A 134648-nucleotide genomic window follows, 5' to 3' on the forward strand; every position below is an offset into this window, starting at 1 on the left:
CTGCCCCGTGCCCCATCCTCCCTGCTTGACCTGGGGCAGGTCCCTCTGCAGTGCCCCCGGGTCACTGATTAACTGCAGCAGGGACAAAGGCAGAAAGCTGATGTTTCTACTCAGGGAAACCCTGTGACCAAGCCAAACCTTGCCAGCCCTTGTTACGAGCACTATTACCATGGTAAGACAAAACAGGCAGCGGAGGCTGATGGTATCATCTTCCCCAAAGGTGCCCCAGCTATCCCAGTGTGTTCATTCGGGGCTGTTTGTGCTCCATGGCTTAAACAGCAGCTCATTCAGATCACCTCTGTCCTAAGGCAGGTCTTCCCAATACCCCCCCTGACAGAACAGCCCAGATATTTACCCCTGACTCTTATTTCCCACTGTGAACCTGTGTTTGGCTTCTGATCTGACAAACAAACCCATTGTTGCCTCTGTTACCCAATTAATGAGGAAGAAACTCTTCCCCCTGCGTGTTTCACCCGGCTTGTGTTTGATTTCAACAGGAGCCCCCGAATCCAGGGGCCCTTTGGACCTCGACTGGTCTCTGCTGCAAGCGTGGTGCTTCCTGCTCTCACCGTCCTGCTGGCCACAGAAACCCCCCCAGGTCAGACAGCCACAGCCTCTGCTCTCCCCACCAACCAAAGGGCAAAGCAGCCCCCTGCCTGCTGCCTGGCAGTCTGCTCTGCTGCTTGCTCTGCTTCCCAGGTGGGAATAGGAGAGGGAAATGAAACCAGAGCCTGCACATGGTCTTTGCATATTGAATTTCCTGAGGAGATATTGAAGTGTGGGAGCCAGCCCTGCAGTGGTGTGAGGCTGAGCTGTAAAACTCAGGGTGATACAGCCCAGATGTACCATTCATCACTCCAAAGCAGCTGATGCTCCTCTTGGCTCTGGCTCCCACCAGTCTGCTCCCAGCCCTTGTCAGACACGGGGAGAAACAGGGGCCAGTGGGAGCCACCAGCTTTCAATCTCCCCCAGTAATTCAGATAAGAGAGAAAGGTTGTTTGTCTGTGCCAGAAATCATTCCCTGAAGCAGGAAGGGCTGCTGCTGGCACAGATACCATCTTTAATATCCGTGGGAGCGGGACTGGAGCTGCACATCACGGCCTCCTGCAGCCCCCAGCGAGGATGGGGCTGGGAGCATGGGGGTGTGAGGATGGGGCCCAAGGGATTAGGGGATGGATATGCCCCTGTGCCAGGCTGCCCAGGGAGCTGGGGCAGTGCCCAGCCCTAGAGGGATCCCAAAGCCCTGGAGCTGAGGTGCTGAGGGCTGTGGGTCAGTGCTGGGCTGGGCAGTGGGAGGCTCCAGGAGCTTCAAGGGCTTCTCCAACCTGATTGTAGGTATAGGTGTAGGCAGAGGTACAGGTGTAGCTGTATCTACAGTGTGGGTGTAGGTACAGACAGAGGCACAGGGACATGTGCAGATGCTTGTGGAGGTTCAGCTACAGGTTCAGGTGCAGATACAGGTTCAGGTGTAGGTGCAGGGGTAGGTGTAGATGCAGGTTCAGGTTCAGGTGTGGGTGCAGACACAGGTTCAGGTACAGGTGCAGATACAGGTTTGGGCACAGATGAAGGGGCAGGTTTGGGCTCAGGCTGAGGCTCAGGCTGAGGTGCAGGTTTTGGTTTGGTTACAGATGCAGGTTCAGGTCCAGGTTCAGTTGCAGGTTTGGGTACAGATGCAGGGGCAGGTTCAGGTGCAGATGTAGGTTCAGATGCAGGTTTGGGTTCAGGCTCAGGTGCAGGTTTGGGTTTGGGTTCAGGCTCAGGCTCAGCTGCAGGTTCAGGCTCAGGTTTGGGTTTGGTTGCAGATGCAGTTCCAGGTTCAGGTTTGGGTTCAGGCTCAGGTGCGGGTTCAGGCTCAGGCTCAGCTGCAGGTTCAGGCTCAGGTTTGGGTTTGGTTACAGATGCAGTTTCAGGCTCAGCTGCAGGTTCAGGCTCAGGTTTGGGTTTGGTTGCAGATGCAGTTTCAGGCTCAGGTGCAGTTTCAGGTTCAGGTTCAGGTTTAGGTCCAGATGCAGGTTTGGGTCCAGGCTCAGGCTCGGTCCCAGGCTCGGGTTCAGTCCCAGGCTGGGGCTGGGGTGCGGGTCCCTCCTGCACTCCCCGCACTCGCCACGAGGCGTCGCCCCAGCGCAGCCCCCTCGGCCCCGCCCCCGGCGCCGGGCCCCGCCCCCTCCCGTCTCGCGGCGATGACGTGGCGGCGCGCCATAGGCGGGCGCGGGGCGGGGGCGCGGCGCGGCGCGGCCATGGCGCGCGCGGGGCCCGGCGGCGTGGCGGGGCCGCTGTGGCTGGCGGCGGGAGCCGGGCTGGGGCTGGGCCTCGGGCTGCTCTGGGCGCTGCGCCGGCCGCTCCGGGACAGCCACCGGCCGCTCCGGGACAGCCACCGGCCACACCGGGACAGCCACCGGCCGCACCGGGACAGCGAGCGGCGGGCGGGCGGCGGCGGCGGCGCGGGGCTGCGCAGCAGCGGTAGGACGCGGCCGCCCGGGGCCGGGCGAGGGGGCGGCTCCGCAGAGGAGCGGAGAGAGGCCGCGGCTCCAGCGCTGTGCCGCAGGGACCCCGCGGGGCTGAGGGTGCTGGGCAGGGCTGAGGGAATGGGGTGCTGAGGCTGGAGGAGGCTGAGGGCAGCCAGCAGCACTCTGTGACGCTCCGCACAGGAGGCTGCAGGAGCTGGGGTCAGTACCGAGTGACAGGACCAGGGGGAACGGGCTGCAGCTGCCCCAGGGGAGGCTGAGGCTGGAGCTGAGGCTGAGCTGTTTCCATGAGAGGGGTGTCAGCCCTGTGCCAGGCTGCCCAGGGAGCTGGGGCAGTGCCCAGCCCTGGAGGGATCCCACAGCCGTGGGGCTGAGGTGCTGAGGCCATGGGTCAGTGGTGACCGTGGCGCTGTGAGGAGGGGGCTTGGAGCACAGGAACATAAAGAGCTTTCCCAGCCCAGATGGGTCTGTGGTTCTGTAGTTTTGCTCTTCTCAAGATAAAGCATTTCCCAGGGAATCTTTACAGACATGCAGCAGGAGTTCAGCTTGTCCCTGCTTGCTGCTGGGCATCTGGGCTGTCAGAAGGGAGCAGTGAGCCAGCTGAAGGACACAGAAGCCCCAGGCTGGAACGCTTGAGACCAAAGCTCCTACTCCCCCATCTCCTGAAAGGTGCCAAGATGTCCCAGGCCAAGTCTGTTCCTGTTTGCATCTAATGAAGTTTTCCTCCTCTCCTTGTCCTCCAGCAGTGCCCAGCACACGGGTTCCTGACGGGGCAGGCGATGGGGTGATGTACGTGCCCCTCCTGGCACCTGAGGAGCAGCTGGATGTGCTGGAGGGGCTGGACTTCGTGTTGAGAAACATTGCAGAGCTCAGAAGAGAAGTGCAGGAGCTCCGGGACGCCCTGCAGCAGCTGGCAGCCCAGATCCTCAGTGAAGTCAGGTACCTGCCCAGCCCCTTCCTCCCTCCCTCTGCTCCTGCACATCTACCCCATGGCATGAAGAGTTATCAGAGGATCACAGAGTCCTTTGGGTTGGGAAAGCCCTTGGAGCTGCTGGAGCCCTGCCCAGCCCAGCACTGACCCACGGCCTCAGCACCTCAGCCCCACGGCTCTGGGGTCCCTCCAGGGCTGGGCACTGCCCCAGCTCCCTGGGCAGCCTGGCACAGGGGCTGACACCCCTCTCAGGGAAACAGCTCTGCCTCAGCTCCAGCCTCACCCTCCCCTGGGGCAACCTGAGGCTGTTTCCTCTTGTCCTGTCACTCACAGCTGGAGAGAAGAGACTGACAGGGATGTCCTGGCCTCCAGTGACACTGGTGTGGGCAGCCCCCTGTGTGTGGGCAGCCCCCTGTGTGTGGGCAGGGTGGGATTTTCCTTACAGCATCTTACACAGTGACACTTCCTCTGTGTTCCAGACCAGGAAGGTTGTTGGTTCTGTAGGTGTCTGTCTCTTGCCACTGCTCGTTTCCCTCTGGTTGCTGCTGACTGTAGATAGCTTTTGCTGTGGAATACAAGGTCCTCTGTCCTGCAGGGTGTTCCAAGATCTCTTTGCTCATGGAGGAAGGGCTGTGGTGTGGTTCCCCCTTGGTGTGGGCACTGCCTGTGTGGGTCACACGTGGGCCACATCCAGGGTCAGGTTTGCAGAGACCGCAGAGTCTGGCGTTGGGTGTCTGTGTAAGCACCAGGAAGCCGCCTGGGAATGCTCTGGATGTAAAGCAAACTGGACAGAGCAGACATTGCACTTCCAAATGGTCATTTGCTTTGTGTCTCTGCCTTCCTCCCAGGGCCCATCTGGAGGAAAGCCAGCGAGCAAGTCGCCGGCGGCGGTTCCCGTTTCCTCGCGAGAGAAGCGACTCCACGGGCTCCAGCTCCATCTACTTCACAGCCAGCTCAGGAGCAGCCCCCACGGACGATGGCGAGAGCGAGGGAGGGTGAGCAGAGCACCAGCTGGCCTTTGCTGCCCAGTCACTCCCATCTGAGCAGTTCCTGACACTAAGGGGGTGTTTTCCCCCCGTGGGGTGTCTGCCTGGTTCTGTTTGCTCTTGCCGCAGGCTGCCTCTGCCAAGGCCAGGCTGAGACAATGCAGCAACGCTGAGCTGTAGGGAAAGAGGGGAAAGAAGGGGGTTTTGAGGGTTGGTCTGTGGCTTTTTCGAGCAGTACTTTGCTTAGAGAGCCTTGCAGGAGGAAGGGAGGGACGAGTCCAGCTTGGGGTGTGAGTGGGGCAGCTGCAGTTGGGATTTGCACACCGTGGTGTGTCTCGGTGTCTGCACACGTTGATGGGGCTCAGAATGTGTTTCAGGTGAGAGAAGTGTCTGCAGCTAGAGTGTCTTTTACAGGTTTCTGCCTTAGCTTGTCACACTGATCAGTTGTGGTGCTCGAGTTCTTGTAGTTTAAAAGCAGGTGAAAAGCACAGTGTGGCTTAGGGACATGAGCAGAGGTGCCAGTGCAGATGGAGTCACTGCTGCTGGGCGGGTAATGGGGTGCTGCACACAGGCACCTGCTGCTGCCTCGCTGCAGCCCTCCTGTGCCTCCGTGGGAACAATCCCACCTGGAGCTTTTGGGGTGTGTGAGGCTGTTCCCAAACACACAGTGCTGCCCACAAATGCAGTGAATTCCAGCTCTGAGAGGAAGGCAGGGGGATTGGCCAGGGTGTGCTGCTCAGTGGCAGCCAAGTGGCCAGTCAGCTGGTGCAGACTGGCACTGGGTGGCTCAGCTTTGTCAGCAGGGGACAGAGCAGCCGCTGCTCCGAGAGCCTCCTGGAGCAATGGGCAGGCAGCTGTGTGACTGCTCTAACACCCTGGCACTGCAGTGTTTCAGCTCCACAGCTGGAATCAGTGGAGCAGGGAGGAGCTCCCACCCGAGCTACAGATCTGCTCCCTCCCTCTGAAGTGGGTGTTGATGTGAAGCGGTGCCCACGAGGGATCCGTGAGGGTGTGATGGGCAGCGGGGCTGCACTGCACATCTCACTGTGACACGGGGAGTTCTGAGGACAAGACCTTGCTCTCTGCACAAAGGAGCTGCATTGAGCCATCAGGGTGCTGATGCAGGCTGTGAAGCTTTATGTCTTGCCCTAGAGGGTTTCAGTCTAAGATGTTTAGCTGTATTAGATGAGGGCTGGAGGCTGAGTGAAGGTGCTTGTTTACCCTCTACCAGGGAGGGGAGTGCTTGGGCTTCAGGGATGGTTCTCAGAAAGCTGGAGCTGTGGTAGATAGCCCAATGTGCCTCCTTATCTGTGTGTGGCCAAGCCACTGCAACTGCCTGCTCCAGATAGGGGCTTTGGTGGGGGATCTCTGCAGGCAGAGGCAGCTGCACACACACAGCACTGGGCTCAGAGGAGAGCTCCTCCTGGGACTGCAGCTGCAGTTACCAAGTGCCCCCAGGCTGCAAGGACTTTTCATTCCAGCAGAAGCTGCAGAGTTGGCTTAGGCACAGCCTCACTGGGTGACAATTACAGGCATCCCCTGGAATCAACGTGTGGATGGGCTTTGAAGTTGCTGGTTTCAGGGAGAGACCTTTCTGTTAAATAAATCAGCAGAATCAGGGTGGAAAACGGCATGTTCCTGGCTGACTTGTTCTTCAGTGGAGAGCTTGCAGATACATGTGAGGGAGACAGAGAGTCATCTTTGGAAGGACTCTAGTTCTGTCAGCAGACACCCCCTGCAACGGCACCAGTCAGTGGGCAGTGATTACACGTACCCAGCACAGGCCTGGGTGTCTCTGTGCTTTGGGAGAGCTTAGTTTTAGCCAATTCCAGCATGTGAGCTCCATCCTGATTCTTTTGACTGCTCTAGCAGCTAAGCCTTGCCTGGGATCTGTGCCCTGGTGTCTTGCTGTGGCTGTGTCCTGGCTGGGCTCGTCGCTGCCGGTACCTGACGTGTCCCGGCTCCGTCCCGGGTTGTTTGATTCTCTCCACTGGGGTCGTTGGGCCTGGCAGGGGCTGTTGCAGTGTGCAGGGGAGCTGTGGGTGCCTGTGGCTGGGCTGTGTGTCGCTGCTGAAGGCTGCTTTCCTCAGCCAGCGAGGCCCTGTGTGAGAAGCAGCGGTCGGCGCGCCGGGAGCCCTGGGCTTGCTGCCGTTCCCTGGGGTGAAGCACCACACTCCCCTCCCTCCGTTGGGGCCAGCTGGGTGCTTGTGCTGTGCTGTGTGTTTCAGGCTGCCCCAGCCTGCACAGCATCTGCCCTGGTGTGTCGTGGCTGTTTTCTCCCAAAGGTACAGCACAGCCAACGCCGAGTCCGACTACGAGCGGGAGAGCGAGGACGGGGAGGATGAAGTGAGCGGTGAGACCGTGAGAGCTGCCCACAGGGACTCCCTGGACCTCGTTGGCGAGGATGAAGCGCAGCTGGGCTCAGCCCCCTCTCCGGAGGAGGGGCTGGGGCAGCTCCTGCGGCAGGCTGACCGCCTGCACGGCGGCGGCGAGCGGGACAAGAGGGAGGGATTCCAGCTGCTGCTCAACAACAAGCTGGCGGTAAAGCTCCCCTTCCCGAGGGCTCCCAGCACTCACTTGTGTCTGCAGCTAATGGCTGGCAAAGGGGAAGCTGCGTTCTGAGCAGCGTCCTGACAGCAACCGGCCAGCTCCCAGCAGCCTCCTCCCTCGGGAGCGGCCGGAGCCCACAGCTCTGCAGCGGCAGCGGCCAGTTCCCAGTCGCTGCCTGACTTGGGGCTCTGTGTCATGTCACCACTCCCCCGTGTGCCCACGCTGCACGTGTGCCATGCAGGGCTGGCTGTGTGCACTGGCCTCAGCAGCCCCTGGGAGAACATCTGCCTCGCTGCGGGAGTGACAGGTCTGTGCAAGGGCTGCTCAGCACACGGTGCTGAGGTCACTGCCGTGCATCTCCAGGCTGAAGGCTTTGCCAACACTCATGTGTGGATAACGAGGCTCAAATCCTGGTTGCTGCAGCAGATGGCTGCCCAGCACCTCTGGGCACCCACAGGGACGCATCCAGCGCTGGAACTCCCCTCGCTGGGGTGCTGAGACCCGCGGGGATCCCTGTGCCAGCCCCCTGTGCACCCTTGGCCTCTCTCAGTGTTTACCCGAGTACTGCAGAGCCAGCAAAGAAAACAAGTTTGGCTTACCAGCCTCTTAAAGAGCAAAAGCTTTTTGGCTCCTGTGTTTGCAGGAAAGAGGTAACAGAGAACTTGATGGGTGCCAGTGTCAAGTAGGTTGGTTGTTTTCCTTCCCACCAGGAAGAAATGCCAGGCCTGCTGCTGCTGAGCTCTCCTGCATGCTGCTTTCTGCTGACTCTCCCCCTTGGTTTGCAATAAAGAGAAACCAGTTAGGTGCTTCTGCTTTGATTTTCTCCTTCTTGTTTTGGAAGTGAGTGAGTGTTTGTCAGAGGTAGCAGCCTCCAGCTGAGCAGCAGAGCTGCAGTGCTGCCCTGGCTGTGAGGACAAGGCAGGATGTGAAGCTGTGAGCAGAGCATGAAGAAGAGCAGAGTGGAGTTTGTGAGTTCTAACAGTGCTGAGATTTGGTGGCTTCTTTTTGTCCCCTCACTGTTTGAGGTTAGTGGAGGCTGGTGAGGAGCTGCCCCCAGCATGGCCTTTGAAGTGGAAGGGCTCCTTGTGGGAGGGCAGCAGCAATTAGAGCCATTCTAATGGCAGTGTGAGCTCGATGAGGAGGTTGGGCATCCAGCCTGTTCTCTCTGCCTCTGCTTCAGTTCTTTGTACCCTCGGGGCCTTTGAAGCTTCCACTTGCAACTCCTTCCTTAGTCTCTAACTTCCAGTATGTGCTCTGGCTTGGCTTTTTGCTTCCCCATCCCTGTGTCAGCAGCAGAGTGGCTCTTGACGTGTCCCATGTGTGGTTTTGCTCAGTATGCAGAGCACAGGGACTTCGCGTGGCGCCTGGCCCGAGCACACAGCGACATGTGCGAGCTCGCGGGGGACGCGGACGAGAAGAGGTCGTACGCCTCTGACGGTGAGAGCCCGCCGAAAGGGAGGGGGCTGTTCAGAGCTGGTGCTGCACTTGGGATTTGCAAACCCTGCACTTGCAAACAACGGGGCAGATCTTGTCCCTCTGCCCTTTTTTGGTGCCCGTGTGCCTCAGGTGTTTGCTCTCTGCAGGGCGGCGTCAGCAGACCAAGGGCTGCTGGAAGGTGAAGGTCTGTCTCTCAGACCTGTCGCCCCTGTCCTGTGTGGCATTGGGATAAACAGCTTTCTGCAGCAACACACGTGATTTCTTGTGTTGCTCAGGTGTGCAGATACAAAAAGGGAGCTATTTTTGAGCATGTGTACTTGCAGGACTCAGTTTCGTTTCATCCCCTCGTTACCCTTCACGGGGCCCTGCTGGGGCAGGGGGGTTGGACTGGGTGACCTCTCAGTGTCCCTTCCCAGCCCTTATGGTTCTGTGATCTCAGAGGTGGCTGGTTTGCAAGACACTGGGTGAGAAAAAGGCCAAACAAACCAGCTTTGTTACAGTTAAGATGTGCAACAGAAGGTACTGTGCCAAGTAATTAGTGTGGTGGTCACTGTGCACATAACTAAGGGCAGTTAATACCTGATGTAATGATCCTCTTCTGGAAAGAGTAGCCATTCAAAACAAGCTTTGTGCCATCCTATTACTGTGCTCTCAAGAGCCTCAAAGAAGTTGAGAGAAAACCTCTGGATTTCTCACCTCTGGCCACTTACTTGCAGGGAAAGAAGAGCTAGAGGTTGCCTTGCAGAAATGGGACCAAAGTGCCGAGTGCCATCAGTGGTGAGTAACTCTTTACTTCTTGCTTTTAAGCAGCACAGGGAGAGGCCTCAGATTCTTGTGAGCATTTAACAACTAACACTAGTTGTTAGTGCAACTACCCTGATGCTATTGAACATGAAAAGCCCCCTTGGGCAGCTCTGGTGAGCTGCTGTAAGCGGTGCCTGGGCAGCTGCTCGCGTTGGTTGTGATTAATCAGCTTTGTTTATGCCGACTGAATGATGAATTTCTCCCTGAGATGAGGTGGCCAGAAGAGCCCCTGAGCAAAAGCTCCCAAAGAGTGAACTGCTTTTGGTACAACCTGTTGTTAGTAGCCAGGCTTTGGTGGGCCTGCACTTGACAAGCCGATGGACTTCAGTGGTGGGAGCGAGGGGGGAACAGGCTGTTGGCACAGCGAGCGTGAGGTGAGTCAGTACAGTGAGCTCCATCTGGTCTCAGTTTAGCACACCAGGCTGCATATGCTTTGAGCCACTTGTAGTGGCTTGATGTATGTTGAAGAGGTGAGGAGAGGCAGCTTTCTTTGGAAGCTTCCCTGGGAGTCGTTGCTGGGAGCCCCGTGTGTGCCTGGGCAGATGCTGCAGCCCTCCTGGCACACTGAGCAGCCAGACCCCGAGCTGGGGTGTGGATGGGCTGCCAGAGGGTGTGTTTCAGGCAGATAACTTGCAGAAAGCCTCTTCTGGAGGCTGTGAGAGCTCGGTGTGGTGAGGCTCTTTGTTTTCTTTCAGCCCCTTTTGAGCCCCCTGTAGAGCAGTGTGTACACCCTGTCTGGCCAAGCCCACAGGCACAGCCCTGGGGGCAGAGCCTGCAGAGTTGCATATTAAATATGAATGAGCTTTTTCCTTTGTGTCCTCCAAGGTTCTTGGTTAATTGTTGCTCTTCAGCCTGTTACTGACTGTGCAGTGCAGGCGTGTCCAGAGGTGAGGGATCTGCCTCAGCTAGGCCTGGGAGTGTGGAGTGCCATGCCAGTGCTCTTACATTCATCCCAGTTCTGGAGTAAGGAGAAACAACATTCTTATCAAACAGCCTTGTGCAGTGTTCTCTGGCCTGGCACTGCCGTGTTCTGCTCATGGCTGCTGCTTGTCGCTCTGAAGGCCTCTGAAGTGAACCAAGACAGCAGCTCATGGCTCTGTTGGTGCACAGATTCAGCTGTTTGTCGTGCCAGAAGGTGAAGTGATGTGTGGTTCAGCTAAGCAAGGTGTGCAGTGTTGTGTAGCATTTATCAGCAGTTACTGTGAAGCACTGACAACGTGTGAATCAGAGCAGGGAGAGAAATGGGAATAGCTGGGAAAACAGGCTGCTGCATGTCTTTGCCAAACAAGATCTGCACTCTTGTGGGAGGAGTGAACTCATTGGAGGATCACTTTGGATTGTTGGCATCTCAATAAATGCCTTTGTCTTGGAAAGACTGGCTTGGAGCTCTCAGTTATGAATTGCTGCTCTCAGTTAAAGCTTTGACAGGAAGGAAGAAGAGTGGCCCAGACAACGTGACTGATCTGTAGCAGACTCTGGTGCTCAGCTTTGCTGCCTGGGCATCTTGCAGGAGTGGGTTTTCAGTTGCCAGGTTGGGTCTCAAGGTTTGTAAGGTGCTTGATCACTTGGTGTTTCCCAAAGCCAAGTTCCATGTGAGGGTGTAACATGCACAGCTTGGCTTTGCAGTTCAGGGTCTATTGTGTAATGGCTGGAGGGTGTTGTTTAGTCCTGTTGTCTCCTGTGGTAAATCTGGAGCCTTTGGAGGCGAGATGTGCTCAGTGCTTCTCTTACAACCTGTACCCTGCTGTTTCCCCCAGCAGCTTTGGGGAAAGAGAGCACAGGTCTTGTCCTGTTGGAGCTGTCTATTCCCCAGCAGGGACGAGGCTTCTGCACATCTGCATCTTGCTGTTGGTTCCAGAGAGCAGCTGCAGCAAGGAGGGAGCAGAGCAGCACGTGGGAGGTGTGGGGTCCAGTGGAAATGAATGTGCAGCCCCCTTTACCACTCACAGAAATGATTGCTTTCTCCCCTGCAGGGCACAGGGAATCACTCCCTTTCCAGCTCTGTGTGGGTCAGGGGGTGGTCATGAGCTGCTCTAATTGCATCCCTTTTTATGCTAATGGGATGCATCCTGAGGAAAACAGCCTGTCTCGTCAAGTGATGCTTAAGGCATGGGAGGAGACACGGGCATGGGAAGGGTGGGGTGAAGCACAGTTCCAAAAGGCACTGCTGGTGGTTTCCCCTTTACTCCAGTAAAGCTCAGTGTGCTGTCTGGGGCAGCAGAGTTCAGGAGGATACCAAAAAGCACAGGGAAGAACAGAGTGAGGACTTTCCCTCAGCCCTGGGCACAGAGGTGAGTTCCCAGCCCAGGATGGAGCTGCCTTGGCTTTGTGTGAGCTCAGGTTCCTGCTGTTCTGTGCCAGCCTCTGGTGCAGACCCCATCCTTTGACATGCTCTGGAGAAAAGCCCTGCTTGCTCTGTTTGAAATGCCCAAGTTTGAAAGCTGTTACTGGCTTTGATCTGATGCTTCTGCTGCTGCCTTGTGGAGGAGGGAGCAGAGGGTGCCTGCTGATGCTCCCTTTGTTACTCACAGCCTTATCCTGTCCCACATCTCTCTTTAATATCTTTTTCCCTTACTGAAGACTCTCAGTCTTTTGTCATTTCATTTCCTAGGGAGTGCTTTTATCAGCTCTCATCAGCCTTGTTGTCTGTCCTGTACTTTCAGACACAAGTACAGAGACACCCCTCAGAGCACAGGCTGTGCTGCTCTCCAAGACAGATTAGACAGACCCCCAGGGAGCACCCTCAACCCTTCAACAAGCTGCAAACCCAGCAGCCCCAGCCCTTCGGTGCAGGAGTTCCACAGAAGGGACACTGGCAGTCCTAAAGCCCAGTGTGCAGTTACTGGCCTCCTTCCTTTCTCTGAAAGCAGGACATTTAGGTTGCTTTGATGTGTTGTTCTCCTCTCATCTTGGCAGGATTGGGAGCTGAGTTTGCTAGAAGCTTCTGCATCCCATCTGTTGCTCAGACACAGGGGCTGGGTTAACTGTGAGCGACTCGCTGACGGTGTCTGGTGGGAGGCACAGCACCAAGTGTCTGGGCAGATTTGGCTGTGGCTGGAGGCAGCATTGAGTGACTCTCTGAACTCACCCTGAGGTGAAGATGCACTTTTCTGTCTTCCAAGCTGAGACGCCTTTCAAGTGGCTTTTGTCTGGCTCTGCTAACTGGAAGCTGAGCTCTGCCAGGGGGGTTTGTTTCCTTGTCTGTGTGTCACTGTCAATGCTGCTTGACTGGCACTGAACAGCTTCCACAGGCTGACACTGGTAGTTCTGGCTCACTCATCTGTTGGGTGTTGTGGTGAAAAGCCAGTTAATTACCTGTGAAACAAAGGTTGATGTCAGTGAGAGGAAGGCTGATGTTCTGCTGCTTTGTGGGTGGTCAGGCTGTGCTGTTGGGCTCCTCCTCCTTTTATTGGCCTGTATTTCTAAACCCTGGTCATGGTGTGGTTAGGGGTGTTTAGCACAGGCTGATGTTTGTTGTGAGACAGACTGGAGAGGACCATAAGAACACTTCATCCTCTGCAAGTGGCACAGGGCAGCAGCACAGCCACAGGCTCTGTCAGCTGGGAGAAAAGGGTTTTCCCAGCTTATCTGGGAGCCTTTCCATTAGCATGAAAAAGCAGCATTTTAGGGCTGAACAGGGGTTGTTTTTCACGGGAAAAATTAACGTGTAAAAAGGGGTGAGATTGAGAGACAAAGCTGTACTCTTCAGGAGGCAGCAGCTCCTCTGAGCCCTGGCTTCCACGGGAAGGTTCGGTTCAGGCAGGAGCAGTGAGGTGTGAAATGCTCTGTGGGCTGTTTCCTGATGCTGAGGGGAGTGTGTGGAGGCTGAAAAGCCTTCTGACAGATTCCTGCTGGGAGATGGTGTGGTGAGGTGAGACAGGATCCAGCAGTGCTGCCATGTGCCTGTGCTGAAAGAAATCTCGAGGGAGGTTTGCTTGAATCTACTGAGTGGAGACCTGTGTAATTCACTTGCCCATCCTCTCCTCCTCTTTTTTTTTCTTGTGGCACACTCTGAGAAGAGAAGGGGAAGCCTCTGCCATTCCCAAGCTGTCACCCCAGCAGGATGGCAGAGATCAAAACTGAAGCAGCTCGGCTGAAGCTTCGGTGTGCAGCTCAGCAGCAGAGGAACTGGAGACATCCCAACCCCCCTGGATGAGGTCCTGTGTGCCCTGCTCTGGCAGGGGGGTTGCACTGGATGAGCTTTCCAGGTCCCTTCCAGCCATTGAGACTCTGTGATTCCAAGATGTGTTGATCTTGGGAAGCAATGCAGGGAGGGAGAGGGTCTGAGCCAGGGTGAGGCAGGGAGGTGAGGTGGGAGGCTGCAGATCCGTGGCTAATTCCCTTCCTGAACTTCCACAGCTGATGACACGACTAACTTTGCTTCTCAGCCTGAAAATTTACCAACTCTTGCTACAGACAAACCCAGGTGTCTTTGCCCTTGCAGCACTGAGAGCCTGTTCTTTTGTTTCCCATGTTTGGTGGCTGTGTTGGGCTGCAGGACAGAGGTAGGTTTCGCCATCTTTGCCCGCTGTGCCATAGATCAGCACCGTAGTTCCTTAGAGCTTTACTTAGCTCTGGATGTCACTGCAGTAGCCTTTGCTCCTTTGTGCCCTGGCACAGTTTCCATTGCTGAGTGAAGGAATTCAGGGTGCAGAGCTGTGCTGCTCCTGTTGCAAGGAGAAGGAAGGCTTCCCAGGATGCTGGTGTCACATCTACCTGACACCTTCTTGTGGGCTGGGCTCACACCACGTGTGTCTGTGCAGTGCCCCTGTCTCCCCCAGGCAGCTGTGGAGCTGTGAGCACTGGTGGCATCAGGGGGCTGTGTGTGTCCCTGCCTGAGTGAGCACTGGTGGCATCAGGGGGCTGTGTGTGTCCCTGCCTGAGTGAGCACTGGTGGCATCAGGGGGCTGTGTGTGTCCCTGCCTGAGTGAGCACTGGTGGCATCAGGGGGCTGTGTGTCCCTGCCTGAGTGAGCACTGGTGGCATCACGGGGCTGTGTGTGAGCACTGGTGGCATCAGGGGGCTGTGTGTGTCCCTGCCTGAGTGAGCACTGGTGGCATCAGGGGGCTGTGTGTGTCCCTGCCTGAGTGAGCACTGGTGGCATCAGGAGGTGTGTGTGTCCCTGCCTGAGTGAGCACTGGTGGCATCAGGGGGCTGTGTGTGTCCCTGCCTGAGTGAGCACTGGTGGCATCAGGGGGCTGTGTGTGTCCCTGCCTGAGTGAGCACTGGTGGCATCAGGGGGTGTGAGTGAGCACTGGTGGCATCAGGGGGTGTGAGTGAGCACTGGTGGCATCAGGGGGCTGTGTGTGAGCACTGGTGGCATCAGGGGGTGTGTGTGAGCACTGGTGGCATCAGGGGGTGTGTGTGAGCACTGGTGGCATCAGGGGGTGTGTGTAAGCACTGGTGGCATCAGGGGGTGTGTGTAAGCACTGGTGACATCAGGGGGTGTGAGTGAGCACTGGTGACATCAGGGGGTGTGTGTGAGCACTGGTGACATCAGGGGGTGTGTGTGAGCACTGGTGGCATCAGGGGCTGTGTCCCTGCCTGAGAGCAGCGTCTGTGCCGCAGGTTCGCTGTGCTGTGCGGGCAGCTGGCGGAACACGAGGGCATCCAGAAGCGCATCCACTCGGGCCGTGTTTTTAAGGTGAGCAGGAGGGACGTGCTGGTTTGTGTGTCAGCATGGGACAACACTCGCTTCTGTAGTGGTAAGTTAGCAAAGCTGGCTCCAGCTCTCGTTGGGGAAGCTCTAGGCCTCAAGTTGCTGCTGTGAGTGGGTGGTTTGGGCTGAGGAAGGCCAGCCCAGCCCCGTGTGATGGAGCCCAAAAAAAGTCTTGGAGATAGAAAGTATGTACATGGTGAGGCCAGGAGCTTGAGATAACCATGTGGCAATGAGCTACAGTGCCAGCTCTTCTTCAGTAGCCGCCTGGGAGTGTGCTTGGAGCCTCCCAGGGATGCAAAGCAGCTGCATTTCAACCTGCCTCAGATTCCTTTGTTGGCCTTTCAGGCACAGCAGGGATGTTGCAGGGCAAGAGGATGCAGAGTCACTGCAGCACGGGCCATGTGTAGTTCTGCCCTTGTCAGCTGCTGACACGAGCAGCAGGTTGGTCATGGCAAAGCTCAGGGAAGGGGGCAGGAGGAAAGGAAGGGCGGCTTCATTTGTGTGTGTGTGGCAGTTCCAGCCTCTGAGGCTGATGGAAATGCTGCTTTTCTGCATTCACACCAACCATTCTAAGAACATTTGCAGCCTCTTCAGCTGTGTTGATCTCTGACACTTCAGTTGTGGCCTTCTGAGTGCTTCCTTTCCTCTTTCCTCCTTTGCTCACCTGCTCCTGTGGCTACTGGACTGGCTTATAACGAACCTGACGTGTGGTCGTGGTGATTTTTCCCAGGAGCACATTGACAAAGCCATTGAGCTGAAACCAGAGGATCCAAAGTCTCACTACCTTTTGGGCAGGTGGTGCTATCAGGTAAAAGGGTTTATTACTACTTATTATTGCTGTTTGCTCACAGTGTTATCCCTGAAGTGCTCTGAAGGGTTTGGGCTTCAGCCTGGCAGTCAGCGCAGGCAGCGTGGGAGGTGGGCTGGCAGAGGATGGGCTGGGGAGAGCAGTAGCTGCAGACTGGCTGTTACTGATCCTCCTGCTTTTGTTCAGTGAAAACATGCTACCTTCAGCCCTTTCAGCACATCTGGATGTGATCAAGGCCCTTTGAGGGCTGGCAAGAGCTGCTGCACACAGTGTGTCTGTGCAGTCCTTTGCATGTGTTTCCCCTGCCCTTGCTCCACCGAGCACTGGGGGCACCAGAAGCATGCCAGCTGCTTTGTGCTTCTTGACACAGGGAAAGCTTGAAGGCAAATGCCATAAATCACCTTTAGTGCCTATAAAAAGAAGTGAGAGCTTGCAGTAACTGTCTCCTTTTCACTTGGTACAATTTGAAGGCACTTTGCTGCTGTCAGGAATGAAGTTGGGTTGCAGAGATCAGAGCTAATTGGCACCAGTAATTACAGAGGAGCAGTGGGCTGAGCTGGTGGGAACTCCTCTCTCTTTGTTCTGCTGTGGACCATTTACCCAGCTTTGTTAGAGCTCCTGAAGCTGTGGCAGAAGCTACAACCCTCAGCATCCTTTCCCCTGCTGGCCACCTGATTCTCAGAGAGTGACTGTCTGGTGGTGGGAAGGCCTTAGCCTTAGGGGGAAGCCTTTGTGAGGTGAGAACAGGTTCTTGTGCAGGATGGGAGGCAGGAGATGGGAGGCAGAGGTGGGATCTGCCCGTGGGGAGGTCGCAAGGCCGTGTTTGGGGTGTTGGGCCACCCACACTGTTGCATGCCTGTGGTGTTCAGCCAGAGACAAACGTGTCTCTGAAGGTGGTGCATGTGGCAGCTGATGTCTGGAGCTGCAGAAGCTGAAAGGCAAAGCAGGCAGAATGCAGGGGCTGGGCCTGGCTACTCATCCAGAGCCTGCTGATACCCAGGGCCTTTGGCTTTCTCTGGGGCCACAGGCAGCTACAAGAAACTGGATGGTTCCCTGTCTGCTTTTGCATGTGAGCCTGAGAGTTCCATTGGACTGTCTCTGCAGGTCTCCCACCTGGGATGGCTGGAAAAGAAGACTGCCTCAGCTTTGTTTGAAGCCCCTCCCACAGCCACCATAGAGGAGGCGCTGCAGAGCTTCTTACGGGTAAGGGGGCTGGGCAGGGGAGCAGCAGCCTGGCGAGTGCAGGCAGGAGGGGCAGCTGCAGCACCCCCACCCTGCTGGAACCATCCTCCCCAAGTGCTCTGTGCTCAGCACCTCATGACAAGCTGAGGCCTTTGCTAACCCAGCCAGGCAGGCCTGGGAGAAACACATCCAACTGAGCTGTGCATGCACAGAAGTAGGGTTGAGGCTTTTAAGAGGTGCAGTGAGCCTGATCCAGGCATGAACTGTGTCCTTTGCGTGTCCCAGGGTCAGCTTTTCTCTGCCTGTGTGTTCTTTGCAGGTCGAGGAGCTGAGCCCTGGCTTCTCCAAAGCAGGGAGAGCATACATTGCCAAGGTAAGCAGCCACTTGTTGCTCTCTTCACTTCAGCCATAGGCTTCTAGGTTAAGAAGTACTGGTGTTAAAAGCTATTCAGCTGTGAAGTGCTGAGCAAATGTCCCTCCATGCAGAGGCAGGGCCTTACAGGGTAACATTTCAGAGAAAGGGGGGCACTGAGCTTCAGGGAGGGTTCTGCCTTTGAGTCATCCACTGGAGCATCCTCCTTGCTGTGGTGAGTAGATCAAATTCTGCACAAAGCTGCCCTGGTTGCTTCTAAGTCACAGGCTGGAGGCTTAATGCCACCAGCACCAGTGGTTTCTGTGGTGTGTGTGCAGAAAGGGGGTCGTGGGGAGAAGGGAAGGACAGAGTCTGTCTTGCCAACAGAGGTGGAGCCTTGGGCAGTGATGGCTTACACCACCAGTGCCTGGAGCTGCAGCTCTGCAGCTCTTTGGCTTCGTACTGAGGAACCCTTGGTTCTGAACTCCTCCATCATTAAACTGCTGCTTGTTTCCTACAACCTCCAGTTGGAGTCTAGAAAGATCTACAGCCCAGGTAAATGTTAACCAGAGCACAGCAAAGGGGAGCTGTGCTCATTCTGTGACCTCCCTGAGCTCCCAGTGCCCCCCAGAGGGTGAGTTTGTCAGGGTCCTGGGAGCTGCTTGGCCTGCAGTACCTGCCTACTGGAACCTAGGTGCAGGATTTACGTCACAGCACCTCATGGAAGGAAAACAAAGGTGATGGCAGAGGAGGAAATCCCAGCAAGAGGTGCAGGAGCCTTCACACCAGCTGCATTTCCTCTTTGATACATGGCAGCTCACTGGGTGCCTTCAGCCACGGGTCTGTCAGGTGGGATGAGCTGTGTTTGTTCATCAGCCAGCCCTGGCTTTTGGCTGCTGAGTGCCATGTTGGATTTGCTCTTAATTGCTTCTCTCTGCTTGTAAAGGGAACCAGCACCCACAGAAGTTCAAAAGCAGCCCTAAGTATCTGGTGTGTGAGTAAAGAGGGGAAGAGTTGAGGCTTGTTTCCAGTGAAGCTGCAGCAGCTCCTTGCAAGTCTGAACCTGGAGAGACTTTCAGAGCTGATGTGAAGCCTGGGGGGGATCTGGATGGGCATCATGGTGCATTGGCATTGGGCTGACAGTTCACCACGAGCCTGGCAGGTGTGAGAGAGCACCAGCAGTGCCCTGCAGACACTGATAGCTGTCTTCCTCGGTTGCCAGGGTCCATCATTGCTCAGTGATGTTTGCTGCCTGTTTCTTCCTCTTTATCCCTTCTCACACCTTCATTTTCTCTTCTCAGTGTTACAGGGACCTGGGGAACAAGACTGCAGCTCTGCTCTGGATGGATCTTGCTTCAGAGCTGCCTGTGAATACAAAAGAGGTAATGTCCTCACTGAGCACATGTTGATGATGGGCACAGGTACAAGTGTTTCTGAAGGGTTTTCCAGCTTGTAATCTCAGGTCTTGGAGTGTTCTGGTCCTTGGTTTGGGCTGCTTTCCTCTCTTGGGACCTGCTGTCTGAATGCCTGAACGAGGACAGGTGCCCAGCAGGAGCTGAGCCCACATCAGTTTGCATCCTGGTCTTGGTGTTCTTTGCATTGTCACAAAAACTGCAGGCAGAGTGGTGCAAGCAAGGTCCTGCAGCCTTGGTCTGATGGGCCAGACCAGCAGTGGGTACAGAAATACACACAGCACTGTCCCTCTGCTCTGGTTTTAAGGCCAGGGGCAGTCTTTAGGTGGTTGCAGAAGTGGTGTGCTGAGATTCAAACCACAAGTACTTGGGAGATCCTGGCAAACCCTCTGGCAAGGAGCTGCCTGTTCTGTGCTCCCACCTGCAGGGCACTGTCCAGAACTGCATAAGCCACTTGGGGAAAACAGGGCAGGGAGCAGGATTTCATCCCTTCCTGGAGGGGGAAGTATCCCAGCTCTGCCTGAGGAGGCTCTTTCTCACCATAGGCTGCTTGGAAATCTCTCAGGACAGTTAGACTGGTGTGTGTGAGAAACAGGAGGGGTTTCTCCCAAAAGAACAGGAGCTGTCTGTGGTGGAGGCAGAAGAGTCTGACTGGAAGAGCCCTGAGGTTGTCAGGAAAGTCCAGGAGAGAGCTGCAGGCAGGAAAGCCACGAGGAGTTAACTCCCCCTCCTGCTCTGAAATGCCAAGTGGCTGTCAGTAAGGAAGCCAGTTCTCGAGTGGCCCTGTTAAGTCCCTGCAAATCTTAGTTCTCATCATCAATCAAATAACTTCAGTTGTGTTGAGAAGGAAAAACAAAGGTGTTTGTGCAGCCCATGGCAGCCTGTGGGGAGCAGAGGGCTGCATCCTGCTGCTTGGCTGCTGGCTCGTGTCTCTGCTGCTGGGGAAGCTGGGATCAGCCTCAGAAGCCCTGGAGCTGAGAGGGAGGGAAAGCAAAGCGGGAGGAGGGCCAGTGTCAGCTGGGGGTGTGCTCAGAGGCACTGTGGGCTGGGGAGGAAAAGGGAAACTCTCTTGTTTGCTTGTCTGTCCATTTCTCTGTTCTCTTGTTGCGTTTCCAGGACTTGGAGAGCGAGAGGGAGCTGCAGGAGATGCACTCGGCCTGGGAAGAGTAAATCCAGAGAGGCTCCTTCCCCTGGTGCTGCACAGACAGAAGCATTCCATGGCTGAGCCCCAGGAGCTCACAGGAGAGATGATGCAGCAGCACACCCCCAGGGAATCCTGCTGGGATCCAACCCCATCACACTTTGCATCATTTTCCTTCTTCATGCAAATGTTTGGCTTTAAAATCCCTCAGAACTGTCAGATGTGTGTGAGGTGGCACCTGTGCTATGAAGTGTGTGGTGATGTGTATGTATCAGTCATAGCTCTGTGTGAGATGTACTTTGTGACCTAATACACTCACGTTTCTAGCTCTAGGCCAGAGATTTTCTGTCACAAGCTGGAGCTGTGTAACAGCCAGAGCCCCAGGCCTGCTTGCTGCTGAGCTCCCTCAGCTGCTTCCTCAGGAAGCCTGCAGCCAGGAGGGATGGAAACTGCTGTACACTGGCAAGGGGTGAGGCAAAAACCACCTTCCAAACTTGCCCCAAATCTTTAGCAAGGCTTTCTTGGCATCCCTCAGCCTGCAGCTGGCAGCTCACTGGGGAGTGTTAGGTCTTGCCAGGCTGTGTGGTGCTCGTGCAGGGCAGCAACACTTCTTTTCTCACCTTCTCAGCCCCTTGCACGTGTGTGTTCAAGGTGGGGGTTTTACTTGGTGAAAATAACACTGGAGGGCAGCTGTGCAGCAAAGTTGGCTGTACAAGCTTCGTGTTTCACACATGGGACACTCTCAGCTGCTTCTTTTCCCCCCTCTCTCCCAAATCAAACTATAAAGTACTGAGCTTGTTTCCTGCACGCTGGAGTTGCTCCCTGTGGCTTTGGGCAGGGTGGTGAGTGGACAGCAGCTTACTGCAGAGTCCTGTGGCTGTTGGGGTCCCACCATCGCTGTTCTTCATCTTCCTTGACTCTCTCCAGCACTTGCTGTGTCTGACATCAGGAGGGACAGAAATCAGAGGTTTTAGGCCATTTTCTTGGGCCTCTTTCATCAGCTGTGGCAGCTTCTTCACCACTGTAACATTCATTCCAGTAGGGACAGTCAGTTACTGGTGGGTCACTGGGCAGTTACTGCAGCAGTGGGTGGGATGGAACAGGAGCTGAACCAGTGAACTCTCAGCCAGGGCTGTCAGTGACGTTCCAAGCAAAGATTCAAATGGTTATTAATGTCTCTTCCCACTGAGGTGAAAGAGTTGATAAAGCCATTGGTGGTTTCCCAAGGCCAGGGGAGAAGACTGTAGAGGGTGTTTTAACCTGGATCACCAGTGGCTGTGGCTGGTTTGTTGGTGAGTATTCAGCATCTATACCATTTGAGAGGCCCAAGCCTGTTCCTCTGATGCCAGGCTCAGCCCCCTTCAGTGCTTGTGGGGAGGCAAAGGTCCCTCCATGTAGCCATGGACACCCTCCTGCATGAGCTGTGCCCAGGGATGGTGAGCAGAAGCATCCCCCCCTCCTCCTGCCTCCCACCCTTTAGGTACTTACAGATGAGGCTGAGGCTGCCCTCAGCCTTCCTTGGCCCTGGCTGAACAGCCCCAGGCCTCGAGGAGGCAGCAGGGAACTCACCCTGGCAGGAGCCTCAGCTGGCACAAGTGTTGTGTGTACCTGGCAGGATGGATCCCACTGTTGTGCTCTTCAGCACCTGGCCCAGAAATCCATCCCACAGAAAAAGAACCAAGAAGATCCATTTTGCTGCCCAGCACCAGTCTGACATCAATCTTTAATCAGGGTGAGAGAGGAGGTCACAGGAGCACAGCATATGGCATAATACAAAAGAACCTCTTTAACCTCAAAAACTCTTAAAAGGCACCTCCAGGGCACTTGGAGCACAGTGGCACCACCCTCCCCACATCAAAGAGAAGATGCAGGAGGAAAGAAACCCCCAAACGCAGCCCTGAGCTTTGCTTCTCCCTACCTGCAACTAAAAACTGCCTCTGTCTGAATGACCACCTGCCTGAGTCCCAGCAACCTGCAACGCTGGCAGGATTTGCAAGGTCTCTTGTATTAAAAGCAGCTTTCCAGAGAGAATTAATGAAATACAGAAGGAAAAGGTAACTGAAATGTAAATGAACAGCTCCCCAGCCCCAGCCCTTGCAGCATCCAACCCCCTCCAACATAAATAATCCTGGCAGTATCCTCAGCTTCTCGCTGTGGATCAGCATTCTGCTCTGTTCTATGGGTAAAGCAATCCAGTAAGCATTGAAGTCACCCCTTTTCTTGCCTGACAGACCCCTTCATACTACATCAAATGCACCAAGTTAGGAACTATGGCCACATGCTCTTCCATTTCCCTGTGCCACGTCCACAGGCACATCCAATTGATCCCTGAGAGCAGGACCCACGCTGACCCAACCCCTGCCTGAGGCCCTGGAGGGTGAGGGCTCTCCCAGGAACCACCTCCAGAGGGGTCTCGGAGTCTCATCACCTGTGGACTCACTGAAACACAAGAGGTTCCTCGGCCAGCACGTGGCGGCACCCGGGGGAAGCAGCCGGAAGGTGCCAGAGAAAGGAGCCTTTTTGGGACACTGAGTCTTGGGGTACAGGGGCAAGGAAACGGGGTCTTCAGTCTTTGGCATCTCCCACCCCATCAGCATTAATAGCAAACATTGCTTCAGCCTCAGGGAGACAGGGAGAGTCATAAATCTTACAGATCCTGGTTTCCCCTCGGCCTTTGCGCAGGTACAGTCTGAGGGGGAGAAGGAGACAGAGAGGTAAGGGCAGGTCACCTACCTCCAGCAGGCCCTCAGCATGCTCATGCCAGGGAGCTGTCAGGACAGGAGCAGGGGTGCAGAGCTGCAGGGGCTGCTGACAGCACTGTGTGACTTTCCTCCACACCAGGGAGTGCTCAGAGTGGCACTTGTGTCGGGGAGTCGGGCCGGGCTTGACCCCGACACACCACCCAGAACCCCCAAATGGCAAAGTGCTGTGCTACCTTCACACTCCTGCAAGGCAAAGCTCTGGCAGTCAGCTCTCACCTCGTGGTGGAAGCGTGGGCTATGATGTTTCCTCCAATAGGCTTCTTGGGATCTGCAGCAAACATGGCAGCTCCATCTACCTGTGCCACCACCTGGTTAGTGATCACAACTGCCACGCCAAACTGTGGGGAGGAAAAGCAACAGTCACACACTCCACAGGCTGAGCAAAGGGGAAAGACAGAGAGGAAAAGAGAGAGAGATGCAGTTGTGCTGCCCTCTCTGCTGCCCCCAGCCACCCCATCACACCGAACTGGAGCAGACAGTGAGGGGGTGGGAAGGCACCTGTGCACAACTGCTGAGCTCTGCAAGAGGGAAAGCTGCTGAGCAGCCCCCTGAGCCTCCAGGCACTGCCAGCTTACCTCATCAGCCAGCCGAAGCAGCATCCTCAGGAACCTGGCCAGATGCATCTGCCTGGCTGAGAGCTCGCCCCTGCCCGAGTAGTCGGTGCGGTACAGGGCTGTGGCACTGTCCACGATCAGCAGCGCGTACCTGCGGGGCACAGGCAGCGCCCTCAGCAGCCCCCAGGCACAGGCACAGCCCCCTGCAGCGGGGCAGCAGCCTGCAGGGCCGTGGGCACGTGTGCCTGGGAGCTCCTCTCAGCCCCACTCAGCAGGACTGGGTGGGTTTCTAACAGCACTGACTCCAGCTGTAACGTTCCTGTTCCCGGCTGGATGGTGAAAGCCCGAGAACACGGAGCTGCTGCAGCATCAAAGCTGAAGACTTCACCCAACCACAGAGTGCTGGGGCTGCCAGGGCCCTGCAGAGCTGCCCCAGCCCCTGCTCCAGCAGCTTCCCCTCGCCCAGGGGGCACAGGAACGTGTCCAGGTGGGGTTGGGAACCTCCCGAGAAGGAGCCTCCGGTTTGGCACCATCCTCTGAAGTGCCCCCAGTCGCTGCACCCAGCACCCCAGAGCTGTGAGCTGACAGCTGGCTGCTGGCACCCTCAGCCCCTGATCCTACTGTGCCCAGGCACCAGAGCCTCAGCTGCTGGAGGGAAGTGCTGAGAAGGCCAGGTTACCTTTTGAATTCAGCATTTGCTGACAGCCCTCAGCTCTGCCATGTTGCCCTTGCTGAGCACCCAGGGCCAGCTGCAGAGCTGCAGTGTGTGAGCACAGCATCTCCCTTACCGGGACTCGGCCATCATGGCAGACGCCTGGTACAGCAGCTGGGTCTGGTGGTCCGTGTTGAAACCCCGAGCGTAGGCCACGTTATCCAGCACGTCACTGCCAGACAGGCCATACCTGCAGGAGACAGGGCAAAAGGAGGGTAAATAACAGCCTTCAGTGCCAGCTCCACCAGCAGGTTCACCTGAGACCAGAATGAAAACCCCACGCTCCTGGGAGAGCCTCTGGGATTCAAACAGCAACAAACACAAAACACCTTGGTGATGAAAAGGGAACAGAGTGATTGGAACCCATTGCTAAAGAGTATTCTCCTGCACAAAACCAGACATTCTCCACTCCAAACAAAACCACCTACCCTTCTGGGGCAGAATATCCTGCAAGCCACACACAAAGGCAGTGACAAACAGCCTTCCTCCTGCACTACCTCTTCACCACCAGAAGCAGCTCCTTCCTGCCAGGCACACCACCAGTCCTTTGGGTTTCTCAGTCTAAGCAGACAGCAGAACTCTGACTTGGGGAAGTGTTCCTTTCCAATTGGCACCAAAGAGAATGAGCAAACAGCCCTTCAGCTGCTCAGCTGGTGCTCCCAGGTTGCCCAGCTGCTGGTGTGATAAGCTTCTATGAACCCACCTTTGTTTTGAGGCAATGCTGTGGGCAGAGCTTAAGGCAAACCTTTGGATGTATTTCACCAACAGCAAAGTTGAATTGGAGACAGACCCTAGTAAGAAGTGAGGACATCACACTGGAGGGGATAAGGATGTTGGCTGCTGCCATAGCTCTGTAAGACTTGGAAGCCTGTGTATAAAACACAGCAAGAAGTGCTCTGGCAGCTGTAGATAACTACTGCACAGGAAGGCTTTTGTTTGGTTGGGGTTTTTAGGGACAGCTCTTACTGCAACAGTGCCATGAGCTGAAGGAGACGAGCTGATCCTTACTAATGATCCTTAGGCTGTCCCCTAAGGAGTGTGTTCCTATCCTGGCCACGTGCAGCCCCAGTACAGACCTTTCAGCCACGGCGAGGAGACGTTCTGGCCGGAAGGTGCCCTCTGTGTCAATGTACATGGCTTTTCCTTCCCCACCACCTCGGTCGATGGGCAGCTAAAGGAGAAGCAGAACCAGGGAACATGAAATCACAACTCAACAAATAACCCAGCTACTGCCTTATGCCCTCAGCTGACACCAGGCAGCAGCTGATGTCCCAAGCTCCTGCAAACAAAGTCCCTTCTCTCTGGGAAAAGAACAAGTCCTGTTTTTGACTTGTGAGCCACCGTAAGAGGAGAGGGGCTGAAGTTGGGGCTGCTAAGTTGAGGTGCACAAGGGTGTTATAACTGGAAGATCAAATTCAGCCCAAAGCCTCCAACAGCAGCCTCTAGAAAATAATCAGCACTATACAAAAAATCACAGGCAGATTAGCAAAAGGTCACTCCAAGCTGATGTGGTTTGATAGCAAGGGCCAGCTGCAGGCTCCTCCGCACCTAACAGTGAGGTGAGCTCGGCATACAGCAGGAAACAAAAGCAGCAAGTCAGAGACACTCCCTGACCCTAACCCAGCTTCTAGCTTATCAGCACCCCCAGTGATGAGAGAGGTTCTCTCTGCAGCCTGGAGCATCTCAAGAGAGAGAGATCAAACACTTGCCCGCACTTGAGACCTAGAACTGTGCTGCACTGCTAACGTGCTGAAATTGGTTTTCAGAACGCTGAGGGGGGAAAGAAAAGCAAAAAGAAAGCTGCAGAATGGATAAAGGACAGGTGTGAAACACCACACACTTAACTGCTGCTCAAGTCATCCCAGTAGCTGAGCAGTTCCTCGAGCCATCCTAGCAGGCAGCTCGAGCAAGAAACAAGAGACGTTGGAGAGCTGCAAGGGCAGCCAAAGGTGCTACAGACACGTTCTTTGCAGCTCTTTACACACATCACATTTGTATTGGCTGAGAAAGGTGCACAAATCAGCAACTACCCCAAAGCTGTGCTGTCTGAACACTTGATTTTAATAAAGCAGACTACTCACTTGACAGGTTACAGCCAGGGTATGGCACAGCTGTGTTTTCCCAGTACGGAACTCCCCGAACAACTCCGTTATGGACCCTGTTTCTATTCCTCCTGAAGGCAAAAGAACAACAAATGAAAAACCATGGAAAAAACAGGTCCCACACTTCAGACAGAGACCAGATGTGTCAGATAAACACCTCCTGTGGTCAAAAGTTACAAAGCTCCTCGTTAGAAAAAGCAGGTTCCCACCATTCCAGTGTTTAGGGAAGTGTGTTTCTGAAGGTGCTGAAATGACTGGCTTTGATTCTCAGATCGAGTAGGAGTGGGAGGAAGATGACACCTGGTGTTGTTTTCTTGAGTGAGCAGTTCTGGGTATTGAACATGGCCAAAAGACTTTAAAGCTATTTCTGCAGTGTGTGAAGGAAAGATCAGTCGTGATACAAGAGAGAAGAACTTGGCAATTCCCACTCCACTGGAACCTGTGTCTCTTTTGTGCTCTTGTGCAAGGATCATGCTCATAGTGGGGGAAAAAGAAAGAGGCCCATAATTAGTAAAGAGAATGAAGATCATTACCCTGAAGAAGCTTATCGAGTTCCTTGGAGCCAGTGGTGATCTGGATGATCTCTGACCTGCGCTGGTGGAACTCCGTTGCTGTGGTGAAGCCCATGGGAACCAGTTTAGCTGCTTCAGCCTGGAGAGAACCGAATCAAATCAGGGCCAGGAGAGCTCCTCCCATTCAGGTGCCCTCTCTAGGGAGTAACACTGTCACTGCCTGGTTTGTGAGATGGAGAAGCACCTACAAGCTCTGATGCCTACATTCCCTCTTACAGCCCATATGTTAGCTGGTGCTTCTGCACAGAACCCCAATGCTGCCCAAACGTCTCTGGGCCAAGGAGCTCCACAACTTAACCACAACCTGTAGGAAAAAGCCCTCTCCTTGCTTTAGGCTTATCAGAAGCCTTCTGATGGGAAATACGGAGCTGGAACTGACAGTCACCTCAGGCATGTTCCTCATAACTTCCATACCTTTCTAATAGTCCCTCCCTCTTCCCTCTTGAAGCTGTTCTAGGGGTTTATGTCTCTTCTCACCAAAAGCCACGGCACACCTCTAATCACCTTTCCTGCCCTTCTGAGCATATTGTTAACACTCAAAGCCAGTAGAAATAAAACTTGGAATATCCTGGGTTAAAGCTTTTCCATAACACCTTACCAAGATCTTGTCAGCCTTGGCTTCACTGATGCCTTTAATATTTAGCAGCTCCTTTTTCGGTGCATAAGCCACAGCCTCAACCGTGTGAAATCCAGCTTCTTCCAGCTTCTTCACATCATTTGCATTTATCCCACATTGCTGAAAGGGAGAGGGGAAGAGTGGGACACATTAAGACACACATATCTTAACCTAACTTCCACTGACTACCCTCAGTTGACTCCAGCAGACTTGGATCAAGCTCTGCTATGACAAGTCAGCATCCTGAACATCACCTTCCTACCCATTAACACACAAAGAACCACAGAAAGGAATACCCTTTTACCACTGTAGTGTTTGCATAAGCTCTTAACCACACAGACAGCACAGAGCAGGAAGAAGGCCTCATCCTGTAATGGCTGTTGGAGGTGACCAGTACGTGCTAGGCAAGGGTACACAGCAAGGTAACGTGATCCAGAACAGAGCTGCTTTGGGGGTCTTTTGGACAGAACACAGGCTAAGCTCTTTGCAAGGCAATCTTCAGATCCTTTCCACTTGTACTTAAGAAGGAACACTCACAGACTTCTGGGGAATTTACTCTAGAGCTGGCTCCTCACCTACCTCTAACCTAGATATGAGCTGTGGCCCAAAGCTCTCTTCCTCTGCCGACGTGTCCGTGTTGGCCTCGAACTGCATCTGCATGGCCATGGCCCCAGGCACTCAGGGCAGCCCCCTGCAAGGCAAACACATCACTCTGTGATGCAACACACACCACTCAGACGAGACACACGTGCCAAGGGGTTCAAAGCCACCTCAACAGATCATCCCGAGTGGCATGTCATGGCTTTCTCCCTCTTGGCTCAGGGTATGCAAAGGCTGCAAGAAGGATCTTCCATGTGCTTTCCTATGGAGCACTAAACACTAAAACCCAAAGCCCCCAAACACATCTTATCTAGTGAAGAATAATAAGAGGCTTAATATAGAGCTCCACAGCATTTAGGAATACAACACAACAGTGGTATGTCACTTTAGCAAGAGGTTGGGCAGTCACATTGGCAATGCACAGCCTGAAGCTGCCACTTGATGATCCACCCGGGCTGTGCCCTCAGGATGCTCCTGGTACCTTGCAGGAGTTTGAAAGGGGCTTTAGGTTCTCCCTCAGGACCCTGCTAACACTTTGAGGTTACCCTGAGGGACACAGCAGGGAAGGAGGCAGCTGGCTCGTCAGGGGACTGCCCCCGTGGCCAGCAGCATCCCTGCACCCCACTTCATCACAAGGGCTGGAAGGGAGCTGCAAAGCTCACCCAGTGCAACCCCCTGCCGGAGCAGCACCACCTACAGCAGGGCACACAGGGACTCATCCAGGTTTGGATGTCTCCAGAGGAGCCTCCACAGCCCATCTGGGCAGCCCCTGCCAGTGCTGCCTCACCTCAACAGGGAGGAAGCTTTCCCTTGTGTGTCTTTGGAACCTCTTCTGTTGCAGCTTGTCCCCGCTGCCCCTTGTCCTGTCACTGGCCATCCCTGAGCACAGCCTGGCTCCATCCCCTTTGTGTACTTGTGAACACGAATGAGGTCACCCCTCAGCCTCCTCCTCTCCAAGCCGAGGAGCCGCAGCTCCCTCGGCCTTTCATCAGACCCTTCATCATCCCTGTGGCCCCCCGCGGGCGCAGGAGCCAAAGCAGGCGCGTCCCAGCAGAGCGCGTCGGTGCGGCCGGCGCCTGGCGCTGGGGCCGGGCGGGGCGGGGCCGGGCCAGGCCGCACAACGCAACCCGCGCACAGGCTCACGCCAGGCCGACGCCGCGCGTTCTCCCGGCCTCGCTTCCCCAGCGCCCCTCACCCAGCCTAACCGCGTCCGGCCTTCCAGCCCCTCACCCAGCCTAACCGCGTCCGCCCCTGCAGCCCCTCACCCTGGCTAACCGCGCCCGCCCCTCCAGCCCCTCACCCTGGCTAACCGCGCCCGCCCCTCCAGCCCCTCACCCTGGCTAACCGCGTCCGCCCCTCCAGCCCCTCACCCAGCCTAACCGCGTCCGCCCCTGCAGCCCCTCACCCAGCCTAACCGCGTCCGGCCTTCCAGCCCCTCACCCAGCCTAACCGCGTCCGCCCCTGCAGCCCCTCACCCTGGCTAACCGCGTCCGCCCCTGCAGCCCCTCACCCTGGCTAACCGCGCCCGCCCCTCCAGCCCCTCACCCTGGCTAACCGCGTCCGCCCCTCCAGCCCCTCACCCAGCCTAACCGCGTCCGCCCCTGCAGCCCCTCACCCAGCCTAACCGCGCCCGCCCCTGCAGCCCCTCACCCAGCCTAACCGCGCCCGCCCCTGCAGCCCCTCACCCTGGCTAACCGCGTCCGCCCCTGCAGCCTCTCCTCGGGCCGCGCCGCCTCAGGCGCCCGCCGGGCCCGGCCCTCAGGGCGCGCCGAGACAAGGCCGGGCCGGGCCGCGCGGCGCCTCGCAGGCCGCTGGGACTCGCCCCGCTCCGCTCACGGGTGAGGCCGGCAGAGGGGGCGCGGTGCGGGGTGCCGGGGCTGCCCGCGGGTGCCGGTGCCGCTGCCGCGCGGCCTCGCTCCGGCCGTTGTCCCGCAGCGCCGGCGGTTCGGAAGAGCCCGCCACCGCGTCACGTGACCCGCCTGGCGCCGCCCAAAGGGGCGGCCCCGGCCCCGGCCCCAGGCCCGGCCCCAGCCACAGGCCCGGTCACAGCCACAGACTCGGCCCGTGTCACAGCCCCTGTCACAGTCACGGCAACAGCCACAGCCCCTGTTACAGCCCCTGTCACAGCCCCGGCCCCGGCCACAGACCCGGCCCCAGCCCCTGTCACAGCCACAGCCCCTGTTACAGCCCCGGCCTCGGCCCCAGCCACTGCCCCTGTCCCGGCCCCAGCCCTGGCCTCGGCCTCTGCCCCTGTCCCTGCCACAGCAGGTTCCCCTGGCTCAGGGGGCACAGGAACGTGTCCAGCTGGGGTTGGGAACCTCCTGAGGAGCCTCCACAGCCTCCCTGGGCAGCCTGGGCCAGGGCTCCCTCCCCTCAGCACCAAAGGACTTGCTCCTCCTGTGCCCATTGCCCCTGGTCCTGGCGCTGGCCACCCCACAGCAAACACTGGCCCCAGCCTCCCCACACCCGCATTCCATCCCTGTTTTTCTGCTCTAGTTCTGAGCAATAAGACCTTCTCCTGCCCTGGGCTGTAGCTCAGGCTGGTACCACAGAAAGGAAGGCTGGAGGTGGCAATGTCATAGACGGACAGCATGGTGGGGTTGGGAGGGACCTTTAGAGCTCACCCAGCCCCACCCCCTGCAGAAGCAGCTCCCACCTAGGTCAGGTCACACAGGAACGTGTCCAGGTGGGTCTTGAAGACTCCCAAGGAAGGAGCCTCCACAGCCTCCCTGGGCAGCCTGGGCCAGGGCTCCCTCACCGAAACACTGACACAGTTTCTCCTTATGTTCCAGTGGAACTGTTTGTGTTCCAGCTCCATCCCATCACCCCTTGTCCTGTTGCTGGATACCATCGAGAAAAGGGATGTCCCAACGTCCTGACACCCACCACTGACATATTTGTAACTATTACTGAGATCCCCTCTCAGTCTCCTCTTCCCTGGCCCCCACACAGCAAACACTGGCCCCAGCCTCCTGACATTTCTGTTTCATCCCATTTTCCTGCTCTATTTCTGAGCAACAAGCCCTTTTCCCTCCCTGGGCTGTAGCTCCTGCTGGTGCCTGAGAAGGGAAGGCTCCAGCTACTGAATTTGAGGACAGGCACTTGCCTCAAAGCCTCGTTGGGCAAGGAGAGGAGCTCCTGACTCTCGGTGCATACAAGCAAAGCCTTCCCTTGGCTTTTAAAGGTGAAGCAGAGGGGTAACAGCTGAGGCAGAGCCCACAGGAGCAAAAGGGAGACCAGGGATATGGGAGGCACGATCCCACGTCCAGAGCAAGCTGATAGACTCGACCAAAACCTCACTTCACAGTTACTGGATTCTTCAGCTTGTAAACATTGAAGGAAGAGGGAGCCAGACAGGCAAAACTGCCCAGGCTGGGCAATGCTCATGTAGTGCTGCTGCAGCACCCTCTGCTGCTTAGTAATGCTGACAGAATGGCTGCAGAATGAACAGTCACTCCAGGTACCGTTACCCGGGTTGTTTGCAACTTGGGCACTACTTTCCAAGCCAGGCCACAGAAAGCTGATGCTAGGAGATGCAAGGGAAAAAGCAAACCAACAAGGTCCTGTTATGAAAAGTCCTCCAGAATAGGTTACAAAGGTGTTTTTCAGTGGCAGTGGGCAAAGCCGTTGTCACGAGCCTCGATGGAGCAGCCAGTAACCGCACCATGGAGAAGGAAGAGCAACAAGCCAAACGTTTAATCAACTCCCACCTTCCAAACAGAAGGAAAAGACAAAAACATGGAAGCGCTTCAACACATGCAAACGTTGTAAAAGTCAACATATTATACAGGCATGCAAGCATTTGCTTCTGCCTGTGGCAGGGACAGCTGAGAAACAGCAGGCACTGCCTCAGCAGCAACGCAGCCAGGGTTACATCAGCTCCACCTGCACAATATACAGAGTATGTACAAGAACAGCCTGGCCTGCCCCCCACACACACTGCAGGTACCTGAAAGAGCTCCATCTCCTCACTGCAATGCTAATGCTTTCCAAGCTCAGAACCAAGAGACTGTGCTGGGCAAAGACAGGGAAGAGCACAACAAACTTCTGCTTGCAGAGGATCCCGCAGCTGGAAGCTGACGGCTTGGAGCCTGCTGCACCTCAAAGGCCATGGCTGAGCACAGGGAGCCTTTGTGACAACAGTGGTGGAGGCTTTGGCCACCTGGGTCGTTCTGACAAGGCATCTGGGTTAGTCAGCAGCAGGATTACAGCTCCTGTGCTTTGGGATAAACACCAGCTGTGATGTGGTACATGCTGGAATGCAAGGCAGTAGTGGTGACAGTCAATTCCAGTCGTGTTGGTGTTCATTTGCTCATCATTGCCTTATACAGGAGCTCTGGAAATCCACCCAGAACAAAATCAACATGCTACGTCCAAAGAATATCCAGGCTAGGAAAGACTATACAAGGAGGTGACTGAAAGGAGATGAAAGGCAGGTTGGATTCATAAAAGATGTAAGAAACTCTTCCTTCTCCTCAGAGGCCTCTGCTTTTCCACCAGTTCCTAGACAAGAGCACTAACAGCACTGAGAGACAGCTTCAGTTCTTACGAGACTGAAACCAAGGAACATGTCTCCTCCGACTTCTCCAGCCCTGGTGAATCATCTGGGATGCTGCAGCAGACGCTGGTGAATGGAGCTGACTGTTCTCCGCAGGTAGTGGCTACCAAAGGGGACGCTGGAGAGAACAGCAGAGACTTCCTCCTCCCTGGGCAAGATAAAGTTATGTCTCAGAGGGTGTGGAGCACTCTGTTCCCCACCCCTGCCTTTGACACTCAAATCACATGCAGCGGTTCCTTCTGGCCGACTCACCCAACGTTCCCAATGTGGCTCTGGACAGTGAAGGGCAGGGAGGCAGATGGGTAGCTGGCAGATAGAGACAGGGTCAGCTCAAACTTTGCAAAAGCTGCAGAGGCTGAGAACAAAAGCTTCACTCTGCAAAATAAGCACAAACAAAAGGTCAATACCAAACGTGCAGATGTGCTGCTACAGCCTTTGAATTAGGCCCCAGAAGTGCTGCAATCAGTGCAACGAGCTCTGTGGCTTCTGAAGAGCTCTAGCACAGACTAACAGTAAGATAAGGTTAAAAGAACCTTTCCACCTCAAGACTGTCAGCATTCTAACATCTATTTATCAGGCCAAGTTTCTGTACTGCCTGTGACAACCTGCAGGAAGGCCAGAGCTCACTTTTATTGTGAGTATGGGGAAGAGCACCACCAAGGACACAGTGCCCAGGAAGCAGATGCTTCAGGAGAGCCTCAACTAGAGCAAGGTGAACCTCCCCCACTCTGCAACTTCCTGAGCACAGGCTGCCCTTGCATCTGCTGTGTTGGCTTCACTACATGTAGCTCTGATGGGATTTTTGGCAGGTGGAACACCATTCAGATTTCTGTCATGCAAAGTGTACTCCAGGATTAGAGTAACTGGTGGGAGGAGCATCAAGGCATGCAGAGCAAGGCCAACTGGGCACTTCTTGGATAGGGATATAAACCAGCAGTAGAAGGGCAAGGTGAAGTAGTATTTATCTTGTTCCACTGGGATGTGCCACAGAACTGGGAAGTAGTGGAGAAAATCAAAGCTGCAGGTGAAGTTCATTTGTCCTTCAAGGACTGCCTGTGCCTGGCTGAAGCAAACAGAAGACTCTGGAAGAAACAAAGCACTAAGCTGCAGGTAGACTCTTGGCTCTATCTCCTTGGCATTGCTACACTCTGGCCTGAAGTTTTTTGTGAGTCAAGTCAATCAGGATAAGGGGTGAGGAAAGAGAGTCTATGTGACAGTGAGGCAGCGCCTGCATCCACAAACAGCTTCGTTTCTGTGCATTTGAATGTTGAAGTTTGAACTGTATTCAAACAAATGAGGCTGTTGTTAAAATAGCATCACAAAATCCCAGTTTCAAGAAAATCAAATGCAAAGCATTTAAAAGATGTGCAGGTGAGGTGCTGAGGGGTGGATTTAGTGACGGCTTTGCCACTGGTTTAAGGTTGGACTCCACGATCTTCAAGGTTTTTTCCAACCTAAATGACTCTGTGACTGTTTGCACTCTCTGAGGGACAGGTGTAAAGCCCACCTGAAGTTACTCACTTTGTGTCCTTGATATCAGTCTTCAGGAGATTAAATTTGCCACCCCACCTCTCCAGAAACTCAATCTCCTCTCCCAGGATCTTGCAACGACCCACCACCAAAGAGACCTCGTGAAGCACCTAAGTGGGCAAGGAGAGAAGCAGTCATGTTGGCACCCAGGCTGGTAAACTGTTGCACCTCCACAGGCAGCTTCCCCCAGGAACTACACAACAGCAAATGAAAGCAGTTTAACTGCTGTTTCAGTTTGGAGGTGAAAATGAGGTTGCACAGGCACAACAAATATTCATTCTTTGCCCTGAGCTCGTCCCCTTGTGACAAAGCTGAAGGGAGACAGACAGGCAGGAACCCCAAGTTTGGCTTGGCCATTTAACCACCAAATTCTTCAGTAAGCAGAATGGCACTCAGCTCAGTTCTTCAATTTCTACAGCAGAAAAAGAGGATCTTAGGAAATCCCTAGGACAGGCAGACAGGAATGCAGCACACAAGGAAGAAAGCCCAGCTTTTAGCACTCTTGCTTTCAGGGACAGGTACTTCCCCTCACACCTCAGGACATTTGGGAAGCAGGTTGGCATTTGCACCGAGGGAGCATTCATTCCCATGCTTCTCTTCTCACTATCAGCCCTGTTCTCTGGGACAGCTTTTCTTGGGTCATTACCTGGGGCAGGGAGGACAGTGTGGGACACTTCTCCTGCCAGCATCCCTGGCTTTCAATAAACTGGAAGATGAGTCTTCGGACTAAACATGAGGAGGGTGGAGCCTTGTCCTCTGTGACACAAACGAAAAACCACATTGCCAGAACTCTTTGAAAAGCCACATGGTAAAGCATTAGGAGATAAAACCCACACATCTACAGATGTCCTCCCAACAACAGGTGAGCAGGGCAACTACTTTGAAGCTACTCAACAAATCTTACCATCCAAGAGAGATTCGAACTTCAGGCTCACCACCTTTCTGGAAGGATCCTCACCAAAAACATCACCATCTGAGAAGGAAAGGGAAAAAACCCACCCCAACAGCAGTTATTCCCATACTTGGTGCTGCAGCTACAGCTCTTCCTCTTCAGAAACAGCCATTCTTACATACTTCTCTACAGAAAGCACTGATAAGCACATTCAAAGCCACCGCTCTGAGCTTCCACACTCCTGCCGTTTCCTTCTAGCAGACCTTCACACACACAGAAACTTCAGGTTTCTCTTATGGACCTATTTAATCTTTCAGATTGATAAAACTGAAGCATGCCAGTTTTGTGACTTACCTGTTGGGGGCTCAAACCCAACTGTCAGCTCGATAGAGTCATAAAGAAAATGAAAGACTGCCTGCTGTTCACTCCACTCAGCAATCTCCCACTCTGTGAAGCTAAAAGGAGGGAAAGAAACAATCACCCTAAGCTTCCACAAACCAACCATCTGAAGGGGAAAAGATCAGAGTGTGAAGTGCACTTGCAGCTCTCACTATCTAATATACCAGGGAAAAGTTTCCCTTTCCAACAGAAGGTCAGAGTCAGGAGGGGATGCAAGCATCATGTATTCATTTTACAGCAATGGTCCTTTTGGAGGTGGAGGAGAGTTGGGTGCAGAAAGACTGAACCTGTCACTGCAGAGTTGTTAGTGGAGAAACAGTGCATCACACATGGAAGCTCACTGAGGTTTTGCCAGCAGGTGGGCATCCAAAGATTTCCCAAATGAAGTAACAAGGAAAACCAAAACCACCAGAGTGCAAATATGAGGCCCCAGAACTCTGAGAAAAGGTGAAAGCTGAAGGGCTTTTCCTTACTCAAAACTCTCCAGGACTTCCTGGCAGCTTTTTTCTTTTTCCTCTAGCTGGTGCATCTGAAGCAGCATTTGCTCATTCTGGGTCTCCAGCTCTGACAGTTCTCTGCAAAGGTAAACCAGCAACATGAGATGTAGCACACTGGTTAAGAAACCACCAGCCCTCTAAAACCTGAATGTGAACGTGTTATTTAAGGTCTTTCCATCCTCTTGGATGTCTTACTTTTGAAGTTCCTCTTCTTGGGCTTTGAGGCTTTCCAGTTCTAAGAGAGAAAGGGAAACAAAGCTGTGAGAACAAAGCAGAGCAAAGAAAAGGCCTAATGTGCTCTGCAGTCACTGTTCTCAACAACATGCAAGACCTTGATGCTTATTACTTGCATAAGGAAACGGGATCAACCCAGGGCAGTAATTACTGAGCAGTTAAAATGCTGGCTGTGACACTGAGCACACACCCTTCAAGTCACACTGTACCAAGTTCAAAACTCCAAGGGGAAGACCAGTCCTTTTCATACTTTAATATCCGTGTAATTAGCTCCCTCCGAAGCAGAAAAGAAAGCAGTAGTGTTGGCATCCTATTAGAACTAACATATTGGGCTGGGGGATGAGCATTGCCCTCTCCAGAAAACAGAAACCAAATGTGCCATTCAGCTGGTACTGTTACCTTCCACCAGGCTTCTCCCTCTTGCCATTTCATCACTGCTGTCTGCTTCCCATTCTTCCAAGTAAGAACCTGTGGGAAAGAAGAGTCAGGTCTCTGCAGAACTCTCAGATTCAAGGTTTACACTCCGTTTTATTTATCTGTGGCTTCTGTATTTCAATGCTAACTAAGAGAAACGTACAGAAAGACAGAAGGGTATGTACCAAAACCCTCAGAAAGTAACAGATAACAAGCAAAACCCCTCTTACTGCATCATTCCAAAGCTGCTTTTGTGTGATTTGATTTCTCCTTAAGGCAGTTGCAAGAAAAGAAGTGCAAATAAAGCACCATTATACAGCGATGCCAGGCACACACTGCAGCTTGTGTGGACAGAGATGAACAAGTTTTAAACCATCCAGCCACGATGCTGCCAGCAGCAGAGTCCTGGAGTGCAAAGCTTGGTCCTGTCTCCCTGCAGGATGGCTGCCAGGACCCGAGCTGCACTGTTACTGCAGGCAGGTTCAGACAGCCTGGTACGTGCTCACAGGCCACAAGTGCAACTCTCTGTTTCAGCATAGATGTACTCCCTGTCTTCATGGGATGTGCAAGCCATTCCCACAGGAAAGTCTGCAGACCCAGATGAAGGCACTTGGGCTGAGCAAATGCTTGTGACAAAAGAATTCCAAGCAACCAGCAAACACAGCACCAACCATTTAAACAGCAGCTGTGCAGAACACAACAGAGAAACCAGCACATTGGTCACCAGTTTGGAAACACATACCTCCTTTCAGAGCAACAAGACAGCTCTCTGCCTCCTTCACCAGTTCATTCACCTTTTCTATTCTTGACTGTAGCTTTCCCTGTTGTTCCTACAATGGGAGAGTTGCACTCAAGTCAGTGACAGTATCTAAAAAGCTGAATTGTCTTCTGGGACCACCACGTGGATCTTTGCAGGTTAAGAAACTAATTAAAGCAGCTGATGGAATCTGTCACTAGAACAAAGAGGCAGCCTGACTAACACTAAGGCACAGCATCCATGCATCAGGCTTAACAATGTGTCCTCCCAATGGCATTTCTTATGCCAGTCCAAGACAGGGGAAATATGGTCGAAGTGTTGTTTAAAGCCAGGGCCCTGCAGCCTCTTGGCATGTTACCTGTGCACTCTGCAGCAATCTGCTGTACAGGGTTGCCTTCTCGTTGTGAGCCAAGATTTTACTCTCCTTGGTGAAATAGGATTTCATTTTGTTCAGTTCTGCTCCAAAGCTCCTCAGCTGCAAGGAATGGAAAGCACACAAGAGGAAGTGAAGGGGAATGTGCAACAAAAGATTGTTCAATTGACCCTTCAGACTCTTTCTCCTTCTCTGCTCCTCCCAACACCCCTTTGCTCTAGCAGCAGTACTGCATGACACTTTCACTTTAAATCAGGTTTAAGACTGCACAAACCCTGGTAATTCAAGTACTGCCACCTCCTGAAGTAACTGATTGTCTTTGCAAAGATCTTTACTCAAACAGGGTGCTGCATGAAGAGCTGAAGAGACGCTTTCACCAGACACCAGAGCATCTGCACCGAGAGCAGAAGTGTCTCATCCCAGCTGAGACGTGTGTGTGGAACCCTTGCCCCACAGTGCTTAGGGAGGGCAACTGAAGTGCTCCCAGAGGTCCAGGCAGAACCCAAACCACCAGAAGCAAACCCAAACCCTGTTTTAACAAATCATAGCTGCAGATTGTGCAGTTCAGTGTTTCCTCTGGCAGCTGCCAGCCCAGAAACTGCAGAGGGATGTACGAAAGAGCTTTTTTCTACCAGGTTTGCCACGTGCCTGCCTCTGCTGGGTGGTGTCACTCTGACTGCAGGGTGTAAAGATTTGTTTAATAGGCTTTCAGATTTGTTATTCTTAGCTAAGGGTTCTAGGTGCTTTCCTTGCTCATTAGTATAACTCTTCCTGAGTGTAGTTAGTAACCCAGCCTCAGTGATAACCCATATCAATCTAATTATGGACTGTGAAAGACAAAGTCATTTATCAGTGTGGCTCCTTAACTGAATCATCTTTATTCTTGGCAATAAACCCCTGGAAAACAGAATCTATTGAGTTTCAATTCTGTCTGGAATATAAGGCTTCTGGCTTTTAAATGCAAATGTCCTTGTCTGCTTTATCGTGCCCACTATCATCAGCAGTCTCCTTGTAATACCTTCTGGCTTCACCTTTTGTTTTGGCCTGTGACACCCCTGCTGCACTCCAGATGCTGTAAGCAGTTTCACTGTGTAGTGACACAGATTTCCTCTTCATTCTATGTCTTGCAACATCACACATCTTTCTGAACTCAATCTGCACTTAAGTTCAGGGACAAGTTTGCTCCACAGAGGAAGCAGCAGAGCCTCTAAGCAAGAGCAGTCCATTTTTCCCCTCCAAAGTTGCACTGTTTGCTTGAGCCCCTCTAAAATGACTCTTTTCTGCCCTCAACTAACCTGACTTATCCACCTGAATTACCAAGTTTTTCTGGTTTCTAGCAGCACATTCCCTTTAATCTCTTTTCAAGGGCACCTATCCTTGCATCCTTCTGACGTATTCCAAGTCCCCATAGCAGCTTCCTATTCACAACATACTCTGCCACACACCACCTGCTGTGATTATTCTGTGGCCATTCTAGATCTTTTATTTAAATACATAAATTAACCTGATTTCTTCATTATGTGAGGAATAACAGCATCTCTCCATGCAATATTACCTCTTCATCAGAGCAGGTTCTCATTACCTCCCACAAACTCTTGTTCACATTCACTAGGAGTTGGTCCTGGACAGCTGCATACACTTTTAACCTGAAACATGGGGAAAACAAGTGTTGCAAGAAAGTCTCGTTGCAACTGCAGCCAGCACCAGAAGCAGCACCATTGGAACTTACACAGCTCATTCCTGTTTTCTAATTCACTTAGTTGGGCCTTACATCTTGGAGACACCCTCTAAAGCCTTGGTTAATCAAGGGCCACGTTTGTTAAACTCCAGCACACAACACAAAGTTCATTCCTTCCCTACAGACCGTTTGTGGAGGGCAGGTCTGAACAGGAGGCAAGAGCAGGGAGATGAGGAAGTGGGAAGTGGTGCTAATGAGGCTGGGAAAAGTCCTACTGGTGGGTTTGAATTCTGTCATAAACCTTGACTTTGCACTTAAACTGTAAAAGGCATAATGAGTCAGGGCAGGAGGGTGCTTCAGACGGGACAGTGAATGATGAAAACTGTATTTTACTCTAATAACCACTGGAAAGTTGGAACAAAGGATCACAACCTGTTGCGAGTCCACTTTCTATGTTCGATCACTTCTGATACAATGCAGGAAGTTTAACTCTTCTGATGTGCAAGTGAGACAACTCTATTAGCAAAAGACAAACCCCTGGAGCAAAACCAAGCTTCAGTTATCTCCATAAGGACAGCTCCCTCCCAAGAGTTAGCCCTGTACCATCTAAACCTGCAACTGCCAGCATAAAGTAGGTTAACTGCCATGTTCCCATTTCTCCCTGTGTGTAATGCATTCAGTCCCTTCAGGCCACTTTGCATGTGACCAGAGCTGAAGAATCAACTTGCTAACGTGCTGTGAGTGAGAAAGGACTTACTCATCAATCATCTGGGAAAGGGCCTGGCAGTCTTCTTCATAAATGCGCAGCTTGGGGCGATAAACGTACTGGCTGTAGAGGAGGTCTTCTGGGGTGGGTGCTGCACTGACTGCTCCCTGGGGAAGGAAAGGCAGGGGGGAAGTTGAGAAGGACAAACAAATGAAGGTATATATTTCAGAAACAGTAGCATGCCATCAATTCCTGCAGAGACACCAGCAAAAGGCCTGGACACTGTACTTTTGCAGAAGGGAAATAAACCCATCCAAGCCTCCAGACCCTAATGGAGGCAGCCTGACACTGCAACGACTTGCTTTCCTTCCAGACTTGTCCTGTTTCAGCCTGGGACAAGCCAGTCATGTAACCTCAGACAGCTCAGTCTGCTTTTGTGCCCCATGTCTCATCACATCAGCAGAGGCTTCCTTTTGGTCCGTATGCCTCATCACCAGTGCACCTTTTACTGTGCCAGCAGAGACTGCAGCAAGCAGCAGGAGATGGAAGGATGTGGATGAAATCCCCAGGTGCTTTATGGTTGCAAAGTAAGATGATAGCCTTGTTCAGCATCCATGAGTGGTGCTTGCCTGCATGCAGAAAGAGGATTGTTCCCATGTCTGCAAGAATCCAGCAGGAACCTTTCAGGATGATACAGAAACTGGGCTCTGGCAGAAGAGACTTAAGGGGAAGAGGCAAAGAGCAGTGATGACATGGTGAGGCAACTATGAAGAGGAGAGTGGAAGAGGCAGGAGGAAGCAAAGCAGCATTTCAGGACTCTGATTTCAGTGGCTGATGGACACAGTAACAAGTCAGTGAAAAGGTCAGACTGAGCTTCTAATTTCTACTGTCAAACTGCCAAAAAAAGCAAGAGTTGCCTCATTTGTCCAAAAGCAGATAATCCTGACTATCCTGACTATGTGGTACCTGGTGAAGAGAGAGAAATGCATTCTATTTTGCAGTATTGAGGGGGGAACAAAAGGCCTCAGGCTTACCAGAGGTGACCAAAGAGACAAGAGGAAGCATGGGTGCCTAACAGCCGTGTCAAGATGGGACTGACTTCTGGCTTAACTCTAATTAAAGGCCTCTAAGTTCACAAAGATATGACTTAGGGTGAATGACATTGTGTGTGTCAAAGGACAGATACCCACAGTGGCTGGAAGGTGGCTGTGCCTGGGCTTCTGAATGGCAACGTGGACTTGAAGAAGGGTGAAAAACTCCCCAACTGTGATGGCACCACTCTGAAATTTCTGCAAAGATCAGGGAGAACACACAGATCAGAACATTTATCAAGCAAGATGCTTGGCTTGCATACACTCATCAAGTCAGCACCACTCAGCTGCTTCCATACCTCCCGTAAGTTATCCTCACAAATGCTGTCTGTGAGCAGCTGAGACTCCATCTGACTGCTGCGCTGAACTAGCCAGAGAGAGGGGAAAAGAAGGAGATATTGCTGGGGTTAACAGTATCCTCATGTAAATATGAACCTAAGCTCACTGGCTCTAGAAACAGAAAGCAGTTTGGATGTAAACTTGACCTTTATGTGTGTTTCCAGGGCTGAATGAAGTTACTGAGGAAACAGCCTCTTGGGACAGACGAGGAGGAGTAGGTTAAGAGCCTAAGGTTCTATCAAATCCCATGAAATGACAGAGTTCACTGAGCCAGGAGAGGAAAGCCACGTGTACCATACTACAAAGGAATAAATCTGAGACTCCAAGCAGTTCCCAGAGGGCATCCCATGTAGACAAGCTTTCAATGTAAAAACCAGTTCAGAGCCAACAAGGGCTAGTGTCTCACTCACAGGAAAGCACCCAGCTCCTACTGGGTAGAACCCATGCTACTTGGTTTTGCAAACAGAGGCAAGACATCACACTTACCTGATGAGTGGTGTAAAGAACACAAGGTTTGAGCCTATTGCCACAAAGGAGGTCTTACTTGTTAATTCTGTGTCAGCCTTCACAGAATCCAGTGAGCTGCTGGTGCTGGCGTGAGTGCAGTCAGGGCTCTTGGCAGGTGGATTGGGAAGACCCTCACCCTCATGAACTTCTGCGTGGCTTTGAGACACAGCACCAAAGGTAACCTAATATTAGGGAGGTAAAACCAGAATGTTATATGAAACGGTACCAGAGTAAGTGGATCAGCAGTTTGTTGTAGCTGTTTCTTGGCATTCAGAGTGGTTTCATTTTTAGTGCCTGCACATTTTATACCTAGTCAGCAGGAGAAAGCAGCATGTGGCTGGTTAAACCGTTCCCTGTGCTGACACAGAGGAAGGAAAGCTGCATCCCTCTTTCCTTTCTCAAAGCAGCAGCCCCTACAACACACACTGCCAGCTTTTGGAGCTAGAACACTTCTACTGATGATTACAAACGTACTTTCAAGGTCAGATGGATGTTCCATAACTGCAGAGATTGCCTTGGTTCAGCTACAGTTTGTGGAAGGCCAATTGGAACTAAACATCCATGTTTGGATTTTAAATCATTGCTGCAGGCCTTATTCTGTCACTGTGCCTAAGCAACAGCCAGTTAACACTTCAGAGGACTGAGAGCAGTTAGTTGAGAAAGTTCTCTCCAGAGTATCCTTTGAATCCTGTTTAAAATGGGCACAGTCTGTTTTGCATGGCTCAGGAAAGCTGCACACATCAACCTGAGGCTTCAGTTTTGGCAAAACAGTGAAAAATAGAGGGGATGACACAGCAAAGTAACAGCAAAGTGGTGCTTAAGAGACACAAGAAAACCTACCAATAGATCAGCTGACACCCCAACACTTAAACAGACCTGTCAGTGTTCTCTGTGTCCTTACAACGAGGGATGAGGCTCACCTGGAAGTCTTGGGAGGCCTCACCATCCAAGTTTTCATCTCTCTTGACCTTCTTTGGACTCTGAAGATCCTCCTCATTTGGTTCCAGAGCTCTTTTTGTGCTGTTGCAAGGTTTTGTCTCTTCAAATTGATTGTTTTCATTGCAGGAGGTTTGCTTTTTGCTGAACTCACTGCAAGCATTGTCCATGAGCTCAGAGCTTACAGATCCATTTGAATCCATTTCCTCCAGGCAGACAGGAAGAAATTCTTCTGCTATAAACTGACAAGGGCTGAAGTTCTGCCGACTGGACTTACTGTTACCTGAGGCTTCACCAGCATTGCCATCAGCTTCTGAAGCTGCAGCTTCTCCTTTGCTTGATGATTTTGCATTTATGTCTTGCACACTAGAAACAGAAGCATTTCTTCTGTTTGGCAGTTTAGGCTGGAAGATACCCAGAGGGACATTTAGTCCTTGATATTTATCCTTAAGTGCCTTACCCAAATCTGCACCTGTAGGAGCAGCTCCAGATTCAGGACACGTGTTCTCCTGCAGGTTGGCAGGAAGTATCTGGCTTGGCTCATTTACAGCCTTCCCTAACCTTGAGCTACGCTCTGGCTGAACAGATGATAAAGGCAACTGGTCAGATGACAGAGGCAAAGCTGTTTCAGAAACAGAGAGGGCTGCAGATCTCCTCCGAATATCTTTCAGTTTGGAACACACGCTTGAAATGCCTGATAACCCAGGTGCAGGCCTGGCACCTGTTTCATCTCTTGGACTGTCACCGACCAAAGGTTGCTTAGTTTGGTCAGAGTTTATTTGGAAGGCTTTTGGAGGTGCCAGCCCCTTGTTTTCCTTTGTTTCCTCGTTAGAAGCCGGAACAAGGCTTGCTCCAGCCAAGCCTAAATCTGTGGCTAAATCTTCACGACTGGATGCGTCCCCATGCAGTAGCTGGTTTCTCTGGGTATCACGTGCATCTGGAGAGCCCCTCGAAGAACGTGGTTGAGGGATGGGAGGTGAAACACGGGATGCCAGATCGCCACCTTCTTCACTGCAATCCATGGGAACGTCACTTGGAAGCTTGAAAGACACTCTCTTTGATGTCAGGTTTTCTGGTGGTACGAGGTCCTCCCCGTTGCTTACAGAGCCAGGATTACCCGTGGGCAGGTGAAGATCCTGTGGTGTCTGCACGTCCACAGTCCCCTCTGGAAGCGACACAGAATGAACGACCTCTGGTGTTGTGCCACTGGGGACCTTGATAGCTCCTTTCTCACCAGGGAACGCTGAGGCTGATGAGGCAGAGGAGGGAACGCTGGGCTTACCCTCAGGGCTGGTGTGATAGTCACCGTTCGGGTCTTTTGTATGTGAGGAGTCTCTTTCACCTCTGCATGAAAATGACGCACTTGGCAAGCCGGGTTGTTGAGTGCTCTGGTGCGACACCTCTCGGTCCCCAAGTCCATCAATATTGTTGTTAACAGCAGTAGTATGGGATGCGGTTATTTCCATGTCCTCCTGGTTGTGGGTAAACACAATGGTTTTATCAGCAGGAACTGCAGAACCGCCTGGAACGGCCTCTCTGTCCTGTACACCAGCTGCACAACTTGCTATGGCTGTGTGAGTTTTAGTCATCTCCATATCCTCAGCCACTGCAAAAACAACAGTTTTGCTCCCCAAAACAGCCTCCTGTGCCACCTGCTTAGCCAGGCTTAACCTGTCCTCACCAAGGACTCGCTCAGTGCTTTCATCAGCAGGGTGAACCTGGGTCATATCCATGTCAGCCTGGTAACCTGGGAACTGAACTGTGGCAGTGAAGGGAACAGACTGCTCGTGCTGCTGGCCTTGCAGAGGATTTCCTCCCAAAGCTACCTGGTGGGGTTTGGCGATTTCCACACCATCCAGAGCAAACGGGGCTGTTCTGCCACTTGAGAGCGCTTGCTGTCCCACCTCCTCACCCACCTTCGGTTCACTGCCACGTACAACTTCTACGGTGCTTCTGTCGGCAGAGCAAGACTTGGTCATGTCCAGGTGAGCCTGGCTCCTTGTGAAGGTAACAGCTTTCACAGGATGAGCTGAAGAGAGACAGCGAAGCCCTCCCTCAGCCTGTGAGGCAATTTCATGGCCTATTGCAGCCGTGTGGCTCTGTGTCATCTCCATGTCGTCATTCTCATCACTCAGTGAAAACAAAACAGTCTTTTCCCCCGTGGTTCCCTTCAGGCTTTTCCTTCCAGTCCTTTTGGCTATGTTAAACATCCCTTGAGGCGCAGCCTTTTCCGTGGCTTTATCAACTGCAACAGCATCCAGGTGACTTATTTCCATGTAATCACTGTAGGTAAACACACAAGTTCTGTCTCCACGCATCGAGGCTGCGTCATCGCCCCAACTTCCGTGCTGCACCAGTATTTTGTCAGCCGAGACCGTGTGGCTCCTGGTGATGTCCATATCAGCACCTGCTGAAAATACTCTTGTTTGCTCATCTGCAGAAGGCAAAGGTTTTAAACCACTCCTGGTTACCACGTTCTGGGCAGCTGGCAAGGAGTACACACCGCAGGCAGGCGGCTCCCGACTGTTCACTGTCCTCACGAGCCCTTTAGTTAAGGACACTGTTTGATTTTCATCTTGAACAAGGGACCCGGGTGCTGCCGAGCCAGCGTTGGTGCTGTAACCAGGAACCATTCCTGCACAGCTTCCAGTCAGGTCCATGTTTTCACCAGAGGGAAACACAACTGACTTTTCTCCGAGCGAAGGCAGCTGGGAGGTTCCCGTTGGTGGCTGGGAGGTCCTGTCTCTCTTGGAATCCACTCGAGTTGGCACTGCTCTCAAAATATGGGTTTCCTCTTGCCTGTCAGAGTCCTGGCAACCTGCACTTATTCCTAGTACACTTCCAAGTCGTTCCTTTCCTTTCATTCCGGAGGGAGCAGGCTCATTGCTGGAAATAAATGAACCGCTTGGAGCCAAAGTAGTAACAGTTTGTTTGACTGTGTTCAAGTCCCCACCTGCAGTCTGACTTGTGATACCCACACCAGAACTACCAGGGAACAGGAAGGTCTGGCTTTGCAGCTGCTTGGCTGTTAGGCTGTTTGCATCCTGATTATTCTCATACTCTCGGCCTGTAGGAGCAGGAGCAACATCGAAGGCAGCAGGATGAGTTTTGGTTATGTCCATGTTTCCATCATCTGCAAACATGCCCGTTTTGCCCTTTGTGCAGGGAACAGTAGCCTTTAGAAGGGTTTTTCCCACAGGCTGAGCTGTACCAACTGTCTGGCTTTGCAGAGACACGAACGCACCGGCGCTGGTGACGATATTCTCGGGGCCTTCTCTCTTTAGGTCTCGCAATGGTCGCAGGCTCTTGGCACGGGAACTTGGATCCCCGGCCTGAAAGGTTGTTTTCCCAAGCTTCTTATCAGCCACCATCACCTCAAGATCTTTAGTATTCATTGCTATAGCCTGGCTTCTTTTAATATTCCCATCGATCAGGTTTTCCTTGTCCATATCCCAAGAACACGTACCCCCGCTGACATTCCTGTTGGGCTCCTTTCCTGGGGTTATGTTACAGTGCACAGCTGTGCCATTGCTTTGGTCATCAATGACAACAGCGTGGCATCTAGTTATGTCCATTTCTTCCTGTTCATTTAGGTTGGGAGACAGAGATGTGTTACCAAGAAAATGAGGTTTGCAGGCGACAGGGGCGAACGTCCCAGCGTGAGAGTCGTTTGCAACGCTCTTCCCATCGCCCTTGATGACACAGGTTTTAGTCAAGTCCATGTCTTCTCCTGAGAACACTACTGTCTTCTCACCTGGCAGAGAAGCAAGTTGAGAGTTTGCCAGACTGTGCTGGAGTCTGCTGGTGGAGATCCCAGCAGACACTGAATTTGTGCACGACTCAAACCCAACAGTCACTGAAGCGGTCCCACGATCTTGGGTCACTTTTCGTTCATCAGAGCCTGAAGGCAATTCAAGTGCACTATTTCTGTATGACACGGCACCTCGAGTATCTAAAGATGCCAGACTCATTGTAGTGTCCCCATCAGCACGGGCTGGACGCCTGGTTTCTGCTAGTGAAGCGTTTGTGCTAACTGGCTTCTCGTAACTCTGATGATGCGAGCTGCTCTTGGCGCTGTCGTTATAGATCACATCGGTGTAATTACCGGTGATTTCCATGTCATCACACTTAGAGAAAACAACAGTCTTATCGCCCCGGAAGACAGTCTCAGAAGAAATGGATCCTGGGATGGCAGCCATCGTCCTGGCCTCCTGTTTAACAGCTCGGAGCACAGCGGCGTCACGTCTGTCTTCAACACTCACCGCTTTTCTGTCTGTACCAAGCTGGGGGTCCTGCTGAACCATTAAGTGCTGATTAGATGCTCTCTTTAATGCAGAATTGTCTGTCTCTGTGGATGGGAAATCCTTTTTGAGGTTTAGGCTTTGATTGCCAACGCTGGAGATGGGAAAGGACATTTTTGCTGTGTGACTCGTTGTCATATCCATCCCGTCATCCACAAACGCCTCGGTGACATCAGCGGGCGGCGACTGCTCGGGCAGAGCTTCCCCAGCACCGGCAAACACAGCTTGAACAGCAGATGCCTGGCATTTGGTCATTTCCATTCCAGCCTCTTGCTCTCTAAAGACTTTTGTGACGTTGCAGGCGTCCAAAGGTTCGTGTGAGTACGCCAGTTCTGACGATGCTGCCACGTCTTCCGAGGCTCGCGACGAGCCAAAGAACACGTTCTCTTTTTCGGGTCCCTCAGCGGGACTGAGTGTCTCTCTGTTTGACTTCAAGCTCATCAAAAATTCGTTGAAATCTATTTTTTTTACAGGAGTAGCATCTTCGTTCTGTCCCGAAGACGGGCAGGAACGGTTCGTGTGGTCTTGGCTCGTCTCCGCCGCCCCGCAGCCGTTGGAGTTCAGCCCGGCCAGGAAGGCCGTGACGTCGATCTTCCCACTGGTGTCAGCTGCGTTGTTTCTCAGGTTACGTGCAATCACTGCAGTGTGACTGGCTGTCATTTCCATTTCATTCTCCTCGGAAAAGATGAAGGTGGTGTCGTGCCTGGCTGTTCTTTGAGCAGCATTGTCTGCATCACACCACTGGAAACAAAACCCAAAAGAAGAAGAAATGACTGTTTCTGACACTTAAAACACACGACACAATGGCTTATTCCACCTAAAACTAATGCAGCTAATGCAGCCCTAAGGTTATGGTTCTACCTTCACTTCTGTGGGGAAAAAAACCCAGCAATTGATTTCAGTTCTCCTCAATAAGCAACAACACATTCAAGGAAAGGACAATGACTTAATCATTAGAGCATATCGTATCTAAACGGCTTCTTTTGGCTTCTCGAGACACACCTTGGTGAGCGTGGAACACTTACTGAGTCTTATGGATCAGCATTCTCTGTGTCTCTGCATCGTGGCTTTTCACCTTTTGGGTTTCTCCTCCCCCCATAACTGCAGGTAAAAGCCTTGCCCAGCTGCTCATGCACATGCCTCAAAGCAGAGGCACCAAGCTGGAAGCGTTAAAGGACTTTTCCATCACTGACTAGGGACGTTTTAGTCTCTTTAACAGAGAGGATTTACAGTTTGAAAGCTGTGGGAAAGAACTGGCCAGTAACAAGACACAATGCTATGTTTTACCAAATATAATGACTGTAGCAAGAAGAGTTTCATGTCTACTTCAGGTTACATATGCTGTAAGTGCAAGAAACAAAATCTCCTAGAGGAAGCACAACCATATCCACTACCCCAAAACAAGCGCTTTCAACCTGACCTTTGCAGCCTCGTGGCATCTCCTCACACACACCAGATTTTCACTGGTTTGGGTCTGGACTTTTAACATTCCTTCTCAAGAGCCAACACGTTTTTAAGCCATACCTTTAAACTCAAGGTATGAGTCAGAAGCCACTGCTGTAAGGGAGATTGATTTGTTACAGTGCAGTGCCACAACATCACTGCTGAAGGGCAGCACAGTCATGCAGGACAATGCCTCTTACATTGGCAAAAGGCTTCAAAATACAGAAGATTCACTCTCAGCAGGATCTTATGTGATCTGGAACTAGTGGAATCTATTTCTGACACTGCTATTTTCAGCACCAAGAAAGCCCCAAAAGCCTTCACGTACCTCAGCCTGCTGCGCCAATGCCTGGATAGGGGCGTGAAGCAAAGTGTTCATCCCTGCCAAAAGGAAAGGAAATACCTCACTTGTTGCAGTGTTTGCTGCTTACTTTATCTCCTGAGCTGCAGAGGTATGCACACATTTTACAAACACCACTGAGAAAGCACAACTGAAACCAAACACATCCAGCACTTCCTTCGGCATGTGGAAGAGCCCCTCACACTGCTGTGCTTCTACACACAGCCCAGGTAACAGCCCCTCAGTCAGGGACGTTGTTCTAGGCAAGTTAAAACAATTCCAACAGAATTAACGGCTCTGAAGAGAGAATGTAATTGTTAGATCTCTTTCTGAACTCACCAGTGATCTCACACAGAACAGCTTCAGGTTCTTCATCTCTGCAAAAGGTGGGTGAGGCAAACGGTTGGTTAAAAGATTTCAGCATGAAAGCTTCAGCAACACAGTGCAAAGGCAGAGGACTGTTGCACAGCTCATGCAGGACTAGGCAGCAGATCCCAGACACTCCTTGGGTGTCTTCAGTGGATTTTGAGTTGCAATCTGGTTTTGCCCAGGAGATGTCTCACCTCAGCACGACACAAACCACTGCTCAGCACGCAGGTGCTGCTTTAATTCTTTAGTGGCCAGTTACAAAAGGTAAAACACTAACTCTTTATTTCAAACCCAGACCTTCCACGTTTGGATATTCTCTTCTCTCTGGGAAACTGAAGCTGTGCTCCTGAAGCCCAAAACCACGATGCCAGACACAACGTCCAGTTGGGTGGTTTCCTGTCTAACTTGGAAAGCCTTCTGCCCTCCACTGGTTTATTGATTGCTCTTTCGAGACCAAGAAACTTCCCACAGAATCTCACTGATTTTCTGCACATGTATATGCCACTGCCTTGGGCTGACACCTTGAAAGAAGTTAACTACAGCTAACTACAGCTGTACATAAGCCATTTCCTTGGCATATGTTTAAAAGCAGGAAATTCCCCTTCACTCACACAAAGCCCCTGAATCTGTGATTTTACTTCTCAGCTCATTTTAATTGTTAAAGGCTTATCGTTGTGTTTTATCTCAGCGAGAACTCTGAGGCCAGGCTAAGGCTCCATCTGCCTCTGAGGGAATGAGTTATGGTAACAAACACTGAAGTCTATGTCTAGTAGATGTGGAAAGTGGCAGATCTTTCCTGCAAAGCATTCCCAAGCGATCAGCTTTGGAAGGGAGCGGTTTCAAGCCCTAACTGTTGAATTCTCCAGAAACTGCTGTCTTTGTGTGAGCGACCACCCACAGTTCAATGCTTTTTTGTTGTTGCTGCTGTGTTCCTTCTTTCACCAACCAAAAGCACTGAGCAATTCTACATCTAAATAACTGCAGGTGCTGGATTTCTTGGAGGAGGGATGTGTTGATGGTTGCATGCCATGGGAAGAAATGTATTTGCAGGACAGAACTCTATAGGCAGGGGATTTTTTCACACTTACTGGTTAAGCTGGTCATCGTTTCTCGTATCTGCTGCACACTCTACAAATATGAAGGGAATGAGACATGACAATGTGAGAAGCCTGATCAAACCATTCAGAGACGAGTGTGAACTGCAGAGAGAAGAATGTTCTGAAGCTCTCCCTCTTGATGTGCCTTCTTCTTGTGGCAAGTCCCAGAGAAACAAACCACTTGAAAATGCATTAGTTTTTCAGTTCTCCCCAGGTAATCGTTGACACACTGAATACGACATTCTGCTGCTTTTGGTCTAAATCCCCGAGGCAGATTCTGTTCTAGGGGCACTCTGTCTAAGAAAAGAATTCCTTTTCCGAGCTCAAGGTCCACACTACCAGTAACTAAGGGGTTTTCAGCAAGTCCATGATAAACAGGTGACTATGTTGTTCCTTACCTCTGGCTGACAGACCTGACTTCTTAAATACAGACTAAAATCTTGGCACTAATAGTCTGCAAATTCCAACAGGAGAATGGGAAGGAGTCGTACCTGTACTTTCACTCTCCGCTGTGTTATTCTTAAGGTCTCGCTGGAAGACTCTGCAGCTAAGGGAAAAGAGAGAAACACAAAACAACTCAGGCCTTGAGAAACACAAGATCATCTGTTTTGAAGCACAGGAAACAAAAATCCCTAATTTCAATCCTTTCCACATGGTGTGTTCTGAAATGAGATCTCAAAAGCCAGTGGCTCACTCAAGCCAACCATGTTTTCCAGCAGGAAGATGCCATTGTTGCACTTCAGGTGGAAATCGCTCAAAAAATTGAATGGGAAACAAAACTTCCCAATTATATTAAACTCACTGAACTGGTTTTGGGGTTTGTTGCTTTGAGGTTTTTTTTTTTCCAGCCAGGAAAAGCAAATAAACAGTGGTTCTGCTCAGGCTCAATATAGCAACAGCCACCAGCTTCCCTTCACCTAACACTCACAGACACACTCAAACAGCAGCTGCAGGGGACACCAGGTTGCTGCTTACAGCCTGCACTTTGTGCTGAAGCACAGGACGTGGGTCTGTGTCCTCCTGACCAAACTTACTTGATGGTGTTGGCAAAGCTGACGCGGCGAGAGGTTTTCCTCCGTTTTTCTCCGTTGATATCCTGCCAACAAAGAACACGACACCTTGGTGACCAGAGCGCTCTTCTGATCCCACAAGCCACAAGGAAAAACAGCTTTTCATGAACCAAGGCAAACAGAAAGCACCTCCACACACAACCCCAGATCATAAACCTATGAGCCCAACGTGCACAGCAGATATTTACCAACACCACAAAACTACTTTGTAGCTCTCCAGCTTCTCCTGACACACAGACACCAGTCCAACACCTCACATGAAGCAGGATGTAAAGACGGCTGTGTGAGCATGGCCTGGCCTCAGACACCAGCAGCAGAAAGCCAGTTGTAAGGATTTTTGTCTGGCATACTAGGGAAAAATTATGCAGTTGCTTAGCGAGGGACTTGCAGGATTCTTTTATTTCTTTAGTTTTCCATCACTAGAACTGGAAAACAAAAGTTTGTCTGGATGGGAGAAGGGGAAGGGTTCCTGAGAGAAGTGAAGTCATCGTTTCTCTAGCTAAACGTTTAAAAGGTGTCACTGCCTCCAAGATCAGAGTAATGCCATGGTACAAGGTATGGAACGAGGCACTGTCACATACACTGGAAGGCCTCTGTGCTGTGCAGTTGCCTGCAACAAACCTCCCTTACTAAACAGCCCAGTCTTGGGACAGTGGGAGAAAACACAAAGTATTAACACACCTTGCACTACCCATTATAAGCACGTGACTAACACAGCATATAAAACCAATCCATTAGCAGCACAAGCTGGGATGAGTGACATCACACTGCTGCACGTGAGTGTCCTGCCCTGCTCCTTAGCAGCACTGTCCAGCATGGTTAACAGGCAGGAGAGGTCAAATGAAGCTGCTCCTCACACTCAGCCCAGTTTTGAAACGGCAGATGTGACGTGCATAAATATTTCAGGCTCGTATTGTGTATCCCAAAGACATTATTAGAGGCTTTTTCACTGAAAGCCTTTTATGCTAAAAACAAGGTTTGGAGTTCTACAATCAGCAACAGATAAATCACATAAATGTGTGATGCCACTAGCACATAACCCATGGGACACCTGTGAGGAAGAAATGGCCTTTGGAAGAAGTCCAAACTAAACAGGCCTGTTGCCAAGAAACAGCAGACACTGCAAACATGAAACATACTCTGCATGTACTTCTGGAAGAAAAGGGGGATGGCTTTTACTTTAAATGAATTGGCAGGCTGGGTTTGGGGTATTTTTTCCAGCTGTAAAGCCATCTGACTACACCAGTCTGTGTGCTGGTGGATCAAACTTCAAGTCAAAGGGACTAGGGCAGGAGCAAGATATGCCTGTTAATCTGTTTGTTCCTCTTTTCTTCGTAGAGGAAACGTTCTGATGTGTGTAGAATTGTAAGAAAGACTTGATTGATTTCTTATAACACCTAGCAGTCCAAACACGATCCTCCTAAGCTGTTATTACAAGGGATTTTGCACCTGCCTTACTCTAGTGACACAGATTCATCAGTCTCCAGTTGAGGATTAAAGATGTTAAGGGCATCAGCAAGAAAAGACTCAATAGACCTACCTGTGTCAATTCTTGCCCATTTCCTAGATCTTCAAGAGGATTTCGTGGAGCCTTTAAAATCTAAAAGAAAATACAAGAGTTGAGGAGATCAGCTCCACCTACAAGAACTGATCTCGTGGCTGGAGCAAGTTTGTAAGAGCCACCAGTGCCCCAGTCAATCCTATCAATCTAACAGGGGCTTTTTTTTCTTTGCTTTTGGGATGTTTTTCTTCAACTGTGATGAGAAAATCAGTTCCTCTTAAGCTTCACTCATCCCCACAGCTTTGCTTTGAGAAATGCTTTCAGTTACTCACAGAGGACAGTCGCTTCCCTCTGATGTGCTCAGTATTATCACTGCAGGAGAAAAAAGGGGAAACGGGTATTAGGGCATAAATGATCCCAAGATGTATTTCTGGGGCAGTACTGTACATTTTTCAAGTTTAACACGTTGATTTCTTCATTATTTTTACCAGAGTGAGGTTAAACAAGCAAGCTTGCTTGGAATAGATCACTCATTGCAGCACTAGTTCCCCAAAACACGCTTTGCAGAACCCAGCAGACTGCTCCCCAGACTTCCTGGTCTGGTGGTCTCCAGGCAATTCACAGCTATGAAAGTTCCTCAGGGCTTTTCCACACACAGTGAAAGAAATTTCCTGTCCTTCTTCTTCACAGCAGAAAGCACATTTCAGCCAAGAGATGCTCAAGTGCACGCGGAGACTGAGAAAAGTTTTGCCCCTCACTGACAGTATTTGTACCACAATTAAACTCTTAAAAGGTTTCAACTTACCTTTCCACGTTGGGCTCTGTATAAATCTTGTCCATTGCTGAAAGAAGTGCTTTTCCTATAAAATACAGTGCTGAAATCCAAAAATATGAATGAATTAACTCACACTGACAGGGTGTCAGTGCCAACACAGACTTAACACGCCTAACAAGCCTTGCAAACCACAACAAAACTCAGGGCTTCAAGTACCAGGTTAATGTTCCCCTTTGGTTCTGTCTCTCACAGACCCGACAAAGGCCACCAAAAAGGCATACCACAGAAGCATCAAAACGTGCCTTTTTCTGTGGTATCTCCTAGACTTCAGTGATTAGGAATCAAGAAGTTTGCATAGAGCTGCTCAGCTTTTGCATCCCAGAGAATCCCAGGCTCTCAGGTCTGCAGGGACCTCTGGAGATCTTGTAGCCCATCTCTCTGCTCAAGGCTACAGCAGGTCACTGAGGACACTGTCCATTCCAGTTTTGATTCTCTCCAAAGACGAAATTCCATGATCTATCTCTCTGGACAACCTGTCACATCTTCACTGGGGTTTTTTTTTTCTCCTTCCTTTATGTTTAAATAGTATTTCAATTAGTGCCTACCGACTTGTTCCTTCATTAGATACAAGTGAGAAGAGTCTGGCTTTATCTTCTTTCAACCCTCCTGTCAGGAATTCATCCACAGTCATCTCTGGCTGATACAGCAACATTCACAGCCATCCCTTCTCCACCAGTGAGTTACCTCACTGCTGGTGCTTTAAACTATAAACTCCCCCAGCTAAAACTAAGCCTCATGTAGGAGAAACAAAGCTCTAGATTTAGCAGAGTCACATAAAACATTACAGCACATTATTGGGACGTAGCTCACAAGGCAGTGCAGAGTTTGAACTATGGGGAAAGGGAAAAGGATCTTTTCAGACACACCAGTTTGCTCAAAGCTCGGGCAGCACAATAACGCACAATGAGAAAACAAAACCAGCTGATATTTTTCCCCACTAAGTTTGTTTGCTTTAAACAGACTAAAACAAGCACTCTCTTAAGCCACCATTACAGGTGAAGGTACACTCTCTCTGCTCTGTAGCCATTCTCTAATCCTTCTTTGAACTTACTCAAACGCGATCTGACCCTGTGTCCGTAGGTACGGGCAGATGGTGCAGAGCTGAAAGGCTTTATTACTCTGTTTATGAGGAAGCACCTCTGTCCTTATGTTTGGCAATGCAGTTCCTCCCAGCTCCACACTGTGAACGTGGAGAATCACTCTATATTTTCTCTTTCAGTTCGTTCCTTCCTCGGTGTTCCGGATTAAGAACCTGCTTAGTGTCTCTGTGCGATTCCTTTTTGCCCCTTCTCCTCACCATCCCCCGTGTTCTCTCCTTCCCCGCCCTGACAGGCTGAGGGCACTGTCCAGAACAGCCTCCAAATGACAAAGTGCACCTCCTATTAGCACAAATCAACGCTCATCACCACGAATACCAGTTACTCCGCGTTGCTCGGGACTGTGTTTATGGTCAGTTTATCGGGCGACTCCCCTCACGCTCAGAGGCCGGCCCCGACTCCAGCTCCCTGAGGTGAAACCTCCTCAGGCCGCGGCCCAGCGCTGCTCAGCCCTGTCCCCGGCGCCCCTCAGCCCTGACCCCGGGCCCGCTCAGCCCCGTCCCCGGGCCCCTCGGCCCCGTCCCCGGCGCCGCTCAGTCCTGACCCCCTCAGCCCCGTCCCCGGCGCCCCTCGAGGCCTCAGGCCCCTCAGCCCCGTCCCCGGCGCCGCTCAGCCCTGTCCCCGGCGCCTCTCAGCCCCGACCCCGGCGCCCCTCAGCCCCGTGCCCGGCGCCCCTCAGCCCCGTGCCCGGCGCCCCTCAGCCCCGTGCCCGGCGCCCCTCAGCCCCATGCCCGGCGCCCCTCGGCCCCGGGCCCCTCAGCCCTGTCCCCGGGCCCCTCGGCCCTGACCCCCTCAGCCGCGTCCCCGGCGCCCCTCGAGGCCCCGGGCCCCTCAGCCCCGTCCCCGGCGCCGCTCGGCCCCGACCCCAGCGCCCCTCGGCCCCGTCCCCGGCGCCGCTCGAGGCCCCGGGCCCGCGGGGGAGACGCCACAGCGGGACCCACCGTCTCTTCCCGCCTTTTGTCCGCGGTTCCCTCCGCTCTCGTTACCCTGCAGGATCCGCCCGAGCGACAGCCAACGGCTGACGCCTCACGGGCGCTTCCCGCGGCTCTCCCGGCGCGGCTCCTTCTCTCCCTTCCCCTTGGTCGGGATCCGTGCCCGGCCGCTCGCACCCAGCTGCTGCTCGGGCCTGGAGCCCGCCGCGGCCCTCCCGCCGCCGCCGCGTCCCGCTCCCCGCCCGCGGCGCTGTTCAAATCTGCCCGCGCCGCAGCGCCGCCGTGACGACAGCAGCGTGGCGCCCCACGGCAGCTCCGTACAGCATGGACGCGCCCGCGCAGCTCCGTACAACATGGCGGCCTCCGGGGAATCAGCCCGCTGCCTTCCCTGTCGGTATCTCCCCTGCCCCGCACGCCCCGCAGCCGCAGCGAGGGGGCTGGAGCTGCAGCGGCCGCTCCTCGCACAGCTGCTGGTTCCCCGCTCGGTGGTCTCTCCCCACGCTATGCCGACGAAGGGCCGGGCAGCCGGCGCCATCCCGCGGCAGGAGCGGCGGGCGAGCGAAGGCACGCGGAGCGCTTGGTCTACTTTCTTATAGGCCGGACGAAAAGACGAGCCGTCGTGACGAGGTGGCCGAGTGGTTAAGGCGATGGACTGCTAATCCATTGTGCTCTGCACGCGTGGGTTCGAATCCCATCCTCGTCGGGATCTTTAGCTTTTTTTTTCTGTCTTCACTTACTTTTTTTTTCCCCTTCACCTCTCCGGAGTCCGAGGCACCCGCTGCCTCGCGGCCCCGCCGAGGGCTCACCACGGCCCCGCTGACGGATCGCCACGGCCCCGCTGAGGGCTCACCACGGCCCCGCCGAGGGCTCACCCACGGCCCTGCTGACGAATCACCCACAGCCCCGCCGAGGGATCACCCCGGCCCCGCTGAAAGATCACCCACGGCCCCGCTGAAAGATCACCCACGGCCCCGCCGAGGGATCACCACGGCCCCGCTGAAAGATCACCCACGGCCCCGCTGAAAGATCACCCACGGCCCCGCTGAGGGCTCACCACGGCCCCGCTGAAAGATCACCCACGGCCCCGCCGAGGGATCACCATGGCCCCCCTAAGGGCTCACCACGGCCCCGCTGAGGGCTCACCCACGGCCCCCCTGAGGGCTCACAGCCCGCCGGTGCCGCCACACTCCCGCCGTCCGAGCCACCTCCGCGGCGCGCGGAAGGACCTGAGGGGAGCGAGGGCTGAGCGCGGGACGCCCCTCAGGCTGCCGCCCCTCAGGCCTCAGGCTGCCGCCCCTCAGGCCTCAGGCTCCCGCCCCTCAGGCTGACGCCCCTCAGGCTGCCGCCCCTCAGGCTGCCGCCCCTCAGGCCTCAGGCTCCCGCCCCTCAGGCTCCCGCCCCTCAGGCTCCCGCCCCTCAGGCTGACGCCCCTCAGGCTCCCGCCCCTCAGGCCTCAGGCTCCCGCCCCTCAGGCTGCCGCCCCTCAGGCTCCCGCCTCTCAGACTGCCACCCCTCAGGCTCCCGCCCCTCAGACTGCCACCCCTCAGGCTCCCGCCCCTCAGACTGCCGCCCCTCAGACTGCCGCCCCTCAGGCTCCCGCCCCTCAGGCTCCCGCCCCTCAGGCTGACGCCCCTCAGGCCTCAGGCTCCCGCCCCTCAGGCTGACGCCTTCCCGCCCGGCGCTGTAACCACTTCGGAAGGAAGGCAGAGGCAAAGCTGCCGCCCTCGGCAGTGTCCCGGGGTTCAGGTGCCCCAGCCCCGGGCGTGCGGGTCGCCGTGGGGCCGGTGGAGCGGCCCGGTCTCCGCCAGCCCGTGAAGAAGGCCGGCCGCCCGCCCGCCCTTCCCCTCAGGAACCAGCCGCGCTGTGGAGCCGCCGGCCGCGACACCGCTGGCAACGACACTTCCAAATCTCTTCTTGCGGTCCCAAAGTGTCGTCTTCGAGCCGGCCTTCTCCAGAGCTGCAGCTTTGGGTAAGTACCTGCAAGATAAGGGGGTGGGGGAGCTCCAGCCAAACTGATCCAGGCGCCTCACTGAAAACTACAGCAGGGTTTGCTTTAGGAAGACAATTACTGCAGTCAGGCTTGGTTTTTACTGAAATTATCGTGATTTAAAAGCACAAATGTGCTGAAGGGATACAGAAAAGCTTTTCCTCTGTGCCTCATCCATCACCTTTTCCAAAAAGCCTGGAACTAGAAGTTAACGAAGCACAGAGCTCCCAGCAGCCTGCCCTGCTCAGGGGTTAAATACAGCACAGGATGGGGTCTCTCATGTCATTTCCCTGAGAGCCCTCCAGACAAATGCTGCAGCAGTTTTAACTGTGGTTAAATTCTTGTGGAAGTTGGGTGGGACTAAATCCTGTGCAGAGAAGGGCTGGATCAGCACTCTGCAGCTTTCCAACTGGCACCTGTAACAGACCCACTAAAACGTAGTGGGATTGTGTGCAAGATGGGCATCTTGGTGATGTTTTGGGGGTTAATTCTGACTCAAATCCTACATAACCAAGGGGTAAGGCACATCGAAGTTCCCTGCAGAGTTTGCCAGGAGGGTTTATGTGTATACACAGGTGTTTTAGCTGCTGTCAAGTTGCAGGTTGCCCTTGGCTGTAGCATAAAAAGATGTATCAAAACAAAACTGTACTAGTGAAGGGACTTGTAGCACCTACACTCCATACAGATAACTTTATGCCCATCACCCCACAAGCAGGACACAGTATTTACCTCAGACTTCATCTTCGATGGGAATTTACCCCAAGATACCTCTAGTGGTAACACTTTCCCCATTAGCAAAACAGCAAACGCTGTCTCCTTGTGTGTTTGCAGCATGTACTGGCCTGACAGCAGCTCTGAAGTGAGGTAAAATGGATAGTGGTAGGCTCCTTGTGAAAGCAACCTTAAACTTCCGTTGTTTCAAGTGCCTTGAAAACAGAAGCCCTGAGGTTTTTGACCAGCAAGGTGTTGATAATGAAAAGGTGCTACTTGCAGTGGTTGTGCATGGCCAGAAGAAGGCACAACACAGCACTGAGCTCCCATTACACATCAGGCCCTTCAGCCATCCCGCCTCCATCGACTGTCACGGGTCTGTAGAATCCTTTAGAGGTGGGTTGGGAGCAGCAGGGCTAAAAATCCTTCTGTTGGCAAACACTCCTGAGACAACGTGGCTCATCCCCGGTAAAGGTTTTGCTTATCTGCAGCACTGATTGGAGCTGGTCACTGCTGCTGGTGACATGTACAGGAAAAAGAGGGCCCAAAAGCAATAGAACTGAACCTGAGACAGCAGAATTATTACAGCAACCCTCCCAGAGGCCAAGAAGCAACCACATCACCACTGATGAAAATAAGAACAATAGTGATCCTGGAAATAGATTCATATAAAATGTATTTTCAAAGGTTTCTGGTTCATGGGACAGCTTTTGTGTTTCTCTAAAGCTGACTCTCACACTGAAGTGGCATTAAAACCAATCCCACACCACTCAGAAACAAGCTGCCTATAGCACAACTGAAAAAAGACCAATTAAAAATGCCAGCCTGAGCTCTGCTTCGGGTTTCTGCTCGGGTGTGACAATGTTTTCAACAGGAGGAGAGGACAAAAGCAGGAGAGGCACCAGGAGGGTAGCAGAACAGAAAGGCAAAGTATGTACTAAATCAGTCCTTATAAATCTCCTAGAGACAAACAGTCTGCAGGTACTGGTCCCCAGAAACAGGCCCAACATAAAGAGATCAGCACCTAGAACTTGAAACCAAGTAACTAGTTGGTCATTACTTGACACTGAAAGAGCAATTTCACAGCAGAGTCCACCCCTGACAAACAGTAGGCACAGAACGGGTCAGCTTCACAGTGCTCTGGTTCTACATGACAGTGCTCTCAGCGATCGTGTTTTGAGTTTTATAATCATTCTGACACGAGAACACAGTAAAAGTAGTTTTGTGTATGATGTGACCATGTGACAATGCTCCAGCAGCTCTTACTGCGAGACACAACACAGCAGGCTGGGAGAAAAGCCAGTTGCTGACTTTTACGTGTGTGCACCAAATTATCTGCATGGATCATTGACAGCAGGCCCTGACCAGGCTGAGGTGAAAGGCAAAGCTGTGCTGCTTGTTCGCACTAAAGGGCAAACAGGAACTGAAGTGTTGCAGCCCCATCCTCCTGCTCACAGTGACGGATGTCCAGCCCCAACCACCCTTCCCACCCCAGGTCACAGGCAGTTTGTTAACCCTGGCTGCACTGAACGAGTAAATCCGAGGTCTTTACAAGGGGCTTTCCTGGCCAGCAAGGCCTGAGAGTGTGAGGTGGCCTCAGTCATTCCTCCCAGTCTGCCATTGCCCACTCGGGCATCTTGGAGCAATACTCGAACTCGGCTCCCTTGTAGCGCAGGGCGTGGAGGTACATCACCAGCTCCTTGGGAGACGGGTCCCGCCGTGTCATTTTACACTCCACACATAAAGGGTCCTTCTCTTCTGAACCCTTTTCTCCCTCTTGCCTGCCCCGACTCTCACACGAACCCAGATCTTTGTTTATTTCAAGTGTTTCCAAGTTACTGCCAGAGTTCAGCAGAGAAGCTGCCGTGTCAGTTCCTTTGGGAGCCTCGGTGTCCTGGGCAGGGCGGGAGTTCTCATTTACAGCATCAGCCCCTGCAGGCTCTGTGCAGTCCCTCGACTTACCAGAGTCTTCATTTCCAGCACTGCCGTTCACATCCTCCTCCGAGATCCCCAAGATGTCCAGGCTTTGTTTGGCACGATGCTCCTCTACCAGCGCCTTCAGGAGTTCCTCGTCTGTTTTATGGATGCTGCCCCCCTTGCCCCTGTCAGGGCCCCAGGCCTCCGTGTTATAGATGGGGTCGTTGACAATAGGATGCCCCAGGTACTGCAGGTGCACGCGGATCTGGTGCGTGCGGCCCGTGCGCGGGAGGCACCTCACCACGCTGCTCCTGCCGTTGTAGCTGAGCCTCTGGAAGACGGTTGTGCAGGGTTTGCCTCTGGGGTCCACGCGGCACACTCCCACTTTGTACGAAACAACCAGGATGGGCTCCTCACACACCACTTCATCTGCTGGAAACTGCCCCGCCACCCGACACACGTACTCCTTCTCCAGCTGTGGGGACACACGAGAGGGACTCTCAGGAAACAGGAGAGAAAAGTGTCTCTGTGTTGGTCACACCGAGTCCCATCCTAGCTCCTCCCCTCTCTCTTCAGTGAGACACATTGGTAGGAACATATCACCTAAACTTTATTGTAACTGAACAGGAAAAGGCAAGTAAATCAGCTACTTAGAGCCAAACTTCTCTCATGCTCTCCCCATCGAGTCAGGGAGACACAAGGGCCTGTTTCCCTCACTTTACATTCCAGAGCCATCCCAGTTCACGGCCTCAAAGCAAATCCTGGAAGCTAGTACCCTCAAGGTTCTGTTTGGGTCAAGAGCCACTGGAAAAATGAGAGAGACATCTACAATATTTTAAATGGGTGAAGTATTTGGAGGACTGACACTTTCCTGCTTACAAACGAGACTGCTGGCTACGTCGTGTGCACCATCCCAGTCAGGTGGCACAGGCCCTTGGGTAAGGAGAGCTCTTTGAGTCTAACGCTGCCAAAATCAGTGAAGTTTGACTCGGTCTTTTTGCTGCCTGGCAGGGTAAGAACAGTGAGGTGAACACAAGCTGCCTGAGGAACTTGTGCTTGTTTTGACTAAAAGATTTGGACCTAACCTTTCTCAAGGTTCTTACTGTGCAAGGGCCTTTCAAAATGATCAGGGGACTGGAGCATCTTCCTTACGAGGAAAAGCTGCAGGAACTGGGGCTGTTCAGTCTGGAGGAGACTGAGGGGGGATCTTAGTAATATGGTGGGTGTCAGGACGTTGGGGCATCCCTTTTTTCCATGGTATCCAGCAACAGGACAAGGGGTGATGGGATGGAGCTGGAACACAAAACGTTCCATTGAAACATAAGGACAAACTGCTTCAGTGTTTCAGTGAGGGAGCCCTGGCCCAGGCTGCCCAGGGAGGCTGTGGAGGCTCCTTCCTTGGGAGTCTTCAAGACCCACCTGGACACGTTCCTGTGTGACCTGATCTAGGTGGGAGCTGCTTTGGCAGGGGGGTTGGGCTGGATGATCTCTAAAGGTCCCTTCCAACCCCTGTCATTCTATGAAAGCCGCTGCAGCCCTCAGTGCTCGCTCACCTGCCTCTCCCGAACCTGCTCATCGAGCCTCTTGGACACCTCAGCGGTCTTGGCAAACATGAGCACCCCCGAGGTCATGCGATCCAGGCGGTGGACGGTGTGCAGCTCCTTCAGGTCGTGCTCTTTCCCTAGGATGAAGATGACGGTGTTGTGACGAAACCTGCCGCAGGGGTGCACTGGCAAAGAGGAAGGTTTGTCCACCACCACCACCTCCTCGTCCTCCACCAAGATCCGGATGGGCTGGGCGGTGACGGGCGGCTCGTGGCGATGCACCGTGTTCCTGAGGAAATCGTTGTTCTGCAAGACACAGACAGCCCCTGTGAGTCCATCCTGCACACCCACCCCACCTGGCCACACACACTGGGGGCTTGGTATTGCTCAGGGGGAAACAAAACCTTTGTCCTGGAGCCCAGGACTCACCAAATTTAACAGCCTGCTTTGAGCACTCCTCCCTGCCCGGCCAGGATCCAGGGGGAGCTCGGCAGGAAGCTGTGGGGGCTGCTGGCTCTGCCACTCCTCACCCCTCTGGGGTAAGGATGCCCAGGGAGACCTGACTGCCCTCAAGGGCTGTAGTAGCACCACAGGGTCATCTCACAGAATCACAGAGTCTGGGAGGGACCTGGAAAGCTCATCCAGGGCAACCCCCCTGCCAGAGCAGGGCCACCTAGAGCAGGCCACACAGGAGCTCATCCAGCTGGGTGTGGAATGTCTCCAGAGAAGGAGCCTCCACAGCCCATCTGGGGCTCCCTCACCTCAACAGGGAAGCAGCTTTTCCTTGTGTTACTTTGGAACCTTTTCTGTTCCAGCTTGTGCCCGTTGCTCCTTGTCCTATCATTGGCCATCACTGAGCACAGCCTGGCTCCATCCTCCTCACACCCACCCCATCCCAGGCTGGTTGACAAACCCATCACACTAGCTCATCCCCAGAGTCACAGACTTGTACCCAGCTCCTCCCCGTGTGTGTGTGTGTGTGGGGGGGGTCAGAGCCCACCTTCAACACGATGTCCAGGTCCCGCACGGGCTCCTCGTTGAGGCGGAGGCGGCCGGCGCGGGCGGCAGCGCGGTAGTAGGCGAGGGGCTGTGCGCGGAACTCGGTGCTGAAGACGTGCAGGAGGCTGCGGCCCACCCAGCGGCCCTTGCAGTAGGTGCAGAAGTCGAAGTAGTAGGGCCGCACCTTGCGCAGCCCTCCCTCGAAGTAGTAGGAGGTCTCGGCGAAGTGAGCCGCGCCGAAGCTCACTCCGGTGCTCAGCTTCCGCGGCGGCGGCACGTACCGCTCCCCGGCCGCCACACGCCGCTTCTTAGGGGCTGGCGCCGCTTCCCCCTCCTCGGAGCCCGGCTCCCCCTTCTTCTTCTTCCTCCTGCCCTGCTCCTCCTCCTCCTCCTCGCCGCCGCTGGGGCCGCGGCCGGGCTCCGCCATGCCGCCGTGGGACAGGCGCGGGCGCGCCGGCGCGGGAGTGACGTCACGCGGGGCGCAGCCAATCGGTGCGAGGTCGCGCTCACGTGGCCGGCGCATGTCCGTTTCCCGCCTTTCCCTCCCGCCCCTCCCACGGCCCCCGGTGCGGGCCCGGCCCGGGAAGGAGGCGGCGGCGCCTTCATCCACCGCGACTGCACCGGCACAGCGCCTCCCTGCTCCCAACACACCCTTACGGCCCCCCACGCCGCTCCCGAGCCTCCCGCTGCAGCCACGCGTGCGGCCAAGGGCCAGCGCGGAAGGAAGGGTGCAGCAGGGAAAAGCTGAGACGTGGGGGTTTTAACCCCAAATCCTCCGTGTCACGGTCAGAGCGTAAATTAGTCGCTGCAGGACAGGAACAGAATGCACTCGTGTAATTAAACGTCAAGTCAGGGCAGGTCACTGCCTTGATACAGTAATTGCATCTTATTTTCTTCAAGCATTAGGCAGAGTAGTCAAAAAGTATTTTTAGTGAAGGTTCAAGTGTTCCTGTCTGCTTTTGGAATTCTCTGTGAATAGATGTTATCTATAGCTTGTCAGAGATAACAGCTGAGTTACCAGGATCCACTCGCTGTCTGGAAGCGGCCATGGCCTCTGAGAGCTCCCCCTGCTCCTGCTGCTGGACAAACACCCTGTTCCCCATCCCTCTGCTACGAGCTCTGCCGAAGCAGAACTTGCCTCCGCAAGCACCTCTGCTGGTAAAGCCTCTGTTCACAACCATACAGACCATCTACAGTCATAAGTCCCACTCATGAGCTTTCTCAGGTCACCTTAGAGAGATCCATCCATCCGTCAGAATTCATCCCTGAGGCAAAGAGAAACCGACAGTTACTACTTGTGGCCTTCAGCTCAGCGACCGAATCGACACATCTGTGGTGTCTGGGGAAGTGCACGGGCTCTGAAAGAGGAAAGAGCTCGAGGCCTCAGTCTGCAAGCCCTGTCTAACAGAAAACACATCCGCTCCCCTGCTGTGCCTGGCCGTAGCCAAGCTGCTTCCTTCTCTCTTACAGACAGCATTTGCTAGGAATCCTGGACTCTGTCAGTAAAGCCAGCAGTCAAGGAGAGCAAGCTGACAGGGAGAGCTGAGAGGAAGAAACTCTCCTTGAGGGAAAGCAGGTTTTTACCGAGGCCACTGCTTTTCCTTATCTGTCAGAGGAACGTAGATGACGCCCATGAGCTGCGTTTCCACGATCTGCCCGTCGCTGGTTTTGTCGTACTGCATCAGGACCTGGTTGGCTCCTTCGGGACCCACGGGCAGAATTAACCTCCCTCCTGGCTTCAGCTCGTTCAGCAGCTGCCAGGCAGAGAGACTCCCATCAGAAGGGGACACAACCACGGAAAGCCACGCTGGGACACCTTGAGAAGCGCAAGCTTGCCAGCTCCACATAAAGCAGAGAGAGAAAGCAGCTTCCAGCGGCTCTCCAGCTGGGAGGTCTTGCTGATGCAGACAGCCCACGGCAACAGCCATCCAGCAGCAGCCCTCTTACCTCCTTTGGGACGGTTGCTGCTGCTGCTCCAACGTGAATGGCATCGTAAGGAGCCTCTTCGGGGTACCCCTGCCGGCCGTCTCCCACTGCAGGAGGGAAAGACTTCTGCTCTCACAACAGCTCCACACTAAAGGCATTTTTCCTATTCCCTTTCACTTGAAATCTAGATGATGGGAACTCTGTAATGAGATTGTGATAGGGATTTGAACTTTGTTGCTTTTCTCTTTAAAAGGGGGGAGCTGAGCCATGCTGGGGGAAAAGAACAAAGCCAGGAGGGCCCAGCAGGAACACAGGGGCTTTGCACAGGCTCCAGATTGCAGGTGCAGGAAGAGCTGACTCAGGTTATCCTCCCTAAACACTCCCAGCAGTGCCTGCAGACCCATTCAAACAAACTGACCCCACCATGTGGTACAACCACTCTCCTCTGAAGAGCATCTCTCGCTGAATTAAGGTAGTCTATGATGCATTTGGAAGCGAGGTGGATGGTAAGGCTGCCTGCAACATTAAATGCTCCTTGTCTCCAGTGTTCAGGTCAGCCTGGCGTGCTGCCTGCTTGGCCAGTGCTTTCTGGCAACACCGTGGCAAGTGGAGGCTGGACTAGATGATCTCGAGAGGTCCCTTCCAACCCCAACCATTCTGAGATTCTGAGCCACCAACACAAAGTGGTACAACTGCTTTGAGAAGCAGAGATCTGCACAAGCACCAGGACCCCAGAGTGCTCACCCACGAGCTTCACACGGCCAGAGCTCAGCAAAGCTGGGTCATCTGCTTGGACGTTTCTGATGGACTCGTGTACCAGCTCTTTAATGTGCTCTATGCCCACAGCCTTCCCTGTTGGGCCCATCTGAAAGGAAAAACAGCAGCCACACTTACACACCTCCTGTATGTACAGAGGGCCACTGTACAGGGCAAGTTACTGTGGGGACTGGAGAACTTCCGGGAAGAAATTCAAGAGCAGGGTTTCTGAACAGGAGCTGCAAATACTCTGCCCCTTCAGTTTTAAGGCTGAGTAGCCCCAGTTGTGCTGGTTACTTGAGGGACACACAGACATTGCCTCTGGGGACCCCTGGGAATCCTTCATTTCCACAGAAATAGTTGGTACAAGTAGGAGCTCCCATGGCAGGGTCAGTTCTCGACTGATCAGCCTCTCGAGAAACCCCCCTGGAGCAGCTTTCTAAGCACTGCACACAAAATAATCCCAGGAGCTGAGAAAGCAAAGACACAGAGTGTGACTGCTTAAGAAGTGAAGTAAACCCAACCTGCAATGGATCTGCACCACAGCTTAACACACTGCTCTCCACCTGAAGGGGGTGGATGTAAAAAACACCTCCCAGCACACACAGCAGCCACTTGGATCCCAAAAATGGCTGTGTTTGGTTTTACTCCAAGCTAGACTGGGAAGAGTTTACCCCTTCCTCCCACCTCCTCCTCTAAAGCAGATGCCAGTAAGCTACTAGCACCTTACCAGAGTCCCCTGAGCTTACCATCCTGGCAAAGCAAGCTGTGAGGTAGCCGCTCCCCGAGCCAACATCCAGCGCTTTGGCACCTTCCACAAGCTGGTCCTTCAGCAGCTCCAGAGCGTGGGCATGCTGTGTGGACAGGACAGCAAGCACAGGAAGGTACAGGAGGGTGCACTTCCCTCTCCTAAAACCTCTCCTTGTTCTAAGCTCTGGTTTAAACACACCACACCTCCCACTTGGGGTGAAAACCACAAGCCCTTTTTGGAGAACATGGTTTAGGAAGAGGTTGAGTCAGGAGAAAAGAGCTCTTGTGAGAAACAAGCTTGTGAGCTCTTGTTAATGGCTGGCTTCAGCTGCAGAGAATTCCTGCCTAAGCACACTTCAAAGCAACTGAGAGAGCACAGGGCAAAGAGGAAAAGGCCTCACAGGCACAAGGCTTAAAGAAACAAGCAGGATAATCCCACCCATGGTGTCCTGCTTCAACTTTTCTCCTTGAATTAAAACAAAAGAAGGGCAAACAATTCCCTCCCTTGCTGTTAAAAGGGCAAAGGTGCACCTTACCATGTGTGGGGCGCTGATGGTAGCCTTGTATCCTGAAAGGAAAGGGGTGACAGGGGTTGGGTGACAGAGAAACGACCCAAGGTGAAGTTTTCACCTTAAAAAGGTGGAAACTTTCTTCTCTTTGGCTTCTAAACTGCAGCTGCTCACCGATAGACTGAGGAGAATCCATGTAGGGGAAATGCTTGATGTAGTGGCCTCTGTCAGTAGCCAACAGCACGTCAAACACTCGCTGGGATTTAATGATCCCTTTCTCTGGGAGAGGGAGGAAAACAGAGAGGGGAAGGACTCAAATCCTCAGCAAGGAGAGGCTGGGCAGGGGCAGCACAGCTCAGGCAGGCAGTCAGCCTTAACAAGACACCTGAGAAGGGACAGCAAGTGAAACAGCGGGTGGAAGCACAGCCTTCGCTGTCTGTGCTGCGCCTGAGGTCACGTTGCAGCCCCAAGCAACCACCAGCCAGCCCACAGTGACTCACACCCACAGCACTTCTGGGGCTGCCACAGGTGATGAAAGATAAACAGAGTCACACTTTCCCCTCCTGAAAGACAAGACCACAGCTCAGGTTTCGGGAGCACTGGCACTGAAGAGCCAGGGCTGCAGAAACATCCGATATCCCTTCACGAGGAGGCTCCTAGAGAGGGGAAATCAGCTTGAGCAGCTGGGGGAAGCCCAAGCTGTGCCGAAGCGTGTTCCAGGCGGCTGTTGGGATGTCACAGAGCACTGCTCAGCCCCAGGGCACCTCGTGGAGGGGCGGCAGGAGCACGTGCTGCTCCAGAGGACAGGCTTTCCTGACGCTTGTGGCACAGCATCTTGTTTCCAGACACAACCACCACACTGGGGCAGGGACAGCGGATGCAACGGAGCGTTTGAGGACGGACAGCATCACCACACATCCCCACCCAAGAGCACACAGCCTGGTGCTGCAGGGCCAAGGCTCTCCTGCAGGTTTCAGCACTCACTGTAGAGGTTGTTGACGAGCTCGGGGTGAGTCTTTCCGCTGGAGGTCCAGGCCATGGTCCTGGCGAAGAGCAGCCCCATGAGTGCGAGCGCGGCAGGGGGCAGCAGCCAGCTCATCCCACGCAGGTGCTGCAGGACAGGGACAAGCCCAGCTGCTGGTGGGACACCCCAAAACGCAGCCTCCCCTCACCCTGACACAGCTGTTGAAGGTAGGACAGAGCTTGCACGTTACCTAGGGCAGTGTGCTGGCCCCTGACAATCACCACCACTGGTTCCTTACTGCCAAGGAGTAACTACTGGCCAGGAACCACAGCAGCCCTGCTGTCCTGGAGATGGCTGAACCACAGAATGGTTTTGGTTGGAAAAGTCCTTGAAGTTCCTGGAGCCCAGCCCAGCACTGACCCACGGCCTCAGCACCTCAGCTCCAGGGCTCTGGGATCCCTCCAGGGCTGGGCACTCCCCCAGCTCCCTGGGCAGCCTGGCACAGGGGCTGACATCCCTCTCAGGGAAACAGCTCTGCTCCAGTGCTGCCCTCCCCAGCAGCCTTGTGCTCCAGCGCCTTCCCCAGCTCCGCTGCCCGGCTCTGGCCAGGCTCCAGCCCCTGTGTCCCTCTGGCAGTGAGCGAGCGACCAAAACCAAGTACCCACTGGCTGCAGAGCGCCGCGTTTACAGCGACAGCTCCTGCCTGGAGCAGCTGCTTCCCGGCGAGCCCCCGGACACCCGGCTACGGGAGCGGGGCAGGGAAGGAGCCCTTAACGGCCGGGCCCAGCGCAGCCCGGCCCGGAGGCCGCCCCTCCCCGGCGGGATCCTGCGGCCACAGCAGCCCCCAGGCTCCGCAGGCTCCGCACTCACCGCGCTCAGGCCCGCGGGGCCCGTCCCGGGGCCCGTTCCCGGCTGCCACTGCCCGCTCGCCTCCCCGCGCACAAGCGCTTCCGCCCTTCGCCAACGTGGCGCCGCGGCGGAGTCAGTTTCCGTGCCGCGGCCCCGCCCCCTGCCGCTCGGCGGGCCAATAGGCACCCTCCTGCCGCCGGGGCGGCGCCGTGATTGGCCAGACGCGACGCCCGTCCGCGCGCAGGGAGAAGCTGCCGCGGCTTCCCGTCCTTACGCTGCGGGCGGCGGCGGCCGAGGCGGGCGCGGGGACCGAGGCACCGGGACCGAGGCACCGGGACCCCGGGACCGAGGCGGCTGCTCAGTGCCCCCCGAGGAGAGGCTGGAGCGGCCCCGGGGTGCGGCGGTGGCAGGGGCGGAGGGGGTGGTGTGCGGGCAGGCGCGGCGCGGCCTGTGCCCCGCAAGACCCCGCAGGAGCTGGCTGAGGCCGCGGCCGTGAATGCGACACGCGGGAGGCCGGGTGGGAGGGGAGGTCCCGAAAGCGTCTGGAGACGGGATTTGGGCAGAGGGGTGTAGGTAAAGCGAGGCCTGGGAGACATGTTCATCGTTTGATTCCCCCCCTCTCCCCAGCTCCGGGCTTCACGATGAGGATGATTGAGAGCGTTGACTCCGTGGTCACCAGGTCCAGCGAGGACCTCTGGGCTGAGATCTGTGCGTGCCTGCCACATCCCGACCAGAAGGATGCTAGTGACGCCTTCACAGACTCCTTCATGGATTCCTACGTGGCTGGAGAAAGCCAAGGCAGTGGATCAGAGGGCTCTTCCCAAGCTAATGCAAGGCCCTGGGCACCCCTGAATGATTCAGAGGTGTATTTAGCATCCCTAGGTGAGTGTCTGGTAAGGCTTTGGTCTTTGCTTAGGTGCTTGTTGACAGTTGTGTCTGTGCAGCTGAGGTGGCAGCACCCACAGCTCTGCTTGGAAAGGTTGTCTCATAATGATTCAATAGAGCACCTGACATTCCCTGCCAGTGGAAGTGAGGAACAGGGTCAGAGCTCTTATACCTGTGAGATCTGAGTCCTCCTGCATGATTTCATGGTAACTGAACAGTAAATGTGAAAGCTGACTGTGGGAACCTCATTTCCTTCAGAAGCATCACCTACAAGATACCATCTCACACACACACACAAGCACAGTCACACAGACGTGAGCTACAGGCAGGAGAAGTGACTCCTAAAGTATGGCTCAGTCCTCAGGAGCTCACAGCTCTTTTTTTTCACATAGAAGTGCTTTTTCTTTCCATTTCAGAAAAGCTTAATACAGATGCTAAAGGCCCCTCCTTTTCCTCCTCACAGAGAGAAGGCTGATGAGAATTAAGGGCTTGTCTCAGGAGGTGACCTCCAAGGAGATGCTGCGCACCCTGTCCCAGGCCAAGAGGGAATGCTGGGACAGGTTCCTGCAGGAGAAGTTTGAGTCTGAGTTTTATGTAGAGGGACACGACTCTGACGAGAGGTAAGTCCATGAGAAGGGGTAGCCACGAGCTGCCAGACAGACTCTTATCTCCTGAAAGCCAAAAGAAGGCTTGGCCAGGGCTTGTGACAGGGCTTTGTGACGAAAGCAACAGCTCACTGCGACCTGAGGAGGCTGCCACAGGCTTTCTGGAAGTCTGACAGTGATCAAGAGGGGAGCTCACAGAGCCCAGAGGGTTTGGGCTGTCAGTGCTGCTCACTGACTTTTGCATCCCTCAGGCTGGGGAAACCCAGAGTGGAAACACCTGGGACCCACTTGGTGATTCCTCTTGTCACATTTGGGGCAGGGAAGGAATGGAGTGGAGGAGGGGATGTGTAATGCACCTCAGGCTGCCTTTTTCTAAGGCATAAGTTTAAAAGTGAAGCCCAGGCCATTCCCTGTGTCTCTAAGGGCACAGTTAAGCACTGCTGCAGGCACAAGTGGGATTTGAAGTTCGTCACAGTGCTGGTGGCAGCCCTGAGATGGGCTTTCCTGAGGGGCTCTCCCTCCTGCACCTCTGACAGTGCTCCTGCTCCCTCACCCATTGCCCTTCCACAGATGATGCCTGAACTGAGATGAGAGGCCTTTTCTTCCCCCAGTCTCACATTACAATGCTCTCCCTCTCTCCCCTTCCTGAGCTGACATTTCTCATGGTGGCTTCCAGCTGAAAAGAAGATTTGTCTTTTTGTCCCTGGAAGGAAATCTGCTGCAGCTGTTTGGGAGTTTCAGTAGGGAAAATAACCCACGTTTGTAAGGAGTTTCCAGGCTCTTTCTTTGACCCTCAAGCTTTTGCAGACCTGTGTGCTCTTTCTGATGTGTTTAAAAGACTGAGGATGTTATCTAGGGAACGATTTTCCTCCCTAGAATGTGTCTGTGAAGTTAGAGGTCACTCCCAAATGTGTTTGATGCCAGTGTAATTAAACAGGCCTTCACTTTTAAGCTCACTGGTCACTTGAAGGACATCACCAAGCTAAACCCCCCTCTCCTGAAAGAGCCAGGTTAATTCTGTGATGTGGGTCAAGGCTGACAAAGAGGAGCAGCCACACCCACAGGCACTGAAGAACTGGGATGTTAAACTTATAGGATGGTGGGCAGCATCTAAACAAAGGCAGGGCCAGACCTGCCTGGGGGAGACAGCTCTTGTGGGACAGGCTGTAAGGCAGCAATCCTGGGCAGGTGTACTTAGCTTTAGAGCCCACAGTGTGGAGAACAAGCTAGAACATGCACATTCTGCCTGTTTCCTGAGCCTTCTGGTGTTAGGAGTGGTCTCACGGTTCCACATGTGCTTCCTGGGTTGGTTTTATTCCTCTCCCCCTCTCTGTTTCCTAATCTTCAGCACAGCCAGGCAGTTCTAGGCTTGGCTGGTTGGTTTCAACCCTGTGGGGCTGGTTTTGTCCTTCCATCCCAGGCAGATGGAATTTGTAGGCTCTGGCTGCACAGACAGACAAGTACTTCAAGAGTGTAAAGGTTGATGGAGTTGCTAAAGATTCCTCCTTTCAACTGGGGAAAGGAAGTGGAGCATAAAGCTCCTGGTTCAGGCAGCACAGCTACAGCAGAACGTCTCTGTGGACTGAAAGGCTCTGCTTCCTCCTCTGGCACACGGATCAGTGTCATGCTGCACCTTGCAAGAGAGATGCAAGACACAGAGATGGAGGATTCCCCTGCCAGCTGTTATCCCTGGGAAGGCTTTGTCCTCCCCTGTCTCACTGCAGCTCTTTGCCTCCCCTCAGCACTCTGGAGCACCTGAAGCGCTGGCTGCAGCCCGATAAGGTGGCCATCAGCACGGAGGAGGTGCAGTGCCTCATCCCTCCAGAGCCCCAGCCAGAGAAGCAGGAGGCTGAGGAAGAGCCTCCAGCTGCAGAGCAGTGAGATCTGCACCCACCCTGCCACGGTGCTGCCTCTTGGCTGGGCCCTCAAGTCCTGACTGGCAACAGTGATAATAGAGGTGGGGAGGGAGGGGGCAAAAGTGCCAACTGTCAGTCATTTCGACATTAAAAACACTCCAGCCCACACAAAACCCCAGCTCTGCCCCTCCAGAGCTCCTGACTGGCATCTCTTAGGGACAAGAGAGCCTGTGACACAGCATATGACAAACTGAAACCTCATTTGGTGTCCTCCCAGGCTGTAGCAGCCCCATCCTTCCAGTCTAAGTGTGAACTGTGTGTCAGCAGGAGACATGTCAGGGAAAAAAAGGAAAGCAGTTGTTCAGGAGCATGAGAAAGCACAACAGCCTGGCACAGAACAGCTAAAGCCACTGCATCTGGTTTTCTTCCTGTCTTGTACCTTCTGCATGACTCCATTGGGCATTTTGTCTCCCTGCAAAGCCCACTGTGGTGTGCTCTGGAGCCCTTCCCCACCGAGCCCTGAGCTGTGCCTGGAGGAAGACCAGTGTTTCCTACACGAGTTTGGAGCCCTCCAGGCAGCTGTCCTTGCTTGAATGAACTGATGGTGCCCTTGACATTGTACCTGCTCAGCATTCCTCTCCAGGTGATGTACAACATCCTCCTTGCTGCCCAAACTCTGTTGTTGAGTAGACTGCACAGGGAGTATTTTTTCCTCCTGGACATTTTGTACCTGCTCTTTTTGTCCTCCAGCCTCTCCCAGAGCAGGTCAGGTGAGAGTCTGCATCAGGAACCCAAAGGTGATAACAAGCAGGCTACAGATAACTTGTTTTCTTCACAGACTTGCACAGAATTATCTGACTCTGGGTATGTTCCAGTGCTTGGTTGGGTTTTGGTCCTGTTTAGCTCTGCAGAGGGTTGTTTCCCATGACTAATCAAAGACTCTGTAACCATGTGCTTCTGTGAGATGGATTCCTCTCTAAGCTGACACGGGTGCTGCAGGTTGGTGGGGGGAAGCTGCACCCATCCTGTGTCAGATGGAGCTCCCCAGGACAGCAGGGGCAGGGAGAGCTCCAGGAGGTTCTGTACAGCAGCCACACTGTGTTTGTTCATTACATGTCTGGATGAAAAATACACCTAAAAGTAGCTTCTTGACACGCCTTCCTTGTTTCCTCTCTCTGTACAGTCACAAAGGTGCAATCACTGAGGTGGGGGGGGGAGGGTGTGTTTGGTGCTGCTGCTCCTCCAGTGTCACAACTCAGCTCTTGGCTCCAGGATCAGCTGTGCTGGGGTCCCCACCTGCCCCAGCCCACCCGTCACAACCATCTCCCTCAGCATTCTGCAGTAGAAACAACACTTTTAGGACTTGAGGAACAGAGTGACTCACCTCTGCATCAGTGACAGGAGACTTGCAGGTCTCATGCCTTGGTGGAGGGAGGGTTTTGTTGTGTTTCAAGTGAGCCTTTGCTCATCTCTAAAAGCAAAGCTGCCTTCCTGGACAGCTGCTGTGCCCTGAGTGTCTCTCACCTGGGATGTCCAGCTGTAACAAAGAGGCTCCTGAGAAATTCCCAGGGATGGTGTGTACCAGGAGAGAACGATGCAGTTCCTCTGCAGCCAGTCCATTTCCTTCCTGTGCTGAGCAATGACTGTGAAGATGCTTTGTGTTATTTTGTCCATTGCCATGAAACCTGAGAGAGAGATCTACCCAAAATTACTGCACAGAAACACACATGGTTCCAGGCCCACACAACTGAGCATTGCCTCCAGGGAAGGGACTGGAGAGAGAGGAGCTCTCCCCATTTCATGTTAAACAGAAGCCCCAGGAAAGGGGCTGGGGAAGAATTGTCTGAATACAGAATCAGCTGAGGTCTTGGCACTTGCATTGATGGCCTGGCAGGACACACACAGGTCCTTTGCTGGTTAGTTACAGATACCCCACTCTGCAGGTGGGTGGAGAATGAGGAGGTCACCATCCAGAACAGCAGATGCAGGAGGATCCCTTCAACCACAGAGAATGGTTTGGGTTGGAAAAGCCCTTTAAGCTCCTGGAGCCCACCCCAGCACAGACCCACAGCCCTCAGCACCTCAGCTCCGGGGCTTTGGGATCCCTCCAGGGCTGGGCACTCCCCCAGCTCCCTGGACAGCCTGGCACAGGGGCTGACACCCCTCTCATGGAAGACCTCTGTCACCTTTGCCTGTGGAGAACAGGCACTGGTAATTTCCATCACACCCAGGGACTTCCAGAGCAGACTAAATCAGCACCACACAGCAGGGAGGCCAGAAATGGAACTGAATGCTTTGTGGACAGAGGAGGAAGAAGACAAAGAACTGGTTCTGATTGTTGCAATGGATATTTGGCAGCACTGCATCCAGTCCTGACACAGTTTCCATCCCTGAGGGCTGCAGCAGCTCTGGAGAGCTGCAGGGGCACAGGGTAGGGTGGCACTGTTTCTCTGTTGATGGCTGTCAGTTGGTAAGACCAGCACAAGGCAGTAAATCAGGGCCTGAAGCACTGCAGCAGCATCTTTCCAGCAGAGGATTGAACCTGCCAGAGCACTTACAGATCAGCATCTAATTGGAGCCTGCCCTCAGGTCCAGCAGCAGATCAGCCCTGCCAGTTTGCAGGCTGGCTCCCTCGGGCTCCCTCAGCTGGGATGCAGCCAGCAGGACTCACAGACCTGACTGTCTCTGAAGAACAGACAAGAACAGACAAAAAGCCCTTTTATAAGTACACAAGGGGCTTTTTTTAACCTAGTTCTAACCTGGCCACACTTAATGTGTGGCAATGTTTCTACTGGAGTTGTCCAACCCAGAGCTGTTCAAGGAAAGGGATGGCATCCAGGGAAGCCACTGCACTTGAGAGGGTTCAGAAGGACAAGCTGGGAGCTTAGGAAATGCTTCAGCCTGCTGCAGGAGGAGGGTCTGTGCTGTCACGGCCATTTGGCAGAATAAGGGCATGCAGATCAATGCTTCCAGGACTCTGATTCCCCTCTGTCTGCTCCCTTGCAGGTGCTGGAACCTGGGGCTGTTTCTAAAAGCCAACCTCATGACCAGCACACAGAGGAAAGGGTAAAATTGCAGCAGGCTCTGGCCATCATCTGTGCAGGGCTGGGTGCACTGCAGGGTGTCATGGCAGCTGCCCTGAGAGGCATCACCAGCTCAGAGGCCAGGACGCAGCTTCCAGCATGGGGCAGGGAGTAAATGTGACTTAACCTACTGGGTCTCTGTAAACAGGGAGAAGCTGTCAGTGTTGCTGCCAGGCTGCCCAGCCGTGCTGCACCCAGGCCTGGCTGCCTCAGGGTGGACAGACCCCGTCCCAGCCACCCAGGGACGTGAGTCATCGTTCTGCTGTCACGGTCTAACGCCATCTCTCCTCTCAAAACATCCTGGAAGAGCCTTCTGCTTTGCTCATCAGATTGCTCTGCTGCTTAAAATGAGCAGCAGCTCTGGGCCAGGCTCTGATGTGGAGACAAAGATGATTTGCTTCCTGCTGGTTGCGTGGCTGGGGACGAGTGCTGAAGTCAGCTCAACCCACATCCCTCAGCCAGAGGCACGTGAGCAGCCAGCAGAGCTTTGCAGGACTTCTAGGACCAGCAAAGGGACCAAGGACCTTCATCACCCCCTGCCCTGCAGCAAACGACCTGAAGCCCTTACAGAGAGCCCTGATGGGATTCAGCTGCCCAGGGGAGCTTCCCCTCCCACCCCTGGCACTTACAAACGTGTCCAGCTTTGTTTTGACTCTTTATCTGCTCTGGGGTATCTCTGAGACCATCCCCTTCCTGCCCAGCTGGGACTGGGACACAAGCACCGGTCAGAAACCACCAACACAAATCCCTGGCCATGTCCTCCTGCCATTCCTGAGGCAAATCAGATCTGCCTGAGTCTGAGGAGTCATGGAGAGTGTGTTGTGATCCTGACAGAGCCCCTGCCAGGGCTGGGGCTGCAAACTGCCCTGAGCACAGCCAGAATCGCTGCTCAGCCAGAGCTGGGCCTGAGAAGGTCCCTCCCTGCCAACAAACAGCCTCTCAGCTGGCTCGGGAGCATTTTGAGCCTATGAAAGAGAAGGTTTTCCCCAGCTCCATTGCTGTGGGCTCCCCTCTACCCTGGAAAACACCAAAGGGCACAAAGCCTGCCCCCTGTGACCATCAGCCCTGGCTCAGGTCAGCAGGGTAATTATCCCTGGGTGTGATTGCAGCACCCAGCTCATCACAACACTGGCACAGGGCAATGGAAACAAAGTGATTGCTGGAGCCACTGGATGCTGAGATGACTGTTTGCCACTGGAACCTCAGTAGGAGTCACACCTTATTAACTTCATCTTGGCAGGGAGATCAATACCAGAGCTACACTCAGTTCCTCTTAATCACAGGGTGCCACTGGGTTACAGAAATAATGCCTAATTAAGGCTAATTTCCCCCAAGCCCCCGGTGCTCAAGTCTTTATCCACAGCTCAAGGGATCACACAGAGATTCACCAACTGGAAATCAGCCAGAAATCACTTCTCAAAGGAAACAGCACCTGTGAGGTGGCAGAGGCTGTGAGGAGAGGAGACACTGCAGCTCCTGCAGAAGCAAAGACACGGCCTGCAAAGAGCAGCAGTGGCACAAGGCACTGACACTGCAGGCTGGGGCACAGCACAAGGCACTCTGACACTGCAGGCTGGGGCACAGCAACAAGCTGGGGCTGCACTGTGCCCTCAGCAGGGTGAGGAAGGGACACCTCAGCCACGGCACCACAGCTTGGGAACACACCACAGGCAAAAACCTTGTGAGGCCCCAAGCAGCCAGAGTGGAGAAGCTGCTGAGGAGGCTGCTGGGAAGAAGCAACCCCTCAGGGAGGTGCTGCTGGGAGAAGAACAGGCAGATGAGCAGCTCCAAGGGTTGACACTTACATTTTTGGGTAACCTCTTCTTGCTCCTCTGCCCCATCCATGGTGCAGGATCAGCATCATCAGGCTCTTGTACCAGGCAGCAAGGAGGTGGAAACTTCCTCACCACCAAAGGCAGCTCTTCCCTCTCCCAGCCAGCACAACAAAGCTGGCCTGGAGTTCTTCCCCACTATATGTTTGTCTTTCTCCCTCCCCAGGCTCTGTGAAGCATCTAAAATGCTCCTTCTACCCTTAGCACCTTGCCTCAACCCCCCAGAACCTGCTGAGCAAAAAGAGCAGCTAAACATGCCCCTCCCACCCCAGGAAAGGCCTGACATCACCCTTTATGTCTAATTGGGGAATTGCTTTCACCTCTGGAAGCACCTTTGGCTTCTTCAGGCCAAAGGCAGGGGGTTGCCCTGGATGAGCTTCCCAGGTCCCTCCCAGCCCTTGAGACTCTGTGTAGATCCAAACCCACCTTTCCCTTGGTGAAAACCTGCTTTGGCTGGGGGCAGATGATGCTGTGGCTGGATGATGTGCTCAGCCTGTGCCTGCAGCTCCCACCTCGGAGCTGAGGCTGCCAGCAACAAAGCACAGAGCTGCCACCCTCACAGCTTCCCTCTGAGGGAACAGCACGTGGAGAGCTTGGCTTTGTTTGCTTTTAAAGGCATCTCCACTACTTGTAAACACACACAGGAGGAAGCAGCCAAGGAACACAAAGGTGAAGCTGTGTCTGGGGTGTCCCTGAGAGCGCTCAGCAAGCCCTGCAGCAGCTTTCCCAAGTGCCTGGGCAAAGGCTGTTTCTGTGATGCAGATTTTCACCCAGGCTCTTAAACATGGTAAATCCTGGGATTTACCACAACGTTCATGGCTGTGGGCAGACATAGGTTTGATCCTCAGAGCCTGGAGAGTGCAAGGAGCAGCGTCCTGGCCCTTCACTCACACAGGGTTTATTCCCCTGCCTACTGTTTTCTCTGCCTTAGCCCCAGCTGACCTGAGAGGATGGTGTTTTGTACAGCTGCCTTTGGGCTGTGAGTCCTCCCTCAGGCCAAAGTCTCTGGGGGCAACCACAGCATCCAAGGCTTCTCTCTCCCTTTCCTCTCATCACAAGCTCTATTACTTCAGTCTTAATTAAACCCCCTTAAATTGCCCTGAATCCCTCTTCTTGTCCTTTTTCCCCTCCCCCCCCCCCAGGCTCAGAGGCACTAATGGGATGAAGTGGGTGGCTGTGAAAGGGGAGACTCACCCCCCTCCCTTCCCATCACCTGAACCAATTAACACTTCATTAAATACAAACACACATCTCAGCCCTTGACAGCTGATCCACAGAGGGTGTGAGGTTTCCTCTCCCATCTTCCCAGACTAAATGAGGCTTCACAGTGGCTGAGCAGCAGCAGAACAAACGCCCCAGGGCAGGTTCCCTGCAGATGTTTATTGCTCAGCTCCCCAGAGGATGGGCAGGACATGGGGAAACTTGTGCAGAGGGAGCTGAGAGCCCAGAGTCCTGCCGGGAAACGCAGCTCCAGAGACAGCCTCAGCCCCTGCTCCACAGACACTGGCGAGGTCAGGAACAACCTGCTGTGCTTGTTCTGCCCGTTGATGTCTTCAGCGCTGGCTCTGAGTCCCGTTCACAAAACAGGCGACGGAGGAGAAGCCTCCTGAGCTGCACCAGGCTCACACAGATCCCTCCCTGCAGGGGCTGGGCTGGGAAATGCTCTGTTGGTTTATCACTGTTCCCTGGCTTGTCCATATTGTGACTCTAGCTGGGGATCCCCTTCTCCTGGTTTCCTGGACGGGGCTTGCCAAGCAGCTTCTGCTGGGAATGGAGAGGCTGAAGGGTGGCTGGCCCCTCTGAAGCCTGGGTTGCAACACCCTCCCCTCTCCTTCCCCTGAAGTCTGGCTCATAGCCAGTGGCTGAATGAGTGTGTTTGCAGACAGACCTGCTGATCCTTCCCTCTCCTGCCTAAGCCTTCTCTGCTGATGTCTGTCTGATTAGCTGTTGCCTTATCATAAAGGCTCTTCCCAGCTCTGGTTTGACCTTCTTACGAAGCAGGAGTGCTGAGCAAATCACTGCAGGGCTCTGCTCCGAGCTGTGAGGGGACAGGCAAAGGCTCCTCACCCAGCAGAGCCCCTGAGGAGGCCTGGGGCAGGCAGCTGGGATCCCCACCTATGTGCCAGGCACCAGACCGAAGCAATCCTGCAACATGCTGCATGTTCTCTGGTGCTGCTGGCAATGCCCTTGGCCTGGGGCTGTGGCCAGGGATGGCACAGAGCTGTGCTGGGATGCTGTCTTGGATGCCAAAAGCCAGTGGGTGAGCTGGAGCAGGGGATGCAGTGCACTGTCCCTGAGGCTGCTGAGGGTCCTCAGCAAGAGGCTCAGCTGGCAAAAGGGCTGGAGTTTCCAGGAGGTCACTCCCAAAGAAGGCAGTTGGCCCCATTTCTGCTTAGCTGACATTGCCAGCCAAACTGGCTTTGAACCATCTCCCACTGTCGAGCTCCTCTTCCAGCAACTTGCTCCCTGCCAGACCTTGTGGCACTTGGCAGAGCAGAGTGCTCCTGCTCCTGCAGAAACAAGAGGCAATTTACCTTGGTGGGGGGAGAGAACGAGCCCTTCTCTTTGTTGGAGGCTGCTGGCAGGGTCAAGCTGAGCACAGGCTGCCACCCCACCTCTGGCAGCCCCAGCTGCCTCCCCACTGCTCAGCATCACACCTCTGCTGGGTGCTGAGCTCCCTGCCAGCCCCAAAGCACACACACACACACACAGCTGCCTGGGTTGGTGTTCCCCACTCTCCTGGCCTGGCCCTCTGCTTTGTCTCCTCCAAGCATCAGCTCTGGGTTAATTGAATGAGGAGATGCTGTCCCAGTGCCCAGCTGTGGAACAGCCACGCAGGGGGGTGAATGGCAGGGATCAGTGACTGTCCCCATCCTCTGCAGCTGCCCTGCTGCTCCTGAGGCAGGTTCTCTTGAGCTGGCTGTTAAATACCAGAGCTGTGACAGCACAATCCAGCTTTAGTCCCCCAGGACACCTCAGGGTGAGCAGGAACGAGCTGCAGCCCGAGCAACACACATGGCAAATCCACGCTGGCACAGCTCCCTTCCCCACATCCAGCCTCACTGTTCCCTCCATCAATAGTATCAGGGTCATCTCCTCCTCAGCAGTATCACAGCTCAGCCTGTCAACCCTCGGTACCTCATCACCCACAGAGCTGGGGATGCAGAGGGAAGGGGCCTTGGGAGAATCCAGAGCAGGCAACACCTTCCAGGGGCTCAGGAAAACACCTTCCACATCAGCCAGTGAAGTAACTCGGGGCTGACCAACTGCCATCACGTGCAAACCTCAGCACTCAACTGTTCTCTTCTGCTTCTCTAACCCAGAGGGAGCTGCAGGAGGTGCTCAGAAGCCCAGCACAGCAAAGCCAGCACAGGTCACAGCACATGAATCCCATCTCCACCGAGAACCCGCGAGGAACTGGGTTTATTCATCCCCTGCTGGAAGCCGTAGGCAGAGATGAGATGATTGCCTCTGTGTAACCCTGTGGTTTGTACCCTTGGACAGGCAAAAAGGCTTCAGGTGAGTGTTTTATCCCTGTCTGGGTTAAGAGCCTGCTAATGGCTCAGCTGCACAGGAAAGAGACCTGCTGGGGCTCAGCCCAAGGTCAAGGCCTCATGGGAGATAAAGGATGAAGAGGCAAAGGGAGAAAAGCCTCCTGCATCATCTCATGTCCAACTGAGATGGAATCCATGAGGCATAAAGCTGCTTTAAGGGAAAGCCTGGTGTTCCAGAGAAGGGGCTGAGGGATGGCTGCAGGGTCTGAAGGGCTCTGCAGGGCTGGGATTTGCTGGCAGCCTGGGGCTGATGCTGACAAAGGGACAAAGTCTCAAGCTGAGATCCCTGCAGCTCCTTAATGCCCCCAAACATGGCAAGGGAAAGGGTCTTGCAGTGGTCACACTGGGCTGCAACCAAAGTCTGGGCAAAGAGCTGGCAGCTGGATAAAGTTTGAAGCTTTACCCTGTCCCCTCCTACCCCTGCAGGGACTGTCCCTGCCCTGGGCCACCCAGAGCAATGCCAGGAGACACCAGGCAGGTAACTGCTGCCCCTTCCTCCCCTGGGAGCAAGAGATGGCCACTCACACCCCTGCCACAAGCAGGTTTCAGGCTTCCAGCTCCTTCCCTTTGCCCAAGACCACACAGTTCCTGCTCCTCCGTAATGACTCACACGTGGGCCGTGTTTCTTGGCAATTAAATGGTTCAGTGGCTCTGAGACATGAAGTCTCCTCTCAGCAGGCTGTCTGCCAGATTGCTGCCTGCCAGCAGCCCCCGGGGCTGGGAGACTGCTGAGCCCTGGGGCTGTGTGTGTGTGTGTGTGTCTCCTGGGAGCCGCTGGGAAGGAACTGGTGTGCCACAGCCTGGCAGCTGGCAGCCGAGAGCCAACGGGGAGGGATCATCTCTGCTTTAAACACAGCCACAGCCCAGCAGGTCTGACTCACAGGGCTGGTGTCAGCTGCCCCTCTGCCCCTTGCTGCTTTGCCATCCCCATTTTCTTCCTCACCTGATGCTCCCCAGCAGAGAGAAACGTGACCTTGCACATTCCCCAGCCCCTGATCCCCACGTGCTGGGTGCAAGGGGGCTTGAAATGCACCCCCAGTGCTTTGAGGGGGGCTGAAGAGACGTTGCAACTTCATGGTGCAACTTCCACTATTTCCACAGCAACCACCTTCTGCCAGGTCTAGAGCCTGGAGATGTTTAACAGCTCCACTTGCAGAGCCAAAGCCCCAGAAGGAAGTGGCTGCAGAAGGAGAAAGTTCTGATCCCAGTGCAGAAGAGCTGGGAGAACAGCTGAGGGGTGCAGGGACCCCTCGGGCTGGGCTGGGCACCCCTTGGGCACCTCCTTTCTCATCCAGCCCTTCCCCCTTCGCTTGGTTTGAGCAGTGAAGGAGCCTCATGCAGTGACACTGACACGGGAAGGGATGATGTGGGCTGGGGCACTCCCTGCCCAGCTGGCACTGGGGCTCCAAGGGACGTACCTCTCCCTCCTCAGAAGGGATTCCTTTGATCTGGCTCTGTCAGAACCACCCTGGGGAGGGCTCTTGGGCACGTGCTTGATGCCTCTTCACCCTCAGCCCTTTCCTGTGCCAAAGGGATCCTCCGTCTCCTTCCTGCAAGAAGCATCAGCTCCCTCCAGGCTGTGTCCCAGCCCTTGACACGCCCAAAACAGAGTGCTGTGAAGGGCTTTGTGTGCCACCACAGCAGCAGCAGATGCCCCAGGTGCCAGTGCTGCAGCCTGAGGGGATGGGGCTCATTCCTCCTGCTCATCCACTGCCAAAACCCAGCCAGCTTTCGTGTTGGTTTGCTGTCCTGCCTTCCCCAGCTCCCTGCAGGGCTTCAGGGCCACCAGCTCATCCCTGCCTCAGCCTTACCAACCCCTCCAGGGTCCCAGCCAGGAGGATTCAGTGTCCCCATCCCTCAGTTTTGCCCCCAGAGCTCTCACCCAAAGCAGCTGTGTCGTGCTCTCCTCGGGGCCGGCTCCTGCTCCGCGTCTCTCGCCTCCAGCCCTCAGCTCCTGGGGGTCTGCTCCTGGCTCCTTCCCCACCAGACCAACACCTGACACCAGAAATGAGGCAGCTGCTGGGAGAGGCGACTGCTCCTTCTCCCTCTCCCTTGCTGCTTGGCCAAAAGCTTCCTCAGGACACGGTCATCAGTGGCCAGGGATAAAAGGAAACACCTGGGAAGGGGTTTTCATCTGGGCTGGCTTCAGAGAAAAGTCAGACACAGGCTGCAACTTCCAGCAGGGAAGAGAAACAAGGTTCAGAGATACATCACAAAGTGCCCCCACTTTGGTTCTGGGGAGGCTTTTCCACACTCTGGACAAAGTCCTGCCCAAGCTACAGGGCTCTGCCCGAGTTAAAACTCCCCTTGTGGGAGGGGGCAAGGAGGTGAGAGGCTCGTTTGCTTCCATTTGGGGGGGGGAAAGGCGCTCAGTGAGAGCCAGGGAAGGAGCGAGAGGCTGGCAGAGGGAAGCAAAATCCTCTGGGCAACAGAAAGGGAACGACAAACCCAAATGTGACAGGGAGGAGAGAGGCTGCAGCAGAGAAACAAGTGGCACAAACCTTCAGAACTGCTGAGAAGGAAACACTTCACTGGAGCCCCAGGCACTGAACCAGCAGGAGACGCTCCCCCAGCCCCACGGGAGCAAACACAGGCGCGTCCCACAGGCTGCCTCCTTACAGAGTTCACCGAGTCCCACACCAGCTCCAGCCTGTCTGCCCAGGCGAGGTCAGGCTCCCAGCTGGCACCTGCTGCCCACGGCTGCAGAACAAGGCTCCTCTCCAGCTCCTCCAGCACCGGGCACCCAGCACTGCTGCTTGGGCAGCCAAAGCCCCGGTGCCCCACAGCGCTGGCTGGGGGTCAGAGCGGCGCTGGGGGGTCTGACCCCCGTCACCTGTGGCGCTGAGGATGCAGCCAGGGGCTGGGGTCCCTCCACACAGCAGCCACAACCCCGTCACCAGAGGTGAGGATGGGTCACCCCCAGCCGTGCTGGGGCAGAGGGAGCCAGGGCCAGGGCTCAGTGCAGCACCTGCTCCCTCGCCGCAGCCAGGGAGGGGATGAGGCTCCGCGTCCTTCTCGCAGCCAGTGCCGCCGACCCTCAAGAGAAACGCCTCCCTCTCCCTTCCCCTGGTTCGAGATGAAGCCCAGGGCGTCCCCCCTGCTCCTGGCAGCCCCTGGGATCCCTCCCCAGCGCCGTGCCCCAGCCCCACGGCCCTCAGGCGCCCGTGTGCCCGCACGCTGCCGCTCCCCATCCCACTGCCCGTGCCCGTGCCCTCCCCTTGGTGCAGCTCCCCTGGTGCTTCCAGCACGGCTTCACCAAGCCAGGCAGCACCTATCAGGCTGTGGCTCAGCAGGAGCAGCGGGAGGCCTCTCCAGGAGCACAAACACCTAAGGAAAAGACAACTCATCGGTATAAAAACTTTATTAGAAAGGAGAACACGGCCTACCAGGGAATAACAACGCCCTGGTGCCTCCCAGGGATAACAACCAACCCCCTGTTGCCTCCCAGGGATAACAACCAACCCCCTGTTGCCTCCCAGGCTTTCACAGGGCCACAGCTAACAGAGCAGCTCCGAACCCAGCCTGCAGATGCACCAAAGAAGGCTGAACTAATCCTGCAGAGGCTGCTGCTTCCAAGACGGCTGGACAAAGTGTTTCTCCCCAGGAACCAGGACGGGCGTGGATCCTGACAGTCTATATTGCTTTAACTCACAGGGAGGGCAAATCCTTCTGGCTCGGCACCTGGGTAACCTGTGGCTATTCCCAACCCTTCCCATGGCACAGAGTCTCCCCCTACCACCAGTCTGGTTTCCAGAGTAAGGAACGACTGACGGCAACAAACAGAGGTCAGGAAAAGAGACCAAGCGGCCCCACTGAGGCAGCTGCAGCGAGGGAACCGAGGGGAGAACGGGGCCTAGCTGGTACAAGCCCCCTGTTGGTGTTGCACCCCACGGCTCCCTCCTGCCCAGGCTGCACCAGCTGTCCCAGTGCCAGGGCTGCTGCACCAGCTCTCCCAGTCGATGCGGCAGAGCCCCAGCGCTCAACTGGAGTCAGCTGTGTGCAGAACACTCGGAAAGGAGCGAAATGCCTCGGGCAGCTGCGCCCCTCAGCTCCCTGCCGGGGCTTCTCCGTGCCGTGCCGTGCCGTGCCAAAAGGGACTTTGAAGCGAAACGGGAGGTGGGGGAGCTGCTGTACGTGCGTGGTACAAGCAGAGCGCCGCACAGAGCGCCCCACCAGCAAAGGCAACCGGGTACATTGCATAGAAACAGGGAGGCACCGCGCGGGCAGTAAGGTGTGAGGGGCCCCGAGCAGCCCCCCGAGCCGCACCCCGCGGCTCACTGCCGGCAGAACTCGCTGCTGACGTTGGGGAGCGGGTAGGCGAAGAGGGAGAAATCCAGGATGTACTTGGGCAGGAGGTCAGCGAGCAGGCGGCGCTGGGTGCCGCACAGGTAGTAGTGCAGCGTCTCGGCCGTCACCGGCTTGTACCAGGGCTGGCGCCGGGGGAAGCGGACGGACGGCGGCGACCGCACCCGCCGCAGCACGTAGTCGGCGTCGGCCTCGAGGCGCTCGTAGGAGCCGATGAAGTCGTAGGCCACGGCGCAGGGCTGGCACAGGTTGTAGATGGGCATCCAGTGCTCGTTCATCCTCTCGGCCTCCTCGTCCAGCAGGTACCTGAGGAACTCGGAGAAGGTGACGTCGTCGCCCGCCGAGCCGCCGCCGCCCTGGCGGTACCTGCGCACGATCTCCAGCCCGTACCGCTGCTGGTACTCCTTGATCTCCCCGAACTTGTTCCTGTAGGCCGACAGCAGCCTCTCCATGGGGTTCCTCACGAAGAGGAACTTGTAGTAGTTGTTGAGGCGGTAGCTGATCTCGGCCGGCTCCATGTCGGCCAGGAACACCAGGTCGCTCTTGTGGTCCATCTTGCCCTTGGCGTCCACGCTGCGCAGCGCCCCGCCCAGCACCTTCAGGACGCGCTTCCAGTTGGAGCAGGCCACCTTGGGCACGTAGCAGTACAAGAAGCGGTACTTGTCGCTGACCAGGAGGTGCCGCAGCACGGTGCGGCGCTGGCCGGCCGGCAGGTCCCACACGCTGCGGGGCATGGCGGGCTGGCCGCACACGGCGCGGATCGTGCGGTTCCGCACGTCCCGCAGCACCCGCCGCTCCAGCTCGCCCGCGGCCTCCCGCCCGGCCGCCGGCCGCCACGCTTCCCCGGGCCGCGCCGCGCGGGGCGGGGGCGGCCGCACCTCGGCCAGGATGCCCTTCTCGATCATGAGCAGCAGCCCGCTGGACGCCAGGATCACGCCGAACATCAGCATGGACGGCAGCAGCGCCGGGCCCGCGCCCGCCCGCGCCCGCGCCCGGCCCGCCCGGGGAAGCGGGGCCCGGGGCTGCATGGCCTGGCGGCGCTGGGCCGGGCCCGCCTCGGCCCGCTGCCTGCCCGGCAGTGACGGCTGCGGAGGGCGGGCCGCGCCTTCGGGGGGCGGCGGCCATTCGCGGCGGCTCCGCCCCGCGCTCGCTTCGGGCCGGGCCGGGGGGGAGCGGCTGCCCCGCATCGCCCCGCATCGCCCCGCATGGCCCCGCATCGCCCCGAGCCCTCGGGCAGCGAGCACGAAGCGGCGGGGCTGGAGAAGCGCGTTGAGCTGCGGGAGTCCCAGCCCGGCCCTGCCCAGCGCCCTCAGCACCTCACCCCACGGCGCTGGGGTCCCGCCAGGGCTGGGCACTCCCTGGGCAGCCTGGCACAGGGCTCACACCCCTCTGGGGCAGTTCCAGCCCCTTTCCTCTTGTCCTGTCATTGCTTGGGAGCAGAGATTGACCCCCAGCTCCCTGGGCAGCCTGGCACAGGGGCTCACACCCCTCTCAGGGAAACAGCTCTGCCTCAGCTCCAGCCTCAACCTCCCCTGGGGCAGCTGCAGCCCGTTTCCCCTTGTCCTTTGGCTCATGGCTGAGAAGAGACTGACACCCCCCTGCCTGGGCTCCTGTGCCCCTCCTCTCCTTGCTCAGCTGCAGGGGGTGGCTGCTCTGGGTCCTGCCTCCCAACCCCTCAGCTTCTGGGGCAAAAGTGGGGAGCTGGAGGCCGTGGGGTGGTGAGGCTGCAGGTGTTGAGCCCAGCCCTGTGCTGAGAGGAGCCTCAGCACCAGCCCTTTGCTCCCCACCCTGGGCTGTGGGGCTGGATGTCGTGACAAGGTCCCACAACCATAGAACTGGTTGAGTGGAAAAGCCCTTGGAGCTGCTGGAGCCCAGCCCCTGCCCAGCCCAGCACTGACCCAGGGCTGTGGGGTCCCTCCAGGGCTGGGCACTGCCCCAGCTCCCTGGGCAGCCTGGCACAGGGGGTGACACCCCTCTCAGGGGAACAGCTCTGCCTCAGCTCCAGCCTCAACCTCCCCTGGGGCAGCTGCAGCACCTTTCCCCTTGTCCTGTCACTCATTACTGACCCCATCCCCTGCAGCCTCCTGTCAGGGAGTGTCAGAGAGTGCTGCTGTCTGCCCTCAGCCTCCTCTCCTCCAGGCTCAGCACCCCCATTCCCTCAGCCCCTGCCCAGCACCCCTGTGCTCAGCCAGGCACAGCCATCACTGCCTTTGCTGCCCCAGTTAACACCCCACACTCCTCTCTCCCTACAACACATCCTAAAGGTAAAGCGAAAGGAAACCCTCTGGGGCTTGGCTGAGGTACAGGGTGCTGCTCACAGCGCAGCTCACAGCCCGTGTTGAGCCCGTCTGTGGCTGTGTGTGTGATACAGGCTTTAATTAAACGCCTGTCGTGGGTCTTTGTTGGCAATACCAGACCAGAATAAGCCTTAATTAGCAGCTGTGCCACTCTCTAGTACTACAGCAGCTGAGAGGAGGAAGGGATGGGAGATCCCTGCACAGAGCCAGGCCAAGGAAACCTGAAGGCCACAGCATGAGGCTTTTAAACCTTCACCCAAGGCCTTTCTTTCATGGGGCTGGCACTCTGATGCCCTTCCTGCAGGGACCATGGGGCTGGCATTCTGATGCCCTTCCTGCAGGACCATGGGGCTGGCACTGGTTGGTGCCCTTCCTGCAGGACCATGGGGCTGGCACTGACACGTGAGAGCCTCAAGCCGGACGTTCCGTGCTGCTCTTTGGCCCTGATGTGGATACAGCGTTAGCTCCAGGATGGGATGGGATGGGATGGGATGAGATGAGATGAGATGAGATGAGATGAGATGAGATGAGATGAGATGAGATGTTCCACCCTGGCACCAGCAGCACCACTGCAAACCTGCACCCTTCAGCACCACCACGTGTCTGCTCTGACTTCACAGGGCAGGTCCCAGGGTTTGATCCCGATCTCAGCGTGAGCTGAAGCTGCACCCCAGGGGCTGCTCAGCTGCAGGAGAGAAGCCTGAGCTCAGGGGCACCTCAGCAGTGCTGCTCAGGCCCTACAGGGTGGGTGTCAGGAGGATGGGGTGACACCCCCGGGACAAGGGGCAGCGGGCACAGGCTGGGACACAAACAGCTCCCCTGGCCCAGGAGGAGCAACTCCTTTGGTGCTGAGGGGAGGGAGCCCTGGCCCAGGCTGCCCAGGGAGGGTGTGGAGGCTCCTTCTCAGGACGTTCCCAACCCCAGCTGGACACGTTCCTGTGCCCCCTGAGCCAGGGGAAGCTGCTGGAGCAGGGGCTGGGGCAGCTCTGCAGGGCCCCTCCAGCCCCAGCACTCAGGGACTCTGGGGCTCTGAAGCAGGGTGGTTGTGCTGCTGAGCCTCGCTGCCTCTCTGCCTCCTGGTTTCCCACCTGGGGCTGCTGTCTCTGGGTGTTAAAGCGACTCCTGATGCTCCTGAGGAGAGGAGCCCAGGGAGATCCCTTTGGGAAACTGATTCCCAGGGGGTGTCCCAGTGCTCCTCTCACAGGAAAGCCAGAACAACCCCCAGAGGTGCTCATTTGCTGGCGTGGGAACGGCTGATGCAGTGAAACAAACACCCCCAGCCTGGGAAAGACCTTGAGCTGCTGGATCACCCTCACTCTGAGCAACTCTGAGTCACCTCCTGGGCTGCAGTGACAGGGGAGCCTGGCTGCTCCTCCTGCCTGGGGGAGGCCACGTGTGTACTCAGGGAAAAGGAAAGGAGGTGTCAGGTAAAGGGGCACCTGAAAGCACAAACCTCTGCTGCAGGAGGCTCTGGCTGCTGCTCTCGCTGACCCAGGACTCTGCTGCTCAAAGCGGGGTGCAGGGACTGCTGAGATGTGTGGTGCTCCCAGCAGAGGGGAAGCTGTGAGCAGCTTTGTGCTGCTCAGCCTCCGCACACTGAAATGGAAACAAAAACCAGTGTGTTGGAGGGACAGGGGAAATCCCAGAGGATTTGCTGCTGTGCCCTGAGCCACGGCAGCAAGGGGCAGGGAGGATTTGCCTTCTGGAGAGGGAGGAAAGCTTTCTTCCCAGCTCCTCCCAGAGCACTCCATGCTTTCAATGCCAGTGTGGGAAGCAGCAAGGCTCTGGGAAGAGTCACACAGTGCTTCCCAGCAGGAATTGCTGCCGAGTGTCTGTAGCCTTCTCGTTGGCCTTGTGCTGAAGGCTGCCTGGCTTGTCCCTGGCCCCTGGGAGCAGGCGCCTGCCCTGAGCCCCGCTGAGCCCCAGCACAGCCCTCACGTCCCAGCCCAAAGAGCAGCACAACAACTGCAGGGCTGGTGGAGTTCCCCTGGTGTGAACCAGCTTCTTTGTGGGTGCAGGGAGGAACAAAGTGGCTGCAGTTCCCCAGGTGTTTGCAGGGGGACAGGTCTGGCAGCTTGGTGCGAGGGGATGCAGAGACGAGCAGCAGCGTTTGTGACTCACGTCCCTCACCTCCCCAAGACCAAATCGCCTGTGCACGAGACTCATCTGGGCCCCAGATGACAGGCACTTCACCCCAGCCCTCCTGCCTTACCCAGGTCTCATACACACGTGCTTCTCTGTACCAGGAGCATGAACAGACCTCTCCCTGCTCCGTGCTGGGAAGGGCTTTGGATGGAGGCTGGGTGTGCAGAGCTGTGCCAGGGGCCAGGCAGCACAGGGATGCTGCAGCGCTTCCCTGGGTGACGCTGTCCCTGGGGGGCTGCAGAGGCCACCCCTGCAAAGCAGAGTCTCATTTGCTTCCTTCCTTCAGCATAAACCTCCTCTGAAACCTGGCACAACAGAGGAGGAGGTTTGCAGGGATGGAGGCGGCTGCTGCTGGAACAGGGTGCTCCCAGCCCCGATGTGCTGAGCTGTTGCCTGATGCCCTTCCAAAAACCACCTCTCCATTACACCAGTTTGCTCCTCTGGCCTCTAATATACATATTGCAGTGCTCCTGCTGCTGTGGGGAGTGAGAACATGGTCACAGGCTTTTCATCCAGAGTTGTTAAATTGATTTGCTTCTAAGAGCTCAAACCCTGTCTGACTCCAGCCTGCTTGTGCTGAACGCTCCAGAGAGGTTCATGGAGAGATTCTGACTCCAGCCTGCTTGTGCTCAACACTCCAGAGAGGTTCATGGAGAGATTCTGACTCCAGCCTGCTTGTGCTCAACACTCCAGAGAGGTTCATGGAGAGATTCTGACTCCAGCCTGCTTGTGCTCAACACTCCAGAGAGGTTCATAGAGAGATTCTGACTCCAGCCTGTTTGTGCTCAACACTCCAGAGAGGTTCATAGAGAGATTCTGACTCCAGCCTGTTTGTGCTCAACACTCCAGAGAGGTTTATAGAGAGATTCTGACTCCAGCCTGTTTGTGCTCAACACTCCAGAGAGGTTTATAGAGAGGTTCTGACTCCAGCCTGTTTGTGCTCAACACTCCAGAGAGGTTCATAGAGAGATTCTGACTCCAGCCTGTTTGTGCTCAACACTCCAGAGAGGTTCATGGAGAGATTCTGACTCCAGCCTGTTTGTGCTCAACACTCCAGAGAGGTTCATGGAGAGATTCTGACTCCAGCCTGTTTGTGCTCAACGCTCCAGAGAGGTTCATGGAGAGATTCTGACTCCAGCCTGTTTGTGCTCAAAGCTCCAGAGAGGTTTATAGAGAGATTCTGACTCCAGCCTGCTTGTGCTCAACACTCCAGAGAGGTTTATAGAGAGATTCTGACTCCAGCCTGTTTGTGCTCAGCACTCCAGAGAGGTTCATAGAGAGGCTGAAATGAAACACAAAGCTGCAGAACACACTGTGCTTCCCTCAGCCTGCCTTGTAAATCCAGTTTAAATTGTTTCCTTTATTAAATACCCTTTCCTCTTAGAAACAGATTAAGTGCTCTCACTGGAGGCTCCGAGGGAACAGCATCTCATCTCTATGGCAACGAGTCCCACAGACCCTCCCCCGGCTTCCAGGGCAGTGACCTGGCTGCACAGGAGTCAGCAACATGCTCCCAGGCTGGGCAGGCGGTGCCAGCCTCCTTCCTCCTCTCCTCCTCCTCACCTGGGGCTCGTTGCTTTCCTTTTGCCTGGCAGCAGCCTGCAGGTTGCTGCTGCTGCTCACTCCTGCTGGTGTCTGTCCCCAGAGCTCTGTGCAGGGGGCCCTGCAGGGCTCAGCGCCCGCTCTGCAGCCGGTGCCCAGGAGATGCCTTCACCCCATGGCTCATACAACCATCACAGCTGGAAAACACCTTCAAGGTCGAGTCCAACCAGACCCTCGTGGCTGGTTCCCAGCACACAGCTCCCTGCCCCGGGGCTGGGTGGGAATGACCTTCCTGCTGGTGGCTTTTCATCACAGGACACAGTGTGATGCCTCTGGGAGCAAACATCTGGGTGCTTCTGCTGTGCAGCTTCCTGCAAGGAACCGTTTCAGCCCCTGGTCCCAGAGGCGTGGGCAGGCACTGGCAGGAGCAGCAGCTACAGAGAAAAGTTCAACCTCACCCTTATTCAGCTGCAGATGAAGCAGTGCAGGAGCAATACCAGCTCTGAGAGGCTGCAGCTGCTTCCCCATCAGACAGAGCCTGTGCTGAGCAGGGCTGGCATCTCCCTTTTGCTGCTGGTGCACAGCTGAAGCCCTCAGACCAGCTCTTCCCTCACAGCTGCAGAGCCAACAGCAGCACAGAGGGACTACAGAGTAATTGCTCCTTTACCTTCCCCTCACCTCGCTGGGCAAAGCTGCAGCTCCAGGGGGACACCAGGTTAATATGGAGCCCCGTGTCCCTTCCCCTGGGCAGCACCGACCCTGCCAGGGGCTCGTCCTGCCCCCGGTGATGTGGCAAACCCCTGGCACAGCTCCCTCAGCAGCAGGAGGGAAGGAGCTGGGGAGGTGCCAGAGTGCTCCCTCACATCACCACCACAGTCCAACCAGCTCCTGTCTCTTGGCTGGGACGAATCTTGGCACAGTTACAGTGAAGTCGGATCAGCGGCGTTAAAGCAGCAGCTCAGCGTCACCAGGGGCTCGTGGCTTTTGCTCCAGGGGCTGGGATTGACTTGGGGAAGCAGAACGAGCCCTGAATGGCCTGTTGGGTTTGGTTTTGAGGGGGAAGGGGGATGGCCTGTGGTGGGGAAGCCCCCAGGAGAGACCCTGCAGCAGCATGTGCCAGGAGCCAGGCTGGCATCTTCCCTGGCAAAAGAAGCAGCTCCAAAACGAGGTGTCAAGTGGAGCAAAGAGCCACACTGGCATCCCCCAGGCTGCAGGAACCCACAGCAGTGATGCAGATGAGCTGTGCCATGGGATTGGATTCCCAAAGCTCAGGATGTGCTTTGGAACACCTTCCCAGCACCCCAAGTGCCAGTGAAGTGGATTTAACAGCTCCCACGAGGCTGGTGATGCTCTGCCACTCCCAGGCACTGCACATGGCAACAAGGAGCTGGGAGGCAGCAGCTGGGTCCCACCAGTCACCTCAGTCACTGCTGGGCCACCAAAAAACCAGCCCTGGAGCCACCCCAGGACCATCATCGGGCCCAAGCAGTGCAGCGCTCAGCTGGGCAGGGCCCTGGCAGCAGCAGCCACGACTGTGCCCAACACCAGCCCTGGGAGAGCTGGATCCAGCTCAGCACAGCTCCCTTGGGCAGCACATTTGCACAGATTTCCACAGCAAATCCAATTTGGTTTGACATTAATCCAACGTTGCAGCCTGCTGCAGCTTCTCCTGCCAAGGGAAGAGCCGCTGCACCAGAGCTGCTCACGGGTCCTTCTGACTGACCCCTGCGAGGGACCTGCCTGGCCCAGGCAGGGCTGTGGGGTGCACACAGGGTGCACACAGGGGGCAGGTCTCTGCTCCACTGCTGCCACCCCTGTCAGCAATGCCTCGAGGCAGCTGAGTCACTTCACACACAGCTGCAATGTTTCTAACTGGCTCTTCAGCCAGAATGCACAGCCACGGGGTCAGCAGCATCACCCCAGCAGCAGCAGCATCCAGCAGCATCCAGCAGCAGCATCACCCAGCAGCAGCATCACCCCAGCAGCAGCAGCATCCAGAAGCAGCATCACCCAGCAGCAGCATCACCCAGCAGCAGCATCATCCCAGCAGCAGCATCACCCCGCAGCAGTATCACTCCAGCAGCATCACCCCAGCAGCAGCATCACCCCAGCAGCATCACCCCAGCAGCAGCATCACCCCAGCAGCATCACCCCAGCAGCAGCATCACCCCAGCAGCAGCAGCAGCATCCAGCAGCAGCATCACCCAGCAGCATCGCCCCAGCAGCAGCATCATCCCAGCAGCAGCATCACCCCAGCAGCAGCATCACCCCAGCAGCAGCATCACCCCAGTAGCATCACCCCAGCAGCAGCATCACCCCAGCAGCATCACCCAGCAGCAGCATCATCCCGTAGCAGCATCACCCCAGCAGCATCACCCCAGCAGCAGCATCACCCCAGCAGCAGCATCACCCCAGCAGCATCACCCCAGCAGCATCACCCCAGCAGCAGCATCACCCCGCAGCAGCATCATCCCGTAGCAGCATCACCCCATCAGCATCACCCAGCAGCAGCATCGCCCCAGCAGCAGCATCATCCCAGCAGCAGCATCACCCCAGCAGCAGCATCACCCCGCAGCAGCATCATCCCGTAGCAGCATCACCCCATCAGCATCACCCCAGCAGCAGCATCACCCCAGCAGCATCACCCCAGCAGCATCACCCAGCAGCAGCATCATCCAGCAGCAGCATCACCCCCCTGACCCCACACCGGGCTTGCAGATTTAAATGTCATAGAGTGAGCTCCTTGCTCCCTTTGGGGAGATGATGCACCTCTTCAGCCATCAGGTCTCCTGTCTTGGACAGGACTCTCGTGTTTCAATCTGCCTCTCCAGCTGTGTGCCTCACCTGCCACACATCAGGCTCCTCATTCAATGCAAAGGGCAGGAAACCTGTCCCCATGAAGAAACCTGGCTGGGAACTGAGTGCAACCAGACCACGACCAGAGGCAGCCAGAGAGCAGCAGGCAGCCCCCTGCCCCTGCCAGGACCACCCCCCATGTCCTGCCTGGGAGCTGAGGGGTGTTAAGGATGCAGAGCCTGTGCCCAGCCCATCTGCATTCATCCCACACACCCTGCTTGCCACTCACTCCCTTCTCTCTAATCAGCAGCTAATCCAGTGTGGGTAACACACATCACTTCTTCTTCCTGCTCATTTTGTTCCCTGAACTCTTTCTCCCCCTCCCCAGGCTTCCCCAGGGGTCCAGCTCTAACTCACACACAGCGTGATTTACACAAATGGCCAACTCCAAGGGCCAGCACCCAGCCAACAACTAAAGCCCCTCCATCCATCCCTCCCTCCCTTCCTCCCTTCCCCAGGGCACCATGGCTTCAGCATGAGCCCCCTGCCCAGGCCCAGCATCCCCAGCAGGAGCACAGGCAGCAGCACACCTCGGGAAGCGACAACACACACCAAGAAGCCAAGAGGAGCCGTTCCTGGACAGCAGGAGGCAGGTGGGGAGGGTTCTGTGCTCTGCAGGTGGCTGAAAGGCACAGGGAGCTGCACAGAGGTGGTTCCATTGTTAGGAGGAGATTCCCTCGTGTGTGGGGAGCTCCACACACGCCAGAAGGAGACCTTGCAAGAGCCCCTCTGCCCCCTGAGCAGCAGGACAGAGCCCACCAGGCAGCTCCAGGGGTGCAGGAGCCACTGCAACCACGGGCACTTGGAAGCCTCTTGCACAGCTCCTGTGTGTGCCAACAGCTTTGGCCCTGCAGCCCAGGAGCTGCTCCTGCCCCTGGGGCAGCCCAGTGCCTGCTCCTCACCCTGCTGCACCCCCTCCAGGGGGTCATTTGCCTCCTCTCTCCGGGAACCTCGGGCTGTGCTGTGTGCGAGGAGCTGCCTCCCAGCAGGGACAGGTCCCAGAGGGTTCCCCCACAGCCCGGCTCTGCCACCAGCACTGGCACTGGAGGCTCCTGATGGCAGCAGCACACTGGAACCGCATTAACGCCACCCTCCCCTCCAGCTCCTCCCCACCAGCTCAGCCCAGGCAGGGCCAGGAGAGAAGAGCAGCTCAGCACAGCGCAGGGGCTGTTGTCTAAAGCAATACCACTGGTCAGGTTTATTTTTGCTTTGTTTTTTTTGTAGGAATCACTTCTAAGGTCTCTTTCTCACAGAGGGGGGGCAGGGAATGTTCTCATTCCACCTGTAAACACTGACACAGAGCTGGGAAACCAGGCAAGAGACACCACAAAAGTGCATTTTACAAAATTATCAGCTAAAATATATTTTACATGTGTTAGGTTTCCATTTAAACTCTACCAGCTGCATTTTCAGGTGTCAAAAAAATATCTCCATATCTAATAGATTACAAAAGCATGAAATCTTCTCATCGTGGGTAAGACATTGCAACTCATTTACATGCTGCCTGCACAACAGCATCAGCCACCACAGCCACCTCCACAGCCGCCCCAGCGGCGGGTCCTGGCAGCAGGAGCAGCTTTGGCCTGTGCAGAGGGGCCAGAGCAGCCCCAGAGCCAGCCCAGGGGCCGGGGCAGAGCCGGGAGCTGGGGAGGGCTCCGGAGGGGCTGCAGCGGCTGACGGTGGTTTCCAAGGCTGGGTTTCAAACCCTTCCCTGCCCGTGCAGCAGTGCTCAGGGTTTGCCTGGTGGAGCATCTCGTGTCTGGCGGCACTTCTGCCGCAGGGAGGTGGCAGCAGGTGACCAAGGAGCCCTGACCCAGCCCCCAGGGCACGGCGGCTCAGCCCCCCACACTCTGCCCCTCTGCTCAGGGCCAGGAGCAGCTCTGCTTCCCCAGCACCCTCCCTCCCTGCCCAGGAGAGGCACCTCGTGTCCTCCCCAGCAGCAGAGACCCCTTTCCCCAAGGCCCCCTGCACCTTGCCCTGCCCAGCACCGCCACACCGAGACACCAGTGCCCCAGGAGAAAGCTCAGCAATTCCTCTAACGGGATCTTGAGGTATGAACGAGACAAGCTCTTCCTTGCACACCCGGGGCCCAGCCTCCTGGAGCTGGGGCTGCTCCCTGGCACACACAGGCAGGAGCAACAAGGGCTTTTGCAGCCCCTCCTGCGACACGGAGCGGGGCTCAGCGAGGGCAGGGAGAGCTGTGCCCTCGCCTGCTGCCGGCCCTGCTCAGCTCCTCCCTCAAGTCGTGGTCTTCTGGACACATTCCCCTCTTTGGTATGTGGAGAGAATGTCTGGAGAGCTCCTGTGTTACCAAACCGCTTCCACGTGGGGGATCTGGCGCTGGGGGGTTTCTGTGCAGGTGCCAGGAGCCCCCGTCGTGTCCCCAGCGAGGGAACAGGCAGCACCACTGCCAGGGCAACGAGAGCACCGTGGACACCTCCAGCAGCGACAGCAGAGCCCCGGGAGCTCAGGGACATGCAGCTCCCTCGTGGGAGTGGGCGACTCCAGCAGCCGCAGCGGGGCTCAGCCGGTGCCAACCCTCCTGCCACCGGGCTCCCGGCGCCGTGTGAGGGCTCCAGGGGCTGCCCCCTGCCCCCTGCCCCGCTCTGGCCTCGCCCCAACGGTTTGCACCCACACCAGTAAGGGCTGGCTGACATCCAGACACTAAGGCAAGAGGCAGCGCCGGCGGGGCTCGGGTGGCTTTGGCGGGTGTGAACCTCTCCCTGTTCCCTCAGGAGCCACAACAGCCACTTTGGTGAGCTTGCTGGGGGCTGGGATGAGCTGGGAAGGGGAGGCTGAGAGCTGGGATGAGCTGGGATGGGGAGGCTGAGCTGGGATGAACTGGGATGGGAGAGGCTGAGAGCTGGGATGAGCTGGGAGGAGGAAGGTGGGAGCTGGGATGAGCTGAGATGAGCTGGGAGGAGAAAGCTGAGAGCTGGGATGAGCTGGGAAGGGGGAGGCTGAGAGTTGGGATGAGCTGAGATGAACTGGGAGGAGGAAGGTGAGAGCTGGGATGAGCTGAGATGAACTGGGAGGAGGAAGCTGGGATGAGCTGGGAAGGGGGAGGCTGAGAGCTGGGATGAGCTGAGCTGGGAGGAGGAAGCTGGGATGAGCTGGGAAGGGGGAGGCTGAGAGCTGGGATGAGCTGAGATGAGCTGGGAGGAGGAAGCTGGGATGAGCTGGGAAGGGGGAGGCTGCAGGGCAGTGCCATGACAGCTCTGCCAGTGGCTCCAGCAGCTGTCCCAGGCAGGCAGAAGGGGGTCAACGGGCACTGGCAATGATGATCCAGCAAAATACACTGGGAAGAAAGAGTGAAGCCCCCTTGTATCACTGTGGCCCCTGAAGCTGGTAGAGGAACAGCAACTCGGAAGAGAAAACGTGGATCTCCCTGGCACAGCCCGCTCTGTGCCCCCAGGCTCTGAGCAACAGGCTGGTGGGCACAGGGTGCCCTGGGGCGAGTCCCTAACAGCGGCCTGGGACACAGAGCCCGGGAGCCCAGGAGCCACCCTGCCCCTCTGCTCTCCCTGGAGCACGTGTCCAAGCCTGGCTGCCAAGGCCCAGTGCAGGCAGCGCCTCACGGAGCAGCCGAGGGCAAGAGAGCACCAAGAGACAGCAGCGGCCACGTCCTGCCCTGCAGAGCCAAACCTCCCCGGCAGGCCCAGGCCCTCTGCAGCCAGGCTGCTGCCACTGTGCTGCCTCTGAGGCAGCTCCCAGCTCTGGGAACCCTCAGGGCCTGTGCTGTGCCACGGAACTGGCCTCAGTCCTGCTTCACAGGGGCAGGAGCCCACGGGCTGTCCCAGTGGGGCTGTACGCTGCCTGGGCATCCCCTGCTGCTCCTCGCCATCCCCACCAGCCATGGTCTGACTGGCTGCTGTCCCCTGCAGACCCTGCAACACAGGCACCTCCAGACACAGATCTCCACGTGCCAGTGCATCTGTGCACATCTCTGCATTGCACAGGCCTGTGCTTCCACCTCTGTGAAGTGCTTTGCACTGCTGCCTCTCCCCGGGGATGTGCTGCACACAGAGCCCCAGGCCCAGGGGAGGGTAGAGCAGGGGATGTGCTGCACACAGAGCCCCAGGCCCAGGGGAGGGTAGAGCAGGGGATGTGCTGCACACAGAGCCCCAGGCCCAGGGGAGGATGAGAGCAGGGGATGTGCTGCACACAGAGCCCCAGGCCCAGGGAAGGATGAGAGCAGGGGATGTGCTGCACACAGAGCCCCAGGCCCAGGGCAGGGTAGAGCAGGGGATGTGCTGCACACAGAGCCCCAGGCCCAGGGGAGGGTAGAGCAGGGGATGTGCTGCACACAGAGCCCCAGGCCCAGGGAGGGTGAGAGCAGGGGATGTGCTGCACACAGAGCCCCAGGCCCAGGGGAGGATGAGAGCAGGGGATGTGCTGCACACAGAGCCCCAGGCTGGGGGGAGGTGAGAGCAGGGGATGTGCTGCACACAGAGCCCCAGGCCCAGGGGAGGATGAGAGCAGGGGATGTGCTGCACACAGAGCCCCAGGCTGGGGGGAGGATGAGAGCAGGGGATGTGCTGCACACAGAGCCCCAGGCCCAGGGGAGGATGAGAGCAGGGGATGTGCTGCACACAGAGCCCCAGGCTGGGGGGAGGTGAGAGCAGGGGATGTGCTGCACTCAGAGCCCCAGGCCCAGGGGAGGATGAGAGCAGGGGATGTGCTGCACACAGAGCCCCAGGCTGGGGGGAGGTGAGAGCAGGGGATGTGCTGCACACAGAGCCCCAGGCCAGTGGCAGGGCAGCAGGGGGTGGCTGAGCGCTGGGCAGCAGCTACTGCGGGTTCTTGAGGATGCGGCCGTGGCGGAAGTCGTAGACGTGGCGGCACAGGAACACCAGCTCGGGGTCAGTGTCCTCGGGCACCTTGCGGTGCAGGGGCGTGGAATACTCCTCCGAGGGAGGCACCAGCACGCTCTTCCTGCCCGGGAGCCCCTCCACACGACGCTTTGCCAAGGCACAAAATCTGCAAGGCAAGGGCAGGAGTTAACGGCGCGGCGCGGCGCTCCCTGCCGCGGGGGAAGGGCTGCAAGGGAAGGGCTGCAAGGGCTGCAAGGGCTGGAAGGGGAGCAGCCTGCAGGAGAACTAAGCTTTGCTCAACAGGGTGATGGGAAGGAGCTTTTGGTCCTACCCCCAGCTGCAGGAAGCAGCACAAGGCTTTGTGTTCCCGTATCGCTGGAGGCTCTGCAGCACGAAAGCCGGCTGCAGTTCGTCCTCCCTGCTCGTACCCACTTCAGCCTCATCTCTGTCCATTAGCCCCAGGAAAGGTTTATGCATCAGGCTGTTCAGGCAGTGGAGAAATGAGGGTGCCTTGAGGGAACCTCTCTCAGAGCTGACCTCACCCACAGTGGGCATGGGAAGAGTCCTGCCAGCAGGCGCTCCCGAGGGCTGGGCTGTCACACAGGAACCCAGCTCTTGGCATCCAAAGCTTGGGGGGCTGATGGGTGGATTTGGTTTGGTGGGGAGAGGTTTTGAGTTCACAAAAGAAAGAACAAGATTCAGCTTACAGGGAGCTTGCAGAACAGTTTGGGTTTGGAAACGCCAGGAGCAGCAGGCCTGAGTGCATCAGGGCCCAGCTACCCCCTGTGCTGAGGCTGCACAGCCAACAGAAGCACCCAGCAAGGGAAGAGGGAAGCCCTGTTTTGCACGATGGGTCTGTGTGTCCATCCAGCTCTGCTCTCATTGTGCCCTGCACATCCACCCCTCAGGGGATGGCAGTCAGGAACAGGGATGCTCAGAGGTTCCTGACAAGGTTTGGATTCCACCAGCAAGAGCTGAACAGCAAAAGGCTGGGTCAGGACTGAGAGATGCTGCTGCCAACGCCCCCAGCTGTGAGCACACAGCAGCAGCAGCACTGACAGGAGTCTGTCAGCAGGGTTTTGGCTACAGCAGCCATGTGCCACAGGGGATGGGGGGTGGGAGGATTTCCTGCCTTCCTAGGTGTGGGGTTTCTTGCACGGGCTGTGGTACCAAGGTCACACAAGCACAGACACTCACGAGCCCCTTAACGCACATCCATGACACAGAAGAGACAGGTATCGAGGGTGGAAGCTGCAACCACAGTCTGCAGGACTGAATCGGTTCGTAGAGTGAGAGCTGGAGCAGCTCCAGGACAGGGACCTGGCAGTGGTGGGGGGCAGCAAATGAACACCAGCAGCAACGTGCCCTCGTGGGCAAGGAGCCAACGGCAGCCTGGGGGGCAGCCAGAGAGTGTGGGCAGCAGGGTCAGGGAGCTTCTGCTGCCCCTCTGAGGCCTCATCCTGAGCCCTGTGGCCAGTGCTGGGCTGCCCAGCTCAGGAGAGACAGGGAGCTGCTGCAGAGGGGCCAGTGCAAGGACACCGAGATGGTGAGGGGCTGGGACATGTGTGTGAGGAGGAAAGGCTGGTTGCACAGCAATAGAGAGACAGGAGCTGGAGCCAGAGGAAGGTCTGAGGAGCAGCAGCAGGTTCAGAGCACCACCTACCTGCAGTACTCTGCAAAGGTCAGCACGTAGCACTTCTCCTCTATGCAGGCAACGCTGTTTTCATCCTGATGCCGGGAAGCAAAGATCTCGTTCTGCAAGAGAAAGGAGGAGGAGGTCACCCAGCTAGCCAGGAGCCCCGGGCTCAGCCCCTCGCTCTCCCTCAGCAGCAGGGCCGTGCCAGGCCCGTGCCGGGTCCCTGCAGCTCACCTGGTGCATACTGGGGTTGCGGCCTCCCTGAGTGTGCTCGGGCCTGTAGTACCACAGGAGGCTCATCATCAGCTCCCCTGCAAGGACACGGATGAACACACACCAAGCCTCAGTTTTCTCATGGTGTTTGGTTTTATCCAGCTCCCCCCTGCATCCCCACAGCGCTCACGCAGAGGCAGCTGTGCTGTGATCAATATTTCATGCGCAACGAGGTGTCCTTTTGTCCCGGCACGGAGCTGGATGCAACCAGTCATGTTGCTGTTCCATTACATCTTCCCCCCTTCTGCTTGTGTCACATGGTCACAAAGAAGTCAATTAAGCACAGAAAACAAAACCAAACCCAAAAGATGCGAAAAGCAAACGTTTCCATCTGGAAAAGGCCATCCCTTGGGGACACAAGCTGGAGAAGGTCCCTGTCCAAAGCTTGGTCCCTGCAGCACCAGCTCCCAGGCTCCTGTCCCAGCGCGGCACCAGCAGGATGGGCCTCACCACGGGCTCATCCCTCCTTTTACACCCTTTCAGCAAGATCTCAACTCGATGGATTTGGTACAGCTCCCTTAGCTCAGACACGGGACCTCAACATCAAAAACACCGCTCCAGGCCCCAGCTCTGCTCGGGTGCCAGCAGGAGCTGCTGCAGCTACACCTGTGCTCAGCACCAACGCCCTGCATCGAGCATTTGAGCAAACAGCAGCCCCTGGGGCGTCTGCCCCGTGATAAGAGACAGCTGCTGAGCTGGGCCCTTGGCAGTATCACGTGCTGCCACGACCAGACTCCGCTGACCAGCGCCAGCCGGCGACTCCAGAGCGCTGCAGCCGCCGGGACACCCGGCACGACGGCCGTGCAGCCGCCTCCCCTGCCCCGCCGCCCACAGCCCGGCTCCCCGTGCCCAGCACAGCTCCTGCGGCGCCACGGTACCTGTCTTGGGGTCTTCCCACAGCGCCGAGATCTTGGCCACGTAGGGCATGGACTTCTTGCGGGGCCCCGACTTGAGCAGGACGGTGTCTCGCACGCGGATGATCTCGCCGTCCCGCTCCACAGCCTGGTAGCTCTTGCGCACGGCCGGCTCCGGCTCGTTCTGCACGGCACGACACACGCAGCCCGGCTCAGCGCGCTGCCTGCCGCCCCAGCCCGGGCTCCCCCGCTCCCACACGCAGCTCCCGGCGCCTCAGCTGCCGCCAGGCTGCTTTAGCGCAGAGCCCGGCCACACAAACCGCTTTCCTCTGGGCAGGGCACCTGTGCCAGGGGAAGCTCCCTGGGGAACCGCAGCCACGCGCCCCAGGGCAGCCACGGCCACGGCCAAGGCAGCCGTGTCAGCTGGGCAGGGCTGGCACTGGGCAGCAGCTCCCAGCACGACCCCCAGACCCCCTTTCTGCAGCTCACAGCCCTGTGTCAGTGAGCAAACAGCCGCTCCCTCAATCCTGCACACTGAAAGCCCCTGAGGAAAGCACCACTTCACCTGGGGGCTGCACTTCCCTCATGCCAAAGGCAAGGGCAAGCAGGCACGCTGTGCGTGGTGTGTGTGCTTCCCTGGGCAAACGCTGAGAGGGAACACCCCACAGACCGTGGCACAGACCAGGGCAGGGAGCACAGCCATCTCCTGAACGGGACTGCTGGCGCTCGCCTCGTACCCTCTGACAGCACAAGACCAGCCCTCTGGGGACTGTGAACGGGGCAGGGGCTGCTTTACTTAATCTGTGCTCCGAATACTCCTTTCAGGAGGCCTGAGCAGGACGGGTTTAACCCCCTGCCACATCTCCCAGGCAATGTGGGAAGCTTTATGTGCCAGGACTTAAGGAGATTAACGGTGTGCTGCTCTTCCCAAAGCCAGAGCCACACGTGCCAGAGGTCTCTGGCTCTCACGGGCTCCAGCCTTGCCCAGCCCTTGGTACCTGTCCAGTCCTGAGGGCTGAAGCTACAAAACCTGCCCTGGATGATGCTCTCAGCAGCTCGAGGTCACACCACAGCACCAGGCACAGCACCAGGCACAGCACAGCTCTGCTTGCTGATGCCCACAGCTCTCCTTGCTGCTGATGCCCACAGCTCTGCTTGCTGCTGACATTCACAGCCCAACGCCTTGTCCCACCTGCCCAGACACCACATGGCTCCAGATTTGAAGCACACAGCTCTTATGTTTGAATACCAAGGAGGACAGTGCCTTCCCCCCTAACTGGAGTGGACTTCTGCAGGCAAATACCTTTCCTGGCAGGACATCTCCCACCTTGCAGCAGCCAGCCTCTGCCCCTGGACACAGACAAGGCACGCCTGAAGGAGTGCCTGGCCATGCCAGCACAGAGCTTACATCAAGGGGGATACAGGTGCCAGAAAAACTCCAGCTAGAGCCAGGACACTTGTCTCAGTGCCCTGCCACCAGAGGAGACCTCAGTGCCCTGTTCTCCCTGGGAGACCTCTGCTGGGCCACAGATGAGAACAAGCCTTCAGCCAGGCACTCCCTGCAGCGCGGCTGACGCCTTCCTCACGTCTCAAACAGCTCTGCCCTGGCCCGGGAGGCTGAGCTCTGTAGGCCAGGCTTGCAGGTACAGCAGCTGAAGCCAGAAGCATGGCCCTGGCATTTGAGCTGGTGCCAGCACAGCACCAGCAGGTTTTCCCCCTTTCCCAAGGTGCCTGTCGTGCTGGGTGATACCAGGGGCCATGAGGCCCACAGCAGCTCAGCCAAGAGGCATTTAGTAGCTTGCCCAAGAGGCTCTGGATGGCATCTCGGCCTGGTTTTGGCTGGGACAGAGTTAATTGTCTTCCCGGTAGCTGCGTTCTCAGCTGGGCTGGGGCCACCACACATCCATCTCCACCTCGGAAGGCCCCTCCCAACCCCTCCAGTTCCCCGACCCCATGGCCCAGTGACCATCTCCACCTCGAAAGGCCCCTTCCAACCCCTCCAGTTCCCCGACCCCATGGCCCAGTGACCATCTCCACCTCGGAAGGTCCCTCCCAACCCCTCCAGTTCCCTGACCCCATGACTCAGTGACCATCTCCACCTTGAAAGCTCCCTTCCCAACCTCTCCAGTTGCATGGCCCCATGGCCCAGTGACCATCTCCACCTCGAAAGGTCCCTCCCAACCCCTCCAGTTGCATGGCCCCATGGCCCAGTGACCATCTCCACCTCGAAAGGTCCCTCCCAACCCCTCCAGTTCCCCGACCCCATGGCCCAGTGACCATCTCCACCTCGGAACGAGACGCCCGAGGCTCCACAGCCTGGCTGACCTCTGCCGCGGGCCGCAGGGAGGGCAGGGCCGCGCAGGCAGCTCCGAGGGACACGTACCACGACGTAGACGGCCTTCTCGCAGGCGGTGCCGACGGGGACCCAGCCGTTGGTGGCCCTGCGCCGGCCGAGCCGCGGCTGCTTGGGGTGCGCGTGGCCGCCGGCCGCCGAGCTGTCCGCGGCGTGCAGGCAGCCGGGGCTGTTCCGCAGCCCGGACTTGGAGCCGCTGGGCGGCTTGGAGCTCTGGGGGCATTCTCGGGCCATGGTCTGAGGGTCAGAGTTGGGGGTCTGCAGGTGAGGGACGGGCTCGGCAGCCGGCGGCACGCTGGGGACGGGGCATCCTGAGAGCGGGTGGGCAGGCGACGCGGGGTGCCCTGCCACGGGGATTGTGAGGTTCAGCTGGTCCAGAGACTTGCAGCCTTCTGACACAAGGAAAGAAAACAGGAATGTACCTCGTTGCAAACATGTCTACACATCGAGACCGCCCCACACCACCAACACCCCCTCCCCGTTGCATTGTGGCGGGAGACAGCTCTTCACACCTCACTGATCTCCTCCCCTCTGCCCTGCTGAGGCCTCATCCTGAGCCCTGTGGCCAGTGCTGGGCTCCTCAGCTCAGGAGAGACAGCGAGCTGCTGGAGAGAGGCCAGTGCAGGGACACCAAGATGCTGAGGGGCTGGGACATGTGTGTGAGGAGCAAAGGCTGCAGCCCTGGGGCTGCTCAGCTGCAGGAGAGAAGCCTGAGCTCAGGGGCACCTCAGCAACGCTGCTCAGGCCCTACAGGGTGGGTGGCAGGAGGCTGGGGCCAGTGTTTGGTGTGTGGTGCCAGGACAAGGGGCAACAGGCACAGGCTGAGACACAAACAGTTCCACTTGAAGACAAGGAGCAAGTCCTTTGGTGCTGAGGGGAGGGAGCCCTGGCCCAGGCTGCCCAGGGAGGGTGTAGAGGCTCCTCAGGAGGTTTCCAACCCCAGCTGGACACGTTCCTGTGCCCCCTGAGCCAGGGGAAGCTGCTGGAGCAGGGGCTGGGGCAGCTCTGCAGGGCCCCTCCAGCCCCAGCACTCAGGGATTCTATGATTTTGCACTGTCACTGGACCCTTGAAGCAAAGATGCTTCTGAGCCTGCGATGCTCCAGCCTGGTGCTGCCGATGACACGGCTCTGCAACAAACTCATCTGAAATCCCCCAAAGCAACGCCAGCCAGCAGCACACACGAGGCCTTGGCCAGTGTCCAGAGCAGTTCCAGCCTGTCAATATGTATAAAAGAAATAAAAGACTTCTCAAAATCCCGGGGAGGATTAACTCACATGAGCAGCAGCAGCAGCCAGCTTCTCCCAATCAGCCACATTCTACCAGTCAGGGGAGAACTGAGGAGATGCTCCAGGTTAAACCCAGAAATACCCAACAAGGTGGAACAGAACGAGGTGAGGTGATGCACACTGCTGGCCTCAGCAGAGGCACGGCCCCGCAGCGGCCGCGCTGACCACGGCAGGCTGACTCTGCCTCTCCCAAGCACCCCAGAACCCTTCACACCGCTCCTGCAGCCACAGACCCAGCCCTTGGCCCAGGCCAACGTGTCCCACAGCAGAGCGAGTCGGACTTGAATTACCCAGTGTCAGCAGGAACAAAGCTCCCAGGCCAACACGCCCCCGGGAGCACAGCGCCTGCTGGCTGGGCTGACAGAAAGGGCAGCTTGAGGCAGCCTCCTGCAGGTGCCTCCAGACTGGGGCATGTCCCAGCAGATCTGCAGAGCTGCTGCAGAGCTGCCCAACACCCTGCCAGCGAAGGAACACCCCAGGTCAGCCAGCCCGGGCTGAGGGACTGCCGAGGTCCCCTCCAGCAGCAGGGAACGACCCCCTCCTGCCTCCTGTTGCCCCTCCCCGGGAGGGCTGCAGCAAAGCCCCTGCTGAGCCCCAGCCCGAGGGCTGCTGCAGGCGCTGGGATGTGAGCTCAGGCATCCCGCCCGGCCTCGGCAGGCACGGGACCCACGCAGCGCTGAATCACCTCCGCAGCATCCTGCTGACAAAGGCAGTTCTCAAGCTTTGTACTAAAGCAGGATGAATGAAGCTTCAACTTGAGCAGCGCAGAGCTGGCCTGGCTGGCAGCCCCACGGCTCCTTCCTTGGATGCCCACACTTGCAGCCCCTGCACCGGCGCTGGGGCCAAAGCACCTCTCACAGCCCTTCCCACCACCGCCCTGCAAACCACCCGTGGGACAGGGAGGGCAACACCTCTCCCCACGCACAGCAGACCCCGACTGACAGTGGTTGCAGCCTCCTCTCTTGATGTGCACTGGCGTTTCCACACAACACGTGGACATGAGGCCAGGTGTGCCACACAAGCCAAGCTGCAGCCCCTCGTACCAGCGTCTCAAACAGGAGCCTGCTGCTTGCAGCCCAAGCAAAGTCAGTGTCGTTCACTGCAACACCCCAGACTAGGGAAGGAGGAGGCTTCAGAGGCATCCACGTGTGTAAAAACCCAATCCCACGCCTAAGGCTCCAGCAGTATTCCAGGAGACCTCCTCCAGCGCTTCAGTCCACAAAGGGAAATCGTTCTGATGCTGTAGGCTTTGAAACCAAAGTTGCTCACCCCAAGGCAGGCCTTAGCAGTGGGGTGACACTGCCAGTGGATACGTGCCCCTGGAACTACGGCTGCCCCTGCCAGCACCATGAGAGAGAAAGCACCGAGCCTGCAGGGAGGGCTGAAGGACAGCCAAGGCATCCTCCCTGCGTCTGCACCACCTGCATCCTCCTGGTGGCACGACCCAGAGGCACCAGCATGCAAAACTCCAGCAACAAAGTACACTGACATGACCTCAGGGCACCACAGGGAGAGCTGTCAGACACAGACACACTGCTGAGCTAGTTGTCTTGCAAGCATTCAGCTTTAAAAAGAGCACTGTGGCCACCAGCAAAGCCTGGTGCAGCTGGTGCTGCGGGAATGGGGGTGCTCAGGGAGAACAGAAGTCACCCCTCGACCCAGTGCTCCCGGCTTCCAGCAGCTTCCTGCAAGGGAAGGCCAAAAAGCCTCACTCCAACCCAAGCACTGAACGAAAGCTCCATCCACCTACCTGAAAACGTGCTTCAAGCAGGAAGGCCCTGCCTCCCCTGGGCTCCAGCACGTGCTTTACTGCAAGAGCAGAGCTCAGGCTCCTGGCAGCTCCTCTGCAGACCGCACGGCTCGTGGCTGGAAGCGCTGTCTGGCTTGATGGCTCTTGCACAGAGTGCTGGTGTCTGGTGACCCCCCACACAACAAGCCACCTCTAAATATTTCAAAAGATATTTTTCAATAGCAAAGGCAAAAGCTTCCAAGACAAAGCACGCTGGGGGCCACAGCCTGGACAGGAGAGAGCCAGGCAAAGAGCGGCATCGCCTCTGACACCCTCACCCGTCCTCGTGGTCAGACGTTGTTTATGAGCCAAGGTGGGACCACAGCTCACACCTGGCACTCCTGTCACTGCAGCGAGGCTCAGGCTTCTGTCCACACAGGAGACTGGAATTAACAGTCACACGGCTCTGCCCGATGGCATCTCCAAACCCTGCCATGCCACGCAGCTCACACCACAGGAGTGTGAGGGCAGAGGCGACCTGCCTGATGTCATCTCCAAACCCTGCCACACCATGCAGCTCACACCACAGGAGTGTGAGGACAGAGGCGACCTGCCCAATGTCATCTCCAAGCCCTGCCACACCATGCAGCTCACACCACAGGAGTGTGAGGACAGAGGTGACCTGCCCAATGTCATCTCCAAGCCCTGCCACACCATGCAGCTCACACCACAGGAGTGTGAGGACAGAGGTGACCTGCCCAATGTCATCTCCAAGCCCTGCCACACCATGCAGCTCACACCACAGGAGTGTGAGGACGGAGGCGACCTGCCCAATGTCATCTCCAAGCCCTGCCACACCATGCAGCTCACACCACAGGAGTGTGAGGGCAGAGGCGACCTGCCTGATGTCATCTCCAAACCCTGCCACGCCACGCAGCTCACACCACAGGAGTGTGAGGACAGAGGTGACCTGCCCAATGTCATCTCCAAGCCCTGCCACGCCACGCAGCTCACACCACAGGAGTGTGAGGACAGAGGTGACCTGCCCAATGTCATCTCCAAGCCCTGCCACGCCACGCAGCTCACACCACAGGAGTGTCATCTCCAAGCCCTGCCACGCCACGCAGCTCACACCACAGGAGTGTGAGGGCAGAGGCGACCTGCCTGATGTCATCTCCAAACCCTGCCACGCCACGCAGCTCACACCACAGGAGTGTGAGGGCAGAGGCGACCGGCCTGCCCACGCCACCCTGCTCCCTCAGGATGCTGCAGTCCCCAGGGCGAGCCTGCAGGAGTTGCCCAGCCCTAGGTGCTGCAGCCCCTCTGTGCTGAGCGGCACGGCGCGGTGCTGAGGAGCCTGGCAGAGCGTGTAGCAACTACAAACCAAAGCTGAGCTGCTGGCTCCAGGTGACAAGCCATGAGTCACCTTTTCTCGCTGCCCAAAATCCTCTCACCCGTTCCGCGCTTTCCACACCAAGAACGCCTGTCAGTGGGGGAAAAAGCCCCTCAGGGCCAAAAAGGCCGGGGAGGGGAGGCGAAAGGCGGGTGATTCTCTTGGAGGCTGAGGGAGGTGCAGAGGGAGCTCGTGCCCTGGCGACCCGATCCCCTGGGAGCCGAACCCGCTCTCCTCTCCTAGGGACACGCAAGCATCGGGCCCGCGCTTCGCACCTTACCTGCTGCAAAAGGCATCTTGCAGGGGTACCCGCTGCGCCCCGCGTGCACGCCGCTGACCCTGCCCTCCGGCACGTGCAGCACCCCGCACACGCTGTAGCTGCTCAGCGCCGCTCCTTCCCCGCAGCAGTACGGGGAGCTGCACCAGTGGAGGGGCTGGAAACGAGCGCCCGACGGCAAGGAACCGGGCGCCACCAGGAGCCCCTCGCAGGCGGCGGGCTGCGGAAGCTCGTCCTTGGGGTACACGGAGCAGTGGGAGTAGCCACCGTATCCACTTTGGCCGTAACACACGTAAAACCCGTTGAGCGGAGTCAGATCCGAGGACTCGTAGAGACAGCCGCAGTCCGCGTGGTTTCCAGGCACAGGCAGGGGAGGGAACTGCTGCACGGGAAAGGAAGGCTGATGAAACTCCTGCTTAGGGGTCGGGGACTTCTCTCCCGGTCTCCCGTACTCCGGCTTCATGGAAGCTTGGCCACCCATGAGCAAAGGCAGTCTGTGGTAGAAACCCTCCGTGCTGGCGTAGGAGCTGGACAGCGACTCGTGAGGGACGGGCTCTGTAGGCGCGTAGAGCCTGGCGGGGTCGCGCTGCTCCCCCTTCGCCGCGGCGCCCGGCCCCCGCCAGCCCTGCCGAGCCTCGGCTTTGGAGCCCGCCGGCTCCTTCCTGCCCTTGACGCAGTTCTTCCTGCCGGCTTTGGCCCACTTGAGCGTGGATTTGGAGCACTGGTTCTCGGACCTGCCCTCTCCGTCCGACCGGCTCCTCTGCTTCAGGGGCTGCTCCTTCTCGTGGGTCAGCTTCAGGAAGGCCGCGGCGTTCAGGCTGGCCAGCCTCTTCGGGGCGGGGTGGTAGGACACGGCACCGTCCTCCCTCTTCGTGCCGTCGTCAAACACCTCGTCCGGCGCGTGCTCACAGCCGTCGCATTCCGCACCGGGCTCGTGCCGGCCCCGGCCTCTGCCCGCTCTGGCGGCCGCTTTGTGGGGCGCGGGGCAGCCGTGGCCGGCTCCGCACTGCAGGCTCTTGCCGGCGCAGCCCTTCGGCGAGTCCCTCCGGCAGCGCCTGCCCGCCGACAGCCCCTCGTCGCGCTCGAACAGCAGGTTGTTGACGGCCTCCGCGTTCAGCGAGGCCAGCCGGCGCTTCCTGGGCTCCGCCGGAGCGCTGCCGAGCTCTGGCCCCGGGCAAGCTGCCGGATCGCTCTTCCCCGCTCCCGCTGGCTGGGCCTGCTCGGGGAACAGGGCGGGTCCCAAACCCTCCATCCAGCCGGAAAGGTCCTTTTTCTTACCGCCCTGGGTCTGTTTGGACAGAGACCCGGCCACATCCTCCAGCCTGGTGAGGAGCACCTTGCAGGTCTTTTTGCTGACGGAGGGCAGCAGGCGTCTCCTCAGCGGGTACGTCTTGCGCACCCCCGGCGCGGTCCTGCCTCTGGCGGTCGCCACAACGCCGCCGGGACGCCCGGGAGCCTCGGCCGCGTCGCCGCCCCTCTGCTCGCCACACTCTGCCTCCGTCCTGTCCATCCTCCTGCTGCCTGCTGGCGACGGGGCTCGGCCAGCTCGGCCAGCGGGATGCTTCAGCAGGAAAAGTTGCTTCTTCCGGGCATGCGTCATGGGATCAGTGTCCGGTCCTGGGGGCGAACAGAGGAGAACAGCCGTTAATATCGCCAGGAGGGAGCCGCGTCCTGGCCCAGCCCGCCACGGAACACTGCGCAGGCTGGTTTCTGTACGTGGGAGAGTCTGTTTGGGCGATGGCCGGTTAAAGCCAACTAAGAGGAGGCAGCCAGGTGTGGGTTAACACGAAGCCACAGAGCACCACAGCAGTCACAGAATTCAATCAGAAGGACAGAATCACGGAGCTAATTCGAGGCAGCAAACGGCAGCGCGGCCGGGACAGGCGGGGCACAGCCAGGAGGCTGTGCTGCCCCGCTCCCTCGCTGCTCCTCACGCCTCACCGACCCGCACCGGACCACCGACGCCAAGCTGAGCGCTGCTCTGGGGCACGGGGCAGAACCCCAGCGCGGGGGCTGCAGAGCCTGCATGCTGACACGGGCAGGCTTGCTCCCCTGCCACCTCCTCAAACAGTCAGGCAAAAGACAAGCAGAAAGTGCACCTACTGGTGTGAAAACCCAGCTGGGTCTGTGGAGCGGAGCTCTGCCAACGGCAGCAAACGAAGCAGACGCAACCCCTCTGCAGGCGGGGACCTGGCTGCTCGCCGCCGCGCTCCAGAGACGCTCAGCGCCGCCCGCACACAGGCCCCGAAACGCACTCGCGGGGCAAAGGGAACCACTCATCCGGGCGCTGCTCCTGGGAGTGGTGTCACCGCTCAGAACCGGCACAAACTGCTCAAGCGAAGGGGCAGAGAGAGGAGGATCTGCCCCTGGCACAGGAGCTGCTGGCAGCACGGACACCGCCCGCACGGCCGCGCTTCCTCACGCAGCTACAGCCCTGCAGAAGTGCTGTGGCTCCAGGCTACCCAGAGAAGGAGCTTCCCTTCTCCCTCCTCGGGGACAGCAGAGCTCTGTCCAAGCTACACAGCACAAGAAGTCTCTGTGGGGAGGCAGGGAGGGAGCATCAAACCCGGGAGGGAAGGCGACAGCGGCTGACTGCCTTCACCCGAAGCGTGGGTGGCAGGGGCTGGCTGCTCAGCTGCTCACGCTCCCAGGGCATCCCAGGCTTCCCCACCACGCCACAGGCAGGAGCTCGCTGCTAAACGGCCTCTGAGTGTCAGTAAGCCCGTGACACCAGAGGAACAGCACTGTTCACAGAGCCCCTGCAGCCATGCTGCCTTCCTGACTCACAGAGCAGCAGCCACCTCGTTTTCAGCTCCTCTGCTCCACCTTCAGCAGACAGGTCACCACAGCTCTGCACTCCTGCATTTCAGCCCCAGCAATGACCTGCAGCGGGCTTGTGCCAGGTGCCTGAGGGATGAAGCACTTGTGCAGTCTGAGGGAGCACGCAGCCACACCAGAGGCTGCAGCTCCACTGCTGAGGGAGGATACGGGGAGGTGACAGCAACCTAGGAACATTTAAAAGGCACCTTAATTGAGAGATATTGGAATAGATTTAATTAAGCTTCTACCTGAGCGCTGGAAACAGCAGAAAAGGTCAATTGCTTGTGTTTGATGGTATTTATTAAAGAGTAGTTATTATTGGCACCAAAGACTCGGGGCTGGCACATCAGCATCAGCCCAGCAGCTGATGGATCCTCCCTGCAGTCAGGTACGTGGCTGAGACACCCCTCCATCGACACAACTGACACTGCTCTGCTGCTTTTGAGCCTCTTAATTAAAGCTACTACTGCTTTTGCAGTGATTAGAACAAAGCTACTGAATTACAAGAACTGTTCATTTGATATGGTTTAATCAAGCTGATAATTAGATTATCTATTTGAAATAAGCCCAATGTGCTTTAATTGACTTGCTTATGTATGCATTAACTACAGGAAGCCCAGCAATGGAAAGCCACCCTGCTTCTCACGTTGCTTCTCCAGATGTCACAGTGTTCCTGGCGTGCCTGGGGGTAACCGACCCCCTGCACCCTGTTACACACGGGACATCCCCCTTGGCTGATGCCCAGCAGGGACTGCTCTGGGCACCACTGCTTTAGATCTCCCTGTTTTTCCACGAGGAGAACAGGACCTGGAAGTCAGGAGGATGCTTATCAAGCCAGACAGACAATTTCCTCCAAAAGTGGAATTCTCCTTGCACAAGAGGCCCCAGACAGACCACACACAACCTCTGGAGACTGCAGGACTATAATCTGAGGAATGAATCGGGCAGGGCAGGGTTTGGCTGTGGTAGACCAGGCATCCTATATGATCATGCCCTGGGGAGGATAACTTCCCCCAGGCTATATGGACCGGTGGTTTCCTCACAGCTCTCGCCCTGTTTTCTGTTGCCCCTGGCAGAGACGCTCAGCAGAGAGGTGACAAACCCCAAATCAACAGCTGTGGCTTGCCTTACAAACCAGCAGCAGCCACCCCTTTCTCCTCAGGCTCCTGCAAGCGGCAGTTGGAGCTTCTGGCCACTCACGACACATCCTTCACTTGCTGGGGCTTTATTGCCCATTAGTATTCAAATGAGTCAGAGCATCCATCAAAATGGGAGTGCCATGGACGTTGGTTTGCTCACACCACATCTGCTCTGAAGTCAGAGCCTGGCAGCAGGGGAAGGAAGGGCGCTTCTGCAGGGAAGCGAGAGAGTCATTAACAGCACAGTGACCACCTCCCCTGTTTGACCCCACGAGGGGTGCTGAGACAACAGCCTAAAGACAACTCCTTTTGTGGAATCCAAGCACAGGAACGCTGTAAGCAGCGACACACTAAGTGAAGACTGATTCTTTCCCCCTCTGCCCTTTTTCCCACAGGCGTTCCCCAGAGCTGTGAGAGATGTACCCCCCTCTCCAGAGCCCACACACCAGGCCTGGCTCGCACTGCAGAACAGGTAGCAACATCTTGCTGTGTTGTGAGGCATTTCCAGCTAACCCTCTAACCCAGCTTTCATCACTGACAGGCTCAAACCAGGGAACAGCACGAGAAGCACTCGAGTCGGAGAAGCAAAGATGACAACGGGAGATACCGAGTCAAGGCTCCTCACAGAGCCTCAGCCACGTAAGCCCTTGGACACAACCAGTCCTCAGGCACAGCAGCAACCCAGCAGCTGCAGGCAGATGGGGCTTCTTACTTACTGCTTTTTAATAAAAGGAGGTTGTGTAGGCAGAGCTCTCCTCGGCATCTGCATTCTGGGCTCTCTCTCACACTCGGAGCTCAGCTGCTCTAACGCTACGAAGCACTTACAAGAAAGACAAACTAAGGCGACCCCAGGCCTGTTGGCATTGCAGACAAGTAAATCCCTTCATGTGCCAGCAAGGAAAACACCAGCATCATCCAGCAATGCTCCCACAGGACTGTAAACCCCCTGAAACGCAGCTTTACAGCAGAAACACAGAACAAGGTGAAGGAACACAACCAAAGTCACTTCAGCGAAGGCAGGAGCCAGCACCACTCTGCCAAAAACGTCCACAATGGATTCCTTGGCTAAACAAAACCCAATCAGTCCAGTTTCTCCCCAGCCTGGAGACAGAGAGGTCTCTCGTGAGGTCGCATCGTGCCCATCGTGGGGTGAAGATACCGACAGTTGGCTCCACAGCCTTCAGAAGCCAAGCGCTACATCTCAGATCTCCTCCTGGACACCTCTTCTGCAGAAACTCTCTCACCTCTCCCCAGGAGACTCTCTCAGCCTGGGGAATTCTGTGCATTTTCCTGCTCTCTGTAGTTCTGTCACACACGGGTGCAGAGTCACCCCAAGCCTGGGGTGCAGGAGGGCTTGCTCCAAGACTGATGCCACAAGCAGTTTTACGGAGAAATTGTAATAGGCATGAAGAAAAAAAACCTACTAAACCATCAATCCCTGCACCTGGCAAGCACACATCCAGCAACAGGCACCAAACAGCCTTACAAGAGCACTCACAAAAGCCATCTGCAGTGTGCTGGGCCACCCGGGAGCCCTCCCGTGCCTGCCGAGTCACTCTACTGCATGCACTGCTTCGCTCTGGAGATGCTCCTGCTCGCTGTCTGATTGGCAAAAACCAGAGAGCAGCTAGGACTCCTGCCTTACCTGTGATGTAGCAATCCCTTTTCTTCTCCCAGCATTAACAGACAAGTGGAGCCTTTGAACGCTGCTCAAAACCATCTGACAGTCAGTGTATCGTGCCTCGACATCACAGTCATGCCAAGTTTACTTACAGCAAGCATTGTACTCCTTTCAGCTGGGAAGGGAGGCTGTCAGGGCACTTCATCCTCTTTCTACCTTTGTATTGCTTCACAAAGCAAAGAAGAAAACACAGCTGTGCCCAGAAGTCTCCAAGAAACCACGAGATAACCCAAGGAAACGAAAGCGAAGGCGCTTAAGCCAGAGCCACCCATTCAGCGCCGCAGCTGAGGGACTGCCCCACGCAGGAAGACACCGAGGTGTAACTCCATCAGAAAGGAAACAAGTCCAACAAAGCAGCTGCAGCCAGGGCCCACTGAGGATTTTACTGCTAGTTGGAACTGCTGTCTCCTTCCTCAGACTGCGTTAGTGCCGAAGAACTACCCTGCCGGCTGCTGAGCCCAAACCAGACCTGGATAAAGGAGAGCTTAAAAAGCCACCCGAGACGGGTCCAGGTTTCTGCTGGAATTAAACCCCAAACAGCAAAATCAGAAGAGAGTTGACGCCTCATTAGCAGGAGAATAAGCAAGTGTGTTAACAGCTGCCTCTTCTGTAATCACGCAGCTGCAGCATCTGCTCTCCCTCTCCATCACTTGATTGCGAGTGAAATTAGAAGCAGCTAGTCTGGGACTACCCGTTCAAGCACCATTTCCCTTCCAAAGCTTCACTGTGGAGTTGCACTCCTTCCAGGGACACGATGCCAAGAGCACAGCGATGTGGGGCTTTTACAGCTCCTAATCCATTTGGCTCTTCGGTAACACACAAAGAGTTATGGCAACAGGAACCTTCCTCTCTGCACACAGCGTCGTCTTTCAGTCCCTGCCTACCTGAGGAAGTTACACCTGCTTAAACTGGTGCAGCTTATGCTGTGACAGCAGCCCTGTCACTAAGGACCTGGAGGACTGGAGCCTTTCTCCCTGCTGCTTTTACAGCTGAACAGGTCCCGGTGCTGTAAGGAAGGTGTTGCACGAGGGGAGCCTCCCGGGAGCTCTGGGAGGTCTGGATCCACCAGAGAAGCCTCAGCCACCCCAGGCTGACCTGCCTGCAGCCTGAGCCACGAGCAGAAGCCCGTTTCCATCTCTGACACTGAGAAAAGCTGCCGTAGTTGCAAGCTGCCGTTTGTCTTCCCAGCATCCAGCCCCGGCCCTTCTCCAGAGGCACACTGAAAGCTCCATCATCCACATGCTCCAGATAAAACTGTTCACACAGAGCTCATCAGACTGCAGAAAAGGCTTGTTTCCCACCAGCACAGCCCTAAGCACTGCCAGCACCCCCTGAAACTCACGTGAGTCCTGCACCAGCCGTGCCAAAGCTGCGGCTTCCGAGAGGCTGCTGCAAAGGGATCTGAGGCAAGCCTTGCACAGCCCAGAGAGCATCCCTGCAAGTTGTGTGGGACAATGCTCTGCTCCTCTCCCTGCTCTAACACAACTTCATTGTGAGAGCCCGAGCCCCAGCCACACGGCTGGAGTGCTGCAGAGCGTGTGCAGCCGAGCTACAGCGCTCAAACAGCTGCCATTACAACCCCTTGCCTTCCCAACACGACTGCTGGGCCTGCTGAAAGCAAGGGCAAGCTGAGAGCCAAACACACCGGGGTGCAGTCCCTGCCTGCAGGGCTCACCGCTTGCATAAACGTGAGCTAGACCTGCTGACACCCCAGCAGAGAAGTTCCCCGGCTCATTTCTTGGGAGGGCCTGTCCTAGCCTCCACCATCTGCTTTCAGATCCTCCCCAGCGGCAGAGCCCTCAAGTGCTTTGCAGGGCAGCCAGAACGAAGCCAAGGGAGGTTTAGATTAGACATTGGGAACAACCTTTTCACTGAGAGGGTTATGAAGCACTGGAAGGGGCTGCCCAGGGAGGTGCTGGAGTCGCCATCCCTGGCAGCGTTCAAAGGACGCTCAGAGGTGCTGAGGGACGTGGTGTGGTTCAGTGAAGGGCTGGCAGCGTGAGCTTTGTGGTCGGGCTGGATGACCTTTAAAGGTCTTTTCCAACGGTAGTGATTCTGTGAAACTTCTCCAGCTGGTCTCACACTCTGCAGCCCCAGCAAACTGTGCTCACCAGGCAGGCAAAAGGGAAAGCCCTGCTGCACCACGAGCTCCACCTCGGCACACCGGAGCCCGACGCTGGGACAGACACACTCTCCCTCTCTCCAGGCAGCGTTTATGACCAGCCCCCCAATGCAATTTGCCAGCCCTGTGGAAAGGGGCCCTTCTAAAGCCTCAAACGCAGAAAGTGGAACTCAAAACTCTCTGGCCAAAGCAAGGTGAAAAGGCCAAAGAGGCAGAGCTGCCATTGCCAGAGCCGCAGGCAGCAGCTGCCCCACGCTCAGGCGTGCCCACGGCTACAGGCAGGTTGAGGTTCACACGTGTACCTCTCCCAGCAAAGGGCAGGCACCCGCTTTCAGAGAGGCTGTGTCAGGAACTGAGTGAGCCTTTTCACACCTTGGAGTAAACTGCTTAATCCAACTCCTGTCTCACTGAGAAGAGCCAGCTCCTTCAACACCAGTGAAAGGTTTCACCACCGGGTTTGTGGGGGAGATGCTTCCTCAGTGGAGGAGCAACGGTGGGACGGCTGCAACCCCTGGGAAGAGCACATTCCTTTCCCTTTCCCCACTGCTGATGCTAAGAGGCTGCACTCAGTGAAGCCTGCCGCTTCAGAGGAACATGCACTGAATGCTATGGTAAAAAATACACTTGGGGAGCAAAAATGTGACCTCAGCAACTCAAACATCAGCCGCCAAAACGAGACCAGGCTTCGTAGCCACAGCCCTTTCACGGGTCTGCACGGCAGTAAACCCAGTGTTCCTGAATGAGAACCCTTCAGTGAACACCCACTGCTGCAGCCACCGCCAGCACTTGCCAAACCCACCTCCTGTGGCCTGTGAGAGCCGCACATTTCCACCCCAGGAGCTGCCACCAGCCTCCTGCTTGTGACCCGAACTGAAGCTCTGGTGCTCCTGCTGTTTACAGCTCTGCCAAACAGCACTGAAATGCGTGCAGCTGCCTTCAGAGCTCGAGAGGCATCAGCACTGCTGTCCCTCAGTCAAAGTGGACTCCTCTCTTTTGCTTTTCGACGAGGCAGAGAGGGATGCAGTGGGATGAGAACGAAACTTGGAGCTACTGGAAATCCTTTGGGGGATGGAGCACATGGCAATTCCTCAACAGCACTTTAATCCTGTATTCATCACTTGTGCTTCCCACCAGAGCCTCTCAGCTGCAGCAGCAGGAACCCACGGCCACTCCAACATTTGGGGCTGGTAGCCAGTGCCTTTGGACGTTTACTCTCTAAACTCTGTCTGTGCATCACGCAGCTCAGGGGCTCTGGGGAAAAATAACCTGCAGCTGTGTCAGGAAAGACACAGGCAAACGAGCACTCACACAGCAGCTGCCCCCTCCCTGCGCAGCAACCGCCCCTTTGCCAGCGCCAACGCTGCCGTTATCCCCACGGTGCAGAGCCCACCTTCAGCTCAGCAGCCCCAGCACACGGCTGCAGCCACGGCCCAGGCGAGGCACGGGAAAGCCCCAGCGAGCGCGGGAGATGGGTACAGGGAGGTGGGGGTGAAACGTCAGGCTTGTCTCAAGGCTGACAGCTTCCAGTGAAAGCACTCACACCTGAGAGACACTTTGACACCTGGCCTTTGCTGTATCGCTCCCCAGTGAATCAGTCATTAAGGTTTCCTTTTAATGAAGTTGGCAGAGTGGAGAGATGAGGCGAGACGAGCACTGGAGGCGACGGGAGCGCACAGGCTGGGCCACCTGAGAAACTGAAGGCTGAAGTTCACAGGGTAATTTTACAGCTCTTCCAAAACATCCCAGAGAACAGCAGCACCAACTGCTACTACACACAACATACCAGCAATACTAACCACCACACATCTCCAAAGGATTGCCAGCTACAACTGAAATAGGCTCTGCATGGGGCTGCCTACGTGACAGCTACACCAACACCACCCTGGGAGATGCCTATAAGTAGTCTGAACAACAGAGTCAGAAATATTTCAGGACAGCTTTGACAGTTGTGTTTTCAGAAGGAGCACAAGCTTTGCCAATCAACTTAATCAAGGTTTAAAAAAAAAGCCCCGAGCCCTGCTCATCTGATTTCCCACGTATGCAAAATGCAAACTGAACTCCCTCACGGCAGAAGGCTGAGTCTGGTAAAACATCAATCACCCGTCAGCGTGCTCAGAGAGCTCTGGCACCACTCCTGCTCACGCCGACTCCATGGATAACAAACCATTTCCAAGGGTTCATTCTGAAGAGCAGGGCGCGGGGTTTGTCTGTGGTAAATCCTAAAGCTCTTCTACACATTACAATCACACGCTGCCAGGGGCGCCTCAGGAACCTCCTTCAGGCTGCCCAGCTTGGCTAACGCCAGCAGTGCTGCGATTTCATGCCCTACACGTGCATCTGGCCGGCTGTGCTGCTCTGGGGCTCTCCAGGGCTGCTGCATCCCTGCCAGCCTCTCCCCGCTCCCCGGCGCTGCCGCTGCGTCCTGCCCCTGCCTCTGGGCTTCCCTTTGCCCTCCACAAAGCTCTCTGTTCGCTCACAGCTCTTCTGACTGCAAACTCTCGGGTCCCTTAAGATCCAAAGATGGCGTGTTACTACTCAACAGGTTCCAAAGTTGCCTTAGGAAGGAAGAAACCCCAGCAGCGCAGGGAACTCAGGGGAGGGCGAGGCATTCCTTCCATGTAACGTTTAACTGGCCATCCTCGAATCTGACCCAACATTCCACCTCAAGAACTTTATTCCCGTCCCTTTGAACACCCCTCACCTTTATTTTCCCCAGCTCAGAGCATCCCTCCACACTGACAACGCTGTGCCCCAGCCCAGCGTGTGAGTCCCCGGCCTGGGGGCTCCAGGGACAGACCTGCCCAGCTCCCATCTCCATCAGCAGCGCACAGCCGAGGCTGGAAACGCAGCACACACACGTGTTTGTCACTTTGGCTTAAACCTACAGAAGCCTTAAACCCAGGCAGGCTAAACAAGAGTTGTTAGAAACAAGCCCATGTACTATTTGTGAGGATTCCTGTGTTCTGACTCATCCCCAGCTGAAACACACTGACCAGAACTACCTCTCTGGGCTAAAGCTGCCAGCTGGGTGGCTCTTCGGCTCCGCAGTGCTTCAGACAGGATTGTCCTTCACTGAAGGCAGGATCCCGTTAGTGCAGCCTCAGCTGGGTGCATAAAGCAGGACACCTTTCTCACACTCCCCATTTCCTCCCTCGCAGGTTTGGGTTTCTGCTTCTGCTCCAAGTGCAACAGACACTTCCAAAGCAAACAGACCTTCCGTGCCTTCGCTCCCACTTTCCACACCAGCCTCCTCCACACACGTCTCCAGCCGAGGACACGGGTGACAGAACGTGACTTGAGCCGCTTTCCCACTTGAGAGCTTCAATCCCAACCCAGAACTTCAGTCAAAGAAAGATGTTACAAAACCCTGCCCTTCCCACAAGGATAGCTCTAAGCAACCCCCTTCCTTCCCCGGGGGACTTACAGACCACAGCAGGGCAGCCTAAGCAAAGCTTAAACCTGAAGCCGACCTTCCTGCACTTGAATTAGAGAACAGAGGTTCAGATGTGGCTGAAGCTGAAGATTTTCTGATCAAGCTGGGTAAGACTTCTGCAGGTCTAGAGATCTGGAGTCCCAAGCAGGAAAGAGCAAAGACACGGCACATCCATCACCATCCCAGCGCCTCAAAATCAGCACATGGGCCCCACGGGCTTCCCGAGGAAGCTATCCCACCTGCAAACACCTCTGCAAACCACTGCAGAATACACACCCTTTGTTTTCCTTCCCAAAAGACAGTTCCAACCACCAGCACACATCCAGGTGTCCACACACACACACCCCCCTTCCAGCAGCAGCAGGCTTAGCACCGAGCTAAACCTGCCAAGCCGAACTAAACGCACCCCAAAACCTTTCCTCCTCCTTAAAGCGAGAGCACGGTACTTGAGTCCGAGCTTAAGTGGAAAAGTTCCCCTTAAGGCTTCACAACTCAGCTAGTTTCATGGATTAGGCCAGTCACAAGGATTTAGCACGAGTGGATGGTGCTGCAACAGCTTCTGAGCTCACAACGGAGCGGTTTCCTCGTTCCTACGGCGGCATTAACACGCTCACCTGTGTGGCAGAGCTCAGACGAGGGCGTGGGGCTTGCTTCTCGTTGTTTTCTTGTTTTGCCTTTAAAAAAGCAGTTTATCAATCACTTCCCCACTAAGGGAATCAGCACACAGGGATCCAGGCTTTTGCAAAGCAGGAGGTTAAAAGGTGGGCTCGGGGAGTCCCAAGATGCGGTTGCACTCGTTCAGACCTGACTCTGGAACCTGAAGTTATTAATGTCTGTATCAGAGCTGCTTGAATCTCCACCAGCCACTAAGTGCTTAAAATTAATTGCCTGGTGATTACGCTTTTCATTACTAAGCAATTAGCACTTCACAGTTTGAAGTGCCCAGCACTGGCTCTTCCCAGAACCACGAGGGGTCCAGGCTGGGCTGGGGAAACCCGAGCGCTGGCCGTGGAACATCCACCACATCAGCCACCACAGCTGCAGGCAGAGCCACCGCTGTCCCCTGCTCGGGCTTCACTTTGGTAACTTAAGCCCAGGAGAGCAGAGGGACTCCATGTCTGCAGTGCCAAAGGTGCCAAGCAGAGCTGGAAGGGCATTTCTAGCAACCAGCAGCTGACACGGTGCTGCCATCAGAACTCTGTCGAGAACACTCTCAAGCAAGACAGATGGATGTTGTTACATGGCTCCATAAAAGAAGTGTCAAGTGGCATTAAAATACCCCAGAAACCACAAGCCAAGCATAAGCGATTCAGCCACTTTCAACAAGCAGCAGCCCAACCACTGGAACATCACTTCCAGGAGAGCCCATTTAACATCCATTAGAAGCTGGCCCAGCTCTTTCATCCCTTACCTCTATCATTAGAGGTCTATTTAAACACACCTATTTGCTTGAGCCCCAGGTTCGATCACTCATGGCAACATCACCTTTAAACAGGCTGGACAGCATTTGCAGACCTGTGCTGGAAGTAATTTGTTTTATACCCACTCATTAAGTTGCATTTATCCACCCACACGTGCGTGACGCTCCCTGGCCGCTCAGAACGGGAGCGATGAAACACACTCTGGCTTTCGGAGCAGCCACTGCGATCAGGTGAGCCATTCAAACTACACCACACCGAAGCTCTGCTTAGGTTTTGTTGTGTCTTGCACAGCTGGGAGGAAAACCAGACTGCCAACAAAGAGCAAATGAAGAGTAATGAATAAATCAGCACACTCAGTCCCAGCAGCTCTGGATGGAGTGATGTGGGGCTTTGGATGAAGGAGGTGCCCTGTGTCCCGTGGGAGCCTCGGCTGCAGCACTGACACCCACCTCTGCTACACGACCTGAGGCAGGGAACGTGCTCCAAGAGTGACACGTGAGCAGACCCTGCTCGTGGACAAACATCTGGGAATCACCTCTTGAACCTGCCTGGTTACTGCCACTGGGTCAGACCGAGCGCTCTGCTGCAGCGTTGTGCTCCTCAGCCATTCCCAGGCTGCTCCCCCGGAGGCAGCGAGAGATAAACGGCCTAAGAAAAGCCTTGTCCCAAACCAAACAGCCCAGCGCCAAAACACAGCAGCACATTCCCCAGACTGCTCAGCTTCTCATCAGCACCTCACACAGCCTTTCACTAATAAACCACAGACTCACCTGCAGGTAGTGCTTGGAGAGCAAGTCAGGAGATGAGCTGTGGGTCCATGTATGGTCCTGATGGACCAGAGAAGCATTGAAACAGACAGAACAACCGCTGAAAGAGCCCCCAAAGGGACAAACCCACAGCTGGTACCCACAGGCGGGAGGCAGCAGTCAAACGGGCGGCAGCCAACAGCGTGGCACTGCGGGAACCAGCCGGGGTGTGCTGACAAGCACAAGCTGGGTGAGCCAACAAAGTCCCACTGTCATGAAAAAAACCACCAAGCATCATCCTGGGGTAGATGCCCAGGAAGGCTGCACGTTGGACACGCCATGGAAGGAGGCCAGAGAGGAGCAGGCTCCAGCTGACCCACGTCCTGCGTGTGCAGCGCTGCACGGGCAAGGGAGAGGCGAGGGTGAAGGACTTGGAGGTGACCAGCACGGACAGGGTGTGGGGGCTTCCATCATGTGCTTGAAAACATAACAGGCTGGAGAAAAAGAGTTCATAACATGTGAGAAGGTGTCGGTTTGGCATTCCCCAGGGAACCCTGTGAGGAGAAGGAAAAGACAAACCGCACTGAAGGAGATTTAGAAGTCTTCTCCTACATCTTTGCTTCCTGCTGGGCTAGAAAAAGGATGAGACTGCCTGAAGGAGCTGGGGTTAAAAAGCCTGTCAGACGTCTGTCGGCCACACTTGGGTACAGCTCATGCCCAGCCCCACAGCAGGGCTGACTATGCCCACTGCAGGTCCTTCTCTGCCCGCTGCTGCCACGGTGACGCATCGGCTGGGGCCACGCAGCAAACCAAGCTTGGCTGCAGTTTGTTTTGAAGGGCACACAGGCTCAGTGCTTCCCCATCCACCTGGCCCCACAATTCCAGGCTAGCAGCACGAGGCTGCCCTGAAAGGAAGGGCTAGTTAACCCCACGAGTGCAGCAGTAACTCCACCCCAGGCTGCTGCGGCACACGCCACGTGTTACAAGAGCACCAACAGCACCGGCTGAGCACACACAGAGCACCGAGAGCTACAGACTGCTCCAGGACTCAACCAGTGCCACTTCCACGGCTTCCAGCTTCAACCCTGACCTCACCTATGGCTACTGACCCCATTCACAGCTGGACAACTCACACATGAACTTGTGACTGAGGAGCACGTTCAGACATCGCTCCCGGAGCAGGGGAAGCCAGCAGCGACAGGTCCCTGACAGCTCCCACCTTCCCAGCAACGCGGGTCACCACGAAGCCAGGGTGGACTCCAGTGGCTTACAGACCGTCAGGTCTCTGGCAAAGGAGCACGGCTACGATTTCCCCTCGGGAACCACAAAGCTTCTGGAGGGTTCAGCCTCGTTTTGTGCAGTGCCCTGGGTGCCTTCGATGGGACTTTCCACAAAGTCCCTTCGAGTCTCCCCTCCCTGTGCTTCCCCCAAGCCGGGCTTCAGGAGGAATGTATTTGTAACAGGGAACAAAAGGACAAACTTTTGAGGAACACGTGGCACTGACAAGCAGAGACACGAGGAAAGAACCAGAGTTAGCCCCTGAGTGTCAGCTGCAGGGCTTGAGGACGCTGATGGAGCACCGGCACGTCCGAGACACGGGGCAGACACCGGGGAGAGGAAAACGCCCTCGTACATGCAAGTCGGCAGCACAAAAGCTTTGGGGTGTAAGGTGCAAAGCAGTGCAGAGCTGCAGACCCAGGGCTGGGGTACAAGCAGCCGACCCGTGAAGCTCGACCGTGGCCACTGTGAGCGCGGGGGCGACGGGAGAGCGGCGCCTGCAGCTGCAAGAGCTGCCAGCCGAAGCAGGGCATGAGCTGGTGGAGGCTTCCCAGGAGCTGCTGGGAGGTCCAAAGAGCCCCAGCAAGGTCTGTTTTCCCACGCTGGGCCCAGCCGTGGCCGGGTAAACAGCTGATAAGGGGGTGCGTGGTGCGAGGCCCCCTGCAGCGGGCAGAGGCGCCGTGCCGCCCTGCAGCCTCAGCCAAGGACACCCCTGGCACCTGTGCCCACGTGCCTGCAGCCAGCTTGCCACTGCCAGCCCCAAATCTCCGGAGGTTTGATCCAAAGAGGCTCTGATGCTGGACAACAGCTGCAAAGAGCTTCGAGCTGAGGAGTTTACAGTGCACAAGGATTCGACAGACCCACGCGGGATATCCCCAGAACTTCAGCTCCTTGTCACGGTGAAGCATCTCCAGCCCAGCACCCTTCTTTACACTGAAACGACAGCTAATACCCTGGGTTCAGAGCTGCAAAGAGAGAACCTCGCTACTCATTTCAATAACCAAGATAAACGCTCAATTTAACGGCTGTATTAAGAGGCAGGAATACACTTGCCTTTGGAAAGCAAGGCAGAGTTACAGTTCTGGCTGCTGCAGAATCTAGACTCTCAATTAAAGAGGAATTCTTCTAAATGGGGAGGAAAAAAAAGCCCCTCATTTCTTCTAGACAGAAACCTAGAGTCGCATCCATCTGTTTTGCTGCTCCTCAGGCCATGCCTCTCACCACTACTGCCCCCAGCACAGCCCAGGAACACACCAGCACGCAGCACTCAGATGCTTTGCTGCTCCTTCAACGCTACCAGGACACTGACCTTCCATCTACCCCAACACCTTCCACTCATATTTTTGGGGGGAGCTCTAAACATGCAGACAAGCCCCACTTTTGGGTCCAACGGGGAGAGAGCGCGCTTCCAGCTGGCTTTGTTCAGCTGAGGGGATGGACAGGTTTTTATGCAGCTGCAGGAGTTTCCCAGCCTGCTAGAAAGGAAAAGAGATCAGACCAGGCTGTAGAGCCCCAGAACCTACATGGGAAAGTGCTGGGAATGAGACCTCAGGGGCTGCACCTGAGGCCATTTCCACCCCCAGCCCCCTCGTTTGTTTCACTCACACACCACACAGACTCTTCCAAAGGACACCACCTGACCTTGGACTACTCCAAGCGCTGCTCTGAGCAGCCTTATTAAGGCTTAACTAGGTTTTAACCATGTTTGAGCACTGAGAAGTGAAAAGGCTGCTGTTGCATTTGCTTCCCGGCCCCTCCATGGTCCATTTCTCACCGTTGCCTCTGATGGTTTCCTTGGAAACATATGCAAGCTCCAATTGGATTGACATCCACTTAGTGGACAGATGGAGTTTGGAACAGCCCAGGGCCTGCAATTCAAGGCAGGGTCTCGGGATACGTCACCTTCCCAGTAAACAAACCCCCACCAAACCAACCCACAGCAAACAGCCTCCCAACGTGGTGGCAAGGTTAAGGACCAGACCACCTAATTGCTCAGTAATGAGCTCGGAGGTGGCATCTGTGGCGAGGTCAGCGCTGCCCATTGTGCCTGCTGAAAGCAGCCCGCCTGGCTGCGTGGCAGGGTTTCGTCTCTCCTCGGCACTGAGGTTTTAAGCTGGTTAGTGCTTTCAGGCAGGACAACTGATGCCAGTCACACGTGTGCTGAGGGCAGGCGTGAGCCTTTCCCAGGTAGCCAGGCACGATCCACGCTGCAATTGAGCTCCCTGCATCAAAACAACTTTCGTGTGAGGCTGCAGCCGCTGCTGGTGGCTGCTGAGGAGCTGCAGCCTCCCTCCTCCCCAGCACCAGGACAGGCAGGGCTTTAATCACACCTTTGTAGCCCCAGCGGGCTCAGGACTGCCACTTCAGCAAAACTGGTAATTTATTCTGAGGTGAATTTATTCCCTGGCTCTTCTTCCTCTATGTGGGAAAGAATGGAAATGGCAAGAAATGAGAAGGGCCTTTTTCTGAGGGCTGGCTCAAGAGTGCTTTCCTCATCCCACTCCTCTGTGACAGGGCTGGGAAAGAATCGCCTCTCTGCAAGCAGAAGGCCGGGAGGACACAAACCCCAGCTACGCTCCCAGGGACCTCTCACGAAATCCAAGGGCTGAGAAGGGCAGAGGCAACACGACAGGGCTCCTGAGAGGGAAAAGCAGAGCAGGCAGTATGAGGTATTGTGCCTCAGCACGTGCTTGGTTATTGTGTGTGTCCCCTGCAGACAATCGGGGGCTGTGACAGGGCTGGGGGGGCACAGATCCCCCAGCGCCCGCTGCACTCCCACTGCTGGGGCCAGCTGCTGAAGGAATTCCCTGCTTGGGATGTACCTGCCCCAGCCCTCAGGATCTTCATCCCTGTCCCGCACCTGATGTTCAGACAGGGTCTGGAGAAAGCCCCCCTGTCTCTGCCCACGTGTGACTGGGAGCTGCCAAAGCCTTCTCCTCGGCGCCTCGCTCGCTTTGCAGAGATGTGCTGTGTCTCCTTGCTCTGAATCATCTCCAACCTGGCTTCATTGAACTGATCTGACTGAGCTCCACAAACAAAGAAACAAACCCAAACAAGCCTCTTGTGGTTGCTTTTTGGGTGGGTTTTTGTTAACTTAGAACAAAAAGAGTCCCTCCTGCTGCCCCCAGCTCCCTTCCCCAGGCTGCACCTTCCTCCTCCTCCCGAGCCTTCCAGCCGTAGCAGGGGGATCACTGCTGCTCATTGCTCCCTGCCTGTATCCCCCCAGCACCTCTGCATCCTCCCTCCTCTCTCCACACCCCTCCTCCTTTACTTTAACGGTTCTCCCCAAGCCTCAGGGAGCAGGAGCACACTCCCTGGTCTGCCAAAGCAGCGCCTGACGCCCAGCCTCCAGCCCCCTCCCTTTGAGGGTCTGCTCCAAGGGCTCTGTGGCTGAAGGGACGTGCCTGGGGGGGCTGGGGCAGCCCCCCTGGCTCCCTCCCAGCACGCTCAGCCCCCTCCCCTCGCCCCTCTTTCCCTCCCCTGGCTGGCAGCTCCGGGCTGTGGCAGGCATTCTGCAGGCAGGCAGGGAGGTGCTGAGGCCGTGGGGCTGGGGATAAGGCTGGGCTGTGTGCAGGCAGCCTCAAGCTCCCTATTTTCTGTGCTTTGCACAGGCCACAGGCAGGAACAATAGGCGGCCAGGCATGGTGCATGGCTGAAGCAGAGCAGCTCAGCGATGCCCAGGGAGCTCCCCGCTTCCCCAGCACTGGGATTTTTATTTAAAGGAGGACAATTCACACACACACACACACACACACACACACACAAAATGAGCCGCCAGCAAAGCTGCTTTATTCAAATCAATGCTGGGAAAATGCCTCCCTTGCTAAGGGCATCGTAAATAAGCTGAAATATTGATACACTCCCTGAAAGCCAACGTCTTTATTGAAAAAAAAACCCCACCAAAACACAAAAAGCCCCTCATAATCGAGCCTGCTGAGCTGGGCAAGCTGTACAGTTCCAAAGCTGAGCACGAGAAAGCCCTTCAAAAAGCTGCTTGAAGAACAATGGGTGCCAGCAAGCACTCTGGTGGTGTGGCTTACAAAGGATGGGGGGGAAATATCATCATTTTCTTGTTTAGTCACACCTTTGTTCAAGAGAACTGGGACAGGAGGAAGGCAGCGACTGGCAGCTCCCAAGCACCACGCATTCAACACGAACCCCACGCTCTCCTCTGGGGCTGGCAGGTCCCCACCTGCTCTGTGCTGCTTCCAGAAGCGCCTCCGTCCCTGAGCCCGGCTGGGCAGCGGGGGAGAACCCAGCGGGGCTGCGTCCTGCCTGGGGCAGGGAGGGAGGCAGGAACGGCACACACGCGCCCCAGAGCCTCCCTGGCGCCCCAACACATGCACAGGCTGACACCCTGCACGTGCCACCAGCACGGGAGATGCCCCCGCAGCCCCTGATGAGCTGAGCACGGGACGAACCGATTCTCCAGACACTGAGGCACGCTTCAGCACAAGGGCAGCACAGCCCCGCTGGCCTTGGCTAAAGGGCTTCCAGGAGGATTTAACTCAAACACTCTTTGCACAGTGTATTGCCACCATAGTGACAGTGCAGAGACCTGAGGAGGGGGTTGCTCACTTCACTCAGCTGATGGCCTGTTTCACACCCCCCAGCTCTGCACACTCTCTCCTGTGTTGTGTGGGCTTCCACCCACGTTGCCATGTAATAGGGGAGTTAAAACTCCAACGGCATCAATATTGGGGGGAGGCAGAGAGCAGGTGCAAAATTAATTCATATTAAATCAGTTTTATGTTTCCCCTTCTTAGCAACATCCTTTGGTTTAACTTCTTAGTGATAACATCAGTCCCTCACCTCACTTCCCAGTGAGATAAAGACTTCCAGGGGCCTGCTCTCCTAATGGAACTATCACTGCAGCTCTACTTCATTCTGCTTACTTCTATAATAGAGCTTCGTGCTAGAGCATCAGCCCGGGCAGTAACTGGATAAAGGCCTATTGCACCGTCTCCTACAAGCACATTTCTTTCATTTTAAGGAATAAACACAGCAGTATTACATTTAAGTGCATTTTCCCCCCACCTGAGGAACATCCATTGGCAGTACAAGGGTGAAAGCTCAGAGTTAAGCCACACCAGCCTCTCTGCAGGTAATTCAGTCACTCAAGTTCACAGTTAAGCCAGACCAGCCTCCCTGCAGGTAATTCAGTCACTCAAGTTCAGAGTTAAGCCAGACCAGCCTCCCTACAGGTAATTCAGTCAGTCACAGCAATAACCTGGTCATGGATTTTAATTCTTCTTGTCACTAAAAACGTGCCTTTAGTCCACATGGAAAGAGGCTGCTGCACGGGACAGCTACACTTCTCTGCCCCAACACTTCAAAGCCTTCATGCTGGAGCAAGGGGCACAGCTCCTCTCGAGCAGCCTCTACCAAGCATCCCCCTCGTTTTCCCCCCTCAACTGCAGTTGCATCTAAAAAGCTACAAACAGTCCCCAGCCTGGGGGCAGACACAATTCCACAGCCACCAATGGAGCCGGTGTTCCTGCAGCTCACCCATAACCTGCCTGTGAACAGGCACACAAACACCCTGCCAGGCAAAGCAGAAGACCGGGGTGGGAAAGCCCCCAGGACCACGGGACTTCCCTGGCCACCACACACACAGTCATCCCAGCCCATCCCAGCCCATGGATGCTGCACACTGCTTGTGTTGGAAGCTGGTTTTAGTTTTACAGCTTCTCTGGGGTGTTGGTTTCTCAGGTTCTGTACTTCCCAGTTCCCTGAGCTGCTGCTTCGTGTCCGACCAACAACACGACAGTGGGGACGTGGCTGGTTGGGCTGCCTGGGCACGAGGGGGGATGTTCTGCTGGTACCTCCACGGAGTCTATCACCACAGGCAGGGGAGTGTTAGATGGGGCAAAGCCCACCCCTGCACATCTCCTTTTGGAGGCAATATTTGCACTTCTTGAGCACACCTTCCCACTTCTGCAGCACCAGGCAGAATCCTTCATTCGCCTTCCCGTGCTCTGAGCTTCCTGCCAAACAGCAGCCTGCCTTTGCCTACCACTGCTAATTGCTTTCCAATTGTTTGCCTTGGATAGATTCGCTGCTAAGGGCTTATTTTTGGTGCTGCAGGAGTATTAGAAAGGCATTTGCTGAAGGGTGTATTTCCCCAAAGCAGTCACCAAGTGCTGCCTCCATCAGATATGCACAGGCTGCACCAGCACTCGCCCCGTACAGCCCTGAACCACACAGCAGCAACTCACACCAGCACAGCAGACAAACCAGCTTGTGTATTCTGCCCAGAGAGGTTAAAACCCCAAAGAGTTAACGAGGCTGTCGGGCTGGAGACGGAAAGGTGACGCAGATGACGAGCAAGAAGGACAGAGCACCAACGTGAGACTGATACAGCTGGATGAGAAAACCTCTGCAAGGCTGTGACTGTTTCCTCCATTGGCCATCAGCCCACAGCAAACAGCACCTTGAAAGGATCCACTCTCACAAAGTTGTCAGGGGTTTTACTCCCAGCCACAGGTTTGGCATGTTCCAGCTGCTCTGACACCTCTGAGCGATGCTGCAGCTCACTGTGGCAGCTTCAGCTCTGCCCGAGGACAGCAGCTGGAAGAAGCCCCGTGCTGCTGCTGCTCCAGTGACAATGCTGCACCCGGTTCATTAGGAAAACAAACAGAAATCAGCGTTGAAACCCAAACGGTGCCGTTAAATCAGCCCAACACACGGCCCCCTCTGCAAAGCCAATGCTTAGACAGCTCCAGGCGCAGCTGGAGAGCGCCTCGGTAGGCAGGACACGCCAGACGCGGAGCACGGCTCGGGATGGCTGTCAGCGGGGTGTTTCTGGCTCGGGATGGCTGTGTTAGCAGGGTATTTCTGCTCAAGCCATCAGCAGCGTGTGCTGGTACTTCAGTCACATTCAGGGTGCAAAAGCACCCTTCTGTCCCCCAGCCACGCCGGAGGTGCCACCGAGCGCCTTCTGTGGCAAACTGATGGGCGCATCAGTGAACCAGGGGAGCAAAAGCCCAGCAAAGCCTTTCGCTCGGAGGTCTGCCTGCCCCTGACGACGGCGGCTTCAGATGGAGAGCAAGCACGAGGGGCAGCTGGATTCCTCAAAACAAAACCAAACCACGACCTCTTTCACACAAGCACTCGGGGGAAAGGGAGAGAGAATAAAGAGAAGGCAGAGAGAACAGCTCCCAAATGCCCCAGCGCTCGTGTCATTCAAGTTTCTGTGGCAGCTCGTTTGAGAGAGAGGGGTTCCCCACGGCTCCCCGTGGCAGTGAGGCACGGGCATCGCCGTGGCAAGGGCTGCCTGTCGAGCAGTAGCCCAGAGAGCACTTGCGAGCCTGCCGAGATCTGCCCAGTCACATGTGCTGGCTCCTGCGCCTGGTAGAAGCAGCTGGAAAAGAGGGAGCCGGCGGAGCTGCCTCCATTAGGAGCCACCGCTTACACAAAAGGAGAAGAGGAAACAAGCCCGCGGCCACCGGAGCTACCGCCGGGAAACACAGAGGCGTCCGGGGCTACGGGAGACGGGAGGCGAGCGCAGCCGCGAGGGTCAAACACCGGCGAGCCCCAGCGGCTCGGCCCGCCGTGCCCCCTCGGCCCCGGCGCGGCTCCGTGCCACCTGCGCCCGCAGAGCTGCGCTGCTCGCAGCCCGCACGGCATCGCCCACGCCTCGGAACGGCACGCGGCCAGCACAAAGTCGCCCGACTTGCCCGGTTAATTAACAGCTGCCCAGAGCGAGGGGCCCGTTTCCACGCTCGGCGCCGACCCACCGCCGCCTCCGCCCTCAACTTCTGGCTGGGCAGAGCCGGGCTCGCTCGCGGCTGCCGCCTCCGACGCCGTCCCCGGGAGAGCAGCGGCGGCAGAGGACAGCGGCGGGGCTCCCGCGGGACTCGCCTGCAAAGCGACGCCGGCGGGACGGGCCCTCGGCATCCCGCCGTGCCACCGCCGACGGCCACGACCCCCGCCGAGCCCGCACCGCTGCCGGCGCCCGCGACTTCCCCGGCCTCCTCCCCCCGCCCCGCCGCCTGTCAGACGGCCGCCGGCCCCGCCGCTGCCTTTGTCCTGCCGAGCCGCCGGGGCCGGAGCGGGGCCGGGGGGGGGCCCGGCGGGCCGGGGGGGGCGGTGGCGGGGGGTCGGGCTCGGGCCGCCGGGACTCGGCAAGTTAACGGCCGCGGCGCGCGCCCAACCGCCGCCCGCACCTGAGGGGGCCCGGCCCGGCCCGGCTCGGCTCGGCTCAGCTCAGCCCGGCCCGGCTCGGCTCAGCCCACCTGCCGCCGAGGCCGCTTCCCCACGCCCGCCCGGGGCTGTCGCCGCCGCCCACCCGCCTCGGCGAGGAAACTTCCCGCTGGCCCCCATCGCGCTCCGTCCTCCTCGTCCCACCCCGCCCGGGGGCGGCGGCACCTGCTCCCGGCCCGCCGGAGTCCCCGGGGGCGGCCGCGTGGGGACTCACCGGGGCGCGCTCCCGCGCCGCAGGGCTACCGCAGGCCCCGGCTGGGGGGAGATCCAGCGGCGGGAGCCTTCCCGGGCCGCCCGAGCGCCGGGCTCCACGCTGCTGCGTCAGCGCCGCCTCCTCCGCCGCCGCCTCTTCGGCAGCCGCCCGGCTGCGGGATGGGGATGAGGCGGCCCCGCCGCCGCCGCCGCCGCCGCCGCCCGCCCTCGCCGCAGGGCGTCGCGATCCGGCGCGGCCGCGGGCGGGCGGCGCGCAGAGGCCGGGGCGGGCGGGCGCCGGGGCCGCGGAGGCGGGGCGGGAGGGGAAGGGGAGGGAAGGGACGGGGACGGGGGGGGAGGCGCCGCCGCTCGCCGCCGCGCACCCGCCGCTCGCCCCTCCGGCCTCCTTCCTGCTTCCTCGTCCGCGCCCAATCGCCGGCCCCGCTCCGCCGCTCGCTCCGCCGCCGCGCCCAATCGCGAGCGCCCCTGCGCGCCGCCACCGGCCAATCGCCGCGCCCGCCCCCGCCCCGCTCCCGTCCCGCCCCGGTGCCGGAGCCCCCCCGCGCCCGGGACACCCCGGGACCCGCCCCCCCCCCGCCCCGCTCTCCCCACGGGACGGGCACGGCGAGGCGCGGCCCCGCGCTCCGCTGTCAGCCCCGCAGCCGCCCGCAGCCGCCGCCGCCGCTTTCCCCGGCGCTCCCCGCCGCTGCCGGCCTGCGCCGTGCCGGCCCCGCGGGGCTCCCCCCTCCCGGCCCCGCCGTGCGCCCGGGCTCGGGACGAGTTTGCAGTGCCGGAGCAGAGGGTAAAGCGGCGCGGGGCGGTTGCCCGTCGTTCCCCCCGCCTCGGCTGGGACGGGCACCGGCGGCCGTGTGAGCTCGGGGACCCGCCGTGCCTGGTCGCAGCCCCGTGTCCCGGTGGCACCGCGGAAAGCCCCGCTGCCCCGCGCCTTGGAGAGGGCTGCTCCCTGCAGCCCGTGCTCACGGGCACGTGTGCCCTCACCTGCAGGAGCCCCGCAGCCTGAGCCACGGCACCAGCCGCTGCTTCCCAACCATCAAACTCTGTGACTCTCTGTATTCACCCCAAAAGCCCCCAAGGATGTCGAGACCTAGCGGAGACACACCAAGGCTCAGCAGCGACGCGCTGGGACCTTTGGCAGCCGGTCCCTGCGTCTGACACCCCTGCAGCAGCTGCACAACGGGGCTTCTGGGTTGTCCTGTTGCTGAGAATCAAACACCATGGGACAAGCGACCCAGAGTGCCCCAGGAGAGAAAACACACACCTTGAGTGAGACCCCCCCGAGTCCCCAGGGGCTGCTTGAGATGCAGCTCAAGTGCAGGAGAGCTGGCAGGATGAAGCACTTTCTCTGCCTTGTCCCTGTGGCTCTTGGTCCACCCAGGACCTGGCAAGCCAAAGCAAGAGCAGCCCCTGGGATGATCCTTGCAGGACCCAGGAGAAGGCTGAGGATCATCTGTTTGGAGATGCTGACACCCAACATGCCTGGGCTGCTCTGTAACTGAAGCTTCTCTTCCTTCCTCCGTGTGCTCGACGAGCAGTGAATCCCTGGCAGCCCTGACCTCAGGCTGGGTGACGCTCAGCACCGTGTTTTTGGAGTGCCCTGGGCAAAGAGTGGGCCTGTGCAGAGGCTGAGAGCTGGGCAGGGGAGTCCCCAGCAGTGAGCTCTGCATCTGAGGGTGACAGACAAAGAAACCAGCAGCCTGCCTGGAGCAAACACCAATCCTTGGTGATGCAGCAGCAAAGAGCTGAGCTAAAATACCCTGAACAGCTCCAAGCCTGGAAGCCCAGGAGAGCAACGGGCAGTGGCACCTCCAACCCCCAGCGTGGGGAGCCAGTGCACCCCCAGCTCTGGAAATGCAATGCTGGGAGCTTCCTGCCCACCTCTGTGATGGAAAAGCACTTGATGGGAAGCTCCTGGTCCACAGGCAGCTTGCAAATGGGCACAGGAGCTGAGGCAACAGGCTCAAAGCAGGGGAAGCTCAGAGGCTGAAAGCAGCAGCTCACAGCAGCCTGGAGGATCCTGCACAGACTGATTCCCCCACCAGGCCTCGGGGAAGGACTTGGCTGCAGGGAACAGCATCTGTGAGGGGGAGGATCACGAGCTCCCAGCTCTCCTGGCAGCCTCTGGGGCTCAGGTTCCCCACCATCCTGTCCTGTCCTCACCTGGGTCCCGTCTGATGGCTGCATTAAAAAGCCCTCTTCACTCCAGCACTCCAGCTGCATCCCCTGCAGTTCCCACCTCTTCCAGGCATCTCCTCAAGTGGGCTGGCACCGAGAAAACATCCCCAAATCCAATCCAAGCCCATCCCACCCCATGCCTCAACAGACAAAGTGTTCATGCTGTTTGTGCTCCAGTGCCTAAAGAGATGGGTTTTAGTGGTCTCCCTGCTCTTCTTCCCCCCTCTGGGGCTAACCCAGTAAACACAAAAGGCCAAGTGAGTCCCCGGTGAAGCTGCATTGGCTGATTTGGAGCTACATTACACCCAAGAAGCAAATTGGCTGTCAGTATTTGGGTAGGCAGCATCCCAGCTGTGCTTGCAGAGGCAGCTTCCTTTGAGAGTTCTGTTCAAACATCAGCTTCCCCTCGCTCTTAGCTGGGTGAAATAGTTCCCTTTTCCCATCAAAAGGTGTCCAGAGGGATCTGGGTTTGATGAGAGGGATCTGCCGTGCCCAGCCTCATTCCCTGCCTCAAGAAGGGCAAAGAAAACATCCCGTGTGTGTGTCTCAGGGAATCACCTGCAGGGTTTCAGCTTTGCAACTGCTGTGGAGGTTTCAGTTCTGGTTTGGTTCAGTTGCAGGACAGTTGGTGCTGCTGCTATCAGATGCTGTTGTCTACCAAGCAGCTCTGCCAGGGCGGTTCAGCCCACCCGAGCTGTGCTGGGTTTGTTTAGTTCCCCTCTCATCTCAAGGCTTTAAGGCATGGGGCACATAGGCACCCTTCACCAAATTCAGTGATGGAGGCAAAGAAAAACCAGAGGGATGATGAATTTTGCTTGAGATAAGCTCAGTGGGGAGCAGCACAGCCAGGAAATGAGTCCTGGATTAAATTACAGCAGAAAAAAATCACGGGAGGAAGAGCTAAAACCCTCCCTCAGTGTTGTCAGGGCCGGAGCTAAGGGAGGTGTGTGCTTAAGGACACTGCAGAGTGAGGATTAAACCCGAGGACTCTGCTTTATGAGCTGGATCCTGGCGAAAACCTCATCTGCATGGGGAGAATGAAATGTTGTGGCTCAGGTTCCCTAGGTAGCCATTGTCTGATGAAGTGTGATTCACAGAAACAAGGAGGCTGCAGAACGCCGAACGCAAAACACATGTCCCGAAGAGACAGGATGGGAAAGCAAACAGCAGCGGTGTGGCCATCTGCGCTGGAGATGCCCAGCGCTGCGGCTGCAGCTGCCTGCCAGGGCTGCACTCAGCGGGGCTGTGGCCACCAGAGCTGCTTGCTGGGCTCAGGGCAGCCCTGTGGCCGTGCTCAGCTTGGCCAAGGGGGTGGGAACACAACCGTCGCTGTGCTCACGACTGCAAACAGGGGCTTTACGTTTCCCCTCCTTGAGCACAACTGATACA

The 134648-nt window shown here is 56.2% G+C and overlaps 9 protein-coding genes and 1 non-coding gene across 25 annotated transcripts; 3 read left to right on the forward strand and 7 right to left on the reverse strand.

Moving 5' to 3' along the window:
• The first annotated feature begins 2375 nt into the window (after positions 1-2375).
• On the forward strand, positions 2376-20059 carry RMDN3 (regulator of microtubule dynamics 3). Of its 9 annotated transcripts, XR_009819023.1 has the most exons (14): positions 2692-3404; positions 4245-4391; positions 6668-6923; positions 8267-8369; positions 9086-9146; positions 14742-14817; positions 15563-15640; positions 16745-16843; positions 17142-17195; positions 17309-17409; positions 17562-17729; positions 17869-18023; positions 18121-18336; positions 18476-18557. XR_009819023.1 is itself a non-coding variant. In XM_061999201.1 (12 exons), the coding sequence occupies exons 2-12, from the start codon at positions 3253-3255 to the stop codon at positions 19754-19756; spliced, it is 1161 nt and encodes a 386-aa protein (XP_061855185.1). In that variant the 5' UTR covers positions 2376-2460; positions 3212-3252; the 3' UTR covers positions 19757-20059. The 9 variants fall into 9 exon arrangements, 6 of the variants coding, with proteins under 6 accessions (XP_061855185.1, XP_061855186.1, XP_061855187.1 ...); XR_009819022.1 differs by having other exon boundaries at positions 17562-18023; XM_061999201.1 differs by lacking the exons at positions 17309-17409; positions 17562-17729; positions 17869-18023; positions 18121-18336 and adding exons at positions 2376-2460; positions 19703-20059 and having other exon boundaries at positions 3212-3404; positions 18476-18556.
• Positions 20060-21417: 1358 nt separating this feature from the next.
• RAD51 (RAD51 recombinase) lies at positions 21418-29569 on the reverse strand. 3 transcript variants are annotated; one of them, XM_061999207.1, is made up of 10 exons: positions 29341-29569; positions 27625-27736; positions 27028-27165; positions 26391-26508; positions 25837-25928; positions 24832-24926; positions 23832-23945; positions 23065-23194; positions 22706-22827; positions 21418-22416 (listed from the first exon to the last, which is right to left on the reverse strand). In XM_061999207.1, exons 2-10 carry the CDS (start codon positions 27709-27711, stop codon positions 22293-22295), a joined length of 1020 nt encoding a protein of 339 aa, XP_061855191.1. In that variant the 5' UTR covers positions 27712-27736; positions 29341-29569; the 3' UTR covers positions 21418-22292. The 3 variants fall into 3 exon arrangements, with proteins under 3 accessions (XP_061855191.1, XP_061855190.1, XP_061855192.1); XM_061999206.1 differs by having other exon boundaries at positions 29331-29569; XM_061999208.1 differs by lacking the exon at positions 29341-29569 and adding an exon at positions 29121-29147.
• Positions 29570-31397: 1828 nt separating this feature from the next.
• KNL1 (kinetochore scaffold 1) lies at positions 31398-56076 on the reverse strand. Its single transcript, XM_061999546.1, has 28 exons — positions 55640-56076; positions 55398-55596; positions 54810-54891; positions 53483-53552; positions 53010-53049; positions 52717-52776; positions 51141-51202; positions 50598-50653; positions 50098-50137; positions 48980-49017; positions 48629-48681; positions 42541-47598; positions 41658-41802; positions 41074-41141; positions 40870-40972; positions 39735-39846; positions 38855-38945; positions 37285-37401; positions 36912-36999; positions 36155-36223; positions 35717-35756; positions 35498-35599; positions 34980-35080; positions 34638-34706; positions 34380-34489; positions 33725-33843; positions 32456-32578; positions 31398-32351 (listed from the first exon to the last, which is right to left on the reverse strand). Exons 1-28 carry the CDS (start codon positions 56074-56076, stop codon positions 32246-32248), a joined length of 7758 nt encoding a protein of 2585 aa, XP_061855530.1. The 3' UTR covers positions 31398-32245.
• Positions 56077-56162: 86 nt separating this feature from the next.
• On the forward strand, positions 56163-56244 carry TRNAS-GCU (transfer RNA serine (anticodon GCU)). The gene has a single exon. It is a non-coding gene; the product is annotated as a tRNA-Ser (tRNA).
• Positions 56245-57196: 952 nt separating this feature from the next.
• CCDC32 (coiled-coil domain containing 32) lies at positions 57197-72951 on the forward strand. Of its 2 annotated transcripts, XM_061999060.1 has the most exons (5): positions 57197-57510; positions 61842-62028; positions 69081-69335; positions 69802-69958; positions 71686-72951. In XM_061999060.1, exons 2-5 carry the CDS (start codon positions 61977-61979, stop codon positions 71822-71824), a joined length of 603 nt encoding a protein of 200 aa, XP_061855044.1. In that variant the 5' UTR covers positions 57197-57510; positions 61842-61976; the 3' UTR covers positions 71825-72951. The 2 variants fall into 2 exon arrangements, with proteins under 2 accessions (XP_061855044.1, XP_061855045.1); XM_061999061.1 differs by lacking the exons at positions 57197-57510; positions 61842-62028 and adding an exon at positions 68703-68848.
• On the reverse strand, positions 58899-63433 carry RPUSD2 (RNA pseudouridine synthase domain containing 2). The gene is made up of 3 exons (XM_061999056.1): positions 62701-63433; positions 61710-62006; positions 58899-60631 (listed from the first exon to the last, which is right to left on the reverse strand). Exons 1-3 carry the CDS (start codon positions 63220-63222, stop codon positions 59840-59842), a joined length of 1611 nt encoding a protein of 536 aa, XP_061855040.1. The 5' UTR covers positions 63223-63433; the 3' UTR covers positions 58899-59839.
• Positions 63563-68561, reverse strand: LOC104551434 (protein-L-isoaspartate(D-aspartate) O-methyltransferase). 3 transcript variants are annotated; one of them, XM_061999057.1, is made up of 9 exons: positions 68475-68558; positions 67625-67751; positions 66815-66919; positions 66668-66699; positions 66131-66235; positions 65370-65490; positions 64647-64732; positions 64284-64453; positions 63563-63964 (listed from the first exon to the last, which is right to left on the reverse strand). In XM_061999057.1, exons 2-9 carry the CDS (start codon positions 67737-67739, stop codon positions 63952-63954), a joined length of 747 nt encoding a protein of 248 aa, XP_061855041.1. In that variant the 5' UTR covers positions 67740-67751; positions 68475-68558; the 3' UTR covers positions 63563-63951. The 3 variants fall into 3 exon arrangements, with proteins under 3 accessions (XP_061855041.1, XP_061855042.1, XP_061855043.1); XM_061999058.1 differs by lacking the exon at positions 68475-68558 and adding an exon at positions 67855-67942; XM_061999059.1 differs by lacking the exon at positions 66131-66235 and having other exon boundaries at positions 68475-68561.
• A 10663-nt stretch (positions 72952-83614) lies between the features above and the next one.
• CHST14 (carbohydrate sulfotransferase 14) lies at positions 83615-85582 on the reverse strand. The gene has a single exon (XM_061999663.1). It carries the CDS (start codon positions 85521-85523, stop codon positions 84543-84545), a length of 981 nt encoding a protein of 326 aa, XP_061855647.1. The 5' UTR covers positions 85524-85582; the 3' UTR covers positions 83615-84542.
• A 9168-nt stretch (positions 85583-94750) lies between these two features.
• LOC133625779 (nascent polypeptide-associated complex subunit alpha, muscle-specific form-like) lies at positions 94751-97357 on the reverse strand. Of its 2 annotated transcripts, none has more exons than XM_061999988.1 (2): positions 96480-97357; positions 94751-96238 (listed from the first exon to the last, which is right to left on the reverse strand). In XM_061999988.1, the coding sequence occupies exons 1-2, from the start codon at positions 97355-97357 to the stop codon at positions 96145-96147; spliced, it is 972 nt and encodes a 323-aa protein (XP_061855972.1). In that variant the 3' UTR covers positions 94751-96144. The 2 variants fall into 2 exon arrangements, with proteins under 2 accessions (XP_061855972.1, XP_061855971.1); XM_061999987.1 differs by having other exon boundaries at positions 96269-97357.
• BAHD1 (bromo adjacent homology domain containing 1) lies at positions 94751-131263 on the reverse strand. 2 transcript variants are annotated; one of them, XM_061999986.1, is made up of 7 exons: positions 131089-131263; positions 108033-109646; positions 103374-103732; positions 101015-101174; positions 100098-100174; positions 99891-99982; positions 94751-98393 (listed from the first exon to the last, which is right to left on the reverse strand). In XM_061999986.1, exons 2-7 carry the CDS (start codon positions 109627-109629, stop codon positions 98204-98206), a joined length of 2475 nt encoding a protein of 824 aa, XP_061855970.1. In that variant the 5' UTR covers positions 109630-109646; positions 131089-131263; the 3' UTR covers positions 94751-98203. The 2 variants fall into 2 exon arrangements, with proteins under 2 accessions (XP_061855970.1, XP_061855969.1); XM_061999985.1 differs by having other exon boundaries at positions 103374-103735.
• Between the last annotated feature and the right edge of the window lie 3385 nt (positions 131264-134648).

Source organism: Colius striatus, chromosome 7, assembly GCF_028858725.1.
Source record: "Colius striatus isolate bColStr4 chromosome 7, bColStr4.1.hap1, whole genome shotgun sequence".
Lineage (NCBI taxonomy): Eukaryota > Metazoa > Chordata > Aves > Coliiformes > Coliidae > Colius > Colius striatus.

Excerpts from the sequence above, each read along its gene's own strand:
- RMDN3 (XM_061999200.1), top strand. The coding sequence starts at position 3,178 with ATGAAGTTTTCCTCCTCTCCTTGTCCTCCAGCAGTGCCCAGCACACGG. Across the intron at positions 6,924-8,266 it reads TGCTCAACAACAAGCTGGCG|TATGCAGAGCACAGGGACTT; the intron begins GTAAAGCTCCCC and ends GGTTTTGCTCAG. Across the intron at positions 18,557-19,702 it reads TGCCTGTGAATACAAAAGAG|GACTTGGAGAGCGAGAGGGA; the intron begins GTAATGTCCTCA and ends TTGCGTTTCCAG.
- LOC104551434 (XM_061999057.1), bottom strand. The coding sequence starts at position 67,739 with ATGAGCTGGCTGCTGCCCCCTGCCGCGCTCGCACTCATGGGGCTGCTC. Across the intron at positions 66,920-67,624 it reads GCTCGTCAACAACCTCTACA|AGAAAGGGATCATTAAATCC; the intron begins GTGAGTGCTGAA and ends TCCCTCTCCCAG. Across the intron at positions 66,236-66,667 it reads CCATCAGCGCCCCACACATG|CATGCCCACGCTCTGGAGCT; the intron begins GTAAGGTGCACC and ends CTGTCCACACAG.
- CHST14 (XM_061999663.1), bottom strand. The coding sequence starts at position 85,523 with ATGCTGATGTTCGGCGTGATCCTGGCGTCCAGCGGGCTGCTGCTCATG.
- RPUSD2 (XM_061999056.1), bottom strand. The coding sequence starts at position 63,222 with ATGCGCCGGCCACGTGAGCGCGACCTCGCACCGATTGGCTGCGCCCCG. Across the intron at positions 62,007-62,700 it reads ACCTGGACATCGTGTTGAAG|AACAACGATTTCCTCAGGAA; the intron begins GTGGGCTCTGAC and ends TGTGTCTTGCAG. Across the intron at positions 60,632-61,709 it reads AGCAGGTTCGGGAGAGGCAG|CTGGAGAAGGAGTACGTGTG; the intron begins GTGAGCGAGCAC and ends GTGTCCCCACAG.
- KNL1 (XM_061999546.1), bottom strand. The coding sequence starts at position 56,076 with ATGGCGCCGGCTGCCCGGCCCTTCGTCGGCATAGCGTGGGGAGAGACC. Across the intron at positions 53,050-53,482 it reads ACAGAGCCCAACGTGGAAAG|TGATAATACTGAGCACATCA; the intron begins GTAAGTTGAAAC and ends TTTCTCCTGCAG. Across the intron at positions 35,081-35,497 it reads GAAGTCCTGGAGAGTTTTGA|CTTCACAGAGTGGGAGATTG; the intron begins GTAAGGAAAAGC and ends CCCTCCTTTTAG.
- RAD51 (XM_061999207.1), bottom strand. The coding sequence starts at position 27,711 with ATGGCCATGCAGATGCAGTTCGAGGCCAACACGGACACGTCGGCAGAG. Across the intron at positions 24,927-25,836 it reads CCCTGGCTGTAACCTGTCAA|CTGCCCATCGACCGAGGTGG; the intron begins GTGAGTAGTCTG and ends CTTCTCCTTTAG. Across the intron at positions 23,195-23,831 it reads GCCATGATGGCCGAGTCCCG|GTACGCGCTGCTGATCGTGG; the intron begins GTAAGGGAGATG and ends TGTGCCCCGCAG.
- BAHD1 (XM_061999985.1), bottom strand. The coding sequence starts at position 109,629 with ATGACGCATGCCCGGAAGAAGCAACTTTTCCTGCTGAAGCATCCCGCT. Across the intron at positions 103,736-108,032 it reads CAAGATGCCTTTTGCAGCAG|AAGGCTGCAAGTCTCTGGAC; the intron begins GTAAGGTGCGAA and ends TCCTTGTGTCAG. Across the intron at positions 98,394-99,890 it reads ACCTTTGCAGAGTACTGCAG|ATTTTGTGCCTTGGCAAAGC; the intron begins GTAGGTGGTGCT and ends CTTGCCTTGCAG.
- LOC133625779 (XM_061999987.1), bottom strand. The coding sequence starts at position 97,357 with ATGTGCACAGATGCACTGGCACGTGGAGATCTGTGTCTGGAGGTGCCT. Across the intron at positions 96,239-96,268 it reads AGCTCATCCCAGCTCTCAGC|CTCCCCATCCCAGCTCATCC; the intron begins CTCTCCCATCCC and ends TCCCAGCTCAGC.
- CCDC32 (XM_061999060.1), top strand. The coding sequence starts at position 61,977 with ATGCACCGTGTTCCTGAGGAAATCGTTGTTCTGCAAGACACAGACAGC. Across the intron at positions 62,029-69,080 it reads GCAAGACACAGACAGCCCCT|CTCCGGGCTTCACGATGAGG; the intron begins GTGAGTCCATCC and ends CCCTCTCCCCAG. Across the intron at positions 69,959-71,685 it reads GGACACGACTCTGACGAGAG|CACTCTGGAGCACCTGAAGC; the intron begins GTAAGTCCATGA and ends GCCTCCCCTCAG.